General features: G+C 34.3%; 22 protein-coding genes and 4 long non-coding RNA genes across 33 annotated transcripts in view; 8 read left to right on the top strand and 18 right to left on the bottom strand.

Moving 5' to 3' along the window:
- Positions 1–12,369, top strand: part of LOC106625737 (D-2-hydroxyglutarate dehydrogenase, mitochondrial-like) — a 12,591-nt gene extending 222 nt beyond the window's left edge. Inside the window, exons 2-8 of one of the 2 annotated variants that reach the window (XM_070109935.1) lie at positions 7,688–7,783; positions 8,908–9,049; positions 10,349–10,740; positions 10,818–10,986; positions 11,046–11,175; positions 11,251–11,573; positions 12,043–12,369. In XM_070109935.1, the coding sequence (XP_069966036.1) occupies positions 7,691–7,783; positions 8,908–9,049; positions 10,349–10,740; positions 10,818–10,986; positions 11,046–11,175; positions 11,251–11,573; positions 12,043–12,293 (1,500 nt within the window). In that variant the 5' untranslated portion in view covers positions 7,688–7,690 and the 3' untranslated portion in view covers positions 12,294–12,369. Of the gene's footprint in view, positions 1–7,654; positions 7,784–8,907; positions 9,050–10,348; positions 10,741–10,817; positions 10,987–11,045; positions 11,176–11,250; positions 11,574–12,042 lie in introns of both variants that reach the window. The other variant, XM_070109936.1, reaches the window with a different exon arrangement.
- Positions 12,370–14,754: 2,385 nt separating this feature from the next.
- On the top strand, positions 14,755–22,463 carry D2hgdh (D-2-hydroxyglutaric acid dehydrogenase). Of its 3 annotated transcripts, none has more exons than XM_014245406.3 (8): positions 14,755–14,906; positions 17,034–17,129; positions 18,938–19,079; positions 19,151–19,542; positions 19,604–19,772; positions 21,466–21,595; positions 21,678–22,000; positions 22,061–22,463. In XM_014245406.3, the coding sequence occupies exons 2-8, from the start codon at positions 17,037–17,039 to the stop codon at positions 22,309–22,311; spliced, it is 1,500 nt and encodes a 499-aa protein (XP_014100881.2). In that variant the 5' UTR covers positions 14,755–14,906; positions 17,034–17,036; the 3' UTR covers positions 22,312–22,463. The 3 variants fall into 3 exon arrangements, with proteins under 3 accessions (XP_014100881.2, XP_069966744.1, XP_069966745.1); XM_070110643.1 differs by having other exon boundaries at positions 14,773–14,917; XM_070110644.1 differs by lacking the exon at positions 17,034–17,129 and having other exon boundaries at positions 14,773–14,906.
- Positions 22,464–27,176: 4,713 nt separating this feature from the next.
- Positions 27,177–32,191, top strand: Pgd (phosphogluconate dehydrogenase). The gene is made up of 5 exons (XM_014246003.3): positions 27,177–27,400; positions 27,814–27,922; positions 27,999–28,113; positions 30,704–31,574; positions 31,643–32,191. Exons 1-5 carry the CDS (start codon positions 27,393–27,395, stop codon positions 31,983–31,985), a joined length of 1,446 nt encoding a protein of 481 aa, XP_014101478.2. The 5' UTR covers positions 27,177–27,392; the 3' UTR covers positions 31,986–32,191.
- Positions 32,177–33,916, bottom strand: bcn92 (LYR motif-containing protein bcn92). The gene is made up of 3 exons (XM_014246013.3): positions 33,684–33,916; positions 33,485–33,605; positions 32,177–32,448 (listed from the first exon to the last, which is right to left on the bottom strand). The coding sequence occupies exons 1-3, from the start codon at positions 33,761–33,763 to the stop codon at positions 32,371–32,373; spliced, it is 279 nt and encodes a 92-aa protein (XP_014101488.1). The 5' UTR covers positions 33,764–33,916; the 3' UTR covers positions 32,177–32,370.
- Positions 33,917–35,890: 1,974 nt separating this feature from the next.
- LOC106625913 (RUN domain-containing protein 1) lies at positions 35,891–42,174 on the top strand. The gene is made up of 4 exons (XM_014245738.3): positions 35,891–36,972; positions 37,048–37,787; positions 38,772–39,653; positions 41,480–42,174. Exons 1-4 carry the CDS (start codon positions 36,082–36,084, stop codon positions 41,667–41,669), a joined length of 2,703 nt encoding a protein of 900 aa, XP_014101213.2. The 5' UTR covers positions 35,891–36,081; the 3' UTR covers positions 41,670–42,174.
- LOC138857564 (uncharacterized) lies at positions 41,570–92,006 on the bottom strand. 2 transcript variants are annotated; one of them, XR_011396686.1, is made up of 4 exons: positions 91,443–92,006; positions 90,854–90,964; positions 49,698–49,901; positions 49,484–49,606 (listed from the first exon to the last, which is right to left on the bottom strand). It is a non-coding gene; the product is annotated as an uncharacterized lncRNA (long non-coding RNA). The 2 variants fall into 2 exon arrangements; XR_011396687.1 differs by lacking the exons at positions 49,484–49,606; positions 49,698–49,901 and adding an exon at positions 41,570–41,663 and having other exon boundaries at positions 91,443–91,993.
- LOC106625563 (uncharacterized oxidoreductase TM_0325-like) lies at positions 44,438–45,554 on the bottom strand. Its single transcript, XM_014245396.3, has 2 exons — positions 44,731–45,554; positions 44,438–44,650 (listed from the first exon to the last, which is right to left on the bottom strand). The coding sequence occupies exon 1, from the start codon at positions 45,524–45,526 to the stop codon at positions 44,759–44,761; it is 768 nt and encodes a 255-aa protein (XP_014100871.2). The 5' UTR covers positions 45,527–45,554; the 3' UTR covers positions 44,438–44,650; positions 44,731–44,758.
- Positions 48,993–49,887, top strand: LOC106625338 (uncharacterized). The gene is made up of 3 exons (XM_014245167.3): positions 48,993–49,074; positions 49,141–49,614; positions 49,681–49,887. The coding sequence occupies exons 1-3, from the start codon at positions 49,030–49,032 to the stop codon at positions 49,885–49,887; spliced, it is 726 nt and encodes a 241-aa protein (XP_014100642.2). The 5' UTR covers positions 48,993–49,029.
- LOC106626021 (uncharacterized oxidoreductase TM_0325-like) lies at positions 56,549–57,447 on the bottom strand. The gene has a single exon (XM_014245832.3). It carries the CDS (start codon positions 57,393–57,395, stop codon positions 56,628–56,630), a length of 768 nt encoding a protein of 255 aa, XP_014101307.2. The 5' UTR covers positions 57,396–57,447; the 3' UTR covers positions 56,549–56,627.
- LOC106626054 (3-oxoacyl-[acyl-carrier-protein] reductase FabG-like) lies at positions 58,458–59,355 on the bottom strand. The gene has a single exon (XM_014245859.3). The coding sequence runs from the start codon at positions 59,309–59,311 to the stop codon at positions 58,544–58,546; it is 768 nt and encodes a 255-aa protein (XP_014101334.2). The 5' UTR covers positions 59,312–59,355; the 3' UTR covers positions 58,458–58,543.
- Positions 59,962–62,337, top strand: LOC138857565 (uncharacterized). The gene is made up of 2 exons (XR_011396688.1): positions 59,962–60,087; positions 62,135–62,337. It is a non-coding gene; the product is annotated as an uncharacterized lncRNA (long non-coding RNA).
- LOC106625972 (uncharacterized oxidoreductase TM_0325) lies at positions 60,881–61,783 on the bottom strand. Its single transcript, XM_014245788.3, has one exon. It carries the CDS (start codon positions 61,728–61,730, stop codon positions 60,963–60,965), a length of 768 nt encoding a protein of 255 aa, XP_014101263.2. The 5' UTR covers positions 61,731–61,783; the 3' UTR covers positions 60,881–60,962.
- Positions 66,476–67,252, top strand: LOC118683451 (uncharacterized). The gene is made up of 2 exons (XR_004979260.2): positions 66,476–66,838; positions 66,947–67,252. It is a non-coding gene; the product is annotated as an uncharacterized lncRNA (long non-coding RNA).
- On the bottom strand, positions 68,681–69,592 carry LOC106626032 (3-oxoacyl-[acyl-carrier-protein] reductase FabG). Its single transcript, XM_014245842.3, has one exon. The coding sequence runs from the start codon at positions 69,529–69,531 to the stop codon at positions 68,764–68,766; it is 768 nt and encodes a 255-aa protein (XP_014101317.1). The 5' UTR covers positions 69,532–69,592; the 3' UTR covers positions 68,681–68,763.
- LOC106625988 (3-oxoacyl-[acyl-carrier-protein] reductase FabG) lies at positions 72,423–73,316 on the bottom strand. Its single transcript, XM_014245801.3, has one exon. The coding sequence runs from the start codon at positions 73,258–73,260 to the stop codon at positions 72,493–72,495; it is 768 nt and encodes a 255-aa protein (XP_014101276.1). The 5' UTR covers positions 73,261–73,316; the 3' UTR covers positions 72,423–72,492.
- Positions 75,609–76,495, bottom strand: LOC106626000 (uncharacterized oxidoreductase TM_0325-like). The gene has a single exon (XM_014245810.3). It carries the CDS (start codon positions 76,448–76,450, stop codon positions 75,683–75,685), a length of 768 nt encoding a protein of 255 aa, XP_014101285.2. The 5' UTR covers positions 76,451–76,495; the 3' UTR covers positions 75,609–75,682.
- Positions 79,033–79,914, bottom strand: LOC106626042 (3-oxoacyl-[acyl-carrier-protein] reductase FabG-like). Its single transcript, XM_014245850.3, has one exon. It carries the CDS (start codon positions 79,868–79,870, stop codon positions 79,103–79,105), a length of 768 nt encoding a protein of 255 aa, XP_014101325.2. The 5' UTR covers positions 79,871–79,914; the 3' UTR covers positions 79,033–79,102.
- On the bottom strand, positions 82,057–83,007 carry LOC106626010 (3-oxoacyl-[acyl-carrier-protein] reductase FabG). The gene has a single exon (XM_014245821.3). The coding sequence runs from the start codon at positions 82,957–82,959 to the stop codon at positions 82,192–82,194; it is 768 nt and encodes a 255-aa protein (XP_014101296.1). The 5' UTR covers positions 82,960–83,007; the 3' UTR covers positions 82,057–82,191.
- LOC118683452 (uncharacterized) lies at positions 86,265–94,703 on the top strand. Of its 4 annotated transcripts, none has more exons than XR_011396685.1 (4): positions 86,268–86,501; positions 94,074–94,208; positions 94,272–94,392; positions 94,553–94,703. It is a non-coding gene; the product is annotated as an uncharacterized lncRNA (long non-coding RNA). The 4 variants fall into 4 exon arrangements; XR_004979264.2 differs by having other exon boundaries at positions 86,270–86,501; positions 94,278–94,392; XR_004979261.2 differs by having other exon boundaries at positions 86,265–86,496; positions 94,074–94,392.
- A 596-nt stretch (positions 94,704–95,299) lies between these two features.
- LOC106625488 (3-oxoacyl-[acyl-carrier-protein] reductase FabG) lies at positions 95,300–96,316 on the bottom strand. Its single transcript, XM_070110448.1, has one exon. The coding sequence runs from the start codon at positions 96,140–96,142 to the stop codon at positions 95,375–95,377; it is 768 nt and encodes a 255-aa protein (XP_069966549.1). The 5' UTR covers positions 96,143–96,316; the 3' UTR covers positions 95,300–95,374.
- A 1,418-nt stretch (positions 96,317–97,734) lies between these two features.
- On the bottom strand, positions 97,735–99,205 carry LOC106625755 (uncharacterized oxidoreductase TM_0325). Its single transcript, XM_070110449.1, has one exon. The coding sequence runs from the start codon at positions 98,985–98,987 to the stop codon at positions 98,220–98,222; it is 768 nt and encodes a 255-aa protein (XP_069966550.1). The 5' UTR covers positions 98,988–99,205; the 3' UTR covers positions 97,735–98,219.
- A 2,098-nt stretch (positions 99,206–101,303) lies between these two features.
- On the bottom strand, positions 101,304–102,248 carry LOC106625344 (meso-2,3-butanediol dehydrogenase-like). Its single transcript, XM_014245174.3, has one exon. It carries the CDS (start codon positions 102,155–102,157, stop codon positions 101,390–101,392), a length of 768 nt encoding a protein of 255 aa, XP_014100649.2. The 5' UTR covers positions 102,158–102,248; the 3' UTR covers positions 101,304–101,389.
- A 2,985-nt stretch (positions 102,249–105,233) lies between these two features.
- Positions 105,234–106,102, bottom strand: LOC106625783 (uncharacterized oxidoreductase TM_0325-like). The gene has a single exon (XM_014245613.3). The coding sequence runs from the start codon at positions 106,038–106,040 to the stop codon at positions 105,273–105,275; it is 768 nt and encodes a 255-aa protein (XP_014101088.2). The 5' UTR covers positions 106,041–106,102; the 3' UTR covers positions 105,234–105,272.
- An 842-nt stretch (positions 106,103–106,944) lies between these two features.
- On the bottom strand, positions 106,945–108,020 carry LOC106625839 (uncharacterized oxidoreductase TM_0325-like). Its single transcript, XM_014245664.3, has one exon. It carries the CDS (start codon positions 107,766–107,768, stop codon positions 107,001–107,003), a length of 768 nt encoding a protein of 255 aa, XP_014101139.2. The 5' UTR covers positions 107,769–108,020; the 3' UTR covers positions 106,945–107,000.
- Positions 108,021–112,227: 4,207 nt separating this feature from the next.
- On the bottom strand, positions 112,228–115,608 carry LOC106625431 (uncharacterized short-chain type dehydrogenase/reductase y4vI). The gene is made up of 4 exons (XM_070110303.1): positions 115,493–115,608; positions 114,661–115,434; positions 113,667–113,923; positions 112,228–113,045 (listed from the first exon to the last, which is right to left on the bottom strand). Exons 2-4 carry the CDS (start codon positions 115,421–115,423, stop codon positions 112,284–112,286), a joined length of 1,782 nt encoding a protein of 593 aa, XP_069966404.1. The 5' UTR covers positions 115,424–115,434; positions 115,493–115,608; the 3' UTR covers positions 112,228–112,283.
- Positions 115,609–117,696: 2,088 nt separating this feature from the next.
- Cyp4g15 (Cytochrome P450 4g15) lies at positions 117,697–137,007 on the bottom strand. Its single transcript, XM_014246233.3, has 5 exons — positions 136,033–137,007; positions 134,151–134,348; positions 128,447–128,629; positions 118,779–119,717; positions 117,697–118,691 (listed from the first exon to the last, which is right to left on the bottom strand). Exons 1-5 carry the CDS (start codon positions 136,232–136,234, stop codon positions 118,513–118,515), a joined length of 1,701 nt encoding a protein of 566 aa, XP_014101708.2. The 5' UTR covers positions 136,235–137,007; the 3' UTR covers positions 117,697–118,512.
- Between the last annotated feature and the right edge of the window lie 5,049 nt (positions 137,008–142,056).

Here is a 142,056-nt window from a genome sequence, read left to right as displayed (position 1 = left end):
AAATGTGCAAGAAAATATACAAAAAAAGAAAACATCTTTGTCATTGTTTACAATCAATGTGTCAAGCAGTGCTGTGAGATAATTGACAAGCGGTGGACTTCGTAGAAAATTTGTGGGACTTACTAACATCTAACTTAAACTTAATATTACTGCTCATCACTTACTAAATAAATATTGCGCGCAAATATTCAACAAACTTTTTTTCTTTTTAATTAATAAAGAGTATGACCTTTATATAAATTAGTATTTGAAATATGTTGTATTTTAAAAACATAAACAAATACCGTTTTGTAACTCAAAGTCGAGGTACATATGTACGTGTTGTACATTTACATAGTATATAGTGCCGAGCGTCTAGCTTTTATGACAGATTTGCATACGCTTACCATAAAATTCACCTTGCACTCGCATGTTAAACACCTGATAATGTGTAAATGTAGAGTTTATTGCTTTCATAATGCACCCGAATAAGTTAAACCAAATACCAAATGAGTGTTTCTATGCGTAATTAACTATTTTGTGATTGTGCATATCAAATTAGTTATCTTTTATTAATGGAAACGTTTCCTGAGATGATAAGTAAGCATTTATTGTACAGGTTGGTTAAAGAGTTTCTGCTCTCACCAAGAAATAGCACTTCCAGCTCCAAATTTGGTTTTCTCAAGTTGGTATATCTGTCGTGAGAACACATGCAAAGTTACCAGTCATTCTGTCAATTAATTCTTTATTTACAAGCCATTTGAAGTTCACGTGTCAGAGTATACATAGGTATATGGAAAAATTTAATTTCGCGCAGCGATTCGATTCTTTGTTTTGAAAGGTTTGAAAGCAAAGGAAATTTATGAACAATTATTAGAAGTGTATAAGGAGTTCTCACCTTCAAAAAGCACAGTTAAATTTTGAGCTGGTGAATTTAAACGTGGACGTACTAGGCTTGAAGAGGTTTCACGCGAAGGACGACCAAAAACCACAACCACAACAAAAATCATTTAGTAAGTTTATAATATTGTTAGTGAAGATCCAAGTTTGATTAAGAGAGAAATTGCTAATGCCATAGGCATCTCAGATGAACGAGTACTTCATAATTGAGACTTGGATCTACCACTATGATCCTAAATTGAAACAAAAATGTTTACAGTGGACCGAAGCTGGTTGTTCATCTCCAAAGCAGGTGAAGTCACAACAATCAGCAAAGAAGGTTATGGCATCAGTTTTTTGGGCAATTAAATTACGAATTGCTTGAGCATCTAACGTATTCACCAGATTTGGCTTCTAACGACTACTACCTCTTCAGAAACCTGAAACAATTGCTTCGTGGAAAGAGATTTCCGTCGAATGAATAAGTTATTACAGCCGTATTTTGCAGAGCTTTCGGAAAGTCCATATAGTGATGGCATTAAATTATTGGAGGATCCTTTGAATATGTGTATTGAAGTTAAGCGAGATTATATTGAATAAAAAAATATATTTCGTACCAAAATCAGTATTTTCTCATTTCGAGGGCAGAAACTTTTCAACCAACCTGTATGTAGCGAGAAATTTCGAAAAATAAAAGCATATATTTTGTGGATACAGTCGACGCTCGCAAATTAGAACCTGCAGTAATTAGAATTGCTAGAAATGAGTATAAGAGTTGGCAATACATTAAACGTTCTTAAATTAGAATCGAATATTCGAGTTTCTGTATTTTGTTTGTTTGTACACAATCTTCTGGTTCTCCATATCGATATTGTTGTTTCAGATTTAAAAAAAAAAACAAAAGGAAGGGCTAAATCCGGGTGTAAGCGAACATTTTATACTCTTGCAACTTTCAAGAATCAAATGAATTCAGGTGCTGGCAAAACGTTATATTAAAACATGTTCCGAAAGATTTAAACATCCATTATTCGAAGAAATCGTGAATAAATTACAATCCAATTTGGTATCTTCTTGACTCAGACCATTAACTTAGACTCAATTTTATTGTTATATTATCTTCATCATGATCTCATCTTCAAATGAGATACATGTGATATCAACTCAGCCGAAGAGGCTATATATTGAGTTGATGTGGAAAATCCGTATTAGGGATATGAGGTTTAGAATTAGCTGACCATTCGTCCCGGTTTGGCCGGGACAGTCTGGATTCCGAGTGAAGCGTTCCGGCCGTCCCGGGCTTAGAAATAAAAATAATAATAAATTGAATAAAATTGTGTTGCCTCTCACCTATTATAACTCGCTATTTTCAATGAATTATAATATGGAAAAAATCGACGACTAAAGAAAACCGTACCGGATTTTGCCGGGACAAATATGGTCACCTAAGTTTAGACCAATTCCATTTTAATTCAACGCTAAACCATATATCATTTTAAAGAAAACTTGTACATTTAATTTCATTAAAATATCACACAATTTGACCAACCTGAACGGTTTAAAGTTAGGTGAATAGATGGCAATCATTATATGGAATATATTCGGAATAAAGAAAGGGTCGGGCTGATTGCATTATATTGGACATTGCTAAGGTATACTTGAGAACATATTTTCAAAGAATTTTTTAAATATATAACTCACACACTGAACGACATACGAGTATTCACCATAAAACTTGTTAGAAAAAATTGACCCAATTTTATCTGTTTTTGCTAATACAACATACTATTGATAGGCCTCGTATAAATAAAATCATCCTTGGGTTTCATTATGGTACCTTAGATACGTTCACTAATCAATGTGGAGTAAAGTCAGCCGGATGTTCGAAAATTTTGGTATTAGTTATATAGGGGCTAAGTCAATTTTTCACTAAAATTTTTCCATTTTAGGCACAAAGATGCACTATTATGAGGAAAACAAGTTCTCTCATTTTTATTGAGATAACTCACATATTGGTCGATATATGCGGTATAAAGTCACCCGGAAAATTGAAAATCTTTACACTAGCTATATGGGGGATAAGATTCTCTTCAAATTTCAATTATATACATATCTCACACATTGAGCGATATTTTTAATAAAAAGTCAACTATGTGCACCGGGGTCCACATGTTCAGCAACTAGGGGTTTGAACCGTTTTGATTCGATTTGGACATAAGATGTCACATTTCAAAAGTATTATTCGTGTAAAGTTCTAACCCGTTTTATTCATTGGTGTTTTATTTCTATACTGAAATGTGAAAGAATCAGATGGAATTTCAAATTGTGTTATATGCGAAGCAACCCTGGTTGCAGTCCAATTCGATCCATTTTCGCAGTGTAACATAGGAATATCAGAAGAATGATATGTACCGAGTTTGGTTAAAATCGGTCGAGCAGGTCTCGAGATACGTGATTTCAACTAAAAGTGGGCGGTGCCACGACCATCGTTCAAATTTGACACCTACAGCTATAAAGGACTCTTGTGCCATCCTATATATGTTTAATTTAATGTCTCTGACGCATTTAGTTATTGATTTAACACACTTTTAATAATTTTTAACAAAACCGTTATATGGAGAGTGGGCGGTTTTCACACTATCGTAAGAGGGTTGAAAAAATTTGTTCACTTTTTAAAGATTTTCAAACCGCAGACGCCCCTCCTTAATGTGATTCGTTGTGCCAAATTTGTGTTCTCTATGTCTATTTACGGCTTGGTTATGGCACTTTATACGTTTTCGATTAATGGTGTTTTGTGGGCATGGCAGTAATCCGATTACGTCCATTTACGAACTCCTTGCTTTTTTTACCAAAGAACACGTGTACCAAGTTTCATTAAGACATCTTAATTTTTACTAAAGCTATTGATTGCACAGACGAAAAATTTAATTTTGGCGACCAAAAACCATCTAATTTTTTTTTTTGAAAATTCGAAATTTTTTTCAAAGTCTGTCATTTTGTTAAAACTCAGTTTTTTTTAACAATCATTGGTGGTTGTATAGGCAATATCAAACAGAGTAAAAATCTTTTTTTTCAACCACGGTGAAGGCCGGAATCACTGCAGCAGTTTAGTAACTTCGGAAATATCAAATAATTCGCTATAATTATTGGTATATATGTATATATTCATTAAGTACATAACCGTATGTACACATAAATATATCCTTCACAGTTGAAATCATTTAATACAGTACTTAAAAAAAAAAACAGTAAAAAAAAATTGCCTATTTCTCTTTTTCAATCTGATAATAAGAAAAAATTGTTTGGCGGAGGACCTTCCCGTTACAATTAAGAGCTCATGCTTGGGAGAAATTTTCTTAAAAGTGTCTAAGAACCTAGTTTTGAGCGTATCAAGTGGAAAAAAAACATTCGTTTTTTTTTGACCCACCCAAATGTATATATATATATATATATATATATATGTATTTAGTACATTTGCTATTTAGAAATTGTTTATTAATTTTGTTTTGATAGAAGCGCCATTAAAAATTTAAGCAAGCGTACTATTATTTCTTGCATTACAATCAAAAAGTTTTCAAAGGCATACAAATCATAAGAAATGACCGACTAAAAAACTGTGAACTTCGTGTTTACTTCTATTTGTTTATTATTTGTAAATAAATTTTAATGAAAATATAGATATTTTTCTTATTTCACCCGCGCGCATAAGTTGAAGCGAAAAACTTACAGAGCGCCAAATCTGTTTTGCCGACGGCAAACACGAACGTTGCACCGTTGCTGGAAGCCGTGTTAGCGGCTGCCTGCCAATATGGCGCACACACGACATTTTTTTTTGGGTTTTGATTCGTGCTGACTTGAGACTTCGATGCCGTCTTCTCCATTTTTCTATCTTTTATTTATGCATGGGTATATGCATATATGTATGTATGTACAATTATATGAGATAATGAGGTAGGGTAGCGAGGGATGCTTTCTCCATAATGCTATATGAATGTTGATGATTTTATAGTGGATTATTTGAATAGTCACATATACATACATATGTATGTACATAGGCAAGCATATAGCTACTCATAGTAATGTATAACTCTCTTTACGGTATATATTGTGTATACTTACTGCCTGCAGCCGAAGCCACTAAAAGTTATTTTAAGAATAGGAGATTTTAATGCTTACACTTACTTTTGTAATGTCTTCTGCAAGCACTGAGCATACATAGGGAATTTAGTTTTAACGTAATTTATTACTTTTATTATTAGGTAATGGTTTTGCATTTCATTAAATTGCGACTAGTTAAAGGCATTATATTAACAAGCAATATTTTTCAAAGTTTACAGGATAAAACTACAAGCGCTATTAGGAAGCTTTTTTTTCAAATTTTACGTTTGAATTATTTGAATTATGTGCAATATACAGTTATAATATTATATCTAACAAGTAAGGAAGGGCTAAGTTCGGATGTAACCGAACATTTTATACTCTCGCAAAGTCAAATGGTATACTCGTTTGAGATTTCTTTGTGGATTGACTGATATTTTCGGTAGAAGGTCAACTATAGGCACTGGGGTCCACATATTTAGTACTTAGGGGCTTGAACAGTTTTGGTTCGATTTAGAAAATTTTTGGTCACAAGGTGGCATACTTTAAACGTATTATTCACGCAAAGTTTTACGCCGATATAATCATTGTTGCTTGATTTGCATAGTGGAAAGTGAAAGAATCAAGTGGTATTTAAAATGGTGTCATATGGAAAATAGGCGTGGTTGTAATCCGATTTCGCCCATTTTCGCACTATGACATAGAAACATGAAAAGAACGTTATGCACCGAATTTGGTTGAAATCGGTTAAGCAGATCTCAAGATATGGGTTTTCACCTAAAAGTGGGCTGTGCCACGCCCACTGTCTAATTTTGAACGCGGTTCCTATAAAGTCATCTTATACCATCTCAGAGATAAAATTTAATGTCTCTGGCGTGTTTAGTGCTTGATTTATCGCGCTTTTAGTAGTTTTTAACAGTACCGTTATATGGGGAGTGGGCGGAGTTGCCACCCGATTTCAACTATTTTCACACCGTCAATAGAAGTGCTAAAAACATTTGCTTCCAGTGAATTTTGTTATTATAGCATTAGCGGTTTAGGAGATATGCACATTAAACCTATTAGAGGCGGGACCACGCCCACTTTAAAAAAAAAAATTTTAACTGCAGATGCCCCTCCCTAATGTGATCCTGTGTACCAAATAACAGTCTTGTATCTTATTGCGGAGCTTAGTTATGGCAAGTTATTTGTTTTTGATTAATGGCGTTTTGTGGGCGTGGCAGTGGTCCGATTACGCCCATCTGCAATACCAACCGTCTCACGGTACCATGAAACATGTCTACCAAGTTTCATAAAGATATCTCAATTTTTACTCAAGTTAGAGCTTGCACGGACGGACGGACAGACGGACAGACGGACGGACAGACGGACGGACGGACAGACAGTCACCCGGATTTCAACTCGTCTCTTCATCCTGATCATTTATATATATATAACCCTATATCTAACTCGATTAATTTTAGGTGATACAAACAACCGTTAGGTGAACAAAACTATTATACTCTGTAGCAACAGGTTGCGAGAGTATAAAAAGCAGTGCAAGTGGGAATATACTTAAAGAGGATCGTCTACTTCGCGTTAGAATCTCTCTACTGTTTTTGACGTTGAATCAAAAGTATGACAAAATGGCAGCGATTTAATAAAAAAGCATTTTTATACCTTCGCAACATGTTACTACAGAGTATAATCGTTTTGTTCACCTAACGGTTGTTTGTAACACCTAAAACTAATCGAGTTAGATATAAGGTTATTTATATATAAATGATCAAGAAGACCAGACAAGTTGAAATGACTGTCTGTCTGTCCGTCCGTCTGTACAAGCGATAATTTCTACGAAAGTGTTATCAAGCTACATAAAAATAAAAATAAAAATTGAAAACATGTGCACAAAAAGGTAGACAGACGAATTAACTGACCGAAAAATCATTGCATTCTTGCGGATTTTTAAATTCAAAAATTTAGGGTTAAAAATTAAAAATTCCCGATGTTGGGATTAAAAATTAAATTTTAATTTTTTAATGCAAGATGTTTGGTATTAAAAATTTAAAATATTACTTTTCTCTTTGAATGAGCTCGAAAAAATGTTAGTTCTAAAGCAAATTCTTCTTTTTTAATTCTTAATTATATGCTTAAGAATGGATTTTTTTTTAATTCGGTAGTTGGGATTTATTTTAATTTTATTTGAAATAAAATTCCATAACTCGAAAACACTAAACAAGAACACTTGATTTGTACAAAATATATAAGTTTTGAATTTATATATCGAAAATTGTTTGTGTTTATTTCTCGAGTTCTCGAGTTGAACGGAGACATTCTTTTTTTTACTACATAGGTGTGCGTTAGGCATGTTACCATTTTCAAAAATGCTTAAAGAAATTCCAAAACGCTTAAATCGATATTCCACAAGAATAATGATATAAAACTAAAACATACCAGTAAGATAGACTAAGCAAATTTAGTGATGTGTAAAGAGTATAAAGTGAGGTTTTACTATCTTGCTTGCCGTTGTTTGTTTAGGTTATATTATGGGATTAATTTTCGCAGCAAGAATTGCGAAGGATCCCAATTGGGCAGCTGTGAACCATGGTCCTTACTGATAACTTGCAGCTGCACTATTTTCAGTTTTTAAATTGCACTCCTTGATACATGGTTTTAGTTACATTTTTTCCAATTACCTTTTCTTATATTTTGCAAAAAATAGCATTATTTATACACATTTCCAATTATTACATAGATAATGTCACTTGGAAGAATAGTAAAATTACAAGCTCTGATAGCAAAGCCTCTGCGTAGAGCTTATTCAGCAGCTGGGAGTCCAGAATTAACCCAGGTAAGTACAAATTTGTTAACAAATAACTATATAAATTAAATTTCTAAAATAAAAAAATATTCTTACATTAGAAATATAAAAACATGCTTATAGATAGCAGATATCAACCTCAGCTTAACTCAACTTTAGTTATTTGAGATTCATCAGTACAAATAGTTAATAAACTGTCCAAATATTTTGGGGTTGTTCAATGAAGTAATATGAGATTTGTAATTCAAGTGTTAGGACAGTCTGGGATTTTCAAAAAACATAAACAAAAATTTTTGACACTTTAGTGTTCTAAAATGACATCTCCTGACTTTAGTAGGAGTGCTAACAGGTCACTGTCTAATTGGTGGCCATGCCAGCAGACTAGGTGCACCATACAATGATTATTGCAGAAGCGGAGGTAGAAGAAGAGGAGACTGTAAACCATATTCTATGCGAATAAATGGCTCTATACAGGAAAATAATCGCAACTATCGGTCAATGGTTTTTCGACGACATCTCAGAAGTTGCTCACATAAAACTATTTGTACTGATGAACTTTAGCCGAAGCACGAGTTGGTTCAGAGAGGAGATAATAGAGTGAGGGAACACTAGTTCCGGTGGTATCGCAATGGGCCTCATATACTTATGCTTAGGTGCGTCGTCAGACAGTCACTCTAGCTACCTAGCTAGGGTCCTAAAACATTATTATTATGATGGAATAGTGTAATATTGTAGTTGTGTCGTACTATTACTGAAATAATCTTACATTATCTACATAATTTGTCAAAGAAGCGATAAAAGAAGATAATCAACCAGTCAATTTAACTAATAAAATAAGAGTCCCAATAACAAATCTCACACTTTGAAAACTTTTTTTTTTGAGTTTGCTACAAAAATTATAATCAACATCTTTCTTATTGTTCAAAAAATATAAACAACGTTGAGAAATAATATATCAATGTGTAAATGATATAATTAAAATAATATACACTATAACAGAGTATCGATTAATGCTTTTGTTGTAATTTCATTTCGCTTCGTTTTGTAAACGATTAATTTATGTTAATATGAAGAAATGTGTGTAGAATTCTAAAGATATGTATTCATTAGCTAAATTGCAGTCAAAAATCATAATGTTCAATTTTTTTTTTCAGATTCGTCACAATGTGAAACGCAGCGACTACGCCAACTTAGTAGACAAGGACATTGCATTCTTTGAGTCCATTGTTGGTAAACGTTACGCACTACAGGAAGACTTACAAGCTTACAATGTGGACTTTTGGCGTAGTGTGCGAGGTATGTTTCCTGTGCCCAACTAATTATACAGTGATTGTCTGATAGGTCTAACAATGCATTTTTATTCGAGATTTAACATTTTTTGGTAGCATTTTGTTAATAAATAACTACATTTTTTTTTAAAAATACTATCGATAGTTTTTTCGTAAAAATCTACTTACTTCTTACGGGTTTTAATTAAGAGACCTTTGCTTTGTACAGTTCATTTGGCATTTCAAAACATTAGAAATTCTTACCTAATTGTAAATATTTCCGTAATATTCTTTCTATTGTAGCTCATTTAACTCATAAATAAAGTGTAAATAATAGTAAAATTTGATAACTTGTACATTATTTCAAATATTTAAATCCACATGCGCGCAGCCAAGCAATGAATGAAAAGATGATTTTAAGTGCTACCATGTTATCCAAAATTAAATTTCAATTTTTTTTGGTATTACTAGACTAGATCAAATTGTAGCTATTTATGGTATATTAAGTAAAATTTTGCAATTTTATGAAACGTTTTGGTAAGTCTAGTTAAGGCATAAACCATCAATAGTCAAAATAAACTATCGATAGTGAGACGAAAATAAAACTATCGATAGTTCCAGCTCTAAATCCTATATATGAATTTATACAAAAACAAAAACAAAAATAAAAATAAAAAATAAAACGTTAACTTCGATTGCACGGTTCACAGGTGCATGCCTTATAGCATAAAAGGGCATAAAAATGCCATTATCTTAATTCTGATTGTTCAGTTCGTATGACAACTATATGCTATAGCGGTCCGATATCGTCGGTTCCGATAAGTTAACAGCTTCTTGGGGAGAAAAGAACGAAATTTCAGAGAAGAAAATTTCAGATCGATATCTTAAAAACCGAGCGATTAATTCGCGTATATATAGACAAACGGACGCGGCTAACTCAACTCAACTCGTCACGCTGATCATTTTATAATACATACATACTTTATAGAGCATCCGACATTTCCTTCTGGGTGTTACAAACTTCATGGCAAATTTAATATAACCTGTTCAGAGTGTAAAAATATATGATTTTTATATAAATTTTGCCAGCCAATTTCCTACTGCATATCCCACTAATTATTCTAAAAACTGTTTTAATATCACATGACTTGCTCTTAATAACACTATCACAATTATGAGAATACTTCTAAATACTTAGGCAAAATTGAAATACTTTGAAATCAAGTTGATTTACTTATTTAAGCCACATTAATGACTTATTGTGCGTTTGTAATATTTCTTTACTCAAGAGTGTAAATTCAAAAAAATTAATACCGCACAACTATAGGTAACAGCAAATTGGTGCTAAAACCCGGTACCACACAGGAGGTTTCTGCCATTTTAAAGTATTGCAACGAGCGTAAATTGGCTGTCTGTCCGCAAGGTGGCAACACCGGTGTGGTGGGCGGTGCGGTGCCCGTATTCGATGAAATTGTTTTATCGTTGACGCGATTAGATAAAATTCTGCATATTGATGAAATCACTGGCATAGCAGCATGTGAGACGGGTTGCATTTTGGAGAATTTGAATAATAAAGCGCGAGAATTAGACTTGGTAGTGCCCTTAGACTTGGGTAGCAAATCTAGCTGTCACATTGGTGGTAATGTCTCCACCAATGCCGGTGGCTTGCGTGTAGTACGCTACGGCAATCTACATGGCAGCGTGTTAGGTTTGGAAGTGGTGAGTAATAAATTGCTTATCATATAATATATATACAAGTATGTATGTGTATATACATATATAATGTACTTGCTTAGGTGCTGGCGAATGGTGAAATTTTAGATTTAATGTCAGACTTTAAAAAGGACAACACAGGCTATCATTTGAAGCATCTTTTCATTGGCGCAGAGGGCACTTTGGGTGTGGTGACTAAAGTGTCGCTTTTGTGTGCGCCAGCGCCACAAGCACAGCACTTGGCCTTTTTGGGTAATTTATGAAGCCTGTGCCATTATTTATATATTCTATAACAGCATGTGGTTTTTAAGGTTTGCCCAACTTTGATGCTGTTCTCAAAACTTTCAAAAGCGCCAAACGAAATTTAGGTGAAATTTTATCGGCTTGCGAAATGATTGATGCGCCAACGCTGCAGGCCAGTTTCGAACATTTTAAACTCAAGTATGAACATCAAAACTTATGTATTTATATATTTAGCATATTTTAAGTAATAATTATGTAATATATTTTTTTTAGCTCACCAATTGAAAGTTTTCCATTTTATATGCTACTCGAGACATCTGGCAGCAATGGCACACACGATTTGGAGAAAATTAATAAGTTCGTGGAAATCGGCATGGAAAGGGGTGAAATTATTGATGGTATCATAGCGGGTGAGGCGCGTAAGATGCAGGAAATTTGGAGGCTGCGAGAGCTGGCACCGATGGCTTTAACCAAGGACGGCTATTGCTTTTACTATGATCTTTCGTTGCCGCTACGGCATTTCTATAGTATAGTGGAGGTAATGCAGGAACGTATAGGACCGCTGGCGACTAGAGTCACAGGTTTTGGACATTTGGGTTGGTACAATTTTATACCCTGAACAAAGTATATTAAGTTTGCCAAGAAGTTTCTAATAACCAGAAGAAAATGTCGGAGACCTTAATATTTGTATATGTATGTATGTACATATGTATGTATATAAATGATAAGCGTGACGAGCTCAGTCGATTTAGGCATGTTCGTCTGTTAATACACGAACTAGTCCCTCAGTTTTTGTGATATCGATCTAAAATTTTACACACGTCCTATGCTCTCCAAAGAGCTGCCACTATACATAGCATATAAATGCCATACAAACTTACCGTTCAAAATCAAATTTTTGTTTGGAAACTTTTTTTTTGTAAAGTGTATTATACATACAATAGTTCCGGTTGAACCGAAGTTAAAGCTTTTTCTTTTCTTTTTGATTTTAAAGAAGTTTTCATTTTGTACGCAGTTTTTAAACACTCTTTTTCATTTTATTTCTTATTTGTTTTTGCTTTGTAGGCGATTCGAATTTACACTTGAATGTTTCCTGTCCGGAGTATACCAACGACCTACACCACATGATTGAACCTTTTATTTACGAGTATACTCACAAGCTGAAAGGCAGCGTAAGCGCTGAACACGGCATTGGTTTTAACAAAAAGAATTACTTAAAATATAGTAAATCACCGGAAGCGATTACAATGATGCGTGATATGAAGAAACTGTTGGATCCTAAGGGTATATTAAATCCATATAAGGTGTTGAATTAATATCGAGATTATATAACTGTGCCAAGTGTGTATATTACATAAAACAAAAAAATAAATAAACATAACCTCCAACAAATATGCATTTATATTAACTTATCAGTTATTTTTTCTTTGTTAAACATATTCACATGCATACACACATACATAACATTTATTTACCTAAAGAAGAAACTCAATGCTATTCGCTTAAATAGTTTTCCTCGACTACAGCAAATGAAAACCTTACTCTTTCGCCGGTCACATGATCTACCAATGACTACAAATACAAGCAGCAGCAGCAGCACAAAGTAATCGAGCACCAAACATGCCGTCGCTTTTTTATGTCACGGTGGAAAGTTATATACATAGGTGCGTAAATTATGCGGGTCCGATGGGTGTGGCTTTCCAATCTTGCTAAGAGAAATCAGTTTGAAAACCAATTCTCTTCAAATATTTAAATAGCTCCACTATTTCCATAAGTAGATTCTCGCAGAAATAGAAATATTCAACTCACTCTGGTGAGTATGTGCTATGCCACAACTATGGTGATAATTCTATTTATTGTTTATCTAGCGAAAAATGGTGTAAAGCGAACGAGCAATAATACCAACACGCGCCGCTATACAAAATTTTTTTGTATGGGTTTGTTTAAAGCGCAATGATTTATGATGATAATAAACGAAACAACAAAAATGTTAGCAAAATTGTTCATATGGTTAAGTAGTAGCGAGTTGCCACTAGATGCAAAATGAAAATAGAGAAAAAGCCGAACAAGGTTGGTTGAAAAAATTTAATTAAATAAATAAAGTATGCTAAATTTGACCCGGACTAATCTATTTACCCGCAAACTGAATCCATACAACCGATTTTTTTTTTTGATTTTTTGGTACGATTTTTTTATGTTCGGGTGATGTTTGGCCTCCGTATGTTAATAAATGTGTGTTTGGCAGCGACGCTAAAAGTGTAAACTGACAGTCTGACAAGTTGGCTTAAAAATTGTCTGTTTCCAAGATAATCGAGGTTACGGAATCGGTGATAATATTGTAGAAGTGCCTTGGGGAGTCTACTTTATCACGAACACAAGTTTTTGAGTGGCACAAAGCTTTTTCGGTTAATGTTTCGGGTATGAAGCGTATAGAGCTAAACTCGTACCAAAACACCTGAATCTTTTGCAAAAACGACGTCGAGTAGTGGTCGAAAAAAGATGCTTGACAACGTAGCTGAGGACCAAAAATTCAACTACATTCATAAAATGAAATCTTTCCCATCTAGTAATAAAAAAGCGACGAATGATGCTCCAAAAATGAGCTTAAAGCGAAAACCTAGGTTTAAAACAAATATAAGAAAGATTGGATTAAGCGTTGGCTTGCTTGATTTGGCTCAGTAAGCTATTTTGAGGGCGTCAAGAAAGATTTATAAAAAAATACGTGTAGATATGTTTGGTTTTTGTCAGTCTGGGTCATATTTGATCCGATGGTATACATGTAATTTTAAGACATCACAATTTAAATTCACAACTTAAATTGTTTTTGAGGATTTGGAAAAAAAATTTAAACAAAATAGTACATTTTTAATTTTAATTTATAAAAAAATATTTATCAATTTTCTCGAACAATTTTTCTCAAGCCTTAAATAGGATTATATAGAAACTAAACTATTTTAAGAACACCAATAACTAAATCATACGAAATGGCAACTCTTGTTTAGCTAAATTCTGTTTTATCATAAATAATTATTTGTCCACTAAGAATAGTTGACTGACAAACGCATATGTGTTCTTATTTGATTTGCTTACAGTAAAATACTGTAAACCTGTGCAATACTGTGTATTAAAGGAAAATGTGGAGTTGTCACATAAATTAATATTATTATTTTAGTACAATTATAATTTATATTAATGTAGAATAAGCACAAAGGAACAGCCCTATTGCAAGCACGGACATATTAATAACTGTTGGTAACATAATTTTTTTTATACTTGAACAATTGCTTGAATAACTAATTGAAATTAGTTTAATTTTACTGGCTTCACTGTATTAATGTATACATATGTGTATTTATTTTTCGGCTACACTTGTTCGTATTTATGGAGTTTATATAATATAATATAGGACTAACACTTACGGAATAATCCATTATTAGCTTCATGTGCTTTCAACTGCTTCATTTTAATACTATTTGAAATACGATTTTAAAAAAGTTTTTAAAAAGCTTTAAACATTAGTATAGTTGGGAATTTATTTAATACTGCTATAAATTCCCTTAATTTTATTCAATTACACTTGCCAAAAACATATTCTCATAAAAGATAATTGTAATCGATCCTAACAAAGAATTATCGATTATTGTAAATTATCGCCATAGATTTCACACTGGCTATTTCAATGAGTTTGCCGCTGTTTTTATCACACATTTTTACAATTCTTGGGCGCGTTCATTATCATGCATATGTTCTATTCTCATCATATTCTAATTCGCTTGATTTCACTACTTCTGCTGAGGAAAGACGGCCTTTGGTTGAATGCGCAAAAATTTCTATAGTCGAACGCAGCCATTGAACGGTGTGACTTGCTTTTGTTTTGTGTTTTCTTCGTTAAATAGTTGTGTGTGATATTTCTTATACAAAAGGAGAAAGTAAGTAAAAAGTAAGCGGCTATAAGTTAATGCAAGCAAAATAATAATAATAATTAATGAATGAACACACATTTATCGTTAGAAATATGTGAAAATTATGTAGTGTATAACAAGTTTCTGACGTACGCTCTTGTTTGTTTACATGTAGCACACACGCACGAACGCGTATAAGCGTTGTAAACCTCAGTAGAAGAAGAATTGTAAACAGAAGCAGGGTTGTTACACCTGTAAAATGTTGCATTCCATAACAAATGTTAAGCGGGTTATTATTTATTTGTGTGGTTATTTTTTGTTTTTGTTGTGAACTGTTAAATCTTTTGCACATTGGTATCTGTAATCTTTTAATAAATATACTACATATGTGCATATATATAGAAATGCGATAAGTAAAATAATAAACATTTAGCCACGAGTGCCCTTATCAATAGAGACAGAAAGAAATGTTTTTATAAAGCCACACTTGAATTTTGAGTGCATCATTTTGCCTATTTTATTAATTACATAAGTTATAGTGTCTCGAAGATTTTGATAACACACTGCATTAGTTACTACTAGATGTAAAAGTAAGCTAAAATACTGTATGCGTTGCTAGTAAATCAAAGTTATTCTAAGCATTAACCAATTATGCACAATCATGTCAACATCTAAAATCACAAGCGATAAGGACTTTGTATATATAAATCGGAATTGATAATGAAGCTCTAGATCTATGACAAAATATACAGTTGTACATATGTATGTAATTTGTATATAATGAAATCATATTATATGCTATTTTGCGCACGAAGATGATATTCCACATAGCAGGCCATTAAAAATCTTGATTAAAGTCACATTAAAGTTATATCTAAAAATAATAATAAGTTTTTGAAGCACAATTCGGTGGATATGAAGTTTTTTTGGTGGAATAATTTTGATTCACAAAAGCCGTCGGCAAAACAGTTATGTGCAAAAATTTCGCTACCGCAAACTTTGGCTAACATTAAAAGGCTATTTAGAACACAACACTCAGAAAACAACACAAAAAAGGTTATTAAACACAAACACAAACTTAAGCACATATAATTTCTGCCGAAATTTCATACCAGCCGAATTTTTTAAGGTATTAATAACAGCCAGCGCATATACACCGTTTCTCCACATGAAAAAATACACGCAAACCATTATCGTAAACTTACACAAGAGTTCATTGTGCTAATGCATTTATAATTCTACTAGGCATTTGATGATGTGCCCACCACCACCAGTAGTTGACTTCAACTGTTGCTTGTTTACCTGCCACAAAATTTGACTGCCTGCCACTCGGCCAGACACCAGACATAAATTAAGTCACAAAGTTTACTTACCATAAACAAAAGTATATCGCGCAGTCCGCTTCAAGCAATTAGCTTTTTTTTTTGCATATAGATTATACAAAAATTTAACAAATTCTTCTCCTTTTAAAGAAATTGCTTCAAATTTTCGGCAAATTAGATGATTCCAAGCATAAAAACGTTTGAAATACGAGAAAACTAGAACTGTGTTTAATTAAAATTGTACGCACACTAACAAACACACACGGACAAGAACGCGTCTCTTTCATTTACAAATGCAATTACAGAAAAATAAATCACTTTACTCTTGTTCTAAATGCACCACACTATAAACGATGTATAAACAAATGCATTAACATATTGTTAGTAACGTCGCTTCTTTGCAATAAACATTTTTATTATAGTAACACTTTACATTAGGAAAAGAAAAAAAATTCAATGAAATTACAATTAGACGAAATAGCGACCAAAGATACAACGAAATGTCAACAAACGACGTCCAATGCAATAGTGCATAAAGTTGGCTGCGGTTTGTGTGGATTTCGTTTTTGACATTTCTCTGCTGGTTTACGTTTGAAGAGGCAAATCTTCATAATAAAGAGAGTATATATCGCTGCTGTAATAACTACACTCTTATTTGCAGCCATTTGTTTTGGATGAACATAACTATGAATCTCATTCCATCTCTTTCATCAATTTATGATGAACTAGCCTAAAAGTTAAAGACCGCCTCTTTTGGTTGTACAATAAATAGAAAATGGCCATTTATACACATGAGAAATTTTCACATATTTTTGTTTGTTTTCGGTTTTAGAAAATGTCGGCAACTGGACTTCTAAAGCTACGACTGAGTGTTGTGAAATCATTTTTTAGAACATACAAAGCTTCTGGCATTCCGGAATTGACACAGGTTGGTAAATATTCATATATGTACATATGTATGTGATATTTGGTTTACTTGTGCAGAATTAAGAAAATATGTATACATATTTTTATGAAAAACATTTAGATTAGACATTTATTGTAACCCTTGCTCAATTTGAAAAATTCTAAATATATTGAAAATATATGTATACATACGGTCAAATGTAAAATTAATAAAAATATTATTTTTATTTGGCCAGAACATATGCAATATTATGAAAGGGATTACATAAATTAGGAATTAATAAATATTTATATTTCATTTTTTTTTAATTTTACACGATTTAACGATTAATTTCAAATGTAAAATTAAAATTATAATAAAATATTACTTTGTACAAATTTTAAAAAGTGTTTCTGGACTCGGTCATGTTTTAACCTTTAATTCAAAAAATATTATTATTTTGTTTTTAATTATAAAAATTATAATTGTGATTAACATTTTTTTTCAACTCGCTATTTGGAATTAAATTTTTTTCAAAACCTTGCCTTACTAACGCCATATAGCGTAACCCGATCGCACTTATACATGAATTTAAACATTATACATATTCTTAAAGCCAACTATTGGAAAAATAATGAATTTCTTTTAACTAGAGTTTTTTGCTTGTAATAATCTCTCTTATTTTTTTTGCTAACCGATATGTACGGTCTTAAGCCAATTACAGTTTTATTGGGGAGGATTCATACCTTTTGAGCTGTAAGCCTTGCTAAGCTAGAGAAAACATACTTAACAAACGAAGACTATACTGAGTATATGAGAGGCAGGAAAAAGTTCCTCACTAACCGATAACTATCTATGATAAGGTATATATACAATCACGGGCGCGTAAATCATTATTATGGGTACATATAAGGTAGTTGGAGAATAATTAGGAGTTGGCCAAAATCAGGGGCGCTGTTTGTGGTAAGTTGTATGTTGGAAGAAATCTTTGCTTGTGCAAGTTTTTCGCTCAAGTCGCTGTATGCGCAAATCAGTTTAAGATATTCAGAACCAAAACGATTGTATTATGACAGGCAGTAACTAAACATTGAGACTTGCGAGGAGTTTTTGTCGAAGTAGAGATCGGTTGACTCGAGTACAATAAGCACTAACCGCGGGAAAACAGAAAGACTTGCACAAAATTTCTTTAAACAAAAACAGGGCGAAAGATGAAGACAGTAGTGAAATAGGATATTTATATGAATCTTACTCACCACTTCTTTTTACGTGACTGAAGGTTTTGAATGGGTAGGTTGCTAAAAATAATAACTTTGGAAGAATGTAATTCATAGTAATTGTAAACAATGTTTCGCCATCTTTCATTTATGATGTCACAACTTAAGACTGTGCGTTCTGTCAAATGCACGGCAAACAGAGAATCGGGTCGCTAATAGGTTTGCTTACGTTGTGTGCGGTTGGTGATACTAACAAGAACGAACACAGCACGACACATGTGATGTGTGTTAATATAACTGTCGTTGAATTTAAAAATTTTCACCTCTTCAAGGCAGCTCCGCCTTCTAAAGTTTAATTTTTCATTGCTGTTTTCGTTGTTGTTGCTTTTATGCCGCTATTCGGACATCACTTTGCTTGGGGTGTATGCAAGCGACACCATGCCGCACACTCACACTACCAAAAATAAACCAGCACGCATTTAAACAAAAGCAAAGCCAAAGCCAAGCAAAAACTCATTAGGGGTGGTTTTCAGCCTTTTCTTTTTGACTCTATTTTATTCTGCATGTGTGTGACTGTGTGTGATTGCGTGTGTTTAAAAAAGAATTATATGTTTGTGTATTCCTTTTCCGTTGCAGGTGCGTCACAATGTGAAACGTGGCAATTATGCCAGCTTAAAAGGCAAGGACATTGCTTTCTTTGAGTCCATCGTGGGCAAAAAACAGCTTGTGCAGGACGATTTGCAGGGCTACAATGTAGATTTTATGCGCAGCGTGCGCGGTACGTTGCCACATCACCTCATAGCCGGAAGGAAATGATTTGTATGCATTCTTTCTTCTTTTATTTTTCAGGTAACAGCCAACTGGTGTTGCGACCCAGCTCCACACAGGAAGTATCCGCCATATTAAAATACTGTAATGAACGTAAATTAGCTGTTTGCCCACAAGGTGGCAACACCGGTCTAGTTGGCGGTTCAGTGCCGGTTTGTGATGAAATCGTCTTGTCGTTGGCGCGTCTCGATAAGATTCTGCATATCGATGAGATCACTGGCATTGTGGCATGCGAAGCCGGCTGTATTTTGGAGAATTTGGATTTGAAAGCACGCGAATTGGGTTTGGTGGTGCCACTCGATTTGGGCGCCAAGTCCAGCTGTCACATTGGCGGTAATGTGTCTACGAATGCCGGCGGCTTGCGTGTGCTGCGCTATGGTAATCTGCATGGCAGCGTTCTTGGCGTGGAAGCGGTACGTACATACTTCGCTTGTTGGAAGGTTAATTTATTTTATTTTATTTTTTCGATTGTAGGTTCTTGCCAATGGTGATGTTCTTGATCTGATGTCTGACTTCAAAAAGGATAACACCGGCTATCATCTGAAGCATCTCTTTATTGGCTCTGAGGGCACACTCGGTGTGGTGACCAAGGTTTCCATGTTGTGTGCCCCGCAGCCACAAGCGCAGCATGTCGCCTTTTTGGGTAAGGAATTTTTTGTTGTTATAGTAGGGTGTGGAAGCTTAGTTGCTCGTTTGTCTTCATACTATATCTATTCGGTTTTGACAAAATCAGCTGATTTGCTGACGTCATTTTTCCTAATATTCCCATGTGGAGGAGTGAACCGTAAGAGATCTATTGAATTCATCAGAAGCACAGGTTGGTTCAGAGAGGAGACAATATAGTGAGGGAACATTAGTCCCGGTGGTATCACAATGGGCCTCCTATGGGCCTAGGTGCGTCGTTAGACAGCCACTCTACGTACCTACCTAGCTTGCTCTTATAATGGTGGGAGTTCTAACTGAACACTGTCCTATAGGAGACTGTCGAATTAATATTGAAGACGGCGAGGTGGATGCATATAGACACTTTCTGTCTAGCTTTCGGTAGGTTAGGTTAGGATATACTGCCTGGCTGTCACGCCATACATAGAACTACAGGTCCTTTATAATGCCAGATGGCGGTTTGTTGAACTCCGAAACTCCTTGATATCAAAGCCGAGTTCTAGATAAGACCGTACAGAAGCAGCGCAGATGTTCTAGCGTGTCTCTTATGCTTACTTCCCCGCCCTTTCTACATGTGTCATCATTAACACATGTAGAACAACAACCTTTCTGCAGTTTTTTCGAGACCGTGTAAGTAGAAAGCATGCGTGTTTTTCTTTTGTTCCCGGGCACATGATCATTGTAATCCTGCATGCCTCTTAGGCATTCAATTTCGCCTTTATCCATCTGTCAGCCCTTTCAGAAATTTCATTGTGTATGGTTTTTAGCGAATTGCTTATTTCCTGAACTGCATCGGCAGCTAAGTGGATGGCAGTTTTGGCAATCTCATCAGCTTTCGCTAGACTGTCTAACCGTCTTAATGAATTTGCGACAGGTTCAAGGTGCTTTGTCCATTTACGAGGCTCATGTTGATCCAACATTAGAAGTTGATGGCATCACAAAGGACTGGCATTCTAAGCTGTCCAAGTGGGATACTCCGTGGCTCCTATCTCCTGTCGCAAGTATCGGTAAATTTACTTAAACTAAACTACTAAAATTGACAGTTTTAAAATTTTTCTCATCTTTTAGCTGCGCAACTAAGTTCTACCTTTTTTTTTATGCAAATGCAATTTTATTGTAAGAAAATGGTTACAAATGAATTATTCGAAGTATTGTCCACCGCTAGTCGCAACCTTCTCCCATCTTTTTGGCAAAGCTCGAATACCATTACGATAAAACTGTTTATCTTGTGATATTATCCAAGTATCAAGCCATTTTTCGTTGTCGTCTTGTGAGTGGAACTGCTTCTGAGCCAGAACATGTGCCATCGAACGGAACAAATAATAATCGGACGGTGCTATATCTGGGGAATATGGCGGGTCATGCAACTTAATCACTTTTTCACAGCTAAACAAAGTCACTAATGTGGAAACGGGGTTTCTTTTTCAAATGTCTAGATTAAGTTTATCACGTTTTGGAGATATCAAAATCGATCACAACCAACTGCTGGAGCCATCTATTGACAAATAGCAGAAACTTAGTTGCACAACAATACAATTGGTATTGGTTTTTTCTCTCAGTTAGCCGTTTAAACGAAAATCCAACTAAATTTGTTCGTTTATACTCAAACATCTCTTTCTGTAAGATTTTTTATTTTTACTAACCTTCCTTTTTATTTCCTAACACATCTGTAGGTCTGCCCTCCTTCGATGACGTGCTCAAAACTTTCCGCAATTCCCGACAGTTTTTGGGTGAAATTCTATCCTCCTGCGAACTGATTGATGCCGCGTCCTTGGATGCCAGCGTTAATCACTTTAAACTCAAGTAAGCGCCAGCTTTTCGTCAAATAAACCATTATAAAGTAGTAACTCATTATAATTTCCATCATTGCATCATTGAACTGCAGTTCGCCAATCGAAGGCTATCCCTTCTACATGTTGATCGAGACGTCTGGTAGCAATGCTGAGCATGATATGGAGAAGTTCAATCGTTTTCTCGAAAATGGCATGGAGCAAGGACAAATCATTGATGGCACCATTACCGGCGAGGTGAGTAAAATGCAAGAGATCTGGAAGTTGCGTGAATTGGTGCCTGTTGCGCTTATCGAGGATGGCTTCTGCTTCAAATATGATATCTCCTTGCCACTGCGTGAATTTTACCACATTGTTGAGGTGATGCAGGAACGTGTGGGAAACTTGGCGTCACGCGTTTGCGGTTATGGGCACTTGGGTGAGTTTTCATTAGTTTTGTGAGTTGTCTGCATGGTTTTCACCACAACAATGTTTGCAGGCGATTCGAATTTACATTTGAATATCAGCTGCCCCGAATTCACACAAGAAATCTACAAGTGCATTGAACCCTTCGTCTACGAGTATACATCCCAAGTGAGGGGCAGCATTAGCGCGGAACACGGTATCGGCTTCTTGAAGAAGAACTATTTGAAATACAGCAAAAGTCCAGCGGCCATTTCAAAGATGCGCGAAATGAAGCAACTCTTAGATCCCAATGGCATTTTGAACCCGTACAAAGTGCTTAACTGAAACGAAGCTATTGATCTTGAACCTCTCGATATTTAAAGTAATAATCAATAAAATGTTATAAATATTAAATTTATATTGACATACTTTAGATAGGTTTAAATCTCAAATTTTTTAAAAAAAGAAAATACAATTTTTTTTTCTTCAAAATTGTAGATATGAGTTTTGGAGTATAAGTTACGGAAATGGGTGAAGCATGCATCACCGCAGCTTTAGTGGGTAAAAAATATATGTAAGTGTTGTGGTCAAAGCGCTCTCGATCGAGTCGGTGGTAAGTTTGATTGCCAGATATGCTGAAAAGTTCGTCTGGTTTTAAAGCAAAATGGTGGATAGGCAAGGTGAGAAACCAGTTCATAACGTAATTCCTTATATTTATCGGTTGTATCACAAGGATCTTCACATTTTTTTCTTTGCAAAGTGTTTTTTGTTCGTAAAAATTCTAATTACTTATGCATCAATTTTACGATTAACGGTTCCACAAGATAATTTCACGAATTTTCGCGAGGTTTTCTACCGTTATTGACTCTTCTGGCCTCCCTAAACAGCATGCATTATTTGTGCTTATAAAGTTACAGCGAAATTCAGCAAAGCAGTAATTAAGCGTTGCATAATTTGGAGAAAAATCTGTCATAACACTTGTCAACCCATTGTTTTGCATCAACAGCGCTTTTTTTTATCAGGAAACTATATTTTGTCAAAACACGAAATTACCATAACTTTACACTTCTAAGGCTGGTACTTTAAGGGGTTACATGGGTTTCACGACTTCAAAAAACAAAAACAAATTGTATTGTCTTATTTAATTTTATAACATCTCTAGAATATTGTCCTAAATTTTCAAGTTGATCCCAGTAATAGTTTTGGAGGTACAGCTTTGAAAAGTTGCGCGTTCGAGGTCAGCTACATATATAGTCACTTAAAACTTTTTCACGAAATATGTTTTCAAAGTCGTTTGTCAAGATTTCTCGCGAACTATTCAACCGATCCGGAGGAAATTTTACACAGGTCTTCAAGATATTTTTTACAAGGTCTTGAATACGATTACAATTATCTTATTTAAATTACAATTATTTAAAACAAAAAAACGTCGACAAATTTTCACCAAAATTTGCGTTTTTTAAAACGTCTGTCTAAAATACAATTTTCAATTTATTTGTTTTTTCTCCTATACCTAGTTAATGATCTTAGTTCAAACACGTATTTTTTTCTTTTTTACTTTTGATGATCCTGTCAGAAGTTCTGCTGTCAACGCGAAAGCATCTTTTTTCCGAGGGACTGCCGCAAATGAAATCGTAATAATCGAGTTTTGAATATTTTCCTTTGAAAATTTCAAAAAATCTTTATCAAATATGTATCTTCAGAATAATAAAAAGTTTGAATCAAATATTTAAAAAATTGCTGAAAATAGAGCGTTTTTTGCTCGACGAAACCCATGTAACCCCTTAAGGACTTTTGGTTTGTGATGTGATTTATTTTTCGTTCATTTAGTAACTGATTGAAGGCGACAACTAGAGCTTAAGTAAGTTTTTATGGAATTACCTTATGATCAAATATTACCCGGACAAATCCATTTAATTTGAGCTGTGTGCCGAGCATAAAGATTTTTATTCTAAAAACCTATAATTTTCCAAACACCAATGTATGATTTATTCTATTGACGCTATTCAGCGATGTGAAATCATTGAGTACATTTTCTATATGGAAAAGTTTTTCCTAAATTACAATTTTACTAAAACTTGTAGCTTGTTTTCTGAGAACTCGACCAAAATTTATCAAAAGTGTTGTTGCTTTTTGTATTTTATACTCCCCGCGAAGAAGGGGAAGTTCACACCCGAACTACACCGCCCTACTCCTCTCTAGGAGTATTGTTCAAAACAATTGAAAGTACGATAGCTAAACTCTACACTTTAAAAAACTTTAGAAACATAGAATTATGGTGGGGACGTTGCAAAAGTTCTACATACTTATATATAACAAAGTAAAATTTGCAATTCTCACCGCTGAGTACCAATTTTAATACAGGCAGTTGGCAACATTTGTGTTCAATACAATGCGAGTGCTCACAGCTCAGTACTGACAAAATATTCTTCCACCCACAAAAACATCGAATTGATGCACTAACAACTCACATTGCTTATTAAACACCTCATTAGTTCTTTTTGGCTCAGCACTTGAAATGAAAAGAAGTAATAAACTAGAAAAAACGTTAACTTGTAGCTGTAATACCCTGCACAGGCGCTAGGTCTGAAAACGTAATCGGCCAACGGTTTGCTGGTTCTTTCTAACCACGTTGTTTGATATACGGGTTGGTTGAAAAGTAAGTAGTGTTCACCAAAAAATAGCACTATTAGCTCCAAATTTTTATTCTCAAATTGGTAGATCTGTTGTGAGAACACATGCTAAGTTACAAGTCATTCTGTCAATTAATTCTTTATTCCCAAGCCAATTGAAGTTGACGTGTCAGGGTATTCTGTTAATATGGAAAAAATTGAATATCGCGCAGTGATTAGATTCTTTGTTTTAAAAGGTTTGAAAGCAAAGGAAATTTATAAACAATTGTAAGGAGTGTATAAGGAGTTGTCACCTTCAAAACGCACAGTTGAATTTTGAGCTGGTGAATTTAAACGTGGACGTACTAGGCTTGAAGAGGTTTCACGCGAAGGACGACCAAAAACCACAACCACAACAAAAATCATTTAGCAAGTTCATAATATTGTTAGTGAAGATCCAAGTTTGATTAAGCGTGAAATTGCTTATGCCATAGGCATCTCACACGAACGAGTACTTCATATATTACATGGAGTATTATATATGGAGAAGCAGTTTGGAAAGTTAGTGCCGCACACAATTCAACAAAAACTGGATCGAAAACAAATTTCTCAGCATAATTTGTAGCGTTTTAAGCAGAATAAACCCGATTTCTTGCGTCTTTTTATAACTATGGATGAGACTTGGATCTACCCCCATAATCTTAAATTGAAACAAGAACGCTTACAGTGGACTGATGCTGGTTGCTCAGCGCCAAAGTAGGTGAAGTTACAACGATCAGCACAGAAGATTATGGCATCAGTTTTTTTGAGATGAGTCAGTTTTGTTGATTGATTAACTGCAGAAGGGTAAAGCAATCTAATCTGAATATTATTGCCGCCTTTGGATCAGTTGGATGAAAAAATTCGTGAGAAAAGACTTGTTCTGCAACACAAAAAAACTATTTTTCATCAAGACAATGCACCTGTTCACAAAGGTGTTTTAACAATGACAAAGTTCAACGAATTAAAGTACGAATTGGTTGAACATATAGATTTGGCTCCGACTACTACCTCTTCAGAAACCTGAAACAATTCCTTCGTGAAAAACGTTTTTCGTCGAATGAAGAAGCTATTACAGCCATAGACGGGTATTTTGCAGAGCTTCCGGAAAGTCATTATAGGGATGGCATAAAATTATCGGAGGATCATTGGAATAAGTGCATTGAAGTTAAGGGAGATTTTAATGAATAAAAAAATGTTTTTCGTACCAAAAACATTATTTTTTCATTTCGAGCGCAGAAACTTTTCAACCAACCTGCATGGTATACAACATTCAAGTCTCTTATGAAGACCTTTATCTAGATTTTGATCGGTGCGTTTGTATAGCAGCTATATGTTATAGTGGTCCGATCCGAATATATATATTCGGAGATTATGGCATTGCCTTGGACAATAATATACGCGTATATAATGTGTATAAACAATTGGCTCGTGAGATATAGCTTTTTGAGTTATGCATAAATCGAAAAAAATTTTAAATAAAAAATTTCATGCGTTAATGAAACATTATTTCTGACGAAAACTGACGAGAAATGTTAGTGATATTTTTGAATTTAGTTGACCGTATAATGAACTTGATGGAGTTTCGACACATTAACTTTAACACGTTAAAATCATCAAAAGCACGTGATAGACTTAACGTTCACGAATATTTGGGTATGCATAATCGTTCGATTCACTGTATCATAGTAAATCAATAAAAATGGCAGAAAAATTGCATGAATCAGGTTTCGAAATGTATTCGCATTCACTGTAATTGCAGGGTACGATCGACAGCTTCTTATATTGACTCTAATTTTAAGCCTTTAAATAATTTTGAAAATTAGTTGTTGTTGTTGTCGCGGCAGAAAACGTTTCTGAAGTAATTTCGGTGGCGAGTTGACAGTCCTTGGCCGGGTAAAAATGCGGGTTCGTTTCGGTTACTTAGACCCGACTGTCGTGGGAACGAAAATTAGTCATAATATAGGCTTTTATTTTATTTGCAGAATATTATATTTTCTTGCAGCACAAAAATCCGTTAATATAGTCAAGTACAACAGTAGTTATCAGCAAAATTTGTTAAAAATTTTAATAATCGCTATTTCTCTCTCATTTGTGCGAACAATTATTAAATTTTTTGATTATTAAAGCTTTCTTGTCGAAATTCTTCTACTTGTTGAACTTCTGCATAGGAAAGGAGTGAAGTAAATGCCTCTCAAGTGACCTTTAAACTAAATGAAGCAAAAACTATTTCTAACTAATGCACATACCACAGCTCATAGATTTTTAATTTTAATTTTGTAAGCTATTTGAAAGCTCCACTGCAATTAATTGACTCTCTTTTGTTTGCATAAATAATTTAAATTTAAATTTTAAATTTGTAAACTAAAATACAAAATTCTAATAAATTAATTTGAATGCTTTTTGGGGCCAAAAAAGCACAATCAAACGTCAAAGCTCAACACCAAAACTAAAGCTCCCCATTATCGGTGTCACCTTTTAGTTTCCTCTTCCATGCGCATGCTGTTGAGTACACTACTTTTGCCAACTGCCATGCTCGTATGACTTTTCAACCGATTTCAATGTTCAGTAATCGCGCGATTGCCAACAAGTAAGGTACGCCAACTGGACGCGAAAGTGAGCTAAAAAAAAAACCAAAAGCTAATAGCTTAGAGTGAATAAAGGCTGCAGAAAAAAAAACGGTGTTGTGATCGATAAACGGTGTGGAAAGGGCCGAACGTGCAATAATCGCCTATCTTAAAAGCAATAAGTTGAAGCAACAATAATAAAAACAACATGTCAGCGTAAGTAACATACATATGTATATGAGTATGAAGAGCGGCAAACTATCGCACGTTGTTAAGTGTAAAACACACATTTTTATATTATGTGTGAATGTGTGTATGTATGTATGTATGACCCGAATTATCACAGCGGCTCACGCCATAACTATGGCTTAGCGGTTGGTTTGGCTGTATACAAATTTATGTATAAAAGGGAAAAGCTTTGTAAAAATATATACATATGTATATACATGCTATATATACATATATATTTACATTACATAGATATAGAAAATATATATCTGTATATATGTATATATACAATTGATATACATATATAGATATTTATAAACTCATATTTATTTTACTTAATGCAAATTTTGTTGTTGTTTTATTTTGCTACTTTCTCATTGCCTCAAATTTGATTTTTGCAGTAAAGCAGATATTGCCTTGATCGGTTTGGCCGTTATGGGTCAGAATCTCATTTTGAACATGAATGATAATGGCTTCGTGGTTTGCGCCTACAATCGCACCGTCGAGAAGGTGAGTGAGAGTTATACAGCGTTGACCGTTAAACCCGAAATAACTTGACTTTGCTTACATATTTACGACGCGTTAGGTCAACCAATTTCTGCAGAATGAGGCCAAGGGCACAAAAGTGATCGGCGCTACTTCGTTGCAGGATATGGTCAACAAATTGAAGTTGCCACGTAAAATTATGCTTTTGGTCAAGGGTAAGTTGGAGAGTATGCAAGTATATGGCAATGTCACTGTCAATGTCGTACAGATAAACATACACACCCATACACATGCAAACACTCATATACATGCATACATAGGCATACACATATACATGTATATATGTAGTATATGTGAGTTCATTTGCGCACTTTTACGAACCGGTAATGACTTCAAACGCTTAGAGCACGTACAAGTACACACACACACACACACAAATACAATCGTATGCACATACACACAAGCTGGAACCACAACTGTTTGCACTATCACTGCGCTTAATTGTTGTTATTGCAAAAAAAAAAATTACCTTGATCGGCAGCAAATGCAACGTCATGATTGCGTCACGAGCAGCGAGCATGGCGTGCGGCGGCGGCGTCGGCAGGGCCAAGTGAATGTGAGGTGATTTACAAACACACGCATATGTGTAGATATGTTTGAAAAACACGCCAGCATTGACAGCTGTTTATTCTAAAGCGGCTAGTAAGCTTAAGCCATTTTGGGGGGCAAAAAGTCACGCTCAGCTGTCGACTGCAATGTTAAGCAAATTAAAAGTAGCTTTTACTTAATTGTGAAATTAAGTTAAAAAAATAATAATACATTTTTCAAGTGTATTAAAAATAAATTTGGAAAGGCTCACTTCCCATGCCGATTATGCTTTCTTATCTCGTTAGTCACACGTAAGACGCATGCGCTATGGCTGTGCTGTTATCAATTTCGAAATTTGGTTACCGAAAATCTATCATCTCAAGGACATTTGCCTATCGGCAACTTTAATGAGTCATATTTGAGCGGTTATATGTAGATATTTTACAGATAAATAATATTCAGTCCAGAAACGGTAGTGTAGGCGAAGGTCATCAAAATTTCAAATAGCTTGGTTCTACCTGTGACAACTGGTGCCTAACCTTGAAGAATTACGATTATGAGTACTAAAAGTATCTGTGTCGGTGCTTAGCCGACACAACTGCCGAAGATTGTCACCTCGTACTACCCCCCAAAGCTATTTGTGGTGGTGATATACGGTTAGAATAACAAAAAAGCAACAGCTACGCTTTCATGAATGAGGGTTCGAAGCATTTTATTAGACAATTTGAATGTACCGTCGCCAAATAATCGACGAGCCTGTGTGTGAAAGATGCAAAGGACTTGTTCTGTTGTCTTTATTGACGTTCAGTTTAAGGCTCGCCTTGCGCCCATACTGTCCAAAGCAGTTTACAGTTAGGACCGAAAGAGCGGGGTCGATCGGGGATAATTTCTTCCGGGCTCGGAGTTTTCAGCGCGGACCGGTGCTCTGTAAAAATTTTTTGCAGTTTTTTTTCTCCAAAAATTGACGGCTCTGCGAGCTCGCATCTTATATCCTCCCCTGGCTAGGTTTGAATCCATTAATGCTTCTTAGTTCCTTCTGTGCACTTGGCGTGGTTTCATTAAACAATTTTGTAGATGACGGTGTGGGTTTATTTTTAAGAACCCAAACAATTTCGAATACGTTAAAAAAATCAGCTTCAACGACTTAACAGACGCCTGATATTTAATCTATAAAATTTAGCAAATAATTTGTGAGTCCTCCATAATTAATTGAGAAACTACAAATATTTTTACTACGCACCGTGAAAAATTATAAAAATAAGAAAATGGATGTGTTGCATGTCCGATAATAAGTTCGGACACTTTACAAAATTTATGTAGATTTAATAGTAGCGGCGGTAAGTTGGGACTCGAGATGACATGCTTTTGTTTAGGATTACAGAGTGCCGTGGTTAATATTGGTGAAGTTATTGAACATAAAAAAAATACAGGTTGCACAGCCAAGATCTAAAAAATGATGAGGGACAACATTTTTCGAACTCTAATTTTTATAATTTTGGTCACTGGAAATTTTCGTACGGGTATTGTAGGCAGTGTAGGGTTATTCAGGCTGGCATAAACTTGATTTGTCCTAGAAAGTATTTAAGGATTATCAGTTTCTCTGAAACGAAGTTAATACGAACATAAATTCTGGACTTGGCTATGAAAACAAGCGATAAAAGAAACAACTTGTGTGGTGGGAGCGGTCAAAGAGTCACGATAATAGGCGGCGATGGAATTTGCTTAAAAGTCCAGAGAAAGGAGATTTTTTAACGCCTTCCATGCAGCTGGTAACATAGTGGTAAATTGTTCAAAACAAAGATCAAAAACTTCTGCTAGGCTATAGTAGAGCTGAAATAGCTGAGGTTATAAAAAAATTAAAGTAATAATCGAAGGTACTTGACGCGCTAACAGATCGTTCCCACGGCAGTAGGGTCTTTGCCATCGGAACGGAACCGGATTGAATGGGAATCAAGGACAGCCTACTCGGCAGTATTTCTCAAAATAATTTTAATTTAACTATAATGACAGTTCTTGGTCGTTATGCATCTATGCCTATGGCTTTTTGTTTACATGGACTCGATAGTTTTGGGAATGACATTATAAAAATCACCGCTTGTCTTCAACAGCCTTTTCTGATCTACATTTTTCCTTATTCATGCACAAATTCACGACCATACTTCAAATAAAACCTAAACTTAAACTGTACTAAAATACTATTTTCAATTATTTTTACAGCCGGCAGCGCTGTGGACGACTTTATCAAACAATTGTTGCCACTACTATCGCCCGGCGATGTAATCATCGACGGTGGCAACTCCGAGTATCAAGATACCGCACGTCGTTGCGATGAATTGCGCGCTAAACGAATTTTGTACGTTGGTTCGGGAGTGAGCGGTGGCGAAGAGGGTGCGCGTCATGGACCATCACTCATGCCCGGCGGTCATCCGGAAGCGTGGCCACTCATACAACCCATCTTCCAGTCAATTTGCGCAAAAGCCGACAACGAGCCATGCTGCGAATGGGTCGGCGAAGGTGGTGCTGGACATTTTGTCAAAATGGTACATAACGGTATTGAGTATGGCGATATGCAATTGATTTGCGAAGCGTATCAAATCATGAAAGCGCTTGGTCTCTCACAAGCCGAAATGGCTACAGAGTTCGAGAAGTGGAACAGCGAAGAATTGGATTCATTCCTCATCGAAATCACACGTGACATTTTAAATTATCAGGATGAGAAAGGTTTTCTGTTGGAGCGCATACGCGACACAGCTGGACAAAAGGGTACAGGAAAGTGGACAGCCATTGCTGCGCTGCAATACGGTGTACCTGTAACGCTAATCGGTGAAGCGGTATTCTCACGTTGCTTATCCGCGTTGAAGGATGAACGTGTGGCGGCCAGCAAACAATTGAGCGGACCTGGCGTATCGGCAAAGGTTGGGGATCTACCCAAGTTCTTGAATCACATCAAGCATGCATTGTACTGCGCCAAAATCGTTTCGTACGCGCAAGGCTTCATGTTGATGCGTGAGGCGGCCAAAGAGAATAACTGGAACCTGAATTATGGTGGCATTGCGTTGATGTGGCGTGGCGGTTGCATTATTCGCAGGTAAGTCTTATGCATGTGTAATTATGTAAAGCAGAAATTCTTATACACAAACGTTACTCTGTTTGCAGTGTGTTCTTGGGTAACATCAAGGATGCCTACACCCGCAATCCACAACTCTCGAACCTGCTGTTGGATGACTTCTTCAAGAAGGCCATTGAAGTTGGCCAAAACTCATGGCGTCAAGTTGTCGCCAACGCCTTTCTGTGGGGCATTCCTGTACCAGCTCTTTCGACCGCGCTCTCGTTCTACGATGGCTATCGCACCGAAAAATTACCCGCCAACTTGTTGCAAGCGCAACGCGATTACTTTGGCGCACACACTTATGAACTCTTAGGTGCTGAGGGTAAATTTGTGCACACCAATTGGACCGGCACCGGTGGCAATGTCTCCGCCAGTACATACCAGGCGTAAAGCATATACACGCCACAAAATGCCGCAACTTTAGCTTTTTAAAAGGCATTCCAATTTCTTAGCAAATAATTAGCAATTAATTTCATATCCGTATGTAATTACTTTAAACGCATACATACATACATACATGCGTGCATGTATAGAAATGGTGTAAATAAATATATTACAAGTGGCTATTAAAAGAAAACCAATTCTTAACATTTAAATTCGATTTTTATTCCATTTTTTTTTCTTTTGTTTGAAATCTCAAATTTTAACCTCCTAACCTAAATGCAGTTACTGCGATATAAACAATATAATTGTCAAAGTATTGCTAATTCTAATATGATGTAGCGAATATAACAAGTTGCAATAGTATTTAGGGCATTCAAAAACATTTCAGCTTCTATTTTGTGCGGCGTAGTGCTTTTTTAGGTTGTTCAATTACAAGTTTTTCAGCAGAGTACAGGTGTCCAATGATAACCTGCAAGTTAGAGATGTGTGATGATAAGCGATATGTTTATCAATAATATATAAACAAACTTTAGTATATACTTGTATGTTTGTATATAATCTAATATTTCTATCAAGTATCTGTCAGAATTTCATAATTTCCAAAGATAATTGCGGCTGATAAATATATTATTATAATGAAGTATGTATGTATGTATCGCATAACGCTTTGTTACTATGTACAGACACATGTATGGGTTTTATTCCTGTACATACCTTTACAAGTACATAATATGTGTGAAGTTAGAACAAAGGCAACGCAGCAATATTAGTTAATATTTTTATGAACAATTGAAAAATATTTCTTTAATATTATTTTGTTTAATATAATTTTATTATTACTTAATACATCAATTACACTTTTTCACATATTGAGATAATTATTTGTTTGGAAGCTCTAAAAAAAAAACAGGAAAAAATGTTATATTATAATACCCTTCATAAATGAAAAAGTTTTCCATACAGAACTTGATTTCGAACGATCTGTTTGTATGATAGCTGTATGTATAGTTCACCGATCTGAAAATTTTTCTCGGAGATTGCATCTTGGCCTTGAACAATGATCCATGCCAAATTTCGTGAAGATATTTCGTTAAATGAAACAGTTTTCCATATAAAGACTTATTCTCTCGTTCAGTTCAGTATGGCAGCCATATGCTATAGTGGTTTGATCTGAAACATTTTCTCGGTGATTGTAGCTTCTGGGCGAGAAAACGACGTATGCAAAAATTCGGATCGATATCACAAAAACTGAAGGACTAATTCGCGTATATACAGACAGATAGACGTAACGTAACGTAATTAATTATACAATTATAATTTTATAATTGCTTTTTTGTGTACGTTTACTCATTCGAACTTTATAATATATATATAATATATGTCTTCCACATCTCTCTGTAGCTACTTATGTATCAGCGGCGAAACCACAAATCTTTATTACTTATTTATCACATATCTTATCAAAAAACAAGCAGTTACAAAAAAATTAAAATCAATTTACTGACCTGCCGCCGCACAAGCTCCAGATTTTGTTTAGCTTCTGCTAGTTTTTGATCGATAACCGCAAAATCATTAATACTTTTATTTTCACGGAATGTGTCACGTATTTTTCGTCCAGCAAACATTCTAAAAAAGATAGTTTTTTATTATGAAAATGTTTTTATAACAGGCATACAACCTATTGGTTAGGTCAATTATGCTTACCTGAAATTGTAGGCAGGAATTTTTTCAGCCTCACGCAAAAGTAGGCGATAAATTGTAATTACTTGCCGTCTCGTTGACATTTTTGCAATTTTCTGTCAAAGTAAATTCTTTTTTGCCGGTCAGAGGTACACCAATTTTCGTGAAATTAAAGTAAATACTCGTATTGGCGCAAACGCATTAAAACCCCATAAAAATTTAGCAGCTGATTGCGAACAAATCAGAATGGCGAAATGTCAAAAACATATGCGGATAAATACATGAAACAGCTGATTACAAGTCGATTCTACTACATTAGAATATGCCGGGTGCTATTACAATTGGTTTGTTCGTTTAGTACATATTTTTGAGTAGTTTTAAAGGAAACTTTGCAGACTTTAGACGTAACAGTTTTTAGTTGTTTTATGAAACGGATTTTTAAGGTTTTTAAAAAGTAAAATATAAAGCAAACACAAAAAAATGTTATAAAAAATCATAAATAAAAAATTAATTAAAAATTAGGAAGTAAATAAAAATCTAAATTAAAATAAAATATAATTTAAGAATAATACAAAAAATGTAATTTAATATATATAAAATATATGAAATAACAATAAAAATAGTATATTATTATAAATAAAAATAAAAAAGTATATACAAATTAAAGTATACATACAACATAAAAGTAAATATAAATAAAAATTAAAAAGTAAATAAAAATTAAAAAAATACATACAACATAAAAGTAAATATAAATAAAAATTAAAAAGTACATAAATTATAAAAATGGCATCAAAAAATAAATAAAAAATAACAACTCTTTACATAAAATAAACTATGAAATCGATAAAGAAAAAGTAGCCATTTGATAACATTTGATTGAACAGCAACAGGCAACACTACCACGATTTCCGTTATTCTATTACAATATACCGTAATCAGTGTCACAAAACTACATCATAAGTTTTTGTAAGTAGTTGGTTGTAAATAAAAAAGATTAATAAGAATTAAAACATAATGTAAATATATAAACAACTATTGTGAGTAATCGATAAAAAAATATATAATAATACTTTCACTAAAGTTTTACATGGTTTTGAAGTTCTTGAGGGATTCGCCATGTGAACCTATTTTCTTTAAACTGATTTTTTTTTGAAGATACATTATTTTAGAACATACATTTTCACACTTTTTTCAGAGACTTACGCGCGCAACTAGAAGTCGACATACAGGAGGTGGCATCGCTTGCAGCCACATTAAGCTTCGATCGAGAAAAGTTGTGAGTAATCGATAAAAAAATATAATTATGAAAATAATATAAAAAACATAAAACTAAAACTAAAAAAATTTTTAATAAACTTTTTTTTTATTTCAATATATCCAATGTACTGTTAAATTAAAAAAAAATTTGTTTCGCTTTCCCAAACTCACCTTTTTTTTAGAAATTGCACAAAAAAAAAGATGTTACAGCAGGCAACACTACCACGATTTCCGTTATTCTATTACAATATACCGTAATCAGTGTGACAAAACTACATCATATGTTTTTGCAAGTAGTTGGTAGTAAAAAAAAAGATTAATAAGAATTAATATATAATGTAAATATATAAACAAATATTGTGAGTAATCGATAAAAAAATATAATTATGAAAATAATATAAAAAACATAAAACTAAAACTAAACCAATTTTTAATAAACTTATTTTTTATTTAAATATATCCAATGTACTGTTAAATTAAAAAAAAAATTGTTTCGCTTTCCCAAACTCACCTTTTTTTTAGAAATTGCACAAAAAAAAGATGTTACAGCAGGCAACACTACCACGATTTCCGTTATTCTATTACAATATACCGTAATCAGTGTGACAAAACTACATCATATGTTTTTGCAAGTAGTTGGTAGTAAAAAAAAAGATTAATAAGAATTAATATATAATGTAAATATATAAACAAATATTGTGAGTAATCGATAAAAAAATATAATTATGAAAATAATATAAAAAACATAAAACTAAAACTAAACCAATTTTTAATAAACTTTTTTTTTATTTCAATATATCCAATGTACTGTTAAATTAAAAAAAAATTTGTTTCGCTTTCCCAAACTCACCTTTTTTTTAGAAATTGCACAAAAAAAAAGATGTTACAGCAGGCAACACTACCACGATTTCCGTTATTCTATTACAATATACCGTAATCAGTGTGACAAAACTACACCATATGTCTTCGTAGTACATTCCTAGTTTTTCTCCGAATACTTGTTGTGTGAGGACGTTGTGCTAATTGAATAAAATTGATTTTTTCCCTGAGCATTTTCGCTTAGAAATGTTGCAAAATATTTACAGCGAATATTTAAAAATAATATCAACATTCTCGATGTATATATAGTGTATAAAGAGAGTGCATTTAAAACTTGTAGAAAATGAATAGCATACGAAGTGAACAGATGGAAGAAAAGTTCGATAAGGACTTCAGCAGCCTTCTCGCTAACTCCACTGTGGCTGACAACAAAGAAAACGGTGTTTGTGCAATTGCACTTGTGGAGGTGGCAAATAAGCACACAGCCGTGGGGGACGATACAGGGGACGAAGGTCAACAACTTGACGAGGATGAAACGATTTTTCTTGAGCGTCGTTGCAATAGTCAATGTAGCGAAAGCAATGCAGCTGATGCGACGCGAGTGGAGGCAAGAACAACCAACTCAGCAACCGCTACACCTTCGCCAACTTTCGCACAAAACACCATTTATGCTGTACATAAACCGATAGCTTATGAGTGTATGATGGGTAGTCAGCTAGACGGGGCGGAAATGCAGGACGAAGAAGAAGCAGAGGTAGAGGTAAAAAATCGCGTGGTCGCATCAACACGACATGACATGCCGAATAGCGAGCTACAATTGTTCGCGCAATGCAAGGAAGCAAATGGCATTTTCAATGACGACACACTATTGACAGCGGAACATTTCGATCATATATCACCACATCCGCTGAGTGAGCGTTGGTCGCCGTTAGGCGCGAATTACGATGATGCAATGAGTCCAACATCAGAATTGCTTAGTCCTGAATCGGAGTTGGAACTGTTGAGTTCCGATAGTCAGGATAAGCAGGAAATGTTGAGAAGTGATACCAACGATTTGGGACGTTTGAGAAGCATGGAAGAGGAGCAGGAGTTGTTAACCACTTCATTGATGGCATTGACTTCACATTTTGCGCATGTTCAACTGCGCGTGCGACAAATTGTGGAAGCGCCTTCGCATGAACGTGATCAATTACTTAAGGATTTGGAGGAGTTCGCGTTTCGCGGTATACCGGAAGTGAGTAAAATCACGGTGAAATGCATTTATTGAAAATATTTTTAAATAATCTTATACTACTCTCCACTCTTGCAGCCAATCGTACCGGCCGCGGTAGGTAACACGAATGCCGACTCCTCTAGCCAATCGCAGCCAGACGATGAAGTGGTGCGTCAGCGTCAATTCGAGCTGATCGAACATCTGAAATCACAACTAAGTGAATTGGAAAAATTGGCATATGAATCGGGTGCACCCGTCTTGCCACAACATATATTGCTGGAGAAACAGAAGATAATAATTGATGAGCTAAAGAATAAACTCAATTTGCAAGTGGACGAACGCGATTTACCCGAACTGAGTTCGGAAGAGTTGAAGAATCATGTAGATAACGCCATTGGCGAGTTTGTTGGTCCACTGCGTATGAAAGAACAGTTAGTGGCTCAGCTGAAAACTCAAATAACCGATCTGGAACGTTTCATTGCATTTTTGCAATGCGATACAGAGGATTCGAAAATGAAGACACTCAATGGTAATGAGAAACTGAATGAGCCCTACAATAGTTATGCTGCCAAGAAGAAAGGTGAAAAAGTTCGGAAGAAACTTGTGTCACCGCAGCAAGATGCTAACGAACAGGATACTCTCAAGACAATGCATCCAAATACAAGTCGGAATGCCGCACAACCAGATAGTGGAGAGACTTTAAATAGCAAGGCTCATGGTTTGTTAGATAAAGCTTCGTTGTTGATGCAAATGTTCGCCACGACACATTTTGGCGCCAAAGCCGATCAATTTCAGAAGAATGCGATGAAGAAGACATCGAAAGGCAATCATTGGGGGTGAGTAAATTTGTGCAAAGGTCTACAGAGATGGGTCACGTTGGATATTTATGTTTAAAAAATGCGTTATATGTTTGTTACTTCGGGGCATGCCATCGATGCGAATTGCAATCTTCGAAAGAAAAATAGAAACTTTAGCTCCCGGAAAAACCCATAATTCTTTATTTGCTCTTGATGAAAGTTAAGATATCCGACTTAAAACCCATAAGTATAGTTGTTTTTATACCTTACAGTTATATAAAGAAGCAGCTTTAAGGGTGGATATAAGTTTTCAACACATAATTACCATAGAAACAATAACAGTCTTGAAAACTTGGTTTCATACCAGTCTACTAGTCCAGACTTTAGACTTTACAAAATTGTTCCCAAAATAGTCGGATATTCGCAACCGTAAATACGCTCATTTTCTATGCGGCTAAGAACTGTTACTCCGCCTACTCATTTCTTGAAAACAATTATAAACCCTCATTTTGTCTTTTTACTTAATGAGGCTGCTACATATTGCGATGGTCGAAAGAAAGAAAAAACTGCGAGTATGAGTCGACGGATCAGTTTGAAGGCATAAAGCCGCTCGAGCTCTTAAAGAATGCAACGTGGTAACAGATAGTAGTAACTGTAGCTATTCAAGACGGTCGTGACTCCAAGTTGAGGATGAAAGTAAAGCCTATAAGGGACTTATACTTAGTCGTTATTACTTTAGAAATAATGAGAAGGAAATTTTTTAAAAGGTTTTAGGGTTTCGGGTTTCGACAAGATCGAATTTGAATTCTTCTATATAGTCAATGTAATAGATATTGCAGAAACCAAGCTTAATGCACCTCAATTCAAACTAACTATCCGAGATCTTTTCCCAGTAATACTTTCACTAAAGTTTTACATGGTTTTAAAGTTCTTGAGGGATTCGCCATGTGAACCTATTTTCTTTAAACTGATTTTTTTTGAAGATACATTATTTTAGAACATACATTTTCACACTTTTTTCAGAGACTTACGCGCGCAACTAGAAGTCGACATACAGGAGGTGGCATCGCTTGCAGCCACATTAAGCTTCGATCGAGAAAAGTTGGCCAACATGAAGCGGGCGCTGAAGAATACCAGCCGCAATGCCAATACAACACTGGCGTTAAGCGCACAAAACGGTACCGTTACGGTGCCACCACGTGCGCGCACACAACCAGCCACTACGGCAGCGCAACGCAAAGAACTCAAGGCGTATATTGTATCATCCGATTCGGACGACGACACGTACGATTGTTATGCCTGGGAACGAAACCATTGCCGCAAGACGCACGGTGTGCGCTACAAGGGTGGCGACTCTATTATCACGATAAGCAAAGAGTTGACAACGGCGGTGCGTAAGAATTTCTCCATGACACTGCTGCGACTCATCCAGCATGGACTGCGCGTGGAAACGGAATCGGCCACATCCAGCCTAATTGTGCCGTTCATGCGTTGCCTCAATCCGTCCCCGATTTTTGCCGCCGAACAGGTTTACCGTGGCAGGGATGCGACCAGCGCTACATCCTTTGTCTCGTCAGCGGCCTTTTCTTCCACCTACAATGCCAATTACACGGATAACGATTGTGATGATGAGAGCGCAGGCGGCTTTTTCGGCAACGGCGGCAGTCGTCCTATGCATGCTTGGGAACTCATTTTGGAGTACTACTATTTGAAGAATGGTGATGAATTTAATAATACGCCGGCGCGTAAGCTTTCGCAAAGCTTCAATTTGGACATTGTCGACGCGCAAACCATCACGGCGAAGCAGAGCTTCCTCAGCGCAGTCGGCATGATCATCGCCATGCATCGACCCTACAAGCGCAGCTACAATGCCCACTTCAAGGCGTTCGTTTGTGCGGGTCTGAAGTGAGTAAGAGTGTGTCTTAAAGCCTGAACAGGGTATATTAAATTTATCATGAAGTTTGTAACTCTGAAGGATACGTCGGAGACTTTTTATACTCTCGCAACCTGTTGCTACAGAGTATAATAGGTTTGTTCACCTAACGGTTGTTTGTATCACCTAAAACTAATCGAGTTAGATATAGGGTTATATATATATAAATGATCAGGATGAAGAGACGAGTTGAAATCCGGGTGACTGTCTGTCCGTCCGTCCGTGCAAGCTCTAACTTGAGTAAAAATTGAGATATCTTTATGAAACTTGGTAGACATGTTTCTTGGTACCGTGAGACGGTTGGTATTGCAGATGGGCGTAATCGGACCGCTGCCACTCCCACAAAATGCCATTAATCAAAAACAAATAACTTGCCATAACTAAACTCCGCAATAAGATACAAGACTGTTATTTGGTACACAGGATCACATTAGGGAGGGGCATCTGCAGTTAAAACTTTTTTTTTTAAAGTGGGCGTGGTCCCGCCTCTAATAGGTTTAATGTGCATATCTCCTAAACCGCTAATGCTATAATAACAAAATTCACTAGAAGCAAATGTTATTAGCGCTTCTATTGACGGTGTGAAAATAGTTGAAATCGGGTGGCAACTCCGCCCACTCCCCATACAACGGTACTGTTAAAAACTACTAAAAGCGCGATAAATCAAGCACTAAACACGCCAGAGACATTAAATTTTATCTCTGAGATGGTATAAGATGACTTTATAGGAACCGCGTTCAAAATTAGACAGTGGGGGTGGCACAGCCCACTTTTAGGTGAAAACCCATATCTTGAGATCTGCTCAACCGATTTCAACCAAATTCGGTGCATAGCGTTCTTTTCATGTTTCTATGTCATAGTGCGAAAATGGGCGAAATCGGACTACAACCACGCTTACTTCCCATGTAACACCATTTTCAATTCCATCTGATTCTTTCACTTTCCACTATGCAAATCAGGTAACAATGATTATATCGGGGTAAAACTTTGCGTGAATAATGCAATTAAAGTATGCCACCTTGCGGCCAAAAATTGTCTAAATCGAACCAAAACTGTTCAAACCCCTAAGTACTAAATATGTGGACCCCAGTGAGTATAGTTGACCTTCTACCGAAAATATCAGTCAATCCACAAAGAAATTTCAAACGAGTATACCATTTGACTTTGCGAGAGTATAAAATGTTCCTTACTTGTTAAGTATATACTTGTATGTATATAAATGATTTAGTCATGAGTCGATTTAGCCATGTCCGTCTGTCTGTATGTATATAAGCAAACTAGTCACTTAATAATTGAGATATCGATCTGAAATTTTGCACACGCCATTTCCCCCCAAAAAGGTGCTCATTTGTGGAAACCGCTGTTATCGGACCACTGTAAGATATAGCTGCCATACAAATTGATCTATCGAATTCCCTGTATGGAAAACTTTCTTATTAGTACCTTACCTGCACGAAATTCGACACAGGTTATTTTCTAAAGCAACGCTACAATATTTGAATATATTTTTTTGATCGGATCACTATGGTATGTAGCTGCCATACAAACTGAACGATCAAAAATAAGTTCTTGTATGGGAAACTTTTTCATTTGGTAAGGTATCTGCACGATATTTTACATGAATTATTATCCAAGCTAACGGTATAATCTCCATACAAATTATTCAGATCGGAGCACTATAGTCTATAGCTGCCATACAAACTTACCGTTCAAAATGAACTTAAATAAACAATTTATTTAAATTAAAAAGCTAACGTTAAATTTTTGTTTTTTAATTTTTCACTTTCTCATTTTGCAGCTGCCATCAGTTGGTCGAGTGGTTAAATTTGATATTCAGCTGCAACGATTTGGTGGATACCTACTACACGCCCAACAGCTATGTTGCACGCACCGGTTTTCGTGATTCGCTGCGATCGATCGACGCTCTAACCAAATATGACTTCGATTTGCCCATAGATTTGGCTATACGACATTTTAGAAATCTTTAAAAATATCAATTAATCGATATATATATATATATATAGTAGATATAGTAAAGTGAGCAAAGTGCTTATGCGTAAGTATGTGTGTATGACATCCATTAGGCAATTATTTTCATATCCTAATATTAAAGTAGTAAAAAGCAAAATCCCAAAAGAAATCATTTCACTTATATTATTATTGCAGAACTAATCGAATTTCTTCCAAATTAGTAAGCGCATTTATTGATGTGTTGCTCAAATATTAATGAAGTTCGAATATTTGTGTATGTCAGTGTGTATTTTATCGTTTGACAAGCTGTATGTATAATGTTGAAAGGTATCAAATAAACTCTAGTCCATTTTATTCTAGTCTAACACCACTCTATTCGTACATATATATATATATATATATATGTTATCTAATGTGTATCTGACTATATGATAACTAAATAATATCTAAGTAGTGCTTTTATAAATACAATGCTGTGTAAACACACCCCAACTTACAAAACAAGAAAATCCAGCGTCCAGCCCTTTATAGCGTTTTTTCGAGATTCACTTAACCCTTGGTCCTAAAAGTGCTTACTCAAACTTATTTAGTTTTCTGTCAAGCTCACTTCAAAAAAGTAAGGAGACGAAATTGTCGTAAACTCTATTTTTTACTAACTTGCTTTAGAGCAAGTTTAAACATCTTCGATTCATCACTGCTTTTCTCGCTTTGATTATGCCAGCCTTTTTGTTTTATGCCAGCTGCTTTTTCGATACGTCACTCGCTAAGTTTAGGCGAAAGGAACATATCGTTTGTGTTTTGAGACTTGCGGAATTCTATTTCCCTCGATTTTTGACTTAAGCTTACATTTACTCTATAACATTACAAATTTTTTTCAGTTCAAAATCATTTTTTCAAAAAAATAAAAATTTTCCGACAAAGATGACTTATTTTAGACAATATGTTGTTGTTTTAGGTTGCAGTGCTGTATTTCTGGGATCAAATATTTAAGTTTTTCGATCGAAAAGTTAACATTTCGACTAAAGAGCTTTTTTTAAATCAAAAATTTATTATGTGAAATTGTAGTTTTGTTCAAATATTTATTTTTGAAACAAGAAATAAGTTTTCTGATACAAGAGCGTTTTTAATATATTTTTTTTTAAATTGTATTTTTACTGAAATAATTTTCTTATACAAGAGCGTTTTTTATTAAAATTTTTTCAAATTGTACTTTTACTAAAATATTAGAATTAGTTTTTGAGTCAGGAAGTATTGTAAATTTTCCGATACAAATTTTTTATATAAAAAAACAAATTTTTAAACTGTATTTTTTGATTCATAAGCGTTCCTTTTTTAACTCTCTTATTCATTTACTATGTAGACTTGAGCGCTAGCAAATTATTTTTTTTTTTTTTTGCATTATAATGATAAATAATTTTTTAATAATTTTTATTTAAGTTTACGAATTAAAATCAAGTGAAAAAATTAGATGAAATTGTTCCTCTAATATTATTAGTTTAAAACAAAAAAAAAATTTATTTTTCACTAACTTAAAAATTTTTGACCGCAAATAATTTAAACCTCTTACCATATATGTTGTAATTAAGTGAAAGGCTACCAATCATTATATAAACTCACCATTTATTTATTCAACAATAATACATATACACATTTAAATATATCAGAAAGTGCAGTAAAAATTATAACTAAAATATATTACATAACATAATTAACATAAATCTATGTGCATGTCATAATATTTAGATATATGTACCTACCTAAATATATTCTAGTATAAGTATACAAATAACAACAAATTAATCGAATAAAGAAACCTACATAAATGAAGCTAAAGTAAAGAGATAAAAAAGATCGTATTCTAAAATTTTTTCATGTCAAGTGCAAGCATACGCATATATGATACATACATATGTGGTATTTATGGTCATAACCGAAATGCATGGAAACGGTCTCCATGAAAAGGTCTTGAAGTCATCAAAAACTTGTCTCATGCGAGTCATACTTTCACATCTGTCAATAACGATAACATCGAAGTTAAAGAAACGGTGCTTGAAAATCGCCGAGTTGGCATCAAAGAGATAGCAGATGATCTCAACATTTCTTATAAACCGAAAAAAATAAAATTTTCTGTTGGCACTGATTGCCATCCCAGCCGAGGCTCATAACAAGTGTATGGAAAATAGGTTCAGACGTTGGCATACTTGTATTGGTTCAGCAGCCTAATTTGCAGGCGATAATAAAGATTTGTATTAAAATACAGGAAATTGTTAGTCCGGCTCAAATTTGATCAGTTGTACTAGACTAAAATTGCTTTAAAAGAAGTTAAAGTAAAGAAGGAAATTTTATATTAGATTGGACGGATTTAGTATAAATCACATAAATATAGCTTTGATCGAAGATGTATTAATATACCTTTCAAGTTGTTCGCCTTGTTATCAAAAATTATTTACAAAAAATAAAAGACGGTTCAAGTTTGTGTGAAACCGAGCAGTAAATACTCACTGAAATTGTAAGATTTTAAGATGCATGAAATTTATTGACATCTCAGCAAACATTTATTACAAGAAACATGTTGTAAGTAACATATATAAATATTAGGAACAGTTAAGTCCACTTTTCATAACAGAATACTTCATGACAAGAGCAACATATGGTAAATATGTAATGTAGTCTTTAGACCGAAGTTTCGACTTTTTAGTTGAAATTCTTATGAAATTGAACCGGCACCGCACTGAAAACGATTTAAGACAAAGCAGTTTTATGCGTGAAATATTAAGTCCATGTGTTTTACCTTTGCTTGAACTCTTTTAAAGATATTTCCAGTTTATTTTTGTTACGAAATCAGCGACCAACGAGGTAATGGCTCGTATTAGAGTTGTATAATAGAAAATAATAATACAGATGTGAGCCCAAGCGAATCTAGTATTCATGGTTTCTGCACTGGTGAGCTGGCTACCAAGAACCATGGAAACATGCAGCAAAAGTCCGCTAAGGCAAACTGTGGTGAAATTTACCGATTTGAATTCAAATCATTATAATTTTATTTTATACAAATTTAACAAAAAAAAATTTGTTTACTTCGTGTATTCCAATTACACTACTACACTTAACGTGGACACATCGCCTGCTTGCCACCATCGATGGGCACAGTGGCGCCGGTGATGAACGAAGCCTCTTCACTGGCCAAAAAAGCAATGGTGTCAGCCACCTCTTTAGTCGTGCCCACACGTCCGAGCGCATGCGTCTCCTTAGCACGTCGCATGTAGTCTGCATAGTCTGCTTCCGTCATGCCGCTGCGTGCATGAATGTCTGTCACCACAACACCGGGATTTACGGCATTCACACGCACCTTCTTCGCTGCCAAATCCAAGGCGATGCATCTGGTGAACTGATCAACCGCCGCCTTAGAGGTACAATAGCTTGATGTATTGGGGAAGGTACGCAAACCAGCGACACTCGAAACATTCACGATATTACCTTGCGTCTTGATGAGATGCGGCGCTGCCAGTTTGGTGAGCAGGAAGATGGAGCGCAAATTCGTGTTGAGTAATGAGTCGAATTGCTCTACACCTATGTCTAAGATGCTGCCGTAAGCCAAAATACCCGCGTTATTGACTAACACATCCAATTTGCCGAACTTCTCTAGTGTTGTCTTGATGATGCGCTCCGCATCCACGGTAACATCGGCAGCTATGAGCAGCAACTCGGCTTTGGGATTGGCTGCCTTGCAGGCTGCTTCAGTAGATTTCAAATTCACGATATTGCGTCCGACGAGCGCAACTTTAGCACCGCGTTTCGCGAATGTCTCGGCAGTGCCGGCACCAAGGCCCGAACTGGCACCTGTTACAATCACTACTTTACCGGTAAAACTCATTGAAATGAATGTGTAGAGCGTATCCGTGCTTGCACTATTTAAGTGCGTTGGTGGTGAAGGCGTGTTATTTTTTTTATAAGTTATAGTGGTTTTCCGCTCAAGTGCTGATAAGGTCGACAGATAATGGCATTCATTGAGCCCGTGGACATGCAATACATTCGGGAGGGCTGATGCGCGTGCATATTAGAGCGGCGTATCAAGTTGAAGGTACGTCTTGAAAACAGAACGCTTTCATTATAAATGTTTTATAGCAATGATTTGCTTGTTCTATGAGTTGTGTGGCACTGAATGACGTATATAAAAAACCTCGTAGGAAATTTGTTTTCCACTGTCAACAATGTCAGCTCAATATCAAATTTAAATTGGGTAAGGTTAGGAACGGAACCCTTGAGAATGCGATTTCGGTGGGCTGTCCTAATTAAATTATACGATTTAGGCTTTCAATGTTTCTAAGGATTAGAACAATGTTCGAATAGCTGGTAGAGTGAAAATCCATCGAAGAGTTTAAATGAAAAGCGTTATCTGGAAACATTTAGAGCATTAAGAGGTCGCGGTACGTCGATTGGGTGTCGTAGTTCTGGACTCATTCCTGTATTGTGACGGAAACATATTTTATTTATTAACCGCCAAAGCTCAGCAATCAACAAAAGACTGCCGAAAGCATTTCCGCCATAAAAAACATCTCAAAAAATTCATCACCAGCTCAGAGGGAATTTAAATGTGGAGAGAGCCACCATTTAACGCTTAAGACAAGCACAACACAAATTGTCTTAGGAATGTAATAATAAGATGTTTTTTTCTCGCTGGGATTCTATCTGCTGTATAAATAGATTACTTTGTGCAGTAGATGGAATTGCGTAATTTTATCGCTCAAATGCAACACTTTTGTCAAATCAAATAAACTTAAGTGAGCTATAAAATCTGTGACTTTTGTGTGAATATGAGTTGATTCATGATGTTGGAATAACGGTTCAAAAAATCTAGTTTTTAGTTTAGTCTTTCTAAGAGGACGTGTTTTCAACTTTTTCGATGTAGCTGCATCTTCTACTACCTGATGACTTCTTATAAGCCTCGGCTGGGGTGGTTTTCAGTATATTCAGCGAATGATTTTTAATGGCTTCAATGAACTCATGACACGTTCCCGAAGCGGATTTTTCAGTTTCGAAAACAGAAAAAAATTATACCACGAATATGGTGGCTGAAAGCTGATTCGTACAATATTTCGTGTTTGTAGATGTCTCAAGTCGGCTAAGTAGTCTTCGTTATTGACCATATGACTCTGTAGAATGAATTCATGATGAAACACCACCTTAATTTTTGATAGATTTTGACGTGTTTTTTCGGTTTCGGCTCATTTTTTCGCTAGATTTCTGGACAGTTTCGCCATTATCTTCATAATCCCGCTTCTCGTCGTCAGTAAATGGTGCGTTTGATGAATGTAGGATCGACAGCTACGTTGTCGAGTCAAGTGTCTCTTTTGCGACCTCTATTCGACGTCGTGTTTGCAAAAGATTCAAGATGCAAGGTCAATTGGTACGAGTTTAGCATTGACACGCTTCATGCCCAAAACATTAACCAAAGTGTTGCCATCTCTCTAATGCTAACACGATGATTTTCAAGCTCTTTTTTCTTAACTTTTTCGAAGTTACCTTCATTAACAGAGTAGACAAACAGCTGCCAAACACACACTAATTGACATATGGAGTACAAACTTTACACGAACATAAAAAAATGTTGTACGAATCTAAAAAAAATTGTTTATCGATTTGATTTGCGCGCGCAGTTTAAATGTAGTCCGAGTCAGATTTAGTCAACTTCGAAAAATCATTTCACCATTTTGATCACAGAAAGTTCGATTTGAAATACGACCGTAGATAGATGAGAGTTTAGAGCTTTTTGAATAACATTTAATTGAGTTTTGAACGCACAGTATTTACTATGTTCTAATAATCTATGTTCAGCTTCGAAATATCAGCAAAAATTGTAATAATTAGGTCTCCGCTTTTGTCGAACCGAACATTGAATATTCTCGGAGATCTAAGTAAGATGTATGAAAAATATCGAAAATTCTGTATAAATTTAATATAGTTGGAGGCAGGTATAAGTGATCGTAATTAGAAACAGTTGTAAAAACTAAATTGGGATAATTTTTTGTCTAAGCTGATATTATAAGTGATGATATATACTAGATTTATTGAAGAGGAGGCGCAAATAAAATTTAATCGGTAAAAGAGAGTTTTAAAATCGTAACGCTGTGTTATTATGTATTTTTATTAAGTGGTTACATGGGTTTCGTCGAGCAAAACACGCCCTATTTTCAATACTTTTTTTTTCATATAAAAAATGAAATATTTTACTAAACATATTTATTATTCTGACGATACATAATTGTTAAAGACTTTGTGATATTTTCAAAGGAAAATATTCTAAACTCGAACATTACGACGTCATTTCCGGCAGTCCCTCGGAAAAAAAGTCCTTTCGCGTTGACAGCAGAACTTCTGACAGGATCATTAAAAGTAAAAAGAAAAAAATACGTGTTTGAACTAAGACTATTAACTTGGTATTGGACGCAGAAAAAACAAATACAGTGAAAATTGTGTTTTTGGCGAACGTTTTTATAAAAACATGCAAATTTTGGTGAACATTTACCGACATTTTTTGTTTTTACAATAGTTGTAATAGAATAAAAAAAAGACCTTTTTAAAATTAAGATCGATTGAGTAGTTCGTGAGAAATCTTGGCAACCGACTTTGAAAGCACAGTTTCGTGAAAAACGCGTTTAAAGTTTTAAGTGACTATATAGCTGACCTCGAGCGCGCAACTTTTCAAAGCTGAACCTCCAAAACTATTAGTGGGATTAACTTGAGAATTTAGGACAATATTCTAGAGATGTTATATAATTAAATAAGACAATCAATTTTTTTGTTTTTTGAAGCCGAGAAACCGATGTAACCCCTTAAGATATCTTTTATGTTCTACAGTATGCTATATGAGTTATAGAGAAACGAAAAGGAGAAAGATTGTCATATATGCTATTTATTATAAACTGATTTAATACATTATCGAAAGAAAATTGTCACATATTTGCCATAAGAAATACACCTCTGAGAGGTATTACAGCTTCGGTGCAACCACAGAAAACTTTTTTCTTGTTTTAATATCATTAATATAGTATCAAATAATATTGCAACAAAAAACTTATAAATAACTGCAACTCACTGTAAAAACTTGTACTTGCCATATGCTTTCAGTAATTAATTAGCAATTTAAATAAAAACAATCTTATATACATACAGACACATATGTATATAAGTAGCGGTCTGCAGTAGAGGCTGTCAAATCATACCACCTTGCAAAATTCCGCAACTTTCTTGACTGGCAAAAAATACCCGATCTTCGACGGAAGAAAGTGTATAAAGTTGACACAAACCAACGCTTCAATTTAGTTTCGAAGTTTAATTGAAAATCGAAAGACGTTGAAAGTGAATCAAAGTAGTAAAATGCTGCTGAACAGCCGCAATATTTTGCTTTTCTCCATTTGTGCGGTTAGGATCATTTATTTATAACGTGAACTTTCTTTTAATCACACCCTAATACTGTTCATTTTTTAGTTACTGCTCTGCCATGATGCGTTATGTTCGGTTAAACGTTTTAAGCGCAGCATTTATGGACTAGACTCTAATGGACCCTATCTACCTGCGCCCTTTGGACCAGTACCATTTGCACCTTTCGGTTTGGGTTCACCGTTCGCGCAACCACCCTTCGCCTTGCCTTATGGTCCTTATGCTCCGCCGCCATATGCTGCGCCGCATGCCTATCCCTTCCCACCCGGCTATCCTTCCTATCCCTATCACAATCCAGTTTTTGCACCACCACCACCGCCGCTGTCAGCGCCATTTCATCCACCTATTGTAGCGCCTGCGGCACCGGTGGGTCCACCGCCAGCACCGATTATTGTGCCAGCCAAGACAGCTGCCGCATTGAGTATTGCTTCGATTATTCACGCGTTTATTGCGCGAAAATTCTATCCGCCCGTATTGCCGGTACCCATTGCTAGGCCAGTGCCATATCCGGTGCCTGAGCGGGTAAGAATACAGGAAAAGCAGTTATAATTAAACTTTTTTCTTATTGCAGTTTTTGTTTCAATTTAGTCTCCAATATCTCCAACCTTTTCACGATATGCTCCAGTAACGATGCTGAGACCGATACAGGCTGATGCTCAAACTGTTAGAAATCGTACAGAGAGCTCTTGTGTACGAAATATTCCTCAAATAACGTTTGAAAATCAAATTTTCCGAGAGGCAATGACGTCAACTGAAGCTCCTTGGCAACCCACAGTCATTCCCATTAATGAATAGGTGGTTGACATTTTCTGTTAAGAATATTTTAATAACTAATTTTGTATGGGTATTTATTTTAGATAGTAAGGAAAATACCATATATTCAAAGAATATATTTATTTGTTAAACTTTACTTTTTAAGCAAAACTGATTGCAAAGAAATAACGGTAAATCAGCTGATTTTGAAAACATATGTAGATTTTATTATCTTCTTAATAATCATCAATTATATTACGACGAGACCAGAGCTTGTTCTGCAGTTCCTATAATTTTTTTCGTGCCCGAAACCATTTCGTCATGAATTATAATCAGAGCTATACAATAATAAGCTGACTGCGAAAAATGACTAGTACTTGTGATCTAAGATGCTTAAAAACTAGAGGTTCTATTTACCAGTCGAGATTATTTTTTTAATGCCGGTTATTTGAAATCTTTCATCTTCACTTGTCTTGAACTTCCAGTCTTGAACCATACTGACTCTTCCTGTTCATTCAACGTACATTTCCAGTAATTTCGCATTACATTTTTTTGCTGTAAATACTGGACGCATATTTTATTATTTTAGATTGAATTGATTTGATGTTAGATCAAGCCTTTTTTTGTTTTTAAATCATTGAACAACGCGTTATGGCCAGCCTTAGATTTATACCTGTGGTGTCTGCATTGGTATGCCCCAACTTGCCGGTATTAAAACCGATATGGATTATTTTACTAATATCTCTACTCCAATCAAGACTGTTTTCAAGACCATGCATTGAATCTAAGTAATAGACCTTCAAAACATAGCATCATAATTTTATTGTACAAAAAATTTAAAAAAGTTTTACTATGAGATGGCATAACTTGAGGCGTTGGAGAAGGCGCGTAAATCATTCTCAAGTGGTGATAAGACTGATAGATAATGGCATTTATCAAGCCCATGGACATGAACGGCATCTGGAGGGGCATCGGAGAGAGACATATCAACTTGGAGTTACAATTTCATTATATATGTTACGTGGCAATAATTTTATTAGCTGTTTCTAAGAGGTGTAAGGAAATTAATATAGTACGCCTGACAATTCTAATCCAATTTTGCCGTTTACTCTTTCAATGTTATATTACAGATCCACTGAAGTGGTTAAATGAAAAGCGGAACCTAAAAACTTTCAGGGTTTTAAACGGTCACAGTGTATCGACCGGGTGTTGTAGTTTTAGGTTCATTCCTAGATTTTGACAAAAAAAAATTGTTTTTATTAACCGTCAACCCTTAGCAAGCAACAACAGAGTTCATAGCGTTTTTCCACAAAAACCGTCTCATAATATTCATTAGTAGTTCGGTTGCAACTTTAAAATTGAAAGGCCTCCCATTGATCGGTTAAAGCACGAAAAACGTAAAGTGACTTTAGAAGCTAAGGATTTTTCCGCTGGGATTTCAGCTAGTGCACCAACTAATCTTCAGATATGTGACACGGCTGGGAAGCCTAAACCTTGCCATTTTTGACTACCATTTGTTCCGGTCGATGTAGAACGCCCTCACAGGCGTTCATATCAGAACAGGGTTTCAAAACTTGGCTTGATTCATTGTTGGTTGCCAAACCGCCGCAGTCCTTTAATGATAGAAACCATGAATTTCCATAAAGATGGGAAAATGGTATAGCTTCAGATGGGCAATGCGTTATATAATACTTTTTTCTTTTCTTAAATAAACGTTAAAATTTTGAAAAAGCAAACCGCTTTTAAAGAACCAACATCTTTATAAAAGTTAGTTCAAGCTACAATAAAGATGTGAGTATAAAAGTTTACACAAATAGTCGCTTCATGTTGTGAAACCTGTCACCCCATATGTAAAAATGTTCGAAATTTGTTCATTATAACATTTGTATGAGATTTCACGTGTGGTTTCAATCGAACAAAATGTTATATTTATGCTGACAGATTTATAACAAATCATATATACTGTGAGCACATGCATGGTTTTGTACAAAAGTAAACATTTAATTACACTTTAATTATGGCTATTTAAAAATTAAGCTGATTATATTAACATATATTAATATATTGATTATATGCACGAAATATACACATCTGACACCAGCATTTATGTATGTATGTGCATATGTAAATTATTAACTTCTGTGCGATAGTTGATACTCGTATTCGATAGATTCATGCCAGAGTATTGATTAAATGTTCATAGTTTAAAAATAGATTTTATTCGTTAATGTAATTATTACAACAACACTTTTTAACAAGTAAGGAAGTTCTAAGTTCGGGTGTAACCGAACATTTTATACACACGCAACTTGCAAGGATCAAAGCCCGGGAAAGTACTTTAGGTGTTGGCAAAATTTTATATTAAAGGAAGTATTGATCCGATTCAACCCATTTTTGACACAAAACATACTATTATCGAGAGTTTCATTTATTTATTTTCACCCGATTTCACCCATTTTCACATTGTCGACAGAGGTGGCAAAAAAACTTGTTCTCAGTCGCAAGGAGGTATAGGCGGAATCAATCCAACCATAATTAACTTTCATGCAGAGTCAACTTTTCCTCTTGGAAAATCCATATTTCTTGCGTCAGAACGAGGAGCTCCATAAGTCGAAAATTGAGCGCAGCCGATTTCGCAAGTGATTTGAATTTTAGAAACTGATGTAAATATATTGATGTTTGTAATAGATGAGCTGCAATCTACGAGAAGTAATAAAAAAAATTTAATTTGGATTGCTTTTGAATCTGTGCTATCGTTTTTTGTTCAATCGATAAATTATAGAGCTATACAATTTTGCAATCATACCCCTTATTTTTTACCATTATCGCTAATCATAATTAGGAGTATACTTAAATATGAGTACTGCTATGATAAATGACATGATTGCTAATGGGTTTGCTTTATTTTTTGATAGTGAAAATATTTATACTACACACATACATATGTATATGATTATAATTACTTACAATCGAAGTGTCTTTATCGCTGCATATGTATATGTTTAATTCAAATAAAAGCTCCTTAATTATATGTGATGAGTGTTCGATTTGTGTATAGTAATTAATGTAAATAAGCTCGAAACATACCTAAGTAAAATATATCTACCATATATGATAATTGCTACCTGGTCTTGCTCCCCTGCTACAAAACCAAAACGCAATAACTTTTTTTATCGTATAGCAAATTTTATTTTATTTTATATAATTAATTATTTTTGAAAATTATGGACCGTACATGAACTTCATGCTCAGCCACGCATATGTGACACCTAATTAGAAAATTATTCATTGCGGCCTGATGGGTTTATGTCGGGATTGCCTCAATTATAGATTTAATGGACTGCTTTAATTCAGTCAGATTTCTACGTTTTGTTTTGTAGATCTCTTGTTTGAATAACTCCATAAAAAAGTCTAGTGCAGTCAGGTCGGGGGGTCAGTGGAAAGTTGAGTTTCTAAATATTAATTTGCTTTCAAAATTTCATTGGAGTTCCGCAATAACCGGTCCGGCTATAAGTGCAGTTGCTTCATCTTGCTTGAACTAAACGCTCTTGAAAGGTATACGTCTTCGATGCAGTTCTAGATACCAAAAAAAAAAAAAACTCTTTCAACATCTTTAAATAACTGTGCCCATTGACAGTTACGGTTACACCAGTTTCTTTGAGGCAAATTTCGAGCTTCTACGATTACAAAAAGGTTATAGTCAAGTTGCAATATCTCTATAATTGGTACATTGGTATCTATGTTGAATTATGAAATGCAATTTTTTCAAAATAAAAAGAAACATTGGTTTATTTAAAACGATACGAATTTCGTCTGTTGAATACATTGGTGTTTATATTAGAGCACCTGCAATTTATGGGAAGTAATAAAATAAACGAAATTTTTATTGCTTTTGAATCTGTGCTATCGTTTTTTGTTCAATCGATAAATTATCGAGCTATAAAATTCAGCAATCATACCCCTTATTTTTATCGCTAATAAAAATGAGGAGTATACAAAAATATGAGTACTGCTATGATAATATATATATATATATATATATATATATATGATGACAATGAAAATATTTATACTACACACATATATGATTATAATTACTTACTATCAAAGTGTCTTTATCGCTGCATATAGATATGTATGTATATGTATAACACAAATAAAAGTTCCTTAATTATATATTATAAGAGTTGTAATTGTGATTAATTATTTATGTAAATAAGCTCGAAATATACCTAAGTAATATATATGTACTATATATGATAATTGCTATCTGGTCTTGCACTCTTAACATATTTAGATATAGCTTATCTACATATCCTACAATTATGTCACTACACGTATGTACTTGTATAGTATATACAGTACCGGTATAATCTACTATACACATACATATATAGCGCATTTATTACGTTTTAAATATACCCAAAACAAACTTTTTGTCTAGTCATTTTTTTATATCAGAGACCCTTAAATCATAATTAGTCTTTGCGTGATTTCGAGAGTTATTTTTTTAGGGCACACACGCAAACTGAGCGGAGAGAGCACATTAGTCACATGTAATCGAAGTTGCTAAGAGTATATTCATAAACTTTGAGCACAACTTAGCTTGTCTTCTCATATTACTATTTCGGTACTCTTTACAGCTTTGTTTTTCAATTAACCCAGCAATCAATTAAATAAACGAAGAACAATTTGACAGTAGACAAATGAATGTATATACGAGGGGTACTGCTTGAGTTTTACTAATTCGAATATGTCAAATCCAAAAAATACGGATTTTAAACCAAAATGAAACTTCCATAATAGTTTAGTACGTGATCAGAACACTCTGTGAGTTCGACATCGAATCGAACGACGTTGAATCGATGCAATAAAGCACAGTAATATTGTTTATTGATTGCCATACTATGTTCTAGGTCAATGAAACTTATCAAGAATCCTTAAAACTACTGGTCAAAACCTCTCGCACCAACTGCGTATTAGGCGTGGTGTGTATATCATATTTTATAGATTAACTAGGTTTGATTTTCGATGAGAAAGTATCATATTGAGTATTAGTTCTCAAGTTATTGTTGTCAAAGCAACTCTACCTCTGCTACCGAAAACACAACAGTTGGCCACAAAAGGGTTTTAGCAAGTTTTTTTGGGACTCCTTGGTAGTTTTTTTCATTAACTGCCTCAAACGTGTTAAAACTATACATTTTTGGCATCGGACAAAGGTAACCCAATTGTTAGCGTAAGGACTTTCCAATCTAAGTAGAACCATATAACTATGCGGAAATTTCACAACAAAACGTAATTGATGAGAATTTTATAGAAATATGTACAGTCATAGCACTCTTCAATTTGTAGATTTCCTATATTCATTAATGCTGATGATACTTTGTTTTTCAATTCTATATTTATAAATAAGTGGCCACTTGAAATTTGTATATTGTACTCACGTACGGACAGATTTGTTCGCCATTTGGGGTTATCTTATCTTATAGTGTTTGTTATGCAATAACAGCGTAGGCCTCACGTAACACACATACATACATACCTAAACATTAATCATATTTTGTTTTCGTAAATCAAGAGGTGTGGAAAGAAAAAGATAGGCCCTGACCAAATATGAAATGATTGTATTTCTAGTTTATTATTCAATTCCTAAAGAGTACCGGTTTAGGTTAGGTATTACATTTATTACATTAGGTATACATGAGTAGATTGGTTTGGATGTCTGGCCATAGCGGTGTTGGAGGAAACTGTAAGGCTGGTGAGCTTGTTAGATCAGGTATTTCAGTCTCACTTATTCACCTTTTTCTAAAATATTTCTATTTTATTATGGATATTTACATATTACGTACAAAAAAAATATAATAATGCAAAATTCCCAACATATTGTAATTATTAATTTCAAAACGAGCGTAGCGCAACCGCGAAAAGAATTTTAAAATAAACAAGCAAGGAAGTTCTAAGTTCGGATGCAACCGAACATTTTATACTCTCGCAACTTGCAAGGATCAAAGCCCGGAAAAGTATTTTAGGGGTTGGCAAAATTTTATATTAAAGGAAGTATTGATCCGATTCAACCCAATTTTGACACAAAAACATATTATTATCGAAGGTTTCATTTATTTATTTTTTTATATGAAATATATATCCTTCGCATTGATCGATTTTTACGGTAAAAAGTCAACTATAGGCACTGGGGTCCACATATTCAGTACCTAGGGGCTTTAACAGTTTTGGTTCAGTTTAGACAATTTTTGGTCACAAGTTGGCATACTTTAAACGAATTATTCACGCAAACTTTTACGCCGATACAATCATTGTTGCTTGAGTTGCATAGTAAAAGTGAAAGAATCAGAAGGAATTTAAAATAGTGTTATATGGGAAATAGGCAAGGTTGTAACCCGATTTTACTCATTTTCGCAATATAACATAGAATTATGAGAAGAATGTTATGCACCGAATTTGGGTGAAATCGGTTAAGCAGATCTCAAGATATGGGTTTTCACCTAAAAGTGGGCGATGCCATGCTATTATACTCTGTAGCAACATGTTGCGAGAGTGAAAACAGAATGTCAAATTGCATAGCATCGAACTGTTACGAACAATAACACAAAGCGTGCCACCCGAGCGCGAGTGGCACAGTCCCTTCGTATTTCCTTGTTAGATGTTAGATTAAACGAGTTCGGTAAAAAAGAGAGTCAGAAAATCGATGTATACACTGAGACTAAATTTTAATATTTTTTTTACTGGTATAACATATGTATATAAAACATTTCAATAAACAATTAACGAGGACACATTGCATGTTTGCCACCGTCGACGGGCAGAGTTGCTCCCGTTATAAAGCTGGAATTGCCACTGGCAAGGAAAACAATAGCATCGGCCACTTCGTTTGGTTCGCCAACACGTCCAAGTGCATGTGTCTCTTTACAACGTTCGAAATATTCAATGACTTCCTCTGGCGATAAACCACGACGTCTATGAATATCTGTCACAATCACACCAGGATTTACGGCATTCACACGAACATTTTTCGGCGCCAAATCCAAAGCGATACATCTGGTAAATTGATCCAGTGCTGCTTTGGAGGTGCAATAAGTGGAAACACCTGTGAATGAACGCAGTCCTGTAATGCTGGAGACATTCACGATATTACCTTGGGTCTTTATCAAATGTGGTGCGGCGTATTTAGTTAGAAGGAAGACCGCTCGTACATTTGTATTGAAAATGCGATCAAATTGATCGACATCAATATCTAATATGTTGCCTACTTCGAAAATACCCGCATTATTCACCAACACATCCAATTGTCTGAATCTCTCAATTGTTGAATTTATAATACGTTCCGCATCCACTGTGACATCGGCGATAATTGGTAAAAGTTCGGCTTTGCTGTTGGCGGATTTACAGGCAGCTACGGTAGCTTTTAAATTTGCTTCATTTCGTCCTACGAGCACTACTTTGGAACCCAGTTTGGCGAAGGCTTCAGCTGTTGAGGCACCGATGCCTGAACTTGCACCCGTCACAATTACAACTTTGCCGACTAAACTCATGACGATCTATTCGAACTCACGGCACTATTTTAATTAAATTACGTGGGTAATGCTAATATTTATGCTACTTCGCCAAGAGAAATGTTAGACTCTCTCTCTACTAATAACTCAATATTTAATTGGATTATTACGTATATGATTAGATAGTATTGAGTACTTTAGTATAAACAAAACTACAATATTGCAATATTTCATTTAAAAAAAAATGTTCATATGCATTATATTACCTATTTTCGCACTGTATCTGCAGCACAATATTTACATCGCTACGCTCAGTTTTTTATTCCCAAATAGAAGCTAAATAGCTCTCAGAGATAGAGAGCAAACGCATACGCTTTGGCATAGCCGATTGGTTTGGACTGAAGTATATAAAGGGTTTTGCAATAAGAATGACGTTATTTATTTTTTTTCAACGAATTCGATCAACCCCGCTTTCGAGTACTTTTACCACTAAATCAAGTCGTATGTCATAAATAGCACGTTCAATATTGACTTCTTAAACTTAAAGAGAGTCTGATTTATTGCTAAAGACCAATGACTTCAAATAACCCCACAAGAAGTAGTCTAATGGTGTTAAATCACAGCTTCTTACATTGAAAGTAACGGTGCTCCCAGCTTCACTTGAAAAAAAAAGTACGAAGCGATGATTCCACCAGACTAAAAACCACATCAATCTGTCAATTTAGGTGAATACAATGGTTGCTCATGAATAATTTGTTGATTTTCTTCGCACCAGAATCTTCAACAATTCGATGAATAGCGAGCACAGGTGGACGATTATTACGACTATACATTGGCATTAATAATATAATAATTAATAAAATTTAATAATTTCTAAACATTGCTCTTGAGTATATCTTTCCATGATGAAATTGTAAACATTACAATACAATGAAAAACATATTAAAAATGGCCGAAACGACACTTAGAAGTCATATCATCTCTATTTGAAAACTCGATATTTATATAGAAATAGTTGTTTATATTTTCTATCAGAACCAAAGCGAGACAGAAAAGGGTCTCCAGTGCTAACAGTACTCACAACATAATCGGCTTTTATAATTTTTTTTTTAACATGAACGTTTAATTTTTTTAAATTTATATATACATATATGCTTAAAAGTACCAAATTACATTTGAAGGAAATATTAACGCGGGCACATGGCGTGTTTGCCACCATCGATCGGCAGAGTTGCGCCCGTTATAAAGCTCGAACTGTCACTTGCAAGGAAAATAATGGCATCGGCCACTTCCTTCGCTTGGCCGACGCGACCCAATGCATGTGTAGACTTCGAATGCTCCAAATGTTTAGCATACTCTTCCGGCGACATGCCAAGACGCTTATGGAATGATGTGACAATCAAACCTGGATTTACGACATTCACACGTACATTTTTCGGCGCCAAATCCAAGGCGATACATCTGCTGAATTGATCCAGTGCCGCTTTGGAGGTGCAGTAGACCGAAACACCTGGAAATGAGCGCAATCCGCCGACACTGGAGACATTCACGATATTACCTTGGGTCTTCACGAGATATGGTGCGGCGTATTTAGTCAGCAGGAAGACTGAACGCAAATTTGTATTTAAAACGCGATCAAATTGATCGACATCAATATCCAGAATTGAACCCACTTCACCATAACCGGCATTATTCACCAACACATCCAACTGTCCGAACTTGTCAATTGTTGTTTTGATAATCTTCTCAGCGTCTGTCGTTACATCAGCGGTAATTAATAATAGTTCCACTTTGCTGTTCGCTGCTTTACAGGCTTTCTCAGTAGCTTTCAGATTTGCTTCATTTCGTCCTGTGATCACTACTTTGGAACCCTGCTTGGCAAAGGCCTCAGCTGTGGCGGCACCGATGCCGGAACTTGATCCGGTTACAATTACAACTTTACCAACTAGACTCATTTTGAACTATTCTAACTCACGGCGCTGAATTAACTGAGCTGCTGTGTCTAATTAGGTTATTTATATACCAAATACAGACATTTTGGTTTACTATTTCACACTAATAATTCAATAGTTTTTGGGGCAGTGATAAGATAAAAAAAATGAGCGGGTGGATAAAAGTGTCAGCTGCTTTTGAAGTTTATAATCAAGTGTTCATTGTAGATTGTGTCAATTTCAGCTATTTATATAGTACATATAGGACATTATGGCTTGCTATTTCACCACTATAAATCAATAATTTTTGGGGCGTTGATAGCATAAACAGAAAGTGGGTGCATACAAGTGCCAAACATATCAAATTCTTAATCAGTTGCACTTGAAATGGTTTTCTTTAAATAAATATTTATACGAAGTAAAAAATTCGAAGAGTTTTTGATGTAAACTGTACTCCAAGCGTTTAATTGAGAAGTTTCTTTAATGTAGAAGTCATCTGATGGAAAATCGCAATCAACTTGCAAAGGTAAAGAGAGAGATATAGTGAAAAACTTCTCTCAAAATCGTGAACGTATGTATGTATGTATATACTCACAGCGGCAAATTTTTTTACTCTCACACTGGAATATGTTGGATATCTCTTAATTTTTGCTGTTAGCGCCAGTGAAGCAATACAGATTAGATTGTTAGTATAATAGTATACTTGCTAGACGGATTTCCAGTGTTCTATGCCATCACATCGACAATGGAAGTTTCCTGCTGCTGTGGTAGTAGTTTCGCGCTATAAACATTTAACAATTGTGAGTAGACGCCCTGCTAAATTTACTTAGGATAAATCAAGGTTTTAACCGATGTCATTCAGTTAAAGAATACTATTTGTGTAATATTTTATTTCGATACCACGATTGGCTCTCAACCTACATACCTACTGTAAACTGAAAGAATCAGATGAAATTTATATTTATAATTTGTTATGGAAAGTAGGCGTGGTTGTAGTCCGTTTTATTTTTCCTCCCGCAGTTTGATGAACAAAATTATTATTACTATACCCTGAATAAGGCAACGGTACAAGTTCCGAAGAAATTTCTTAGCACGGATAGCTATAGCATAGAGCTGCCATACAAACTGAACGATCAAAATCAAGTCTTTGTAACGAAAACTTTTTATTATTTGTGAAGGGTACCAAAGCTTCGGTGCAATAGAAGGGAAAGGTTTTTTGTTTATATATTTTTTTGCGTGGCAGTGATGCGATTCCGATTAATCTAAAATTTCTACTTCTTATGGTATCAAAGTACTTGTACAAAGTACTTGTACGTCAAGATTTCTTAATTTTTACTCAAGTTTCAGTTTGCATGAAAGTACAGACGGTCTGACAGACAGACAGTCAATCAAAATTCAACTCGCCTTGTCATCCTGATCATTGACATATTCTCGTATATAACTCTATATCTATCTCGATTAGTTTCAGGTGTTAAAAGCAACCGTTAGATTCAATTGCTAATAGTACTCAAAACGCAACCGGTTTTTTAGGCATTTTTGTTAACATGAATCTTACTAAATTTGTTTCCGCAATACAAATCAAAAGTCGCATAATTATTTTGAAACATTTTTTATTCACATATGTAGGTATATGGGTATATATTGAAACATAGTAAAATAACATTTGTAAGAAATATTAACGTGGGCACATAGCGTGTCTGCCACCATCGATCGGCAGAGTTGCGCCCGTTACAAAGCTCGAACTGTCACTTGCAAAGAAAATAATGGCATCGGCCACTTCCTTGGGTTGGCCGACGCGACCCAATGCATGTACAGACTTCGCTTGCTCCAAAAATTTAGCATAGTCTTCCGCCGACATGCCTAAGCGCATAAGTATATTTGTAACAGTTACGCCGGGACTGACAACGTTGACACGCACTTTATGCGGTGCCAAATCCAAAGCGATACATCTGGTGAATTGTTCAAGTGCTGCTTTGGACGTGCCATAGACCGAAAGACCAGGGAATGAACGCATTCCTGCGACACTGGAGACATTCACGATATTACCTTGGGTCTTTATGAGATGTGGTGCGGCGAATTTAGTTAGAAGAAAGATAGCACGCAAATTTGTATTGAAAACCCGATCAAATTGATCGACGTCAATATCGAGGATTGAACCCGTTTCACCCACACCGGCATTATTCACCAACACATCCAACTTTCCGAACTTGTCAATTGTTGTTTTGATAATCTTCTCAGCGTCTGTCGTTACATCAGCGGTGATGAGTAGTACTTCCGCTTTGCTGTTAGCTGCTTTACAGGCTTTCTCAGTAGACTTCAAATTTGCTTCATCACGTGCTGTGATCACTACTTTGGAACCCAGCTTGGCAAAGGCCTCAGCTGTGACGGCACCGATACCGGAACTTGCTCCGGTTACAATAACAACTTTACCAGCTAAACTCATTTTGAACTATTCGAACTCACGGCGTAGAATCAACTAAACTGCTGTGTCTAATTCGGTTATTTATATACCAACAAATACAGACATTTTGGTTTTCTATTTCACCACTAATAACAGTGGCGGATACAGTATTCCTTTCCGGGGGCTTTTGCAGTAAAAAATGTATTTACAACATATTTTTAATTTTGATGTTATTTCGAAATTCGTCTCAATTTGAGTTCAAATTACGGTTAAATAAGTTAAAGAAATCCTTGTTATTATTGGTACTTATGAGCAACGTGAAAGTGAAAATAAGATGTGCAGTGGATGAATCTTGTAAAATAAAAAAATTTAAACATTGTCATTGATACTTCCCATGTAATACTTTTTTCTCCAAACTTTTATTATTACCGAACTATCATTTTTAGATTTGACCCCCAAAAACCCCCATGGATCGGCCACTGACTAACAAATCAATAATTTTGGGGCAGTGATAAGATAAATATCAAGCGGGTTTATACAAATGCCATACATATTAATATTTTAATCAGCAGCTGTATTTGGACATTTATATTCATATCTTTGCCAGGCTCGGGCACGTAAAATGAAGATCCGTTATACTTTTTTAACATATTGTAAAATAAAAATGAAACTTTGTCTCTAATAACTCATGTTCATAAACTGCTTAAATGGCTAATTAAAATCAACTGATGAATGTTTTCCCACAAGTAGCTGCTCATTAAACGATTTGACAATGTAGTCTTCTGTTTTATACTATATATTCATGGAAAGAGGAGTTAGGCCGTAAGACAGAGATTAAAGTATAATTCTTATGTCATTGGAAGTTAAGAGTGTTTCTTAAACAAAAAACCAGCAGAAATGAGCTGAAGAAAGCACAGGTAGAAAGCGTATAAAGCTGAGAGAGCTGCTAGTTTTTCTGCTAGCAGAAAATATATACTGAAGTATATAGAAACAGCCATTAAAGCATAAAACATACTTGTGTGTATACATGCGATATTTAACGTATTTACTTTGAATTTGTTTATTTTCATTGTTTTGAATTGTGAAAATAAAAACTGTACTGATAGATTTTCAAGTGTTGATATGAAGTGATTTTAAAAAACAAAATTGTGAGAATAACTGTGCATTTTCTTATCCATGATAGCTAGCAGTTAAGATACACAGCTATTATGAAAATGTTAATTTTCTAGCGCTTTCACACTGAAATATGTAGGATATGCTGTTAGCGCCAAGTTAGCGAAGCAATAAAGTTTAGTTTGTTAGTATCATAGTATAATTGCTTGATTTCCAAAGCCCGAACTTTAAAATCCTTATGTCAGGTATATGGAAATGTGTGGATTGGTAATATCAGGCCACATTATTATACCAAAAATATGCTTACTTAATTTCATAACGATACCTTATGGGCTTTAATTCTCAATGTTCATCGCTTATATTAATACGGAAACTGTGCCACAAAAGACTCCCTCTGGTGTAACCAAATAATATATATATTTAAGTTTACTTATTATTACATTTTAGCTAGATCAAGGCAAAGAGAAAACCCCCCGTCTATTTGCTCAAATATTAAAGGCGCCAGGACTAATCGAACAGGTGGAGACTTTAAACATAATTGAGAAGAATTCAAAAACAAATGCAACATCGGCATGGGAATCAGCTATTTCGTAGAACAGCGCCCTCTTCTGTAGAAATTCACATTCTGACGCAATTTATCGAAATCAAATCGCGTGTTTGCAGTGAAAGCAATAAATAAAACGAAGAAATTAGGAAATGAACGAATGAAAAAATTAAAATATTGAAAAACATTTAAACCGAACTAAATCTTAAATGATAATAATGTATAATAATAATTCTATATTTTATATTGCAAACTTCTCAAAACTTCAACTTATTTATAAACAATATTTTTCATACACACCCTTTCATCATTAGCCAAATGACCTTGTCCACCAAAATTACTGACTTAAATTTTAAGCCCGTCATATGACTTAACTCTACTGGTTGCTATGTAAAGTCGACCAACCAAAAAAAATTTTAATTAAGTAATGAATGACTGATTAGCAATAAATATCGCCTATGGAACATACAAATTATGTTTACAATTTTGTTTACAAATTGAAAGTACAGAAAAAAATAAACTCACCAATGACAAAGGAAGTAATGGGATATCGTCAGAACATGCGGTGAAATTATCTCTCAAATTGAAGTGCTGTTGATGTCGATTCAACCAACTAATTAACCTTGGAGAAAAATGGTAAACAATTTAACTATCAAACAATGCACTTGAAATTTACCTAACAATTTCTAACTCTCCAAAATAAAATGAACGTTGTCAATTCAAATTTCGTCACATTGGCGATTCAACTAAGTACATAAAATTAATCTTGGAAATAAATTTTCAAAAAACATATTTTTGACTAGTCCTGCCATACAAACTGATCGATAAAACTCAGAGGAAATTTACTTCTATTTAACTCATTTATGCAGTGTCCTCAGTTACTTCGGAGAATAAAACTGCTGGTCTAATTGTGTAAACTTGATAATGAGTAAATAACAAAGAGACTTAAGTTATGATACTTATTCTCTGCCTATTTCAAGAACTCTCGAAGAAGTGAAAAAAATTGGAAAAAATAACGTAAAACTTAGCGACACTTACTGAGCTATAGTTAAGAATGAGGAGGCTGACAGAAATATTGTTCAAAATAATAGAAAAAGATTCTTCACTGAAGACAATCTAAAATTCAGATCTAGGAATGATAACTAATAAAAGAGCAAACCATTTCTTTGGATCCCAGAAATACAAATTGGGGTCCCAAATGAAAAGTAAAGCATACACTGAAAAAGTTAAGATTTTATAATGGGAGTACTCACAATTCATTTGCGCTCTAACCAGAAATAATAACGCAGTGACTATAATGGTCCGATATCGGCGATACCGACAAATCAGCAGCTTCTTTTGGATAAAAGAATGTGTGCAAAATTTCAGATAGGTATCCCAAAAACTGAAGTACTAGTTCGTGTTTTACAGACGGGCAGACGGACGGACATGGCTAAATCAACTTAGCTCATCACGACGACCATTTATATAAGTATATATTTTCTATGGTCTCCGACGTTTCCTACTAGGTGTTACAAACTTCGTGACAAACTTAATATACCCTGTTCTGAGTAATTAAAAAGTAATAAAATAGTTTATTTACACTGGTGCGTACGTATGTTTGCAATGTATGACTACACATTTTCGGATTGTATTTAAGTATATACATCATAATATTTACAGTATGTGAACATCGCTACGCTCAATTTTCTATTCAAACCTGGAAGTTAGATGGCTCTCAGAGATACAGAACAATGACAAAGCGTATGCGTGAGTTATTTCGCCGATATGTTTGAACAGATGTATATACATACGTATTTATATAGAAATACTTGTTTATGTAATATTTTGTATCAGATCGTGAGTAATCAAATTTTGTTTGAGTAATCTTAGTTTTAGGAGGAATCGATCCAATTAAGACAACAGGTGGTAGAAAATGAAACCTTTGCCAAGAGTATTCTCTTACGTATATCTATATCAAATTTATGTCACAATCGCTCCTAATCATTGACTTAAGTGGCACATATGTTGCTAATCGATAAAATTATTTATTTAAAAATGACTAAAATATATTCCCGTAGCATTATTCTATTTATTTCGGTAAGATTTTTTTACTATAAACTAAAAAACTAATGCTATTTCGAGAATTAACAAAAGTGCTTACGTGTCTATTAACTTGTATATACACTCAAGGCCAAACATTATGGATTGCTATTTCACCACAACTAATTAGATAGTTTTTGGGGTGTTGATAAGATAAATAGAAACCGGCTGCATACAAGTGCCATACATACCAACTTTTAAGGCAGTTGCTCTTAAAATAGTTTTCCTTAAATAAATATTTATTCGAAGTATTAAATTCGAAGAGTTTTTGATCTAAACACGCATGGAGTATGCGGTTTCTTTTGTGGGAAGTTCAAGCTGTTAATCGATATGTCACAAAAGTTAATGTTTTCATTTACCTGACGTTGATATCATTTTGTTCGCTTGTGACGCGGAGGTTTTAGGTACTTTATTGTTATACCAAAAAAATAAAAAAATAAAAAACAACAATTACTTAAAGTAAAACTTTTATTTCATTTAATGTATGAAGTTAAAGCAATGCGCGAATATATCAAATTATTGACCCTTTGCAGCTTTACTTCTATAGTTAGATCTCTCATTTCCCACACATTGAGCAGGTGGTTCCCATTCACGACTATTATTTAGTTAACATGAATAGCAAACAAGAAAGTATGCAATTTTAAGCGAGCAAATCTTAAGATTAACTTTCAATCTAAATATATCCGATAAAAAATATTGACTACCAAACCTTATGCCTGCCAACCAAACTAGCAAAGGCAAATGAAACTACCAATTTTGGTCCAAAACGGCAACGCTGATATGTAAGTAATATATACTCACAGCGACGGTTGCCGTTTGACCTTTTTTTTCTGAAACAAAAATTGGACGAAATTGAGATGGACAAAACCTAATTCGAATCGGAAGAGCGGAAGTTGGAGCGGAGGGATGTTGTTCGGTGTGCACTGTGAAACAAAAAATTAATATGTATTTTTCACAAAAAAAAAGAAGAAATATACGTTCACGTTATTAATTCAATTTTTTTATTTCACCAGAGATCATTCAGATTTTTAATTCAGTATATCGTTCAGGTACACGAGCATAGGTACATGTTACACATATTACATTTAGTATCACTTTATATACATATGCATATAATTGCCTAATTAAAAACAGCAACTTCTCATTAAACGATTTTGCAGTTTACGCTATCGATTTGTACTTTTTATTCGCTGGGAAAGATTCAGGCTGTTAGGCAGAAATAAAAATATGTATAACTCTCATACCATTGGAAGTTGATGTCATTTCTGCTGTTAGCGCAAGTGAAGCAATAAAAATTAAATTGTTAGTACTATACTTGCTAGACGGATTTCCAGTTTCTATGTCATCACATCGACAATGGAAGTTTCCTGCTGCAGTGGAAATAGTTTCAAGCTATAAAAATTTGACATATGTGAGTAGAAGCCCTGATACCCTGTTATGGTATCTTATATATCGACTGATATATGATATGCGGTATAAATTCAAACGAATATTTGAAAATGGAATATTTATATGGCAGCTAGGGGAAGTATTGACCCAATTTTATCCGTTACTACCACAAAGACACACAGAGGGAACAGTACCATCTCCGTATTTCAATTAAATATCTCATACACAACGGTAAATACAGTATGAAGTTAGCCAATAGCACTGTGGTCCACATATTTGGTATTACGGAGCTTGAAAAGTTATGATCCGGTTTCGACAATTTTTAGATGTGAGATGGCATAACTTAGGAACATTATTTGTATAAAATGTAATTTCTATAATGTCATTGGCTCTTGACTTATACAATATAAAATAAAATAATGAAATAAAATTATCATATATGTGATTTATTTATATTTATATTTATATTTATCTCTTTGTTTGAAAGAAATTGGTCGAGTAGTTCCTGAGATATATAACTTCACCTAAAGGTTTGCTTGATATATGATAATAACCCAACGATTACTCTCCTACCGGGCAACCAACGCGAGCGGCGCATTTCGCATACGTGCGGAATTAACCGAGTCATAAAGCCAAGATAGTTTTTTAGCGTCGAGATCTAAAACTGCTCAGCTACAGAAATTTAAATATCAAAAGCTTAGATTTAAAATTACGTTAAAATAAAAACTTACGATTTTATTTATTAGGAGAAAGCAGATAAGATAAATTAAATGTGCAGGAATGAGTATTAAAATTATGACATATGCGGCGGAATGATTCGTTCAGTTCAAAATTTGATCTACAAGATTTTAACAGTGAGTGTTTAAACTGTCTCGAAAAGCGAACCGGAATATTAAATTTATTTTCAGACAAGAGAAAAGAACTGCAAACGGTTCCCTTCAAGATTTTCACTAAGCATATTATACCAAGCATTTCCCTACGACTAGAAAGTGTATGTAGATTTATAAGTTTAAAACGACTAGTGTATAGAGGTAGACTTAACCTAGAATCCCATCGGAAATGCCCCAAGACGAAAAGTAAAACTTATTTTTAAACAGAATCTAACTTATCAGAATGAATTTGGTAGCTAGGGTTCCATACCACAGAACCATGTTCCAATATAGGCCTAACCAAAGTTGTAAATGGAGTTTTAGTAACTTACGGAACTCTAAATTCTTTAAACCAACGTTTAACATAACTGAGAATACTTTTTGCTTTTAAAACCGTAGTACCAATATGAAGACTAAAATTAAGCTTAAATATAATATTTACATTAAATTTAATAAAAAATATTTCAAAATTTCCTCTCGCAATTCTATGTATAAAATTATTGTTTTTATACCCTGAACAGGGTATAATAAGTTTTTTACTTTAAAACTGAGTGGGTCGCCTCTAAATGAAAAAAAAAAAAATTTTTAATAATCTACAAATTTTATTTCGCTCCACCCTAATATACTTGTATGAATGATCAGCATAACGAGCAGCGTCGATTTAGCCAGTTCCGTCTGTCTGTCCGTGTCTATATATACACGAACTAGCAGATATCGATCTGAAATTTTGCGCACGTGCTTTTCCCTCTATGAACTGGCGATATCGGACCACTATAGCCTTTTTACTCAAGTTTCTGTTTGCAAGAAAGTACAGAAGGACGGACAGACAGACACTCACACGAAATTCAACTCGCTTTGACATCCTGATCATTAATTATATAATATATAACTCTATATTTATCTCGACTAGTTTTTGGTTTTACAAACAACCGATACTTTTTAGAAATTTTTTTTAACGTGAATGTTACTAGATTAGTTTTTGCAAAAATCAAAAGTCACAATCATTCAAGTCTTTATTCAAAACATATTTTAAACTTTTATATTTTTATTTATTAATAAATTACATTTGTAAGAAATATTAACGCGGGCACATAGCGTGTCTGCCACCATCGATCGGCAGAGTAGCTCCCGTTATAAAGCTCGAATTGTCACTTGCAAGGAAAATAATTGCATCGGCCACTTCCTTGGGTTCGCCAACGCGACCCAATGCATGCACAGCCTTCGCCTCCTCGAAAAATTTAGCACTTTCCTCATCCGTAAAGCCAAGACGCTTATGGAATTCTGTCACAATTGTACCAGGATTTACGGCATTCACCCGTACATTTTTCGGCGCCAAATCCAAAGCAATACATCTGGTGAATTGATCGAGTGCCGCTTTGGAGGTGCAATAGACCGAACCACCAGCGAACGAACGCAATCCTGCGACACTTGAGACATTCACAATATTACCTTGGGTCTTTATGAGATGTGGTGCGGCGTATTTAGTCAGCAGGAAGACCGAACGCAAATTTGTATTTAAAACACGATCAAATTGATCGACATTAATATCCAGGATTGAACCCACTTCACCATAACCGGCATTATTCACCAACACATCCAACTGTCCAAACTTGTCAATTGTTGATTTGATAATCTTCTCAGCACCTGTCGTTACATCAGCGGTAATTAATAATAGTTCCACTTTGCTGTTGGCTGCTTTACAGGCTTTCTCAGTAGCTTTCAGATTTGCTTCATTTCGTCCTGTGATCACTACTTTGGAACCCAGCTTGGCAAAGGCCTCAGCTGTGACGGCACCGATACCGGAACTCGCTCCGGTTACAATTACAACTTTACCAGCTAAACTCATTTTGAACTATTCGAACGCACGACGTTGAATCAACTGAACTGCTGTCTAATGCGGTTATTTATATACTAACAAATACACACATTTTGGTTTGTTATTTCACCACTAATTAAATAATTTTTGACGCAGTGATAAGATAAATATTGAGCGGGTGTCTAATAGTGTCAGCTGCTTTTGAAGTTTATATTCATATTTTGGCAGGCGTGTTGTGGGTAATCCCCATATATTATATTACAATATTATAATAAATTGACAAGTTTAAATTTGTTATAACCGAACATTTTATACTCTATATAAAACAAGTAAGGAAGTGCTGAATTCGGGTGTAATCGAATATTTTATACGTTCATAATTTGAAAAGAACAAAACTTTTTAGTAAAAAATGTTGCGAAAGAATTCCATATAAATTATTCGACGAAAGGGTGAAAGTAGCAAATTTGGTATCTAATTAACTTATATTATTGGTCATAGACTCAGTTAGTTTCATTACTACATCAAGCAAATTAACTCATATGAGATATGTGCGTTATAAACTCTACCAAAGGCGTTGTATTTAATAAATTGGGTATATGTGGAAAAAGTCAATCAAATAATCGGAAGTCATTTGGTTAGTGATATGAGGTCTAGAGCAATTCGATCCATATTCAGCGTTAAAACTCATTATTTTTAAGAAAAAATATCTTCTTTATTTCAATAAAATATTACATTATATAAATTTTTCTATTAGATATATGGGCTAGGGGTAGAATTGAACCGATTTCATCCATTCTTAGCATTTCGAGATATTATTTCCAGGGAAAAATGCTCTCTGTCTTTTATTGAGTTACCCCATAGAGAGAGCTATAGTTTTGGTAAAAAGTCACACACATTCAATTTTGAAATTGTTTTTTCTTATTATTTGCGTTAACATATTCCCAGTGCTATAGTGATCAGCATTGGCTTTGGTAAGTGGTTGGTTTTTGCAGGAACCTGTTTTAAAACCACGGCAGTAATCAAAATTAATGAAGAATAGCATAATAATCTACATGTGTTTCACATGGGTAGAATATGTTGGTTAAATATTCTGAAAATCTTCCGCTTTTTTGGAGTTATGTATTGTTGGCCAACGTGTCGGCTCTTATTTACTAGTACATTTCGTCGCTGTTCTGTATAAGTTACATACATATACCTACACCGGCTTATTGTGTATCGTTTACGGCGGATTTGTGTTGGCGATTTTGCCACTTTAAATACGTGTTGCAACATTGAATTTTATTACAATTACATTTTTAACGCACATTAAATTTCAAGTATTGTTTGTGAAAAAAAAACACAGAAGTGGAAATAACCTTTGATATCATTCGTTTTCTTTTGGTGAGTTAGAAATTTTTAGATTAATTTCAAGTGCATTGCGTTATATTTGATTTTTTGAAAATTTTAATTGGTTGAATAGACATCAACAGCACTTCAATTCGAGAGATGTTTTGAGGATATTTTTAGGATGTTTTGAGGATATTCCATTACCTCCTTTGTTATTGGTGAGTTTATTTTTTTCTATACTTTCAATTTGTAAACATAATTTATATGTTCCATATGCGATATTTATTGCTAATCAGTCATTTATTACTTAATTAAATTTTTTTTGGTTGGTCGACTTTACATAGCAGCCAGTAGAGTTAAGTCATATGACGGGCTAAAATTTTATTACAGTAATGTTGGTGGTCAAGGTCATTTGGCTAATGATGAGGTGTGTATGAAAAATATTGTTTATAAATAAGTTGAAGTTTTGAGAAGTTTGCAATATAAAATATAGAATTATTATTATACATTATTATCATTTTAGATTTGTGAAAATATTTTCCAATATTTTAATTTTTTCAATCGTTCATTTCCTAATTTCTTCGTTTTATTTATTGCTTTCACTGCAAACACGCGATTTGATTTCGATAAATTGCGTCAGAATGTGAATTTCTACAAAAGAGGGTGCTGTTCTTTGAAATAGCTGATTCCCATGCCAATAACTTTCCCATATTACCTGAAGAACAGATGTACGCAGCAGAAGACAAGATAATTAAAAAGATTTCAAAATGAAGCATCAGTTCGAGACTTCTTCGATATTTCATTCCAACAATTCATCAATATTTTATACTAATTATTTGGGCATCCTTTCGCAAGTGCATACGTGGCCACATATGACGACAAATTCAAATTGGCCGATTTTATTCGATTGTTCATTCATGGAAGAATTAAGCCAAAACCAGAAACAGAACAAATGATTTTGCACAAGAATGAATTATAAATTTTAATTTTAAAAATTTAGTTTTGAAAATTGTTTTCTACAACTTTCTTCAGATTTTGTTCACATTTTATTCAAATTCTTCAATAAAATTTAAATACTATTATAATTGTTATTAAATTGTATTTTCTATTGGTCGAATTTCGACCACTGGTGATCCTAGTATGTACAATGGAATGTACATACATATATTTGTGAATGTACTCAGAATATGGTGCTGATCCGGCAAATAGTTTCGGAGATGTGAGCGTATTTGTAAGAATTTTTTAATGTAGTATAATTATCGGGTCCCTAAACAGTGAGGAAAATTTCTCGGACGTAGCTGAATCGATCGACTTGACATTTTCACACGATCTCTTTGATGTATGAATTAGTTAACCACCAGAATTCGTCGTCCTGTTGGAAATCGGCTACGGGATCGAGGGAATCCAAAGTTTTTCCAAATGAATCGCCGATAATCATAAAAATAGTAAAAATTACAAAAAAAAAACTTTTCTGACTGTCAAGTTGATACGATCCAATTGATCGAAGTCAATATCTAGCATTGAATTTTTTTTTTAGTATTTTTTTAGCATGAATTTAATTAAATAAGTTTTTACAAAAATTAAAAGTCACATAATTATTTTGAAGCATATTTCGCAATTTTATATACTTATACGTTTATTAATGAATAACATTTGTAAGAAATATTAACGCGGGCACATAGCGTGTCTGCCACCATCAATCGGCAGAGTTGCTCCCGTTATAAAACTCGAACTGTCACTTGCAAGGAAAATAATGCCATCGGCCACTTCCTTGGGTTCGCCGACGCGACCCAATGCATGAGTTGTCTTCGAATGCTCCAAAAATTTAGCATCTTCCTCTTCCGACAAGCCAAGACGCTTATGGAATTCTGTCACAATCACACCAGGATTTACGGCATTCACACGTACATTTTTCGGCGCCAAATCCAAAGCGATACATCTGGTGAATTGATCCAGTGCCGCTTTGGAGGTGCAGTAGACCGAAACACCAGGGAATGAACGTAATCCTGCGACACTTGAGACATTCACAATATTGCCTTGGGTCTTTATGAGATGTGGTGCGGCGTATTTAGTCAGCAAGAAGACTGCACGCAAATTTGTATTCAAAATGCGATCAAATTGATCGACGTCAATATCTAAGATTGAACCCTTTTCACCAAAACCGGCATTATTCACCAACACATCCAACTGTCCGAACTTGTCAATTGTTGTTTTGATAATCTTCTCAGCGTCTGTCGTTACATCAGCGGTAATTAATAATAGTTCCACTTTGCTGTTCGCTGCTTTACAGGCTTTCTCAGTAGCATTCAGATTTGCTACATTTCGTCCAGTGATCACTACTTTGGATCCCTGTTTGGCAAAGGCCTCAGCTGTGACGGCACCGATGCCAGAGCTTGCTCCAGTTACAATCACAACTTTACCAGCTAAACTCATTTTGATCTATTCGAACTTACGGCGTTGAATCAACTGAACCGATGTGTCCGTTTCAGCTATTTATATACACTCAAAGGCTAACATTATGGCTTGCTATCACTAAACGTGATAAAATGATTTTCCAGTTTACGCTATCAGGAAAGGGTATGGCTGTTAGCCGGAGATGAAAATATGCGTAACTCTCATGTCATTGGAAGTTGAGAGCTTAAATGAGCATTTAGTTTGACTTGGGAACAATATAAAATGATCAACGCTCTCCCATGGGAATATACCCTGTTGTAAAATAATAAGATCATATTATGGCTGTTAAGTCTAACAGCTAAATATTTTGAAGAAATTTTTTGCTATGTGACTTATGTATTAACAATTCTTGTACTTCAGAAACAATTTTATTAACGTAACTACAAGTATTTATTACTACTATATTATTATTTACTTGTGTACTACTTTATACTTGTATACTACTTTATAAATGGGGAAAGAAGATAAGTCGAAAGTATTATATAAAGTCTGAAATTTACCATTAGACATTGACCAGTTGATTCGGCATACAAGTATAGTGAAATAAATTAATGCGAGTTATTAATACCAGTATAGTTTAGTAGTTATGTTTATGGGGGTTGGGGAAATTTAAGTACTGATTTGACCTAATTTCGGCAACCGTTAGGTACAACGCTACAAAAAGAAGTTGTTTTTGAATTGGATTGTAACTGGAAATCCGAAATAAATCCATTACGACAACGCCTAACACAAAAATTATATGTGAAACTTGGCTAACCAGTCAAAGCAACGACAAAGTCGAATATCTAAGACGCCAAGGTAGTAGTCGTAGGGCGTGCTACATGATATTCTATTAAAACGAGGTGCGATTGCCGAAAACGCCCGGATTTCGCGACTAGACACGGTGCAAAAATTTTCCATTATGACAAGCTTGGCCTTATGTTGCAAGACTGATTAGAAACTATTTGAAAAATAGCGGCTGGGTTGTTTTGACCCCGCCTTATAGCCCAAAACTTGCCGTTTTTAAAAACCATTTGTTCTGCCGATGCAGGGTTCACATTAGAACAGGGTATCAAAAATCAACTTGATTAAGTTATTGCAGTTATTTTAGGTTGGAATTTTAGTAGTTTTTAACATAAACGTTATATAAGTAGTGTTATCAACCTATTTCACACTTTTCCGCACCGTCGCAGGAGTTTCCGAAAAGGTTTGTCTTCAGCAAATTTGCGTAATATATCTTTGGTGGTTTGTGAGATATTTGTATTAAATTTAGTAAAGGGGCGGAGCTACGGGCAATTTTAATTTTTTTTTTAAATAAATCTCCTTCTTTCTCACAATTCGGTGCACAAAATTATTATTTTTATAACGTGAACAGCGTATATTAAGTAAATAAGTTTGTAATACCCTGAAGGACACGTAAAGTGTGTTTAGCCAGCTTCGTTTGTCTGTAGATACGCGAACTAACAGATAATGATCTGAAAACACACGTGCTTTCCTCGCTAAGAAGCTGCTCATTTGTCGGAACAGCCGATATCGGATCAATTTAAGATATAGCTGCTATAAAAACTGAATTCTAATTGAATATGGAACACTTTTTCATTTTACGAGATATCTTTACAAAACAAATTTTGGCACGAATTATTGTTCAAAGCAACGGTATAAGCTCCGAAGAAATATCTTAGATCGGATCGCTATAGCATATAGCAGCCATACAAACTGAACGTTAAAAATGAATCCCTTAAATGGAAAAATTTTTTATTGGACAATGTTTGACATAGATTATTGTTCAAAACATCTCTGCAATCTCCGAATAAATTGTTCAGATCCGAATCTATTACATAGCTTCCATACAAACTGAACGATCAAAACCAAGTCTTTGTAACGAAAACTTTTTTATTTGTCAAGGGTATCAAAGCTTCACTGCAATAGAAATTAACGTATTCTTGTTTATCTTTTTTTTCACAATTAGCATTTTATAGGTTTTCGGTTAACGAAATTTTGTGGGCGTGGCAGTGAAGCGATTCCGATTAATCTAAAATTTCTACTTCCTTTTGTACCAAGGTACGTTAAGATTTCTTAATTTTTAGTAAAGTTTCAGTTTGCAGAAAAGTACAGACGGACTGACAATGACTGTCTGAATCAAAATTTAACTCGCATTGTCATCCTGATCATTGACATATTCTCGTAAATAACTCTATATCTATCTCGATTAGTTTTAGGTGTTACAAGCAACAGTTAGGTTCAATTGCTAACAGTACTCAAAATGCAACCGGTTTTTTAGGCATTTTTGTTAACATGAATCTTACTAAATTTGTTTCCGCAAAACAAATCAAAAGTCACATACATTTTTTAAAACATTTTTTTATTCACATAGGTATATGGGTATATATTGAAAAATAATAAATTACATTTGTAAGAAATATTAACGTGGGCACATAGCGTGTCTGCCACCATCGATCGGCAGAGTTGCGCCCGTTATAAAGCTCGAATTGTCACTTGCAAAGAAAATAATGGCATCGGCCACTTCCTTGGGTTGGCCGACGCGACCCAATGCATGTACAGACTTCGCTTGATCCAAAAATTTAGCATAGTCTTCTGCCGACATGCCTAAGCGCATAAGTATATTTGTAACAGTTACGCCGGGACTGACAACGTTGACACGCACTTTATGCGGTGCCAAATCCAAAGCGATACATCTGGTGAATTGTTCAAGTGCTGCTTTGGACGTGCCATAGACCGAAAGACCAGGGAATGAACGCATTCCTGCGACACTGGAGACATTCACGATATTACCTTGGGTCTTTATGAGATGTGGTGCGGCGAATTTAGTTAGAAGGAAGATAGCACGCAAATTTGTATTGAAAACGCGATCAAATTGATCAACTTCAATATCCAGGATTGAACCCGATTCACCCACACCGGCATTATTCACCAACACATCCAACTTTCCGAACTTGTCAATTGTTGTTTTGATAATCTTCTCAGCGTCTGTCGTTACATCAGCGGTGATGAGTAGTACTTCCGCTTTGCTGTTAGCTGCTTTACAGGCTTTCTCAGTAGACTTCAAATTTGCTTCATCACGTGCTGTGATCACTACTTTGGAACCCAGCTTGGCAAACTCCTCAGCTGTGACGGCACCGATACCGGAACTTGCTCCGGTTACAATAACAACTTTACCAGCTAAACTCATTTTGAACTATTCGAACTTACGGCGTTAAATCAACTGAACTGCTGTGTGTAACTCGGTTATTTATATACCACAAATACACACATTATGGTTTGTTATTTCACCACTAATATTTCAATAGTTTGGGGGTGATAAGATAAATATTGAGCGGGTGCATAAATGTGTCAGCTACTTTTGAAGTTTATATTCATATCTTGGCCAGCCCTGATACGGAAAATACCTATAGATTATATTATTATAATAAATCGTTAAATTAACTAGTAAGGAAAGTCTAAATCGAGTATAACCGAGCTTTTTATACTCTTGCAACTTGCAGGAATCAAAGCCAGGAAAGGTTTGTCAGGCACTGGCAAACTTTATATTACTGAATGTTGCAAAAAGAATAAAACATGCATTATTCAATGAAATCGTAAATAAATTACTATAAAATTTGGTATCTTCTTGACTTATTTTGAAGGCCATAAACTTAGACTTAATTTTATTTCTCTATTTAAATCGCGTCGGATGAAATTATATTTAAACACCTTCAAATGATAGTATAACTATGTATGCGATATCAATTCGATCGAAGGGGTTAAATTTAATATTATAAGTTGATATGGAACACGTCAACCAGAGGATGTGCGTTCATTATATTGAAACATAAGGTTTAGACCAACCTACATACCAATTTCATTCGAGTTCAGTGCTAAACCATATAATTTTAAAGAAAACTTGTCCATTTAATTTCATTAAAATGTCACACAATTTGACCAACCTAAACGGTTTAAATATAGGTGGTAAGTTGGAAATCAATTTATGGGGTATATTGGGGACAGGGAAAGCGACGTGCTCTGATTGCATTTATTTTGACATTGCTCAGGTATACTCGAAAACACATTTTGAAACAATTTTATATACCTATAAATAACACTCACTGACCGACATATTCGGCAGTAAACTTGTTAGAATAACGAAGTTTATGTAAGGGGGTAGTATCAATACCGCATACTACTAACATACCACAGACTAATAAAATTCTCCCAGGGTTTCATTAAAGTACATCACATACTATCATCAATCTATATGGAGTAAAGTCTACCGAATGTTCGAAAATCCTGATATTAGTTATATGGGTGCTAGGTAAAGCTTCCGCCCAATTTAACGTATTTTAGGCACAAGGACACACTGTTATGAGTCAAATACGCTCTCTCATTTTCATTGAGATATCATATATATTGGCCGACTTACAGTTGACCGACCAAGTTTCATCAAGATATCTGAATTTTTACTCAAGTTACAGCATGCACATACGGACGGACAATTAATTTTTGGGTGATACAAACAACCGTTAGGTGTACGAAATTATTAATTATACGCTGTAGCAACTCTACCAACGGGGCTGAATTTAATATAATAGATTGGACATATTAGGAAAAAGTCAACCAAATAATCGGAAAACATTATGTTTGTGATATGAAGTCTAGACCAATTCGATTCATATTCTGCGCTAAACTTTATTATTTTTAAGAAAAAATGTCTACTAAATTTTAGTAAATATACATTTTCGGAATTAAGCTGCAGGATGTATTACAATATTTCACGTGCATTTAATTTTGCTAATCTATCTTACCTATTGACCGATATACATATATGTAGGTTATAAATCAACCAGAAGTTTTAAATTCGTATATTAGGTATGTATTTGGGGTTATTATCGGACTGATCTTATCCATATTAAGAACCAGTGCCCACTGTTATCAAAATTGTTGACTGATATACATATGTGGTATAAAATAATAAGGTATATATGGTATAAAGACAACAGGAAGTTCGAAAATGTTTCTATTAGGTATCTGGGGCTTGGGGCAGTATAGAACCGAATTTATATATTATTTCCAGGAAAAGATGATCTCCGTTTTCATTAAGGTACCTCATAGATAGTGCTATATTTTTGGAGAAAAGTCAGCTATAGTTGTTTATTTGGTTTGTAAGACCAAATGATGACGAGCTATACAATATTATCTTACCTGTGGTGAGGGACTAAAATTGATGGACACGTCATTGATTGATTTCTAATCTTATTTTACCAAATTCATCGCTTATATACTATTTATAGAGTCTATCTTATCTACGTAAATATGCGTATTGTGTGTATATTGGTTTGTTAGGCATGTGCTGTATAGATAATACATATGTTTGTTAATCTAGGTAAATATATTTTGTGTTGATAAGTGTTGAATGCATTGTATTGTACAATGTTTACTTATTGCCGTTTTAGATAAAATAAAAATAAAATAAGGAGAAAGAGCCATTTGTTTCTAATTGTCGCATGTCGTGTTGGAGTTTTCTAGATTTACATGTGCACATTCATTATCTTTATTTTATTTGTTGTTGTTGTTGTTGCTGTTGCTTCTAACTTCGTACGCCAGCCTATTCTATCTACTTTACCTATTACAATATCAACAACAATCATTTTTCAAATAACTAAGCGCCCAGCCAGTCAATCTGACTTTCAAGTGGCTACGATCAAATTGATCGACGTCAATATCCAGGATTAAATCGTCTTTTTAGAATATTTTTAATAAAAACTAAAAGTCCCATAATTATTTTAAAGTATATTTCGTACTTTTATATATTTATACGGTTATTAATAAATTACATTTGAAGGAAATATTAACGCGGGCACATAGCGTGTCTGCCACCATCGATCGGCAGAGTTGCTCCCGTTATAAAGCTCGAACTGTCACTAGCTAGGAAAATAATGGCATCGGCCACTTCCTTGGGTTGGCCGACGCGACCCAGTGCATGTGTAGTCTTCGAATGCTCCAAAAATTTAGCATCTTGCTCTTCCGTAAAACCAAGACGCTTATGGAATTCCGTCACAATCACACCAGGATTTACGGCATTCACACGTACATTTTTAGGCGCCAAATCCAAGGCGATACATCTGGTGAATTGATCCAGTGCTGCTTTGGAGGTGCAGTAGACCGAAACTCCAGGGAATGAACGCGTTCCTGCGACACTGGAGACATTCACAATATTACCTTGGGTCTTAATGAGATGTGGTGCAGCGTATTTAGTCAGCAGGAAGACCGCACGCAAATTTGTATTTAAAACGCGATCAAATTGATCGACGTCAATATCTAAGATTGAACCCCTTTCACCAAAACCGGCATTATTCACCAACACATCCAACTGTCCAAACTTGTCAATTGTTGATTTGATAATCTTCTCAGCGCCTGTCGTTACATCAGCGGTAATTAATAATAGTTCCACTTTGCTGTTAGCTGCTTTGCAGGCTTTCTCAGTAGCTTTCAGATTTGCTTCATTTCGTCCTGTGATCACTACTTTGGAACCCAGCTTGGCAAAGGCCTCAGCTGTGACGGCACCGATACCGGAACTCGCTCCGGTTACAATAACAACTTTACCAGCTAAACTCATTTTGAACTATTCGAACTTACGGCGTTAAATCAACTGAACTGCTGTGTCTAACTCGGTTATTTATATACCACAAATACAGATTTTTGGTTTGCTATTTCACCACTAATAATTCAATAGTTTGGGGGTGATAAGATAAACATTGAGCGGGTTCATAAAAGTGTCAGCTGCTTTCGAAGTTTTTATTCATATCTTGCCCAGCTCTGATATGGGAAATCCACATGCATTATATAATATTATTATAATAAATTGTTAAATTAACTAGTAAGGAAGGTCTAAATCGGGTATAACCCAACATTGTATACTCTTGCGTTTTGGAAGAATTAAAGCTGGAGAAATACCTTCAGGTGTTGACAACACTTTATATCAAACAAGTTAAACAAGGAAGGGCTGAATTCGGGTGTAATCGAATATTTTATACGTTCATAATTTGAAAAGACCAAACTTTTTAGTAAAAAATGTTGCGAAGGAATTCAATATTAATTATTCGACGAAAGGGTGAAAGAAGCAAATTTGGTATCTAATTAACTTATATTATTGGTCATAGACTCAGTTAGTTTCATTACTACATCAAGCAAATTAACTCATATGAGATATGTGCGTTATAAACTCTACCAAAGGCGTTGTATTTAATAAATTGGGCATCTGAGGAAAAAGTCAACCAAATAATCGAAAGTCATTATGTTAGCGATATGAGGTCTAGAGCAATTCGATCCATATTCAACGCTAAACCTTATTATTTTTAGGAATAATTAATTTTAATAAAGTATTACTTAATATAGAATAGTATATACCATATATAAAGGCAACAGGAAGTTCGAAAATAGTTCTATTAGATATCTGGGGCTTGGGGAAGCATTGAACCGAATAAATCCAGTTTTGGCATTCCGAGGTATTATTTCCAGGAAAAATGCTCTCTGTCTTTCATTGAGGTACCTCATAGGTAGAACTATATTTTTGGTAAAAAGTCAGCTGTAGACACTGAGGTTAAATACACATTGCATGCATAGTATTCGTTTGATAGCTTTAATTTCTTCTTTTATATAATATAAGTTATTGCCATTTTAGATTAAAAAAAATAAAGAGTAAGAGCCATCTACTTTACCTATTACAACATCAACAACAATAATTTTTTAAATAGCTGAGTGCGCCAGCCCAACTTGAACTTTTATGTACTTACGGTCTATAGGAGGTATAGACCATCTACCATATATCAGCACTTTTAAGTTACAAGACTAAGGCGCTTTGACAATTACTCTAAACATTTAATTTTGAATTTTTTTTTTAAATATTTCTGTTAGCAAACCCCCAGAGCCATAGTGGTCCATATCGGCTTTCGCACTTTTTTCAGGAAGCTCTTTTAATATTCGGAAAATTTTCCGCTTTCCGGAGTTACGTATCTCTGGCCAACGTGTCGGTTTTCATTCTAATGGGACAACCAACCGATAATGAAACAATAATTTAGGGATTAAATTCACTTTTGAATTTCAAGAATGTTTTCAAAGTTTTTTTTTCATATAGGTAAATACATTCATTCATACATTCGAATGTACATACATATATTTGTGAAGGTTTTGGAGATGTCAGCGTATTTTTAAGAATTTTTAATTTAGCATAATTATAGAGTCCCTAACGCGTTTTTCTGGAAAAGCTGTATTTATGGTCGGTGAGTAAAATTTCTCCGACTCAGCTAAACCGATCGACTTGAAATTTTTACACGATCTTTTTAGTGTATAAACCAAGTAATTATTATATATTAATGGACTCAGCTTTTTGATAATAATTTCGGGCTTTTGAGCCACTGTAAAGTTTAAATTTTTTCACAAGAAACGACATTGATTTTGCAAGTCGGCTCTTTGTCAAAAATTATAATTTTGACCGGTCTTTCGGTCACTATCAGAATTCATCGATTAAATTTGTTTCACCTTTTGTATTTGAGATAATTATAAGCAGAAAACTCTTCATAACCAGACACCTTTTTTTCTGAGCTCTTCCTGGAAATCGGCTACGGTATCAAGTTAATCCATAGTTTTTCGAAATGAATTGCCGATTATCAAAGTATATTAAATTCTACAATAGTATTTTTTAAATAAAATGCATTTTCAACAAAAAATTGCAACACAAAAACACTCCTTCCGACTTTCAAGCGATCAAATTGATCGAAGTCAATATCCAAGATTAAATCGTCGTTTTAGAATTTTTTTTAGTATGCATTTAATTAAATTAGTTTCTGCAAAAACAAAAAGTCACATAATTTTTTTAAAGCATATTTCGTACTTTTATATATTTATACGTTTATTAATGAATAACATTTGTAAGAAATATTAACGCGGGCACATAGCGTGTCTGCCACCATCAATCGGCAGAGTTGCTCCCGTTATAAAGCTCGAACTGTCACTTGCAAGGAAAATAATGCCATCGGCCACTTCCTTGGGTTCGCCAACGCGACCCAATGCATGTGTAGTCTTCGAATGTTCCAAAAATTTAGCATCTTCCTCTTCCGAAAAGCCAATACGCTTATGGAAATCTGTCAAAATCGTACCAGGACTTACGACATTCACACGCACATTTTTCGGCGCCAAATCCAAAGCGATACATCTGGTGAATTGTTCAATTGCTGCTTTAGACGTGCAATAGGCCACAGCACCAGCGAATGAACGCGTTCCTGCGATACTGGAGACATTCACAATATTACCTTGGGTCTTAATGAGATGTGGTGCAGCGTATTTAGTCAGCAGAAAGACCGAACGTAAATTTGTATTTAAAACGCGATCAAATTGATCGACGTCAATATCCAGGATTGAACCCAGTTCACCGTAACCGGCATTATTCACCAACACATCTAACTTTCCGAACTTGTCAATTGTTCTTTTGATAATCTTCTCAGCGTCTGTCGTTACATCAGCGGTAATTAATAATAGTTCCACTTTGCAGTTGGCTGCTTTACAGGCTTTCTCAGTGGCTTTCAGATTTGCTTCATTTCGTCCTGTGAGCACTACTTTGGAACCCTGCTTGGCAAAGGCCTGAGCTGTGACGGCACCAATACCAGAACTTGCTCCGGTTACAAGAACAACTTTACCAGCTAAACTCATTTTGATCTATTCGAACTTACGGCGTTAAATCAACTGAACTGCTGTGTTTAATTCGACTATTTATATACCACAAATACACACAATTTGGTTTGCTATTTCACCACTAATAACAGTGGCGGATGCAGTATTTCTTTTCAAGGGGCTTTTGCAGAAAACAATTTATTTTTAACATATGTTTAATATTGATGTTATTTCGGAATTCGTCTCAATTTGAATACAAATTACGCTTTCTGTAAATCGATCTATTAACTACTTCGCAAATGCAACTTGTCTTATTTTTATTACTTATGAGCAACGTAAAAGTGAAAATAAGAACATGTGCAGGGGATGAACTGTATCATGCTGTATTAATTATGTGAATATCTTGTAAAATAAAAAATTTAAACATTGTCATTGATACTTCCCCTGTAATAATTTTTTCTCCAATCTTTTATTAATACCGAACTATCATTTTCAGATTTGACCCTCAAAAACCCTATTGGATCGGCCACTGACTAACAATTCAATAATTTTGGGGCAGTGATAAGATAAATATCAAGCGGGTTTATACAAATGCCATACATATCAATATTTTAATCAGCAGCAGTATTTGGACGCTTATATTCATATCTTTGCCAGGCCCGGGCACGTAAAATCAAGATCCGTTATACTTTTTTAACAAATTGTAAAATGAAACTTTGTCTCTAATAACATATGTTGATAAACTACTCAAATGTTTAATTAAAATCAAGTAGCTACTCATTAAATGATTTACAATGTAGGCTTCTGGTTTATACTTTTTACTCGTTCGGAATGAGTTAGGTTGTTAGACAAAGATTAAAATATGTATATATGTATGTATAACTCTCATGTCATGAGAAGTTGAGGGTGTAAATTATAAAAGGTTATGTCGATAGACCAAAACCAACAATTTGTCTGAAGTATTTAGATGCATAATGTCAAAATCAGCCGTTTCGTTTTGTATTGTTTTGATTTTATGATTCAAAAATAAATTTTTCAAAGATTACAACCAATGAATATGCGTTTTTTGAGAGATAACTGAATATAAAATCATCAAATTGTGAACAGAAAATTTATAAGAAAAACAAAAAACTGTATTTTTGACATTATGGATACAAACAAACTTCTTTCGTAAGAGAAAGCACGCATCCGTATCAACACAACCTTATATAATTGAATCATGGCGTTTCTTAGCCCAAAAAACCAGCAGATATTACCAGAAGAGAGCATAAGTTGAGAGCGTAAAAAGCTGAGAGAAACTGCCGTTAAAGCAAATAACATATGTATACAAGCGATATTTGACGTATTTGCTTTTATTTTGTTTATTTTCATTGTTTTGAGTTGTGAATAAAAAAATATTATTGATCGATTTTTAAGTGTTGATATGAAGTGATTTTAAAAAACAACATTTTGATATTTTCTTGCTAGTTTCTGCTGGCTTTCCGTTTCTTTGTGAGAATAACTGTGTATTTTCTTATCCCTGATAGCCAGCAGTTAAGATACACAGCTGTTATGAAAATGTTAATTTTCTAGCGCTCTAGTGCCCGAACTTTGAAATCCTTATGTTAGGTCCATATGGAAATGTGTGGATTGGTAATATCAGGACACATTTCATAACGATATCTTACCAATTGGATGTAATCAATGTTCACCGCTTATATTAATTAGGAAACTGTGCCACAAAATGCTCTCTCTGGTGTAACCAAATAACTCTTATGTGAGTTTACTTATTATCACATTTCAGTTAGATAAAGGCAAAGAGAAAACCCCTATCTATTTGCTCAAATATTAAAGTCGCCAGGACTAATCGAACAGGTGGAGACTTTAAACATAATTGAGAAGAATTCAAAAACAAATGCAACATGCTCACATTTGTTATTATCTTTAAGGAGAAACTTTCAATATATATACATATATAATTGGCAAAAAAGTAAGGACTGGTTCGTAGATGGGCGTAATCGGACCACTGCCACGCCTACAAAACGTCATTAAACGAATACAAAAAACTCTTGTATAGATAATGAAAAAACAAATAAGTGGTTAGGTATAATCACTTGTGAATTTCAAAAAAGTTTTTTTTTGCATATATGTACATATGTCGAATATATTTAGACAACTTAGTAACATCAGCTGCCAAAATTTTAAATTCGTTTTTCTCGAAGCACGGTTTTCAGAGTCGGTGAGAAAATTTTAGATGTATGTATCAGATAATGATTAAAGGAATAAGACTTTTGATAATAATTTCGGCTAAACTTCCGATTAGCTCACCCCACCGATTTACTTGAAAATTTACACAGAGCTTCCTTAGACCATTAGAATAAAATTTTTGGCGCAAATTAAAAAAAAAAAAAATTGCAGAAAGGAGTTTGACGCGATTGAATTATGAACACCCGGAATAGTTTTCGAATTGTTGTTAAATATTAAAAGAAAAAAACTAATTTTGTGCGATTTTTGTTTTTGAAAAAAAAAATTTTCCGCTAAAAAGCAACCATTGGAAATTGTTTATAATCATATATAGAAGCTCTGTATATATTATATTTTCAAAAAAATCGGTGGGGTGAGCTAATCGGAAGTATAGCCATAATTTCGATTTACTAAGCCACTCTGAATTGTACATTTTTTCATTAAAATAATATTTTTATTTTGGAAGTCGCCTTTTTGTCAAAAAATATAATTTTGACTAGTCCTGCCATACCAACTGATCGATCAAACTCAGTGTCCTCAGATACTGCGGACAATTTAACTGCTGAACTAGCTGTGTAAACTTGATAATGAGTCAAAAGGATAGAGACTAAATTTATGTTACTTATTCTCTGCCTATTTTAAGAACTCTCGAAGAAGTGAAAAAAATTGGAAAAAATAACGTAAACCTTAGTGACATTTACTGAGCTAAAGTTAAGAACGAGGAGGCAAATCAGCAGCTTCTTTTGCATAAAAGGACGTGTGCAAAATTTCAGATCGGTATCTCAAAAACTGAAGGACTAGTTCGTGTTTATACAGACGAACGGACATGGTTAAATCGACTATATTTTCTATGGTCTCCGACGTTTCCTACTAGGTGTTACAAACTTCTTTAAAAATTTAATATACACTACACTACACATTTTCGGATTGTAATGTAAATTATGATGTGATCATAATATTTACAGTTTGTGAACATCGCTACGCTCAATTTTCTATTCAAACCTGGAAGTTAGATGGCTCTCAGAGATAGAGAACAATGACAAAGCGTATGCGTAAGTTATTTCGCCGATATGTTTGAACTGATGTATATATGTATTTATATAGAAATACTTGTTTATATAATATTTTGTATCAGATCGTGAGCGATTAGATTTTGTTTGAGTAATCTTAGTTTTAAGTCGGTCGAATCATTTAAATAGAAAAAATATCAATTTTAGTTTTTTAGCTCTTCCAAAAATATCTGAAAACACATGTATGTATGTGTAAAATATTAGCTTTGATTTCGAAGTGGTTCAAATGATATTTCAGGCAATCGACAAGCGCGCGACTACGTGCTAGTCGCTTATCAAAACGGTAAAGTGCGTTTTCTGAAAACCATGTTTTTACAATTGACGTCACGATAATTAAGAGTGAAAATATGCACAAATTTTACGTTAAAAATCGATTTCAAAGTTAAAACATTGGATAAAATATAAATTTTCAGTTTTTTCAGTTCAGTGAAAAAGTATACAAATTACCAAAATATTTATATATATATATACCACGCGACACGTTCCCCTGAAATATGGTTTCCTCCACCATTTTTCAAAATTTTTAAGTGGTTCAATCATAAAAAAAAAATTTAAATATGTAATATAATACCGTTTGATTGAATGATTTCCAGGTGATTCTAAAAAGCGAATTTTTTTGGGCTTTAAATGATCCGACACCCCTTAAACGAAAAGGTGGCAGAAAATTAAGCCTATGCCAAGAGTATTCTCATACGTACTTACATACTTATATCTGTATCAAATACGTATGTCCCTTCTAATCACTCACTTGATTGGCACTTATGTTGCCAATAGATAAAAGGATTTATTTAAAAATGACCAACTATGTTATTCTATGTATTTCAGCAATAGTTTTTTACTATAAACTAATAAACTAATGATATTTCATTAATTAACAAAAGTGTTTACGTGTTTGTTTACAAAATTACGTAATCTACGTACCCATGTACAATCAAGGCCAAACATTATAGCTTGTTATTTCACCACAACTAATTTCATATTTTTTTGGGGGTTGATAAAATAAATAGAAGCCAGGTGAATACAAGTGCCATACATATCAACATTTTAATCAATTGCACTTGAAATAGTTGTCCTTAAATAAATATTTACACGAAGTAAAAAAAAACGAAGAGTTTTTGATGTAAACTGTACTCCAAGCGTTTAATTTAGAAGTTTCTTTAATTTAGAAGTCTTCTGAGGGAGAATTAGCAAACAACTTGCAAAGGTAAAGAGAGAGATATAGAGAATAACGTCTCTCAATATCGTGAACGTATGTATAAGTATGTATGTACATAATATATATAATCATACACTCACAGCGCTGGATTTTTATACTCGCGCAGCATGTTGCTACAGAGTATAATAGTTTTGTTCACGGAGTTGCCACCAGATTTCACGCATTTCCACACTGTTGATAGGGGTGCTAAAAATAATTGTACTGAGTGAATTTTGTAATTGTAGCTTTAGTGGTTTAGGAGATATGCACATTTAACATATTACAAGCCGGGACCACGCCCACTTTTCCAAAATTTTTTTAAGTGCAGATCATCCTCCTTAATGTGATTCGTTATACCAAATAACAGTCTTGTTTTTTATTAGTATATTATTAGTATTAGTTTTCGATTAATGACGTTTTGTAGGCGTAGCAATGGTCCGACTACGTCCAGCTGCAATACCAACCATCTAACGGCGCCCAGAAACATGTGTACCAAGTTTCATAAATATATCTCAATATTTACTCAAGTTACAGCTTGCATAGACGGACGGGTGGACAGACAGACGGACAGACAGTCACCCGGAATTTCACTCGTCTTTTGATCCCGATCATTTGTATACGTATATCCTATATCTACTCGATTAGTTTTAGGTGAAACAAGCAACCGTTTGGTGAACAAAACTATTATACTCTGCAGCAACACGTAGCAAGAGTATAAAAAGTAACGGTTTTGAAAGTTATTATTAATATTCAGCAATCATACCCCTTATTTTTTTACCATTATCGCTAATCATAATTAGGAGTATACTTAAATATGAGTACTGCTATGATAAATGACATGATTGCTAATGGGTTTGCTCTATTTTTTGACAGTGAAAATATTTATACTACACCCATACATAAGTATGTATATGATTATAATTACTTACAATCGAAGTGTCTTTATCGCTGCATATTATACATACATATGTATATGTATAATACAAATAAAAGCTCCTTAATTATATTTGATGAGTGTTCTATTTGTGTATAGTAATTAATGTAAATAAGCTCGAAACATACCTGCGTAAAATATATGTACCCTATATAATAATTGCTACCCGGTCTTGCTCTCTTAACATATTTAGATTTAGCTTATCTACATATTCTACAATTATGCCACTATACCTATGTATAGTATATACAGTACCGGTATAATCTACTATACACATACATATATAGCGCATTTATTACGTTTTAAATATACCCAAAACAAACTTTTTGCCTAGTCATTTTTTATACCAGAGACCCTTAGATCATCATTAGTCTTTGCGTGATTTCGAGAGTTATTTTTTTAGTGCACACACGCAAACTGAGCGGAGAGAGCCCATTAGCGTAATAAGAGTAATAATTGAGCACAACTTAGCTTGTGTTCTCATATTACTATTTCGGTACTCTTTACAACTTTGTTTTTCAATTAACCCAGCAATCAATTATAATATCATATGTCGTTGGAGAAACCTGGGCGGAACTTTATAGAATTTCATAAACGTATCAGATTAATGAGAGTTGGTCTGCAAGGCCAATAACTAAAACGGAGGTAAAATACTGAGAGCTTGAGCTCCAATATTTTTTTTTAACAAAAAACAAAATCCTATTTTTGTCTTAGAATTCTAACCTTGACTAGAATGCTGACAAAGTGTCATGACATTTTATCCAATAATTCTCAGGTTATTGTTGTCAAAGCAACTCTACCTCTGCTACCGACGGTGAAAATCGTCGAAAGCGCCCGAAAGCACAACAGTTGGCCACAGAGGGGTTTTAGTAAGTATTTTTTGGGACTCCTTGGTAGTTATTTTCATTAACTGCCTCAAACGTGTTAAAACTATACATTTTTGGCGTCGGACAAAGGTAACCCAATTGTTAGGGCAAGGACTTTCCAATCTAATGCGGAAATTTCACAACAAAACGTAATTGATGAGAATTTTATAGAAATATGTACAGTCATAGCCCTCTTCAATTTGTAGGTTTCCTATATTCATTAATGCTGATGATAATTGGTTTTTCAATTCTATATTTATAAATAAGTGGCCACTTGAAATTTGTATATTGTACTCACGTACGGACAGATTTGTTCGCCATTTGGGGTTATCTTATCTTATAGTGTTTGTTATGCAATAACAGCGTAGGCCTCTCGTAACATACATACATACATACCTAAACATTAATCATACTTTGTCTTCGTAAATAAAGAAGTGTGGAAAGAAGAAGCTAGACCCTGACCAAATATGAAATGATTGTAGTTCTAGTTTATTTAGGTTTAGGTTAGGTATTTACTACATAGATTGGTTTGGATGCCTGGCCATAGCGGTGTTGCTGGAAACTGTAAGGCTGATGAGCATGTTAGATCAGGTATTTCAGTCTCACTAGCTGCAGAAAGAGAAAGGATAGAGGCTCCGTTGACTTCTTGCGGATCACTACTGGATGATTAGACAGTCGCAACGACCTTCTGGCCCTAGGTAAATCGTAAGCGGTCTACTGATGTTTTATAGACGCTATCAATCAAGGGGCTTTTTCGATAGCTAACATCCAACTACACGAAGGTTTATCCATGTCGAATTGCATAGCAACAAAGGGGGTCTATCAAGTTAAATTTAATATTACTATATGTATCGAACTCCTTTTGCCTCCTATTTTCGCAAAACATGTAGATCATTTAATTTAACTTTTACGTTTTTTATCGATACGTGCTACTCCAACCAATGATTTATGTCGGTATTTCGAACTACCTCATTTTTAAACAGCTGGTGAGTTAGGGATATTACTGAATATTTTTACATATTTTAGATGCTTAACAATCTATTACTATCTTTTCTCACTCGATAAAAAATTTTGTCAGAAAATCGATGTATACACTGAGACAAAATATTAGTATTTTTTATTTACTGGTATATGTATATCTATAAAATATGTCAATAAACAATTAAGGATGACACATTAGGTCTGTATCTTAACTGCTTACTATCGCTAGCTATCAAAGTTTCTGTTGGAAACACGTTTCTCAATCCAAAAAACTAGCAGAAAAGAGCATAAGTTGAGAGAGCTGTTAGTTTCTGCTAATGAAATTTCTACTAGCAAATATATCTATTGTCATATGAAGAAACTGCCGTTAAAGCAAATAACATATGTATACAAGCGATATTTGACGTATTTGCTTTGATTTTGTTTATTTTCATTGTTTGGAGTTGTGAATAAAAAAATCTTATTGATCGATTTTCAAGGGTTGATATGAAGTGATTGTAAAATAAAACTTTTTGATATATTCTTGCTGGTTTTCCGTTTCTTTACTTATCGTTATTTCGCTCTTTGTGAGAGTAATGCTTCAGACAGTCAACGACGCAAAACCGTAGACCGAATCAGCTAATACGACCTAAGTTATGAGAGCGCAATGTAAATGAATACTCACCACCGCTTTTACCGTTCGCTTCTACAGCAAGGATGACATGATACGAAACTCTTTGATTTGAGAGAGCGCTGTCAAAGTCCAAATTTTTTATAATATTTGACAGTGGTGCCACTAAGAAAAGAAATAAGTTTTGAGATTTTTTAATATATTTCTCGGGTATTTTTCGGTTTTCATATAACAGAAAAATATACATAATTAATATTAGTTTTAACAAACTAGATGCGGTCTAAATATATGTACATGTTTATTTTATCTCAAATTCACAGTCGAATACATTTATTTATAAATAGGTAGACTATTCTTAATAATTGGATTATAGTTTTCAGCTTTTACACTATGAAAAATTATAACTAGAAAACTAAATGTGTGAAAAATCTTGTATACAAATTGAACAATGGCAACATTGGTGAAATGAAAACAAAAGAGAAACACTGATTTCTACGTTGCCACTACGGGCATAACTTTTGACAAATTTGGTTTTATACGGGCGGTAAGTACGGAAGTGCGGAATGTCGGCGACTGTTTCCAGCATTACTGTCAATTTTCTTATCCCTGATAGCTAGCAGCTACTAGCTGTTAAAATACAGACCTATTGCATGATTGTCACCATCGATGTGCAGAGTTGGGTCTTTATCAGATGTGGTGCGGCGTATTTAGTTAGAAGAAAGACCGCTCGTATATTTGTATTGAAAATGCGGTCAAATTTAATATGTTGCCAACTTCGAAAATATCCGCGTTATTCACCAACACATCCAATTGTCTGAATATTTCAATTGTTGAGTTTATAATACGGTCCACATCCACTGTGACATGGGCGGTAATCAGTAAACATTTGGACTCGGCGGATTTACAGTAGCTTTTCAATTTGCTTCCTTTTGTCCTACGAGCACTAATTTGGAACCGTGTTTGGCGAAGGCTTCAGCTGCTGAGGCACCGATGCCTGAACTAGCACACGTCACAATTACAACTTCGCCGACTAAACTCACGACGATCTATTCGAACTCACGGCACTATTTTAATTAAATTACGTGGGTAATGCTAATATTTATGCTATTTCGCCACCAGAAATATTATATTAGAATCTCTCTCCACTAATAACTCAATATCATATTGGATTATTATGCATATGATTAGATAGTGTTGAGAGGGCAAACCCTTGAGTATTTAATATTTAATAACGCACCTACATAATTCTAGCATACTGTTGAGTAAAATTGCAATATTTCTATAAAAAAAAAGAAATAAATTTGTTTACACTAGTACGATTGCTAAATATGTTTAAATGTTTTTGCATACATCTAGCTTTTAAGCTATAATTTTCGTAATGTAAACGATCAAAACTAAAATCCAATAATTTAAAATAGTCTACCTATTTATAAATAATTGTATTCGACACTAATTTCGAGTTAGTTTAAACATATTTCAAAGATATTCAAGTTTATTTTTTAATTACTACCAAATATTTAGACTGGCTATCCAACGTTGCAAGAGAGCAATCAGCTCTTTCGTTTCTACGAGAAAATTTTCGCGGATATCCTACCGTACGGTCAATAGAAACGGACGGTAGAAGCGCTGGTTAGTGTTCATTTACATTGCACTCTCATAAGATAGGTCGAATTAGCTGATTCGGTCTACGGTTTTGCGTCGTTAACTGTTTCAACCATTACACTAGCGAATACATATATTACAAATAACAAGTGATTTCACCACACTAAAGAAATCCAGCGAAACAGTAGTTTATAAGAGAAAATGAGAGAAAAGAGAACATGTTCTACAGTACGCTATTTTTTCAATATGTATTCTCAGTAAAATTCTAGCGAAAAATATGGCTTGAATGAAAATTTGAGAAAATTTAGACGTTACAGTAATACTGCGTTTACATGAGGACTCTTTTGTCGCTCATTACCGGCAAATTCTTTTTGTTTGTTGGGATAGTGGTCTCACAATTTGCTTACAAGGAATTACCATACCATGAATGTGATAGAACAATTTTTAGAATACTCGCTACTCAAGGCCAAATTTGTAACAGGAATTTCCTAATCTTTTGGGATCCTTGAATTATTTACAACTCTTGGTTTAAATTTAAAACCGAGCGCTATTGCAACAATGAAAGGAATTTTAAAATGAAAAGGAATGCTGAATTGCGTAGCAGAGAATAGTTACGAACAAAAACACGAAGCGTGCCACCCGAGCACGAGTGGCGCGGTCCCTTCGTGTTTCCTCGTCGTGCCCTCACCACCTTCTGCTATCAGAGATGCCCAACTCATCTCTCACTGGAAATGGGAGAGCGATTGCCAAAAGTCAAAACCTACTGAACTCAGCCAACTGTCAAACTTTTGAGTCGCATCCAAAAGTGAGAGAATTTTATTTTTAAAAATTCAGTTTTCTCCAAATTTTTAAGAATCCAAAATAACTCCATTTTCGAAAACCAAAAAAAAAAAAAGTTGTAAAGTTTTCATAAATTGACATTTTAATACTCTGCAAGGAAAATAGTGCTTCGTATGTACACCTTCGCCCTCTATCATGGTTTGCAGTCTATTATTTATAGAATGCACTAAATTTTGTGTAAGTTCAGGAAGTATATTTGGCCATATTTCCTGAAGAGCAGCCTTAATCTCATTTTTGGTAGTAACTGTGTGCTCTCGTTGTTTTGTCTGCCACCCACAGGTATTCAATGGGATTGAAGTTTGAACTCTGAGCAGGGCGTGACTTTTGTCACGTTGTACATGCAACATGCTGCTACAGAGTATAATTAAGTATATATATATTATAACTCGAATACAAAATTTAAAGCAGCTTGTAATTTACAGCGATGATATTGAACCATTGTATAAATCTACTACTAGTTTGTGGGATTCCCCCTTTTATACTAATAACAGCCCATTTAAATCAGCTGTACTAAGACTTTTGTGGAACGTAAGTTGAGAGTTGCCAACAAAAACGTAAACTTATTTTTGATCACGGTTTCCAAAATGTTAAATTTTATAAAAATTAAATATTATTATTACTAGTCATGTACCATTTTTGTTAATTGGCGTTTTGATGAAAATCATCTGCAAAGTAGTAATACTCGTACTTCGTAAATCATAATTCGCTGTACCTTCAGTTTTGCAGAAGGCTGTAAATAATATTGATACATGCTAAACATGTTGGAATCATGAACACTTTACTACTTACATACATATGTCCATACTTGTCTACATTTGTTTACTTATTTTAGGTGGTTATAAATAAGTGGCATCGCCACATTGCAGAGGAAACATCACTAACTGCAAGATTTCCATTGTCAAGTGTGGATGAAGTAGAAAAATTAAATGCGAAATAAATAACGCGAAATAACAACCGCGAAGATTATGTAATTTATTGACAAATTTGAGCTGTTTCTTGATTTTTGCTTAATAATTTTTTTTTTTTTGAGGTAAAGACTATGAAATTACTTTTTAAATGTACTGACGTTCGCTGCTGTCTAAGAATACAATGTTGACGATATTCATAGAAAAAAATCTTCAAGAAGTTTAGAACACTACTCTAATAGCTAAGTAAATACTGTTTAAAACTTTTTTTCAAGACAATATAACTGTATTACGTTATGTTTGTAATAGCATTTAATAATGCATACATACATACAAGTACTTGTATATTCATTTGTGCACCAAAATTAATTTTATTAAATAATTATTTTATTATCCAACTTGCCAGAATCAATAACAGCTAGCGATGACTCAGAGCCGGCCGGGAAACAGTTGCGCAAAGCAATTCAACAATTAAATAAAACAAAAAAAAGTGTAAACAAAATTAAAAATAGAAATAAAAGCGATTATGATATGAATGTTGGCATAACATATAAAAATTGTGTTTCGTATGTATTATTAAGCGATGAATTGTATTCAATGTGTAAGTAGTGAAATATAGCAATATATAGTAGATAGTGAAGTAGGTGGTGAAATATAGGATATGGTAGGTAAGAAAATATGTATATGATAGGAAGTATAGGTAAGTGGTGAAGTAGCTAGTGAATAGTGTTAACCGAATGCCGCCAATGACAGCGCCAAGTAAAATTCACGCGTAAACTCCATAGCCGGTAATCTGATGGGTAACCAGTGGTGGTTACCAACAGCCAGTGAACTCACTAGTGTTTAACTGATGTGCTGAAGTGGCGGGTTTAGGTATTACTTATTATCGCATTGTAACTATAACACAGTATTCACAATCGTTACGCTCAGTTTTTTATTTCAAACTAGAAGTTAAATGACACTCAGAGATAGAGAGAAACAATACAAAGCGTATGCGTTGATAAATGCATGTTTATATATTGTATTAGAACCAAAGCAAGATAGAAAAAGGTCTCCAGTGCTAACAGTACTCACAATATAATTGGCTTTGATAATTTTTTTTAACATGAATGTAACTAAATAATTTTGTGCAAAAATTCAATAGATCACACAATTATTTTTAACCAATTTTTTTAAATTTATATTTACATATATGTTTAAAAGTACTAAATTACATTTAAAGGAAATATTAACGCGGGCACATGGCGTGTTTGCCACCATCGATCGGCAGAGTTGCGCCCGTTATAAAACTCGAACTGTCACTAGCTAGGAAAATAATGGCATCGGCCACTTCCTTGGGTTGGCCGACGCGACCCAATGCATGTGTAGTCTTTGAATGCTCCACATGTTTAGCATAGTCTTCCGCCGTCATGCCAATACCCTTATAGAAATTTGTCACAATCAACCCAGGATTTACGGCATTCACACGTACATTTTTCGGCGCCAAATCCAAGGCGATACATCTGGTGAATTGATCCAGTGCTGCTTTGGAGGTGCAATAGACCGAAAGACCAGGGAATGAACGCAATCCTGCGACACTGGAGACATTCACAATATTTCCTTGGGTCTTTATGAGATGTGGTGCAGCGTATTTAGTCAGCAGGAAAACCGCACGCAAATTTGTATTTAAAACGCGATCAAATTGATCGACGTCAATATTCAGGATCGAACCCGCTTCACCAAAACCGGCATTATTCACCAACACATCCAACTGTCCGAATTTGTCAATTGTTGTTTTGATAATCTTCTCAGCGTCTGTCGTTACATCAGCGGGGATAACTAGCAGTTCCACTTTGTTGTTCGCTGCTTTACAGGCTTTCTCAGTAGCTTTCAGATTTGCTTCATTTCGTCCTGTGAGCACTACTTTGGAACCCTGCTTGGCAAAGGCCTCAGCTGTGGCGGCACCGATGCCGGAACTTGATCCGGTTACAATCACAACTTTACCAACTAGACTCATTTTAAACTATTCGAACACACGGCGTTGAATCAACTGAACTGCTGCGTCTAATTCAGTTATTTATATACAGGCAGTTTGGCTTGCTATTTCACCACTAACAACAGTGGCGGATGCAGAATTATTTTTCCGGGGGGATTTACAGGTAAAAATTTATTGCCAACATATTTTGAATACTTATGTTTTTTTCGAAATTTGTCTGAATTTGAATTAAAATTATGGTTTTTGTAAATCGATCTATTATTTACTTTGCAAATGCAACTTTTGCTATAAATCTTCTCAAGCAACTGACCGTAAACTAAGTTCAGAAATTCTTGTTATTTTTAACCCCCAAAAACCCCCATGGATCAGCCACTGACTAATTGTTCAGTATTTTTTAGTGCAGTGATAAGATAAATATCGAGCGGGTTTATACAAATGGCACACATACCAACATTTTAGTCAGCTGCACTTTTTTTAAGTTTATATTCATATCTTGGCCAGGCCCTGGCACGGAAAATCTACACCCCTTATCTTATTCAAATAAATTGTTAAATGAAAAGAATATTTTAATTTTGTCTCTAATAACTAATGCTGACAAACTGCTAAATGGTTAATTAATATCAACAATGAATGTTTTTCCACAAGTAGTTGCTCATTAAATAATTTGACAATTTAGGTTCTTGGTTTCTACTTTTTTGTCGCTCTGAAAAAGTTAGAGCGTTAGACAGAGAGCAATTGCGCTCTCATTTCCAGTGAGAAATGAGTTGGGCATCGCTTTATCTCTGACAATGAGTTTGTTTGTTTTAAAATGTGTGAACCAAAACTTGATAGAATTGAAGATAGCGGTCATGAGAGATGGACTAGACACTGGGCTCACACTGGAACAAAATGGGTATCCCTTTATCCCTGGCGGTCATACGACTCTAATGTGGTATGTATCCACATTTGCTCTTGTATCAATTCAACTCGATAACTTTGTTGTTGTTTTTACATGTACATTTTTTTAAAAGAGAGCAGAGCGCAAAAGCGCAGAGAAATGACAATAACTAAAATACTTACAGCAGCGAAATATTACTCTTTTACGTTCTCTCTCAAAGCCAGAAATATTTGTGACAATAGATGAGCGCTTATTATTTGATTCCAATTATTAGTGCTGTTAAGAAACAGTAAATAATCGGGGGAGTATTTGGGAGTGACTATTCATATCATGACCAGGCCCTTGTACGGAAAATTACGAACCATGATATGATTTTTAAAAATTTTTAAATGAAAAGAATATTTTATTTTTGTTCCTAAATAAAAACTCACGTCTATAATTATTATCTTTTGGCGCGACATTTTCGCGTGCGCTTTGGCCTGCGGCTTATGTGACCTCCAGACATTTCGGTTATTTGCAGATTATTGCCAAATTTTATACCAAACTTCTTCATACCTTCCGCGTGTTTGTCAATCTATGTTGATCGCGGTCTTTCTCTAGCTTAGCGGTGAATTCTGTTGCCTCTACAATTTTCTTCTACGCTCTCCTGTTGTCCATTCTCTTTACTACCATATACATACATACATGGCCAAGCTATCTTATTAATAGTCGCTGCGCTTTGAGAAAATGTATAACATTTTCACCTTTTACAAGTTGGTTTAGCTCATGATTCCACCTTATACGCTACACGTCCTTATCTTTTACTGCTTCAAAGTTTTTTTTCTTAGAATCTTTCTTTCGAAGATTTGCAGCGTCCATGATTCTGCCCCGTAGCATAATACTGGTCGAATGATGGTTTTGCCTCCGGTTTAAATGTATTGCGTTTAATCGAACTCACTGTATTAAATGAACTGAGTTGGTTAAGAAGTTGCATTATAGTTTTATATTTCACCATTCCCCTTAACTCAATATGAATAAGATAATGAGAGAGAATATACTAGGGAGAATATACTTGAGTCTTTTACGATAGTTTAAAATGCAGTTGTGTATTTCTTTACTGAACTATGTTATTTGGAAGATACGTATATTATTTATTTTTTATATCAACCTTATCTTTATCACATATATGACATAAGAAACACACTTAAACTTTATTTGCGTTCCTCTTTATCAAATATACTACTAATGTGGACAAAGCGCATGTTTGCCTCCATCGACGGAAAGAGTTGCTCCCGTTATAAAGGTAGAACTCTCACTTGCTAAGAAAATGATAGCGTCGGCCACTTCCTTTGTTGTTCCTACACAACCGAGCGGATGAGTCTCCTTGCATTTTTCCAAATAATCTGCATATTCCTCTTCCGTCACACCGTTACGTATTTGAATGTCTGTTGCAATGACCCCAGGATTGACAGCATTTACACGCACATTTTTCGGCGCTAAATCCAAGGCGACACATCGAGTAAATTGATCAAGTGCCGCTTTGGAGGTGCAGTAGACCGAAACATCAGGGAATGAACGCAGACCTGCGACGCTGGACACATTCACAATATTTCCTTGGGCCTTCACGAGATGTGGGGCGGCATATTTAGTCAAAAGGAAGACTGAACGCAAATTCGTATTTAATATTTTATCAAACTGTTCCACGTCAATATTCAGTATGTTGCCTCCATAAAAAATCCCAGCATTATTGACTAATACATCCAATTGTCCGAATTTCTGAATTGTTGAGTTTATAATAAATTCCGCCTTCGTCGTTACATCGGCAGTGATAATCAATTCTTCGGCCTCTTTATTGGCTAATTTACAGGCTGCTGCAGTAGAGCGTAACTTTGCTTCATTGCGTCCGACGAGAACGACTTTGGCACTCAGTTTGGCGAAAGCCTCCGCTGTTGTCGCACCAATTCCTGTACTAGCACCGGTCACAATTACAACTTTGCCAGCAAAACTCATTATGGTAAATTCAAGCCAAAAGCGAAAACTAAATTGAGATAATCGCTACACGGGTCAGGTTATAAATAAATCGCATTTTTATTAGTAAGGGTACACATATTTAGCGATAAAAATCCCCTATAAACTTTATTTAAACTAAATCTACAGATTTTATACTCACGCAAAATGTTGCAACAGAGTAGAATAGTTTTGCTAAATTGCGTAAGCTTGTTGGGGACAAGTACTTTCAGCCCCTCCTAATATGGTGTGAAAAGTGATGAAATCGGGTGATAACCACGCCCACTCACCTCATTAAGGGTATATTGATAACTACTAAAGGAGCCATAACTCGCGAAAATTCGTCAGAAGCATTAAATTTCACACTCGCAATGGCGCGTTCAGTGTAACATTTTTTGGTGAAATTTCATAACCCAAAAATTAAACTACAATTACGCCCACTTTTAATATTATACAATTTCAAAATCCGTCTCATTCTTTTACTTTACAGTATAGATTAAGCACCAATGAAGATGAAGGAACAAAAATAGTGCCTACAAGATATTCCTTTTCATGCCCAAAAATAGCCGAAATCGGACCATACATTTCAAATCCCCAGTTATCGAATATGTGGGTCCAAGTGCCTATAGCTGACTTTTAACAAAAAAATCGGTCAATATGTGAGGTATATTATTGAAATTCGTCGATAATGTGTCCGTGACTTGAGGAAAGTAAAAGTGAATGCAATCAGCCCTAAGCTTCCCGTAGCCCTAATATAGCAGATGTAGTGATTTTTGACTTTCCTTCTTCCGATTTGTTTCCTAAATATGATGCGTTAGCGTTGGTTTATATCTTGCTCAAAACCTCATATCCCTAATATAATGATACCCAATTAACTGATTGACTTATTCTTCCTATCCCAAATCCAATATATTAAATTTGCCACTTTGGTTGAGTTTTTCCTACATATGTACTTATATATAAAAATATAGTAATGAATGGAAAGGAGTCAAAGACGGTTTCATCGAATAATGCATGTTGAATTTTAACGCCACATTTTTAATATAAAGCTTTGTCAACACCTGAAAGTATTTCTACGGCTTTGATTTTTGAAAATTGCTTTTAGACCTTCCTTACTTTTTTAATAACTTTATTATATTATTACGATTAATGCTTAAGCATTTAATTGCATACACGTTTGGCTATTTAAGTACTTAATATTTAATTTAAACAAATAAAACAGGTAAATATGGACTAGGTGTGGATGTAACCGAACATTTCATACTCTAGTGAATTGTAACTATCAAAAGTGCTGAAATATTTGCCGGTGTTTATAAAACAATAATATAATAAATATTAAACAAGAAAAAACGTTAAACTTCAATTACACCGAAGCTATAATACCCTGCAGAGACGGATGGACAGACAGACGCTGATCATTTAGATATGTATATACTTATTTTATAGGGTCTCCGACATTTCTTTCTGGGTGTTACTAACATGGTGGCAAACTTAACCCTGTTCAGGGCACAAAAATATTGCAAAGGTGGCCATGTGAGGTCTGATCATAGTGGCGATGAAATTAGGAGGCAAAGAGAGAAAAACGTAGATTCACGCATATGAGTGAACTATGAGAAATATAGGGTTAAACTAAATGCTTGAAGTCAGTTCCTTATAGATTGCCAGAGTCATTGGAATGCTTGTTGACCGACATACGAGTATACGGTATAAAGTCATGAGATGATTAAGTAAAGCATAAATGACAAGTATGGTAGGAGTGATCACACTCCGATTTCGCCTATTAACATTTTCGTAGCATAAGGAGATCAAGATAATCTTAAGCACCAAATTTGATTGCATTATTCGAGTAGTTTCTGAGAAAGATATATGAATTACGAATGAACGGTTCGATGGTCTGTAACGCGAAACATTGCGCAGCTGCAAAAAATAATTTGATGAATGTACAACGACTAAGAAAAGACCACCCTTGGCCATATTATTAAAAGCAACATATTTAATATCCGAATACAGATTTTTAATGGAAATATTAAAAGTTTAAAGAATCGTATCAAAAGAAATATATTCGTTATATACCATATATAGCCTGAGTTTAACAGTGAAATTTCAGAGAGTGAGATCATATATATATACTATGTATATATACTCGTATTAACAGCAAAAGTGGATTTTCTCTTTCAATATAGGCCTTCTTTACGAGTAATAATTTGAGAACTGGACCACAAAATGGTTCTTATGGTATAACCAAATACTTATTATTTATTACGATATAAGTTTTTTTTATTGTGATTTTATATAAAAACCAGCAGAAAAAGTCGTTAATTTAAATTTGATTAAAAGTAATTGAAAAACAAATACAACATGTTTATATATTATTATTATCTCATAAATAACATTTAAATTGTTAATTAACGCGGACACATTAATTGTCTACCACCATCGATCGGCAGATTTGCACCCGTTATAAAGCTCGAACTATCACTAGCTAAGAAAATAATGGCATCAGCAACTTCCTTTGCATCGCCAACACGACCCAGTGCATGTGTGGACTTCGAATGCTCCAAAAATGTAGCATATTGCTCCTCTGACATGCCTAAACGCCTATGAATATCCGTAATAACTACGCCGGGATTGACAGCGTTTACACGCACATTCAGCGGTGCCAAATCCAACGCGATACAACGGGTAAATTGATCCACGGCAGCTTTGGATGTACAATAGACTGAGCCATTTGGAAATGAGCGCAATCCTGTAACGCTGGAAATATTCACAATATTTCCTTGGGTCTTCACGAGATGTGGTGCGGCATGTTTACTTAAAAGGAAGACCGCTCGCACATTGGTATTAAAAATTCGATCAAATTGATCGACGCCAACATCCAGAACTGAACCCTTGCCATCCACACCGGCATTATTCACCAACACATTCAACTGTCCGAATTTTTCAATTGTCGTGTTTATTATGCGCTCCGCATCAACTGTGACATCAGCAATGATGGAGAGAAGTTCGGCTTTGCTGTTGGCAGCTTTACACACTGCCTCAGTAGCTTTAAGATTGGCTTCATTTCGTCCCACGAGCACCACTTTGGAACCTTGCTCAGCAAAAGCCTCCGCCGTCGCAGCACCGATGCCCGAACTTGCGCCGGTTACAATTACAACCTTGCCGGCTAAACTCATGGCGATCTATTCGAATTCACTGCATTAAATGAACTGAGTTGCTTGACTTATAAATAAGAGTTTTATAGTTTCCTATTTCACCTTAATCAATAACTCAATAACAATTGGCTTACAAATATACGAATATAAATATTATTGGATAAGATATGAGAGAGAATATTTTGTCACCTACAATTCACATTAACTAACGTAACTAAAGTGATGTTAACTTTTCATAAGTTTACAGGAGAAGTAAGAAATGAGATAATATGAAGATTACTCATATTGAAACAAATTTCGAACTTTGCTAACAAATTGGTAATACTTGATAGCAAAATCTGAACATTTGGTACATAAATGTATGTATGTGTAATATGATGTTATGAATCATAATCACTAAAAAATTTAATTTTGCATGTCTTGATGATATCTTGCTTTGTATTTGAGCTGATGATTTGAACTCGAGTGTCTTAAGGTACTTCAAAATGCATTTACTTTTTTCTTTTGAAGGATAGAGATATTATCTATCTTTAGCGTCACCTTGTTAGTCCGCAATAAACTCTTAAACTAAATTAAAAAAATATCGGAATAATGAACGTGTTAAAAAACAGAAATGCTCCATCGAATCATGCACAGAACAATGCAAGATTTGAGCTTCAGCGATAAACTTATCGGTTGTGCTACCTTCAGAAGGTTAGCAATAGGAACGCATGGCAGGAACTTTTAGTATACATATACAGTATTGATGACAACTAAAGCAGTCCCCTAATCCATCTTTTGAAATTTGCATTTTTTTGGCTGTTACGCAATAAATATTTTAGGCCCTCAGGTCGTTTGTAATGTCAGACGGAGGTTCATTAATAATATGAGCTGAAGTTTGCGTTTTGCAGGACGTCAACGCTTTTTATGAAGTTTAATAAAGATGGGATATATAATTCTGATATCTCATTCAGTCTCTTGAACTGTGAAGCTCCTAGATATCTAAGCAGAGTTCTAGATAAGGTCGGACATAAGCAGGGGAGATGTTCCAGCGTCTTTTCATGCTTACTCTCCTGCACTTTCTACATGTGTCAAGGTTAATAATAGGTATACGGCTCGCATGTGATGCCTGTAAGTTGGGACCTGTGACTAGACTAACAACCGTTCTGCAGTCTTTTCGAGACCGTGTGAGTAGAAAGCTTGCGTGTTTTCTTTCGTTTTTATCGACTTGCGTATTTGCTGAACTGGTCCGGTAGTCAAGCGGATACCAATTTTGGCAATCTCATCAGCTATTTCGTTTCCCGGGACGCCTTTGAGGTCTGGAACCCAGTATGTATGTAGCCGCTTTCCGGCAGCCACTATATCTACTTCATTCCTGCTTCTAAGGACATTCTCGGACGCAATGCGTTGTGAGATTATTGCATTAATTGCCGCTTGGCTATCGACGTTTCCTGCGTTGTTAGCTATCTTGCTAGCTTTCCTGACAGATAAGACTTCTGCTTAGAAGATACTGCAGTATTCATTCCGACAGCTTAAGGGGTGGCATTTTTGATCCGTCCCTGTAGATATTGAAAGTTCCTTGATTATTGTGCTAGTGTGTAGTGTTACATCTAGAACGTTCTTCAAGATAGGAACACATTTATTTTGGTTCAAGTAATCTGCAAAAAATTAGATCGATAGCTCACATTCAAATTACTAATTCAACTAATATTTAGTCGAATAGGATTTCTTCCGGATATCGGTGGCACATCTTCGCAACATAACGTCTGTGAAACTCATGCAACATTTCACCTTAAACGATTGTTGCTCTACATTTGAAATAAGTTTAAACTATTGCATAGCTTCTATCGCTGGGTTTGAGCATGGGGACTGAATCAAGAAATTCCGTAACGGAAATAAACTTAACACGATCACAAAGTATGCGCAAAATGTTTGCATACTTTTAGGCATATTTTCGCATATCTCAAGCGAAGAAATCAATTGGTGAGCAGGGTGATTCAAAAATATAATAATATTTAAGATAACATTTTTTTAATGACAAATAAAAATATGGAATTGAAACAAAAATTTAATTAACAAAAATAAATTATTCAATATTCGGAGTCATAATATTAGTAAAATTATTATTATTTTGGTAAATAGCTACCTCACCTTTTGGAAGAAACAGTACTTAATATATATTTTTAGTGGAAAATTTGAAGATTTAAGGGATCGTTTCAAATAAAATATATAAAATAATATAAAAAGTCTGAAGTTAGTAGTGAAATTACAGAGAGTGACATCTTATAACAATATGGTATTCGCCTTTTAGATCAGTACAGAAACCTTTGAAATTGGTAAAAAACGAATGAAATTCATAGTAGGTTGAAACCCATTGGAAATGAAAGATAATAGGTATAACAAAAATGAAAGGAAAAATAATTTGCGGGCGATCTGATGTCGGAAAGAGAGTGGCGTGGTTGAATATTAAGGGTTAAAAACGGTAAATCTCAATTTTCGGCTAAACCACCATAGTTATATGGCAAAGTTGTAGGTAATGCAAAGATCTAGAACCAAAGAGCTGCGAGTACGAAATAATAGATAGGTAGATGAAATAAAAAAAACAGCTTTGAAACATTTAGTGGCGTCTGTTTTTTTTTGCATATTTTGAGAACTTTTTTTACTATAGTAATGTATATGGGTCATTCTATCCAAAATCTACATTAAAAAATATTTTTTGTCAAAACATTTTTTTTTTGTTTTTTAGGCAAAATATTGGACATGTATTTTCATCGATACAATTCGAAAAATTTTAGAGATATGAATTTTCAAAAATTAAAAACTCGACAAAAGTACCTTTAAACACTTGCGTTTCTGAAGAGAAAGTATTTCAATAAAAAACGTATCAGGCCTAATGTTTATGATTTTTTCTAAGCTTTCCAATGGGTTTTTTTTTTATTGGAAATTCATAAATTTTTTTTATTTTTTTTTGAGAAATGTACATATTTTTCCGTTTTTTTTTAAATTTTATATTTCTATATCTACTATAATTTATTTTCTTTCAAAAATTATCTACCCTGGTCTATATGTAACTGTACCACAAAATGGTCTCTCTGGTATAAGGAGTAAAATAAACAAGTTTATTTTTTGTTTTCATATAATATATTTAAATTGGCAATCAACGCGGACACAGTAATTGTCTACCAACATCGACCGACAGATTTGCACCCGTTATAAAGCTCGAACTATCACTAGCTAAGAAAATAATGGCATCAGAAACTTCCTTTGCCTGGCCAACGCGACCCAGTGGATGTGTAGTCTTGCAATGCTCCAAAAATTTAGCATATTGCTCCTCTGACATGCCTAAACGCTTATGAATATCCGTAATAACTACGCCAGGATTGACAGCGTTTACACGCACATTCATCGGTGCCAAATCCAACGCGATACATCTGGTAAATTGATCCACGGCAGCTTTGGATGTACAATAGACTGAGCCATTTGCAAATGAGCGCAATCCTGTAACGCTGGAAATATTCACAATATTTCCTTGGGTCTTCGCGATATGTGGTGCGGCATGTTTAGTTAAAAGGAAAATCGCTCGCACATTGGCATTAAAAATTCGATCAAATTGATCAACATCAATATCTAAGATTGAACCGTTTGCATCCACACCGGCATTATTCACCAACACATTCAACTGACCAAATTTTTCAAGTGTCGTGTTTATTATGCGCTCCGCATCAACTGTGACATCAGCAATGATGGAGAGAAGTTCGGCTTTACTGTTGGCAGCTTTACAGGCTGCCTCAGTAGCTTTCAGATTTGCTTCATTACGTCCCACGAGCACCACTTTTGAACCTTGCTTGGCAAAAGCCTCCGCCGTCGCAGCACCGATGCCCGAACTTGCGCCGGTTACAATTACAACCTTGCCGGCTAAACTCATGGCGATCTATTCGAATTCACTGCATTAAATGAACTGAGTTGCTTGACTTATAAATAAGAGTTTTATAGTTTCCTATTTCACCTTAATCAATAACTCAATAACAATTGGCTTACAAATATACGAATATAAATATTATTGGATAAGATATGAGAGAAAATATCTTGTCACCTACAATTCACATTAACTAACGTAACTAAAGTGATGTTAACTTTTCATAAGTTCACAGCAGAAGTAAAAAACGAGATAATATGAAGATTACTCATATTGAAACAAATTTCGAACCTTGCTAATAAATTGGTAATACTTGATAGCAAAATCTGAACATTTGGTACATAAATGTATGTATGTGTAATATGATGTTATGAATCATAAACAATAAAAAGTCAATTTCGCACGTTTTGATGATAAGTCGTTTTGCATTTTAGCGGACGATATGAGCTCGAGTGGGTTACAGGTGGGGAAAAAACGTTAACTTCGGTTGCACCGAAGCTAGAAAACCCTTAACAAATAAACAGTTTCCATACAAAAAAATTGATTTTCATCGTGCAATTTGTATGTCAACCATATGTTATAGAGGTTCGATCTGAAAAATTTTCGCGGAGATTGTACTGCTGTCTAGGATAATAAACCGTGGCAATTTTTGTGAAGGTATCTCGTCAAAAAAAAAATATTTCTATACCAAGACTGTATTTTGATGTTATATGCTATAGTGGACCGATATCGACAAATGAGCAGCTTCTTGGGAATAAAAGGACGTGTGCGAAATTTCATATCGATAACTCAAAAACTGAGAGAATAGTTCGCGTATATACAGAAGATATAATTTCTTCACACAGGAAAGGTCGTCAGGATTAATCCAACAAGTGGAGAATTTAAGCTCGATTACAAATAATTCAAAAGGAAATACAACATGTACACATTTATTATTAATATTCATCACAATTAACATTTAATTTCCATTCAAAGTGGGCACATTGCGTGTTTACCACCATCGATTGGCAGAGTTGCTCCCGTTATAAAGCTCGAACTGTCACTTGCAAAGAAAAGAATGGCATCGGCCACTTCGTTTGCATCGCCGACGCGACCCAGCGCATGTGTGGACTTCGAATGCTCCAAAAATGTAGCATATTCTGCTTCCGACCAGCCTGAACGTCTATGAATATCGGTAATAATTACGCCGGGATTTACTGCGTTGACACGCACATTCATCGGTGCCAAATCCAAGGCGTTACACCTGGTGAATTGATCCAGTGCTGCTTTGGAAGTGCAATAGACCAAGCCACCTGGAAATGAGCGCAATCCTGCGACGCTCGAGACATTCACGATATTACCTTGAGTTTTCACGAGATGTGGTGCGGCAAATTTCGTCAGAAGGAAGACCGCCCGCAAATTTGTATTTAAAATCCTATCAAAATGATCGACATCAATATCTAAGATTGAACCCCTTTCACCGACACCGGCATTATTCACCAACACGTTCAACTGACCAAATTTTTCAATTGTCGTGTTTATTATGCGCTCCGCATCAACAGTGACATCAGCAATGAAGGAGAGAAGTTCGGCTTTGCTGTTGGCAGCTTTACAGGCTGCCTCAGTAGCTTTCAGATTTGTTTCATTTCGTCCTACGAGCACCACTTTTGAACCTTGCTTGGCAAAAGCCTCCGCCGTCGCAGCACCAATGCCCGAACTTGCTCCCGTCACAATTACAACTTTGCCGGCTAAACTCATGGCGATCTATTCGAGCTCACTGTATTAAAATAACTGAGTTGATTGACTTATAAGTAAGAGTTTTATAGTTTCCTATTTCACCATCACCAATAAGTCAATATCAATTGGCTTATAAACACATATATAAACATAAATGTTATTGGATAAGATTATGAGAGAGAATATCTTGTGACCTACAAATTCGAAATAACGTAACATCACTTTACATAAGTTGACAGGAGAAGCAAGAAGTGAGATAAAATACAGATTACTCAGATTGAAAAAAACATTAACTTTGGTTATATCTGCTAGCAGCAGCTTTTTGGTAATAAAAGGACGTGTGCGAAATTTCATATCGATATCTCAAAAGCTGAGAGACTAGTTCCTGTATATACAGACAGACGAACATGGCTCATTTATATCTATATTTTATAGGGTGTCCAACGTTTCGAAGTACACCCGGTTCAGGGTATGAAATATCGGAATAACAGCAGTGCTAAAGAACACAAATGTTCCCTCGAATCATTGCTTGGAACAATGCAAGACTTGACTCCCAACGATAAACTTTTCGGTTTGCTACCTTTCAGAAGGTTAGCAACATCAACGCATGGCAGGATCTTTTAGTATATACAATATTGGGCAAAACTAAGGCACCCCCCTTGTGCACCTTTTGAAATTTCTATTTTTCTTAAAACAAAGAAATAATTAGTAAAAGTCAAAAATTCGGTGGTCAAAACTAAAGCATTTCCTATATTTTCCATCCTAAACAAATAAAAATTGAATTTAATCGGTTAACGAATGAAGTTTTGTCAGACGACCGATTAAAGCATGATTGTTCGCTTGACGACCGTTTTGTCAGTGGCCTAATTAAAGCATGATTGTTCGCTTGACGACCGTTTTGTCAGTCGCCCAATTAAAGCATGATTGTTCACCTGACGACCGTTTTGTCAGTCGACCGATTAAAGCATGATTGTTCGCTTGACGACCGCTTTGTCTGTCGACCGATTAAAGCTTGATTGTTCACTTGACGACCGCCAAAATAGCAATTTGTTTCGGCAAAAAATTTTAAGAGTTCAAAATTGATAAAAATCGAAAATTTTTTTTTTAAGGATGATGCAATGGATAATAAAAAATATTGTGATAAGACTTGTGATAAGACTTAATTTTATACTTAATTACAAGTATTACTACAAACACGATTACCGTGGTGGTAACATACTGGTCTCAAATTTCTTTTCCGAGGCAAAAAATCGGGCCAATTCACAGAATAACATAAGTAACCGACAGATACTTATACAATGATATTTCATTGAATGAAATGCTACAATTAATTAAACCGATCGTGCCTTTTAGATAAAAGCACCAGCAGAATAACGATCATGAATACATCTCCAACCACAGAAAAAACTTGCCTCCACATATTGTTTTAAAGGCTCTAGCTCATTCCTCTGATCTCAACCTTGGCATTTCTTATCGAACACCAAATAGCGTAAAAGTGTATCTCCTGAATTTATAACGGTAAATTCTATTCCATATGAGTATTCTTGGTGCACATATTATATTTTGTTTATGTTTAACGATTCGAATTTTTAGTACAGTTAATTAACAACGGCATTGCGATTTGCATAGTTTATAGAAAACAATTGTATGTGCAAATTCATATATTTGTGTTCTATCAGCTATACAGACAACATATGTATATGTACATTTAGTTTTTAACTAAAGTGATAAAATTGGAAAAGAAGTAAGTTAACGGTATTAAATCTAGTGCGTATAAATATAATTAATTACTTTTAATTTTAATTATTTAGTAAGAATGCCACGTGGTACAGAACTTTCGGATGGAGAGCGGGGTAGGATAATTAGAATGCATGAAGTTGGCATAAAAATTGTTCGAATTGCTGCGTCAGTGAACCGACATCGTAATGAGGTCGCAAATTTTTTTGAAAGATCCTCAAAACTATGGTGTCATCAAGCGGACTGGTCGGTTACCAGCAGTCGATAAGCGCAGCAAGAGACGCATTCATCACTTAGCAACTAGCGAAGGGCATGGGTTGCAGGCAGATAAATATTGAATTAGGCCTACCAATCACTAGACAGCGTGTTCAGTAAATTTTAAAGCATGAAATGAGAGTTAACTTTGAATCAAAAGTAGCCCAGCCGCGAATGAAGAAGCGACATAAAGATGGCCGTGTTTTGTTTTGCGACAATACCGGTTTTGGGAGAACGATGAGAAAAAATTTAATATGGATGGTCCAGATGGTCATCACAAATATTGGCGAGATACACAACATCCAAGAGAGACTTGCTTTAAGCGAAACCATGGTGGGGAATCTTTAATGGTATGGGCTGCCTTTAGCGCTAAAGGTAAATCTCATACATATGTGCTTTTTACCGACTAAAATGAATGCCGAAGTATACATTGATCTATTAGATAGTGAGCTCATTCCTTTTGCTGAGAACTTATATGAGGAAAATTGGATATTTCAGCAAGACAACGCTCCCATTCATGTGGATCGCGCTACAAAAGCATATTCTCAGTTCCGCAATATCCAATTATTGGACTGGCCAGCTTTAAGTCTTGTAAAGACATCTGGTTAAAACTTTAAAGGAATAGTACGTCCAAGTACTCTTAATCAAAAATGTGTCATATCGGACCATAAATTTCAAGCCGCCAGATACCGAATAAGAGGGCCTCAGTGCCTAAGTTTGATTTTATACCGAAAAATGTATCAAATTTTGATGTATATTAACGAAATTCTGAGAGAATATTTTCCTCTTCCTATTTTCGAAAATGGGTAAAATCGAGTCAATAGTTCCCATAGCCTCCACATACCCAATATAATCCGGCTGAGTTTATACAATATATTAATTAGCATCATCATCGTCATTCGGTAACAAAAATTATGGGTATAGAGCTATATACCCTCCACCAGCACTAATGTGATAAATATACCATACCTATAGAGATTTGGGTTATTTAGATTGATTTTAATAAAAACCTATTAGATTAAGTGATTATATAATCTAGAGGTTAAGTTGTTTACCAAATAGGATTGTGATCAATTCATAATTTCGTTCAATTATGAATATTAAATTCTTTCGCAACATTGATTGATGTAAGGTTTTTCAACACCGTTAAATATGCTTGCCTTTTTGATCTTTGAAAATTGCCCTTAGCCCTTCCTTACTTTTATTATATTATTAATAATATTGCTTATAAATGTAAGAACACTTGAGTATTTAGTACCCGTCATTTAGTTGAACAAATATTTACATGCCACATAAAACAAGAAAGGAAGAGCTAAGTTCGAAACATTTTATACTCCCGCAATTTGCAAACAAAAGCGCTGAAATATTTTGCGGTTTCAGTCGTCGACTGATACTCAAAGCGAACGGTTGTATTTTTTGCTATTGATAATTTTTGATATCCCTTCAAACCTTCTTTTTCGTGAGTGCGTTCTAACTTCAAGAAATTTTATTTAAAGCACGTGTTAAAGAGTGTTTGTATTATAGTATAGTGAACTTCAAGAGATGCGCTCACAGAGGAACACTCTCTTGGTGATAACAGGTTCGCCCTGTTACCGACAGTGAATAAAAGAGGCGAAATTATCACAGATAAGGACTATATCTGATGATATCAAATGATCTTATTGTACCAAATGATGGTAAAGCAACTCACTTCTCTACACATAGTATCTTTACACATTCCGACATTATCCTTGCCTCTTTCACAATAGCACCCAAACTCTCATGACATCACAATCGATGGCCTTCACAGTGGCGGTCACTATCCTATAATCACATCCCTCTCCATCCCCAAATCGTACAACTTTAAGCCAAGGTTCAAATTTCTAACCGAAAAGCCAGAGTGAGAAAAATGCAGTAATATTTTGGCAAGTTTAGCCAATACTAGTTGTTCTTGACCCTATATAATAATATACTAAATACTTAGTTTCCTTAGTCAAGCCCATTCCTAAACCTAATAAACCTTCTTCCTATATTGAGAATTACAGATCCATTTCCGTCTTACCCTGTATGTCAAAGACATTAAAGAAATTAATTCTTCCAGACTAATGTCGTTTGCGGAAGTAAATGGACTCATTATCCCGTACCAATTCGGTTTTAAAAAAGGGTTAGACGTAATAGACTCCCTGCTATAATTTGAACATTTCGCTTCCACCAACTTGGCACAACAAACATGACTAAATCGACTCAGCTCGTCGTGCTGATCATTTATATATTGTATGTATATAAAATATAGTGATATGGTCTCCGACGTTTCCTTTTGGGTGCTACAAACATCGCTGCAAACTTAATATACCCTGTTTAGGGTATAAAAATGTTGCAACGGAATTCACTCAATTTCCTGAAAATACCTCACGTATTAATTTCTTTATACATAAGTATATTGAAGTCGTCAGAAAATAATTCAACAAGTGGAGAATTTAAGCTCGATTACAAATAATTCAAAAGGAAATACAACATGTACACATTTATTATTAATATCTATCACAATTAACATTTAATTTCCATTCAAAGTGGGCACATTGCGTGTTTGCCACCATCGATTGGCAGAGTTGCTCCCGTTATAAAGCTCGAACTGTTACTTGCAAGGAAAAGAATGGCATCGGCCACTTCGTTTGCGTCGCCGACGCGACTCAGCGCATGTGTGGACTTTGAACGCTCTAAAAATGTAGCATATTCTGCTTCTGACAAGCCTGAACGCCGATGAATATCTGTAATAATTACGCCGGGATTTACTGCGTTGACACGCACATTCATCGGTGCCAAATCCAAGGCGATACACCTGGTGAATTGATCCAGTGCTGCTTTGAAAGTGCAATAGACCGAGCCACCTGCAAATGCGCTCGAACCTGCGACGCTCGAGACATTCACGATATTACCTTGAGTCTTCACGAGATGTGGTGCGGCGTATTTAGTTAGAAGGAAGACCGAACGCAAATTTATATTTGAAATCCGATCAAAATGATCGACATCAATATCTAAGATTGAACCCCTTTCACCGACACCGGCATTATTCACCAACACGTTCAACTGTCCGAATTTTTCAATTGTCGTGTTTATTATTCTCTGCGCATCAACTGTGACATCAGCAATGATGGAAAGAAGTTCCGCTTTGCTGTTGGCAGCTTTACAGGCTTTTAAATTTGCTCCATTTCGTCCTACGAGCACCACTTTAGAACCGTGTTTGGCAAAAGCTTCCGCCGTCGCAGCACCGATGCCTGATCTTGCTCCGGTTACAATAACAACTTTGCCGGCTAAGCTCATTTTGAACTATTCGAACACACGGCGTTGAATGAACTGAGTTGGTTGCTTGTAAGTAGTATCATTATAGTTTCCTATTTCAATATTACAATTAACCCAATATCAATAAGATTATGAGATAGAATATACTTGAGTGTTATACGATAGTTTAAAATGCATTAATGTTTGTACTTTCTTATTGTACTGTATGTTAAGCTTTGGGTGATTTGTATATTATTTATTTTTTATATCCACTTTATCTTTATTACATATGCTTGATATATAATACATATACCGGTTGTGTACTTATTTATGTTGTTGTTGTTTTTGAATTCTGCCGAGTTGACAGTCCTTAGCCGGATAAAAGCCGGGTCCGTTCCGGTTACGTAGACCCGACTGTCGTGGGTACGGTGTACTTATTTATCAAATATACCATGAATGTGTTCAAAGAGCATGTTTGCTTATATCGACAGGAAGAGTTGCTCCCGTTAAAAAGTCCGAACTGCTACTTGCTAAGAAATGGATAGCATCGGCCACTTTCTCTGTTGTTCTCACACAACCTAGCGGATGAGTCTCCTTGCATTTTCCCAAATAGTCTGCGTATTACTCTTCCGTCACACCGTTACGTATTTGAATGTCTGTTGCAATGACCCCAGGATTGACAGCATTTACACGCACATTTTTCGGCGCTAAATCCAAGGCGACACATCGAGTAAATTGATCAAGTGCCGCTTTGGAGGTGCAGTAGACCGAAAAATCAGGGAATGAACGCAGTCCTGTGACGCTCACAATATTTCCTCGGGCCTTCACGAGATGTGGGGCGGCATATTTAGTCAAAAGGAAGACTGAACGCAAATTGGTATTTAATATTCTATCAAACTGTTCCACGTCAATATTCAGTATGTTGCCTAAATAAAAAATCCCAGCATTATTGACTAATACATCTATTTGTCCGAATTTCTGAATTGTTGAGTTTATAATAAATTCCGCCTTCGTCGTTACATCAGCAGTGATATTCAATTCTTCGACCTCCTTATTGGCTAATTTACAGGCTGCTGCAGTAGAGCGTAACTTTGCTTCATTGCGTCCGTCGAGAACAATTTTATGGATTAGTTTGTATGACAGCTATATGCTAAATTGGTCCGATCTGAATAATTATTTTAGAGATTTTACCGTTGCCTTAAACAATGCTCCGAGCTAAATTTCATGTATACTCATATATATCTCTTCAAATATAAAAATTTACCGTACAAGGAGTGGATTTTGATCCTTCAGTTTGTATGTCAGCTATATGTATAGAGCAGCTTCATAAGGAGGTAAGGTCGAGTGCAAAACTTCAGATCGATATCTCGAAAACTGAGGGACTAGTTCGTGTATATACACTCAGCTCGTCATGCTGATTATATATATATATTTTATATATTAACTTCGTGGAAAACTTGTTCAGAATATAAAAACTTTAATTGAATTTTTATATAAAATGAAATCTATAAATTTTTTAAAAAAATATATTGGTTATACATATGATTATTTACACATGTTTCAAGTAGATTATATTTTAATTTGAAATTATTCATTACATAAAAAATATATTATTTATAAATCTTTTAATTCGTATTCTTGCAAATTTGTTAGCATTTTTAACGCGGACACATAGCATGTCTACCACCATCAATTGGCAATATAGCGCCAGTAATAAAGCTAGCAGCATCACTGGCTAAGAAAGCAATGGGTTCGGCTACTTCGATTGGTTTACCTACACGCCCTAAAGCATGTGTTTCCTTGCCATGTTCCAAATGTTTGACATAAGCTTCCTCCGACATGCCACCGCGGCGATGTATGTCCGTAACAATCAAACCAGGATTTACGGAATTTACGCGCACATTTTTCGATGCCAAATCCAGTGCTATACACTTGGTAAACTGATCTAGACCAGCTTTAGACACACAATAGCTGGAGCCGTTCGGAAATGCACGTGTGCCGGCCAAGCTGGAAACATTTACAATGTTACCTTGACTTTGCACCAAATGGGGTGCTGCCAATTTAGTTAATATAAATACAGCACGTAGATTTGTATTTAGTATTTGATCAAATTGCTCTACATCGATGTCCAGTATGTTGCCGCCGGCTAAAATGCCGGCATTATTCACTAATATATTTAGTTTGCCAAATTTCGCTATAGTCTCATTGATAACACGCTCAGCATCAATTGTTATATCTGCTTTGACTGTTAACAATTCCGCCTTCTCATTTGTTGCTTTGCATGCTGATTCAGTTGCCTTTAGATTAGACTCATTACGTCCGACGAGCACCACTTTAGCATTCAATTTCGCAAAGAGTTCCGCAGTGGCGGAACCAATGCCGGAACTTGCGCCCGTGTCAATAACAACTTTATCGGTAAAATTCATGCTGAACTTATCTGGAAAACAGAATAATTAAATATTATAGATAACTTGGTATGTATATAAACGACTTACCTTTTAGTTTATAAAATTTATTGTTTTTGGTTCACCTTTTAAAGTCACAAATCACTATCAATATTATTACAGCGCTCACTCAGTTTACTTCTCCGGGATTGATAAGTAGTGCATAGCGCTACCAGATATTTTTTTTACACTATATTCGGATTTTATTTTGAGTAGCCAGTTGTTTAGTAAACTTGAAAATAATACAATTTATTATATTATATATTTTGCATACATATGTATATATATATATATATACATAAATAATCTTTTGTGAAAACTTATATTTAGGAAATAATGAGAGTAGCAAGCTGCTATATGAATGCATATATGATAACCTTATTAAAATGTGTAATTAGACATTTGGATATATATTAGTTAATCCTACATACATATGGTATATTGAATGACTAGGTTCTTAGGCCGACAGTTTCATTTATTGCATTCATACATTCATGGCATATATAAAATCAAGTAGTCTTGTTTATGTGCTTGTATAAAACATTTTAGCAGCGTTAATACATTTTTTCAAAAAACTTACCTTATTTGAAGTATAACTTAAATTTCTTAATAATCGTACATGTTTGATTCCTTACATGTTAAATATCATACATCCGCTCTTCTTCATAAAAAAGAAATGCAAGCATATACAATATTAATATTAAAACGCACACTAATTTACACATTTTCACATAATACACCATTTACAATAGCTTCACTTGTAACTCGAAAATTTTAGATACTTTAATTTCCAATTTGAACTACACTATTTTCCACTTTTAATTCTACTAAATTCCTTTTTGCATTTTTAAACCGATATTTTGAATTATCCTTGAATTGACATTTAGAGCCTTGCCACATATTTACTACTGCTTAAATAAATTTGAAGTATATTAAAATGTAGCAATTATAAATTAATTTTTTTTACCTTAATAACAAAAACCAAACTTTATTATAATATAATTGAATTTATTTGTATAAAACTTATTTGTTGGAGTAAAATAAAATATTGTAGAAAATCCTTTCTATCAATTGGGCATTACCAATGATTTGGTATTGCTTTAAGTTTCCATCAGAGAACGTATATCAATATATAAATATGATATAATCTACGTTCTCTGTTTCCATTCGTTCATTTAGCATACTTCCTTTTTTTTCTGCTAATATTTAACAGTTGCCTTTATTTCCCGCTTCCGGTTGGCTTCTGCAGTATCCGGTTCCGTAAAAGTTTCGTTCATTAGTGTAAAATTAAGTGTTTTAAATTAATTTGCATAAAAAAGCTGTACAAATTAAAAAACTATAAAAAAGACTTTTGAATTTATGTTTCTTAAGTAGTTTTCTTTTATTTATGTTGAGAATTTACTTAGGGAAAGAATAATACAAAATTTTATACTAACCCGTACTCATAATGTTGAGTTTAATAATCTTTTATTTTAAAATCAATGAAATCAGTGAATATCGAAGGCAATCACGAGTGGAATCAAGGTATGCATTACGAAAGATTCTAACATATCAACAATCTGAGTTTTTTTTTATTTCTTTGCAGGTAAAATTTATATTTATCGTGTGCAACTATGTTGCTAACAACAATTTTACAGTTTATTAATCTTAATTTTTCTTATGTCGTTTTACAACAAAACTAATAAGCTTATGAAAAAACAATCGGTAGATAGTTTCAACAAATACTTAATAATACGTTCAAATACTGACCATAATCCATTCATATTATCGGACATCAGGGTCTACGTAAGTGGAACGACCTTTTTTTTTGTTGTAGTGACAGAAAAGATCCCTCAAATAACAATTGGGGATGGTACCAAGCCGATAACCGACCAACCGGACAAATTAGTATCATAATGCTACATCTACATAAATCAATTCAATTCCGCCATCTGATTTGTATGAAATAAGCGTTCCCAATTAATTTTGAAGAATATTTCTAGAGAAACGATAACTTTTTAAGTTTATTCCACTGTGACGACCCGACAGTCTTGGATGTGATTAAAGACTTCTATAATTTCAATAAGTTTGAAAGCACTAAGACATAAATGAAAATATCTAACTTTTCTTACAGTTTAAAACTACTTGAAATAAAGTAATAGTCTATGCCCGTATGCAAATTCTGATTCTATTGGTACGTTGTACCACAAGTCATGGAAGTATTTATCATGTAGTTTGGCTGGCCGAGTTGTGCTGTAAATAAAGATTCGTTACAATTACTTTTCACACAACTATACTTTTTTATTTTAATTGTAACGATGTCAATTAGTAATAAGAACTTTACGATATCCAAAATGTTGCTTTTACTCCAGCTGGAATTTATCTTATTTTTTCTATAAAAAAACATAACGTTTGTGAATTCTAGTTCATCTACACGTCCGTGTGTGCTTTTTAGTTTCTGCCTGTTTCCTATATTGCCTTCATTCTTATTTATGTGGCTGATCTAATCCGTACGTGTGGATTTGTGGTTTCCCCGTGAAATGTACTCCCCAATATCAGCTGAGGCTGGGTTCTAGATTTCTTCTCTATAGGCTTATAATTTGAGATGTTAATATTTATGGAATTTAATTTGTACATTTGCTAATTTGTTTCCGATCTCAATATTTTTCCGAATAGGCTTGTTCGTTTTATATCATAAACAGCTGATGCTATTCACATTTTAGATGTTGCCACATAATTTTTTTTGTGAGGTGGAAATCTTTAAAACTGTGTGTTACATTTAAATTGTTGCCACAGAATCAAAAAGTATCAGAATTGTGTGACCTTAGAATTCTTTCGAGATTAAGCTCTTAAAATGACGCAATTTAGTAATACACGGTAATTTATTGACAAAAATTTTTTATTTGGGTTAAAACAGTAAGCCATATTTCAAAGGACGTGTATCTTTTCCTGTCTAAATAAATGCGATTTTATTTATTTTCACCAAAAAAGAACATTTAAAATCAAGTATGTGAAAAATATATGTATATATATTTGAATGCATGTAAATCCAAAACCTAGTAGAATTATAAAATTATTAGACGGTTAGTCCTTTATATTGACTTCGGTTTGGGCTGTCTCGGCTGCAAGCGTACACGGAAGCCCTCTTCACGTTTCAATATGATATCGGCTTGTAGCTTGAAGTCGGCCTCGGTTAAATCTGAATGGACACGATAGTTTCGAAGAATGGTCGATAGGAGTATTTTCAGTTTAAGCATGGCATATTTACGGCCTGAAAAAACAATAACAAATTATAAGTAATAAATTATATTATATATAAAAAAAATAAGCTGGGAAATCTAGCTAATTTTTCACCTACCAACACAACTCCGCGGTCCCGCTGAGAACGGCACAAAGGCATAATAATGTCTATTGGCTTGACGTTCAGGCAAAAAATTATCGGGATTAAATATATTTGGATTCTCATAAACATTTGGATTGCGATGCAATTTGTACGTAGCCACTGTAACGGTGGCACCACGCGGTATAACATATGGTCCGGATGCCAATTTTAAGTCTTCCCGTAGTTCACGTGCTATTAACGGCACTGGCGGATACATGCGTAACGTTTCCATAAGACAACGTTCCATATATTTCATTTCTAAAGTATCCTGAAATGTGGCTGGCCTATCTGAGTCACCGAATATTTCATCCAACTCGGCAATTACTCGATCTTGTATACCCTGATGTATGCCCATCAATGAGAGAAAGAAAGATGAACCAGCTGCGGTTGTATCGTGTCCCTCAAACATAATCGTATCAACCTGTTCTTTTATCTCGGTATCGTTGAGCAAAGCACCATTTTGTGCACTCTCCAATAACAGATCGAGGAAGGCCAAACGTTTTTTCTGGCCCACATCATTCTCCTCGACATCTAGATCATCCTTCAAACCCTCCGCTTGACCAAACGACAGACCTTCAATGGATGTTTCTTTTGTGGATTCTTGTTTTGATCCTGCTTTTGGTGTTGGTGGTGGTGTAATTTTTTTAGCTGTCACTTCTTGTTGTGCCAGTGAACCGCGTGTACCGTTGTCAAATGCGGCCTTCTTGTATTTGATTACTTTCGTTGTAAGTCCATGTATGATACTCAGCAATTTACCTTGCTCATGATAATATTTGGAGAGCGTGAAGATGAAGTCATTTCGTAGCAGAATACTGCGAGTGCGCATATGTAGTATATCGCACATTTTCATAACGGCTAAAGCGTACTCATAGCCGGATTTGTCCTGGGTTTTCTTCGAAACACCCATGGCCGTCTCTGCAATGGTTAAAATAAAAAAAGTGAAGTAAGGTTATTGAGAATAAGAGCAACAGATTTTACATAAAAAACAAAATTTCATAGTATGAGGGAGCTTTGGACTAACAGATAAGTTCGGTTCGTATTTTGGTATGATTATAATTTATTAATCAGTCTATCGAGGTTGATACACCGATTATAGTAATGCCATTTTTATGATACGATTGGTCTTTTGATTTTAAATAGACCGTCATTCCAGCGACCGTTCTCTTGAGATCAGCGAACAGAAAAAAGAGCCTGAGGTCGATATTTGTATAATATTGAGTACATAGAGATGAAGAGATGACGTAACTTGATTATTTTTCGATTATTCCAGTATTCTGAAAAGTTACTGTGATCGTACGTCTTTTTCAGTATACATCTGTCATTCATTTGAAGCGTTTCTTTCACTCGAATATGTCGAACTTTGTGCCTGAAAAAGAGTTATTGCGGGGAGTTCTTCTCCATATACTTGAATATGAAGAGCACCTGAGCCGAAAGTCAAGGTATTTTGGTAGAAGTTTACGGTGAACATGCTTCAGCTGAGCAAATATGCCAAAAGTGGTTTGGACGATTTAGAAGTTGTGACTTTGGAATGAAAAGCGAAGAACGGCGGCCAAAAAAGTTAAAAGAGGGGGAACTGGAAACATTATTTGATTCAGAGAGAGGCAGATATGAGAAAAGCTTGAAGTATCTTCGAGAGTCACTCAAGCAGCCATTTCAAAACGTTTAAAAGCAGTCGGATACATTCAAAAGCAACGAAATTGGGTGTCATGTGAATTGAAGCCAAGAGACGTAAGAAAGTATGTTAGAAGTGTCACACGCTACAAAAAGGACAGGTTTAGCAATGGATTGTGACTGGTGGTGAAAAATGGATCCATTACGACAACTCTAGATGCAGAAACTCATATGTAAAAGCTGGCCAATCAGCCAAATCAACGACAAAGCCGAGTGTCCAGACGCCAAGGTAATTCTTTGTACTTGGTCTGATAACTATTATGAATATCTAAAACCAGGTAAATCCATTAATGGGGAATGTTACCGACAGCACACGCCTTATAGTCCAGATCTTGCCTCTTCTGACTACCATTTGCTGCGGTCGATGGAGAACGCCCTCACTGAAATGCGGCTCACATCAGCACAGGGTATCAAAAATTGGTTTGACTCATTCATGCCCGCCAAGTTGGCGCAGTTATTTTGGGATGGAATTCATAAATTGCCAGAAAGATGGGAAAATGTTATAGCTTCGGTTGAGCTTAAGACTTTGAAAAAAAAAAGCTTGAATATAGTTTTAGACTCAACAGGTTAGGTGCTTAAGTCATTCGAAACCTTTGTATAGAGCTTTCGCACACCCAAATATTTCTGAACCTAATGCTCAATGTTCTTTTGTTATCTTTAGAGTGTCGAGATCAGATCAACTTCATCTGACGGTCATTCCAAATTAGCTAACAGTTGTCAAATCTTTTCACGTCTCTTTTAAAGGTAAGGCCAAGCTAAAAAACATGTAAATTCAATACTAGTGGTTTCTTCTGAATAGGAATGTTAACAACTTCTGTGCGTTTTTTTCACTCTCAGCGGCAGAGTAGCTGCACTACTTCCATTACAACCTAACCTAAGTTCTTCTGTATTTCTCTGTATAAAATTTCCGGGTAATATTAGCTAACAAATAGGATCACGACTGTCTCAACGAATATGTATGGATGCTCTCTGACCTCATGTGAAATAATTACCGTTTAATTGATTCGCGTCACATACGGTACATGCACATTGCTTGCACCGTTATATTTATTTAAACAAATTCATAATTCACCGCAATAGCCCTCAGCAAGAACTTGTATCAGCGAAAACGTCCAACAACAAAGCTGGTTGCAATCAGTTAAAATTTTTAACTACAACAAATACGACATACAGACAGACATGCTGAACATGGAAAATTTTGCCAAAAAGTTGCAATATATTGCAAATAATAACATCGTCAGTGGTGTTTGTGTGTGTGTATGTGTGTAGAAACCGGTCATCAAACTATCTGCATCGCCGATTATCCAATTCAATTGAAGAAAAGCCCGAAGAAAGTGCTAGCAAAAGGAAAACAAACCGTAGCAACTCTCCAACTTACATAACAGCAGCGCGGTCTGTTCGCGCCTTGTGGGTACGGCGGGGCGAAGCGGCAAACTTATGCTCTCTTTGCATGCTTCGATTACTCCAGCGGCCATCAGGTGTGTGTCGCTCAACGCCCAAATGGCAAACAAAGCAAATAGTAATGGGAAATAATGCTAGATGACGCCATACTATGCTATGCCATGCCATGTGCTGCAACGGAAAGTTAAACCGTTGGCTTAGTTAATGTATGCAATGGCTAGTTGGCGTCCAACTGGGAGTCGGCTGTAGCGACCTACAGACGCACTCATGCTCGTAACAAACGGCCAGCTGTGGAACGAAACACAATGCAGAAGAAAATTCGCAATTTTTTGCACTCAAAGTGCAAGTTGAGCAAAGGCGCTCGAAGGCGTTAATGTGTGTGTGTGTGTGCGAAATAGCTAGAAAAGTGGGTAAGTAAAACGAAGTGTTACATACTTCTTTATAATCAATGTTGGCGTGCGAATTTGATAGTATTTTGATTTACTTAAAATGCGCAAATTTCCTCGTTGTTACTTCTTTCTTAGTTACAGTGTGTTAAAAATGATTTTGAACTATGTTTATAAAAAAATTACTAATTTGCGTTTTTTAATTTGCTATTTGCAAGAAATATTCGATACTACTGATTCTATGAGTTTTGTACATATGTACATACATATGCATATAATATAATACTATCATCTTCACAGCAGCTTTTATTATAGCATAAAAGGGTTTACAAAGATCTTTATCCTGAATTTTATTAATCAGTTTGTATGACATAGCATATAACAGTCCGGTATAGTGATCCGATATCGGCGATACTGACATATGATCAGCTTCGTAGGGAGAAAAGGATACTACTCTTTCGGTTTTAAAAATATTTCGAATACACACTTTTTAAGATATCCTTCAAATTATGGGAACATGAGAAGATTGAAGCTGATATAAATAAAACGTCCACGTAGTTACAGTTCACAGACGGAAAAGTCGGCCATGATCATGCTTATTTCCTATACAATGTCATAATGTTGAAAGTTTGTTAAGAGCTTAAAACTTTTGAACATCTTAATATCGAAAGAATTGGAAATTTGAAAGCTTAAAACACGCTGAAAGTTTGCTGAAACCTTAAAGCTTATTTAAAGCTAAAAGCATATCGAAAGCTTAATGATTTTTGTTTTAATTGCTCCATCCTTCCAGTTGGTTTCCTAGTATAAACATAAAAGTAAGTAAGATGTCCAAAAGCGAAAGTTTCAAAAAGCTTATTCTGATTAAGTATAAATTATAAGAGAAATTGGTCTAGGAATTTTTTAAGCTCGCTCTCATCTGATCAAATTTGACCCGGACTGACAAAAATCCACATTTTCTCGTATTTTAATACACATTTTTCTATCATCTTCAAAATAGGCTTCTGAGCCAATACAAGCTTGCTTATTCCAATTTTCCATATACTTTTTATAAGCTTCGACTTGGATGGCCTTCTATACGTTCGTCATATTCAACAACCCATCCCTCGTCACCAGCATTGATGCGTTTGATGAATGTAAGGTTCTCAGCTATGTGGTTAAGCATTGCTTGTTGCGAACTGTACTCGATGGTTTAGCAGTCTAGCATTGCCACACTTTATACCCAAAACACTAACCAAAATGGGTCGTGCCGATCCATGGAAGATGTAGAGATCATCTGCTATCTCTCTGATGTCAACACGACGATTTTGATTCTTTAACTTTAACTTGTACGATGCTATCGTCACTGAGAGAGATGAATGGATGCCTGGTATGAGGCAAGTTTTCGATGACTTCACGAGCTTCACTGAAGAATTCGTGCCACTCAAATACGTGTGTTCCTGATAAAGTAGACTATCCAAATAAAAGCAAAATTTTTAACGATTCCGTAGACGAGATTTCATTAGCAACTCAAAATTTCAAGCAAATTTTACAACTTTTTTTTTCAATGTTAAAATTGCCAGACAAATCAATCTAAGAAAAAAATTTCGTTAAAATTAACAGTCCGGGTTAAATTTGATCAAAAGGTATATCTATTGTCGTTTTGGTTGTGCAACAATAGATGTGAACCAAATCTTAGGCTTCTTGAAAATAATAACTTTTTAAAGGAAAGAAGTGTTAAAAAAAGTGTTTTTTTTTGCAAAAAATGACTACGAAGCACTGTGAGAAAGAAGAAACTCAATTAATCAAAGCAAGATGAGCAATACACTTAATTGTTCACTTAACGAAACTAAGCAAAAAAGAAAACAGTAAAAAAAATTTATGAAAAAGCTAAAAAAGAAAATCAAATGTGCGCGCACAAGTAACTCCACTGTGTGCGTGAGAGCGTGAGTTTCATTACATAACAATGCATGGTTTTGCGCCGCGTTTATGCTAACATGGCTTTTTTCCTGCCAGCGGCAGCACGCATGCAACATGCAGACGCCCATAAGATACGCTTTCATGCCAAATGCAGCTTGCATACCAACCAGTTTTGGTTTCTTTCCTATAACCGATTTTTCTTTATGCTATTTTCTCTTTTCATTCGTTTGCGGCGCTGCCAGCGCTAAGCGAACACGACGCCAAAACCATTGGTGTAGCTCATGCAATTCATGCAACATTAGTTGTATGTATGTCATAATTTTTGCTTGTAACCATGTTTGAGTGGCGTATGATCGGCTCTTGACTGCTGTCAATCAAAATCGTCACTGTTGACTGCAGTTGTTCTCGCGAAAGTTTTTAGAATTTATCTCTTCTCAGGGTGACTTCCAAGGCTATATTTACATATTGGCCACACAGATGACTGATAACTGCTGTGATACGCGCGCAGCATAAATTTTTTTTGGATTAGAAGTATTTTCACCTTTGAATTTACATACATATGTGTAAAATTTCTATTAGAAATGAAGGGCTAAACTCTTGCATTTTGATGAGGTCTTAAGGTGTGTCATAAACGTGGTGCTAGGTGTTTCTATTGGCAATTAAGGGCTAAGTACTTCTCCTGCATTTTAATGAGGACTTGAGGTGTGTCATACACGTAGTGCTAGATATTTAAAGGAGCGTTGAAATGGAAATGTGAACTGATAAGGTGAGGTTAGTTGAGGCCATTCAACTTGTCGTAGCTCAATGGGGAACTCGCACGTGTCGGAACTGTGCTATGAAGACAATGTAAATCCTATAGAGTTCATTGCATTTTGTTCGGTGCAAAGTATTAGAAGTTTACGTACGTGCGAATCCGTATTAATATATATTATATGTTCCTATGTTCTGTGTATTAAAATCTATGCAATTCTGAGAAGATGTGACCCCGCTTGACTTTTAAGAATTTAAGATTAGTTTTCAAGGCCTACTTTTCTTAATTTTTAAACATTCTATTGGAATCATAACCTATGCTTAGCTTTATCTGTTCTTCTGCCCAAAAATAATTTATCACTATACTGTAGTTTATAAATTATGCAACGTCTGATCCGTAATCCTTTTGTCGGCATTATCTGTGATCACATAAGCACGTGGATGTGGACTCTCAGACTCCCAACCCAAAATAATTTAATTTAAATTAGCAGACAATCGCTATTATTTTAAGAATTCAAGGGTGCGACAATACATAGTTCACCTACAAGCTTTCACCTTTTTTACGGTAACAAGCTTCTGAAACCTCGAAAGCCGAATTTATGGGTCGTCACGTCTGGAACTGTTTGTAAAATATATTATTGTGGATCTGCGACTAAATATAAAAGATACCACAGTTTGACCCTTAGTACTCAATATCTTGGAAAGCTAATAAGTTTCTCCCAAGCAGTAGCTCCAAAATAGAAAAAAAAACAATAGCAAATATTTCAGATTAGTCGATATGAACTTACCCTAAAAATTCTTCTACAGATTGCTAGTAATCTTGATATACTACTTGTAATTTAGGCATGGAACATAGAGTTTTTACCAGAGACCGTGCTCATTATAAATTTTATTTCAAAAATCACGTAATAATAATTACACATTGATTTTCACGATTTTCTGCGCAGATAATGAATAATTTTTTATAATAAATTAAAAATAATTTATGAGCAGAAAAATAAAAATCATAGATAACGTTTAACTTCTTGAGCTTTGCCGTTACATTGCTAGGAGAGTCTTTGGATCATAGGGGAATTGTACGACACTTTAATTCGCCTCTCTTTTATTTTCACAGATCTTTTTTATTGTATTCGCTATACGCTTGGGTGCTCAAAATGATATTTGTGGGAAAATATATAAATTAACATTTTTTTGAAGGCTTAAAATTCTGTATGAATGTTTAGTTAGCTCGCTTATGGAGATTGAACCCGATTTTATATATTTTTAAACTCTTCTTCCTACAAGTTGCTTTAGTGCCTAGTGGTTTGTTGTAGGTCCAACAAGAATATAAAAAATTTCTTCTTAATCTAAAAAATTACTTCTGCTCATTTTCTCTCCAATATCATTAAAATACGCAAATATACTTTAGCTACACTCTTCCACAAAGTTCAGGCCAAATATGTCAGTAGGTGTGGAAAAACTACTTCAACTCACGTTAGCACCAAATAACCGCCTACAGCTAATTTCGCGCTGCATATGCCGGCGTCAGAGTTTTGCATTGGCACTTTGACAATATTCGCTTGTGCGAAGACAAATGTGCTAACGAGCGCAATTTCCAACTGCTTTTAACCTGCGTACGCTCGTAAATTTTGTCATCCATTGAATAATTGCAATGTCATTAACATATTTTTTTAATTGCACTTTTTGCATTTGGACGTTTGTAATAATTTTTATATAAGGCAATAATGGTCTATTGAATGATTCAATAATAGTAGGCACATTGGTTAACTCCGCAGGCGTAATAGTGAGGTTATGTTTGCAAAAAAAAAGTTTGAAAATTTTACGCAAGTCTATTGTTGTTGTGCTAAACACACTACGCAATGGCGTATTTTGCGTTTCAATGCTAGAAATGAGAGCTATTGTTATTCTCTGTATACCATAAGGGATGTTAGTAGTTTCGGAATAATTTTTGTGAGTTTAGAGATTCAAGAGGTTACAGTATACTACTGTTCAGAAATTCGAGTCTGAAGCTTCGCGTTTGAAAATTCGTTTAAAAATTGACATTTTACTCAATGTCGTAATCTAAAATAGACTAAAATTTCGAACATTTAATAAGTTAAGGCTTTTAGAGCCGACCTCTATTATTGGAACTGCGAAAAAAATTTTGAAATAGTGGTAAAACTCAAGACTATTCTTTTTTATATATTTGCAAATGGTTGGTTCTGGCTCCACAGTAGTACAACTGGCAGCGGTTTTGATCCATACCCATTTGGTGAGATCATCATTATCAAGCTTAAGTTCGGAGGCGGAATTCTCTTGATGCAAACTGTACGATTGAATGTGATCGATATTTTCCCGATGCGAGTTAATTCCTTATAAACGTATACCGAACGGACCGTCGTTAAAGTTAGAAGGTATTATACGACAGTGTTAGAAAATCGTTCTATTGTGATATGCGTTCTACGTGAGTAGTTGCAAAGTTCTATGAAAAGGAATATTTTTCTCTAAAGCCGGTCGGCACAGCATAGTTTCAGAATTCACTCACAGGTTGTTAAAAAATGATCTCTCAATTAAAACCATAATGCAGTTCCTTAGAGTAGTTTTAAAAATAGACACCTCAATTTGCTTGCGTTCTTCCTAACAATGCAAGTGGATAAATCATATACTTGTATTTGTCGAAGAGAAAATTTCCATCAAAATAAGTTAACTAAGTGTAATGACAGCTCATTCATGTGACTGCAAGTCTATGAGTTAATAAATATGATTTGAAAGGCTTTCCTTTACACTGAGCTATTTTTAACACAACCAGGCCACTTGTGAATGAATCCAGGCATTTAATAATGCGCTAAATATATTTGAATGTGAATAGAAACCTATTAAGACGGTCGATCTACAAGTATTAGACTAGACTGTCTGCCTAAGCTAGCAAAAACGTTGTGAAAGCACGTGTATAAAGTGTGGGAATATATTTTGTTTGATAGATATTAGAATGCTGCAAGATGGCGAGGAAGGGAAAGACTAGACTGTATGCCGAAGGTTATTGCAATAAGCTACTGCTCAGAGAACTTGTAAGTTAGTTGTAAGTCAAGTCCAATGGCAATGTGAGAAAGGGAATATTTCTCTCCTGCGAAGTCTGAAGATGAACAGATTGAACAGATAAAATTAAAAGACTAAGTTTGGCTTAAGACAAATGAGCTTTTGAACTCTATCTCCAAGATTTCATCGTAGGCCAACTCGTAACCGGACGCAGGTTGATCGCAATTGAGTTACTGCAACACTTCTTACACAGAATTCTCTCATTTGCGCGCACCGAACGCTAGGTTTGTAACTTTTTAGCTTTGAGTAAGCTTGGAGAGTTGAGTTTTGACGCTTTAAGATTTTGATCGGTGATTACTCCAGTTTTATTTTTATGGCATATTTTCTTAAAAACGGCTCACATGGGTTATGAAAAATTATAGAACCTAGTTGAAACTAGTTTGAAACTAATTAGCTCAACACCTTAGTAAAGACAGCTTGTTATAACTACCCTCATATATTATATATATGTGTCGACATACTCACCAAGTAAGATCTCCACTGTTGCCTCGCTCATATAATCGTGACAATCAAAGGCTTTTCCACCCTCGGCACGCAATTTACGCACCACTAGCTGTGAGTTCTCGTTAAATAAATCAATGAAGCTCTTCAATACATTCAAATGAAATGTTGGAGCGATCAGCTTGCGGTGAGCGCGCCATTTCGCACCTGTTATGTGAGAGTAAATAAAAGATATAAAGGTGTTAATTGAATTTTTTACATTTTTATATATGTATTTACTTTTACTTTACACTTTTTATATATTATTTTATGCGAAATAAACAATATTTCTAAGAACACTTAAATAAAAATCACCACTTATATCAGAAGTTAATGACAATATGTGTATAAATATTTATTAACGGTTTATTTACTTATATATGATATATTTTTAACTTCCCGCTAAGAAAGTGGAAAATTTTCTAAAAATCGGGAAAATATTGGTTTCACCCCATTTTGCAAAAATCGAGTTCTCAACAGATCTCGACGTTCTGAGGGTCGAGGAAGCTTCCCCGAACATTTCTACGATGATGTCCGTATGTCTGTATGTATGTGTGGATGTATGTGTGTGTGTGTGGATGTATGTGACCCTCTTATAACTATTAAACTGCTCAACCGATTTGAATAAACTAAACGGCATTACAAAGGGTTTCATTGCACTTGAATTTCGTGAAAGTTTGGACCCAATCGGACCAGTAGATTTCGAGAAATCTCAAAAATAAAAATTTTGAAAAATCGTTTTTTTCGAATTTTTTCCAAACGACTTGACCGATCGACACCAAAAACTAATCAGTTCTAAACCTTGAAGAAACACATCGTTTGCCGCAAACCGGGTCGAAATCGGTTGATTTACTTGCTAGATATCGAAAACGAAAAATTTCGAAGAGCTCAAAAGCAGTGAAAAAAGCGAAATTTGAACGTTAGCGTATGAAATTAGAGGGAAGTTGCAGGGATGGCCCTTGAGGCCAACCGTTTTCCACATTTTTTTATTCGAAATAAACAAAATATATGTTCGAAGTCTCCAAACATGGCAATGAAAATCAAAGAGTTTGTATTAGTTCGACTTTTGTGGATGTTCTGGGCTCAGATGTCCATAACTCAGAATTTACTGCCAATATCCATTGGAGGAGGAATTTGGAATTGAAAATAATCTTGAGATAAGTACTGTCTAAAAACAAATTTTAATACTTCACTGTGAAAATTCATCGAACTTGTTACTAAAACCTTTAAATATAAATTGCGTATGCTTTGCAGAGATTGGAACATCTTTTCCTTATACTTGACTTAAATAGTGACGATTCTAAATTCACCCTTCCTACCTCACCTAGACCACTGGTATTTCACAAATATTTTTTAATTTTTTGACTCTCCTTTAGGTACACATACATTTTATAGAGGAAGAAGTCATATTGAGATTAATGAAGAACTTCAAAAAAGAAACTGTATTTTTCAATCATATTTTACATGTTTTAAATTTTTAGCGAAATAGCTCGAGGCTCAAGGTTCCGTAAGTCAGTATCCAAAATATCTATATTCTAATATTTTTAAGTCGATATTATAACATCAAGAGAGGAATAATAAATCAAATAACGGCAATAATTTTTTACTATTTTTATCAGCCGTCAGTTGATTTTGAAGCCGCGAGTAAATTTTTCGCTCAAAAAATGTGGGGTTAAAGGTTAAATAACTGTCTGACTGTCATGTCATACATATACCTACAGGTCCTTTGCAATGTCAGATGAAAGTTCATTATTAATAAGAACCGAAGTTTACGTCGTGCAGGACGTCAACGCCTTTTGCGAAGTTTAATAGAGACTTGATAACTAATTCTGATTGTTCATCAAGTCTTTTGAATTGCGAAGTTCCTAGATATCCAAGTCGAGTTCTAGATACGGTCGGACATAAGCAGAGGATGTGCTCCAGTGTCTCTCTCATGCCTACTTTCCTGCACTTTCTACATGTGTCGTCGTTAATAATACCCATATGATGCTTGTAAGTTGTGGCCTCTGAATAGGCCAACAACCGCCCTGCAGTCTTTTCAAGGCCGTATGAGTAACTAGAAAGCTTGCGTGTTTTCCTTTTGCTCCCTTGCACATGATCCTGGCGATCCTGGCTGCCTCTAAGGCATTGCATCTCATTCTGATTCGTCTGTCAACTATTTTGCAAATTTCATTGTGTATCGTTTTTATCGACTTACGTATTTCCTGAACTGGTTTGGTAGTCAAGCGGATGACACTTTTGGCAATCTCATCAGCTATTTCGTTTTTCGGAACGCGCTTGTGGTCTTTACTTTCTACCTGCTTCTAAAGACAAATGAGGTAAAATATTCGAGCAAAATTTATTGTCTTAAGAGATGTGAAGTCTTGAGGAACAGCCACTGGTTTTCTTAGTAAACCAAGTTAATCAGTATGTGATGTATAAAATGGGCCTAGGGTTGCTGTCCTTACTAGATCGATAGAGAGATTCGAGAAGATGACGTCTGTGTCTCGAAGTTTCACGAGCATATGTTTTACGTAGCGGACGGAAGATCGATAAGTTCTAATTGAAGGCTGGGGATCATAGCGAACTTTGTTAGTTACCTTCGGGCAACTGAGAAGGATTTCAAAAGTTCTTGGTACATTGAGATAAAAAAAAATGAGTTAGACAGAGAGCCTTAAAGTCAATATATCTCAGCAGATCGACAGAATTTAATTCAATTCTCAATTTAAAGCTCGAGAGTCATTGAATCTTAGATCACTCAAAGTCACGCTGTCGTGGAAAGTCATATGCTTGCCTTATTGATACACCCTTCGCTCTTACATACCGACACATACGTCAGTGGAGATCTCGCTGATAAATTTTGTTTATTCATGAAAAACGTGTGTATGTGTGTGTAACTTAGCTTATAAGCAACAAAAATGTATCTGTGTGCATGTGCATGCTTATTAGAATAAATAATCTCTGCTAATACATACACACACACATACATACATACATATAAAAATGTATAATTCATAAAAACGCGGGCAACCCACGCATATTTTAGTATTTAGTGATGGCCATTGCAGCGGTTTTCAGCAAATCTCTCTCCAAAATGCCTGCATATGCATGTGTGTGTGTTTGTATAGATGTATGTATGTGTGTGTGAATCGCACAAATTTACTATTTACGTACAAATTATAAGCACGTTTATATACATACTAATGCAAATATACCGTTATTCTTGAGCATGTGATGGCATTTTTATGAATAGACACAAATACACGCACACACACATATACATACACATGTATGGTTGTGCATGCGTGTGTGAGTATGTGTTTAGCATTTGCACACACTACTTTCCCCATTTCCTCATGTAGCGAAGCGCTGCGCTTTTAATTTGTTGCCGCTTCGGCTTATTTATTAGGTTATTATGTTGTCAAATGGCCGACGACGCCGCCGACGCAACGTCACACACATTCGCTAAGTATTAATAATTTGACTTTTAATTTGTTTATTTTGCTGCAAAACCATGACGAGCGTAAAAACAGAGCATTAAAATTTTCTTAGAAAAAAAAAATATCACGAAAAAAAAAATTGTAATAAAAATTAAAAATTGCCGGAATATTTTGGCACACAAAATAATTGTTTAAGTGATTTACGCGGCGCCGAAAACGCGTAAATCTATTTAGAGAAAATTTAAAGAAATTCGTGTTGAGGTGAACCACCTGCGTGCAGAGCTCCACAATACAATATGAAAGCGAAATTGCTTACGCATAAGTGCTTGGAGCGTGCGAATCTTCAACAAAAATATTTTAATTTAATATTTCTAAAAAATAAATATAAAAAAATTATTAAAAAAATAGTTTTAAAAAAAATTAAGTTTTGCATAAATTTTATAATACATGTTTTCTTAATAAAACAGTACTGCAAAAATGTCTAAAAAATATTTTAAAAATAAATTTTAAATAATTTAAAGAAAAATACTATATACATAATTTATATAATATAATATATATTAAAATTTTTATAAAAAAACTTTATATAAAGTTTTTGAATGTTTTAGTATTTTTTAAACATTTTTAAAAATTTTAAAATATTTTTTACGGGTTTTATAAATTTTTTTTTAATATTTAAAATTTTTTTCTAAATAATTTTTAGATATTTTTCAGGTTTATATATAAATGTATGCTATTTTGCATTGCTTGCCATGTTTTAAAAATATTTTTACTAAACACATAATTTATATAATATAATATTAATATTAATTATAATATTATATAAATTAAAATTTTTATATTCAATTTATATATAAAAACTTTATATAAAATTTTTTAATCTTTTAGTATTTTTTAAACATTTTTTAAAAATTTAAAAATATTTTTTACGATTTTTATAGCTTTTTTCTTCTTTCTTTAATTTTTAATTTTTAAAATTTTTTTCTAAATAATTTTTACAAATTTTTTAGGTTTATTTATATTTATAAATGGTAATGATATGAAAATTTTGCAATGCTTGACAGTTTTAAAAAATCTTTTTTTTTAATTTCTCTCAAAGTATTTTCTTAGTTTGTAAATTAATATTGAATAAACTATTGTATTCTTGAAAATTATTTTATTATAATTAATTTATTTTAATTAAATTGGAAGTTAAATTATTATATGGTTTGAAAAAATTTGCCAAAAGATTCATGATTATTTTGTAAATTTTACAAATACTTTATTTTTTTTAAATAATTATATTATAACTCAAATTCAGTATTGATGCTTTTATGTTCTAAACTTATGAAATAATATTTGAAATTTTTAAGTTAATCTAAAAAATGCCTTGCTAACAGTTGTTTTGAAAGATGTTAAAGTTGCCTTTTTAAATTTTAAATTATAAACAACTATTTTCTTTCAAAAAGAATTATAATTGAATTTACTATTTTCAAAGTACATATGTGATCATGAGTTTGTGAGCATTAAAAACTTAAAAAAAAAAAATTTTTATACGAAACTGTAAAGTAGTATTTTTAATAAAATATTTTCTTTAATTCTTAAAATTGAAATCAAAGTTTTTTAACTTTTTATGTTATACAATTTTTATTTTTAATTTATGCTGATAATTTTTATTTTAGATAAATATGTATTTTTCATTTTTTATTGTTAATTTTTAAAAACTTACTTTGTTATAAATAATTTTTTGTTAGTCATATAATAACATAAATTTTAAAATTCGTTAATTATTTTGTTACTTACTACTTTCCCTTAGCCTTAGTTATTTGGTATAGCTTGGAAGATTTTTAGATCTTTTCATATATAAAATTTTTAAACTTTGGAAACTCTAAATTAATTTTTTTTTAAAAATATCTTATTAAATTTTACTGGCTTATACATATTTCAAACAATTTTTTATAATTTTGTGCCCTTTTTTTATTTTAAATAAATTTTATTTAAAATGTATTTATTAATTTATATTTGTGATTTGCTTATATTAAAAAAAAATTCGTTTGTTTTTATAATTTTTTAAATTGAATTGTGAAAGTGAATTGTTAAAAAGTAAAATTATAAAAAATATTTGAAAAAAGTGATTTAATCGAAGATTCTCAAAGTGAAGTTAAAAAGTTATTTTTAAAAGCGTCATGTACATATTTATATTTTTTACATATTTTTTTTATTTCGCGACTTTTTTAATAAATACATACATACATACACACACACCACATATGTACATTAAATTTTCTTACCTGTGCTAATGAGCAATCCTTCACCGAGCCATGGCTTAAAGAATTTGTATTCCGATGATTTGTCAATGTAAACTTGGCTGCTCAGCAAAATTTCAACGTCACGTGGATCGTAAATGAAAACGACCAGCTGCGGACCGATCCACATTCTGGCGATATTTTCAAATTCGGCGCTTTTGCGAATGACGGTCTTGAAAACCGCTGCAGGCCAGATATAAAATGAAAAATTAAGAGAGAGAGAATATATATAATTATTTCGAGGCAATAAAAATGTCACAATTAAAAAGATTTATAACTGTAATATATTTTAAATTATATTTCGCAAATTTATAACAGACAAACAAAAGAGTTTAGAACTTTTAAATGCTCTGAGAACGAAATTTTTTGAAATTTAATTTTTCCTACAATTTTAGAAAAAATTATTTATTTTGCTTTTATAGTTTACTAACATAAAAGGAAAATTACAAAAATTGATATTTTATGTATTATTTAGATATTTTTAATTACTTGAAATTGCCAAAGCAAAAGTAGATTAATATTTCGTCCATAAGTAATGTAATTATGAATAATCAAACATAGTATGAAATAAATTTGAGAAGTAAATAAAATGTATTTGTCGTTGTAATCAAATGCTTGCGCAGTTAAAAAAAAGTAATTATTAAAAAATGTGAATTATATGTAAAATTCAATAGAATCACAAAAAGTAATCTTTAATTATTTTCAGCGATTATTTATTGTAATCAAAGCATATTTTAATTAAGAAGGTAGACTAAAATTATTTGAAAGCTTTATTCATCGTAATTAAATTACATTTCCAAGTCCCAGTAATCACTAGAAAGCCGTATCTATAGATGGCTTAATTAAAAAAATGTTCATTAAATGTTTTATGTATTCATTACTTGATTAAATGCGGCAAAGTAAACAGAAAAGCAGCTATAAATATATTCTAATTTCATTATCATAAACCATTGCAAAGTAATCAAAGTATTTACAAGTAATAAATTGAAAAATAATTGCTTTTTTTTTTTTGAATATTACAAATGCAATAAATAAAAAACTATAAATTAATTACGTATATTATATAAATATACACTTAGATACTATATAAAAGTCCGTATGATAGTTAATGTATGTATAATTTTTTTGCATAATCAAGTATTCTTTCTCTTTTTATTGAATAATATATTACTAAAATAATCACTTAGATTGATTGTAATTAATAAGTATTTCGTTACAATAATATTGTAATTCATTACTATTTATAATAATTATACAAGAAATTTTGTAATGATTCGCGATATAATGTAATTTTAAAATAAGTGGATCATAAGGTAAGTGAAATGTAATCATAATTAATAGCGCAATAATTTTAAGGTGATTTCTATGAATAATAATAAAGTGTATACTTAGTATACTTAATTTTAAGGAGATTGTAATTATTCAGTATTTCATTACAATATTTATGTAGTCTAGAGGTATTTTCTTAGTAATTATAAAATAAATGATGTAATGATTATCGATATAATGCATTCATAAAAAAGTTTTGAATAAATAAGGTGATTGTAAAGTAATTAAAATGTAATCATTAACATTCGATACACTTTTAAGTGTACACAATGCAATTTTTCTTTATACCTAAATTCACTTCTGAGGTGAATGTAATTGATTCGTATATCATTGCAACATAATTGTAATTCAGCATTACTCACTAGTAAATCTACAAGAGCTTATATAATGATCAGCAATATAACGCATTTATAAAATATTTTTGGATAAATAAGGTTTTCATAAAGTAATTCAAATGTAATCGAAATCAATTAAATCTAAATTTGCGTTTTATACCTACAAGTTTATTAAAAATATGCTTCTATAAGTATACACTTACATGATGCCGGCCCGAATACATCTAACAGGTGACCAACAATGGGCAAACCCTTAGGTCCCGGCAAACGGTCGGCCAACTTGTAGAGATGACGTCGTGATAGACGCCAGTAAGTTAGCCATAGGAGAAAAGTGGGCAGCAGCAGAAAATAGAAAACGCTGCTGGGCGAAATCAGGACGTGATCCTTTAAAACTTCTAGTGACATATTGACGTACACTTTATTTTAACGCGGTAATCTTAATTTAATTATTTTTTTTTTTTAAATAATTTGTAGACTTATTTAAAAATTTTATTATATTTTTATCGTATTTTTACTTAATAAACTTTTTATTTCGTAATTGTGTATGTGTGTGTGTGTTTTTACACTTTCCGCATACGCTTTTCGTTCAAATCTCAGACAACGATTAATTAAGTCCTTTGGCCATTAAATAGTGCACAATTAATTAGTACACATACATAGACGTTTGCACACGATAATATTGTATAATATTGCATAAATTGTATGTAGAATAGGTTCGGGCACAAGCATTTGCAATAATATATTTTACTGTATGTATGTATGTATATAGGTACATATGCCACTTAATTAGTGCTTTCCACCCTCTTCATACCATATACATATCCATATATGTATGTAGTTATGTATGTATGAATGCACACTTAGTAGTTCACTATGCTTGCTTTTAGTATTCACAAACACTACTTTTTACTATTTAGTTAATCCACAAGGCAGGCACTTCCTCTTCAGCAGCTACTATTATGTTTGCTATTGTTGTTACTGCCATTCAATAATAACGATTGTCGCCAAATGCCCGTTCGCGTTCAACTGGTGGCGTCCGTCCGCCTGTGGTGCGCTTTTATAGCTTTATACACAGCTCTGAGCTAGGCTGAGCTGCGCTGAGCTGAGCTTCAACAAACGCACAAATCCTCAAATGTACAACAACAGCCTAGTGGAGAAAGAATTGAAACCGCGAACTTTGTGCCACAAGCCGATGTCCACTGAGCCGGTGCTCGGTCCAACTGTGATTGTGCTTGAGTCAAGTCGGTGTTGATCGGCATAGCTTTGTCCAGCTCACCGTCTTCATGTTGCTGTTGTACGGCATTGAGCGACTGTGTCATATCTGTATTTTGATAAGAGTACAGTTATTTGAAAATCTTCAACAGCGTATTTGATTTATCTTGCATTTCTCGCGAAACTCTTTTGGGTCGGAAAATGAGCGGCACTGAGTGAAAGTGAGGCTGCATTTTTGGCGCTCAAATGATCTCTCCGCTTGGTGGAGGTGGCGTTTGAAAAAAGTCTGCTGTTGAAAGTAAAAGTGGAATTGCTTTCATTGGCTATGAACTTAGTAAAGCTTTTCGTGGTTATGATCCAACTAATTTTTATATTATAATTACTATTAATGAAATAAATATAATTATTTTTACTTGTAGTATATTAAATTTTTCTAAAAGTCTATTTGCTTTTACTTTCAAATTGATTTTCAAATCTATCAAATTAATATTTAATTTTTTTTGAATATTAATTTTGTTAAAATAATTTTCTTAGGTCTAAGTAAAATAAATTTTTGAACACTTCTGATTTTAGCAACAATAAAAAAACTAATTTTCGAAGTAAAAACAATTATATAAATAAATAATTAAAAATAAAAAATAAAAAAATTAAATAATTTATAATAATTTAATTAAATTACTTTTATATTATTTTGTGTGGAAAAAATTAATTGGTTTTTATTAAAGATAAAAGACATCAAATAATTTGAACTGAACGGAATCAAGTGCTTGTATGGAACACTTTTTCATGTGACAAGTTATCTTCACGAAATTTAATGTGAGTTAATGTCTAAGATAAAGGTGTAATTTTCGAAGAACTTGTTCAGATCGAGTCACTGTAGCATATAGCTGCTATACAAACTCCTGATCAAACTTAAGTTCTTGTAAGGAGACTTTTTTATTTGTGACGGGGTTTATAGCTTCGTTGTCACCAAAGTTAACGTTTTTTCTGTTTTTAATAAAATACTGGTGGTGGGAAGAAATCATGCAAATTATGCATGATGGCAACCCTAGCATATTACAATACTTGAATATAGCAATTTTATTATATAATTTATTAGCTTGCATATCCGCGCCTCTTGACTTCTAAACCGCTTTCACATTTGGAATTATGGATACGGCACAATCAATTGGTAGACACCTGCATTCTTCACAACAAAGACTGTTGCTTCTGTAAAGCGATCAGAAATATCTGTCGATCAATATTTCTTTTAACTTGTTAAAATAGTCGGGAAACAGTACGTTTTGTGGTCTGCGGTCAATCACTATAATATATAATATAATTTCTATGAGAGTTGCTACGCTTCTTTTCCACTGTGAGCAAACATTTGTTAGAAAAAAACTATTATTCAAAATTATGTATTATTTTTGTTTTGAAAAAAGGGAAGGTTATGAAAACTCTTTTATATTATTCTATGCACATGAAAGCTTACTCAAATACATTTTATTTGTTACCAATACTGTAATGCTAAATTGCATTTATCAAATTATATGGCAACCCTTCATAAAATAATTTCAACTTTAAGCATTTTAAAATCTCTTTATTATTTAATACATATATTGCAAAATTTTGTTTATCTTATAACTATTTTTGACTGAACATTTTAAACAGGTGGCAACCCTATTTTTAAACCTTTTGGTTACAGTAATAATAATTTGAATCAAATTGTTTCATGCAAAAAGAAAGTAAAAATCAAAATTGAATTTCTTGTGCACTCAGAGAGTTCAATGCGCATGCGCACAGAACTTACAACAGCCTCATAAACAACTCATACGAAAAAAATTCGTTTGCATTAAATATTTATGTACTTATGTTAAAACTAAATTTGAAATAGGTTATGTATATATGTATGTACATATAAATATATATTTTGTTTACATATACAAAAAAATTGTTAAAATCACTTGGAGGTAAATAACATAGAAGTAGGTAGATATTTCCATTCTGAAAAAATTGCACTTACGTATATCAACAATGAATGCGTCATATTCCTTCAACTTGCATTTCAGTGAATTTTTCTTTTGTCTTTGTGTTTTGAGCAAACAAATTCATTAGAAGCCATTTAAATTGCAAGCAGGTCGCCGTTCGGTTAGTTTTATAGTTTTTGAACTATATATGTTATGTCACTTATGTCTATATACATATCTTGTAAACAAAGTAAATGCATATACTTAGAAGCTTATATGTTTGTATATGTGTGTGCGTGTGTCTATGAAGGTGAAGCAAATTCAATCAGTAAGTTTTACAGACTTTGTATTTGACAACAGAAAAATAATAGGTTGAGCATAAATTTCCCATGCAAGTTCGAATTCTTTAAAAAATAAATAATTTGAAAAAATGATAAATATTTGCTTCATACCCTAGATTTTACCTATTTCGTCTATTCCAGCGTCACATAATCCTCTGCTCATGCTCTGCATTCGGCCGCTTTTACTTTACCAAGTTTCTAAAGGTCGAACATTAGGGGTAGTTGTCCTCTATAATGTTAAAAGTATAAGCTTTTTAGTCTGTTCACCCTCCTCCCTCTCGAAGTAGCTGAACGATCTAAGGCAGCTTAAGAGAACTGAACGGACCAACTCGTCTGACTTTTCATTACCCTCTATACCTACATATATGACTGGGCACCCAAGATAGTCGATGAAAATTATTCTAAGTCCATCCCAAAATTTAGACGTAATTTTTTGCTTTTTATAAAAATATGGAGAATATGGATTTAATTGAAAAAATTTTGCCGATGTGTCCTTCCATGGACTTGTCATAAATTACTTCATCTCTTAATTCATTTGATTTGATCTCGATTAAGTAATTTTTTTTTGCGAAAAGTTGGCAACCAATCTCCAAAATGTTTCTAATTGAAATCATTCCAAGCCAGTTCATATTAATATTTATGTTACCATATATTTTTTATTTAATTAATTTTTAATGAATGTAATTGCTTAAAAAACATAAGGTTTGGCAACATTTTTCACAAATATCCCTTCGACCGCTATATTTATTAAATCTTTTCGATTATTGTGTATTTTAAAATTTCAAACAGGTGGCAACCTTCCAACTTTTTTAAACTATCTAAGTATTGTATTCAAAAGTGTTAGTTAAATCTTAAAGTTGGCATTTTGCAACTACGATCGTGACGAAATTTTGTTACGCAACAGAATTTTGTTGCAAGCCCATCAATTTTAAAACCTAACCTTAAGAGTATCACATTAAGAATGTCCATACTTCTCATACCATTATATTTCCATTTTCACATTCATATGTACCTATATTCCATGTATGTATGTATCTATTGTACCATATGTGTGAATCTCTAATAAGTACACGATATGTAATAACTCATTTTCTCCAAGCATTAAAAAACCAAACATTCACTTAATCAGTGGCCCATATATTTGCCAACGCAATTATTCAACATAAAATCAAAATATTTAAGCTTTTCTGGTTTGTTATGTTCAGACACGCGTATAATATGGAACATCCTTCTTCAAACACGCTTTCTCTGTGGCAACACTGTGCAGCACACATATAACCACACACAGACAATTATTTGTTTTGTTTTACATTTGGGCGGCCTCTGTTTTTTTACCATTATCACGCAATTTTATGGGCGAAATGTGCTAAATGCCTGACATTTATGTTAATAATAAAAATCATAATTTGCTCGTGGGTTACGTGCGTGCAAAAAAATAGGAGAGTGTGAAGAATGGGGAGCATAAAAGCTTATTACTGTGAGTTTGAAGTTACATTGATTTATTTCGGCTGAAATATGCTAATGTGAATATACTTATATCATATATGTTAAGTAGGATGGAAACTAATTTCGTGTTATATTTATGTGTGTAAATATGTGAGTGGCAGACGGAGCTTTGCGCTGGTCGTAGGGTGGGGAAAATGGAGGATGAGCTTAGAATATTAACATTTATAAATTTTTGTACAAATGTGTGTACGGAATTTATAAAAATATGGCAAACAAAGTAGGGAGTAGCTAAGATTCGACCGGAACCGAGTTCTATATAACAGAAAAAAAATTATTTTATCGTATTTTATAAAGAATCTTGTCAGTTTGAGGGGCTCTTTTTATAACACTCATTTTCAAAAAATGTAACAAGCAACTAAAAGATCAATAGCATCGTTTTTGGAAATATAAAAATATATTATACAAAAAAAAAAATGAAAAAAGAAATTTAATTCACATAAAGTACTCTTTAAAGAGTTTGATTTGAAGAACGAGTTTTTAGTAGAAAATGCGTGCTCCTTCGTTATTGACAAATACACCTGTAAGATTTTTGTTTATTTTCATCACAGAATTTTTAAAAAGTATTGATAAAAAGTTTTACAAATATGAACTCGCTAATTTTCAAAAAAAAAAAAAATTATTTTATAAACTTTTCTTAATTCTCTTACCGAATTTTTTAAATTCATGCCTAAAAAGTTTTTATAATCATTTTATAAAGCTCTTAGCACTTTTTTTTATTCATCAATTATATATTGTAATTAATAGTTCCAATATTTGTTAAAATAATTTCAGCTTCTGAACGAAAAAGGTTCTTAATTTCATTGTTCCGTAACCAATGGAAGTAGCTCACCAAAGCGAGGTTATACCCTACAAGTGTCCCATCAAAAGGCTGCTTTTAAATACTATGATTTATGTCTATGTATTACAGCGGCTTTAGGAAAATACCATTTCTGCGCATTTTTATATATTTTTCTAATACATATATACTATACATATATGGTATATCTTTCTTATATTCATAAGTTTGCGTGAAAATAATTTGCGTGCTCGTTGATTGATACGTTTTGTATGGTTTTAATGGCTTTTTACGCGTCCTTAATTGTGCTTTGTACACGTTGGTTGGTTGATTGGTTGAAAGGGGAGGTGGAAGAATATGTAAGCGCAAGCGGCAAACTATTCCCTCAGTTTTTGAGATATCGAATTGAAATTTCGCACATGTGCTTTTCTACTCAAGAAACTGCTT

This window comes from Bactrocera oleae, chromosome 5 (assembly GCF_042242935.1).
Source record: "Bactrocera oleae isolate idBacOlea1 chromosome 5, idBacOlea1, whole genome shotgun sequence".
Lineage (NCBI taxonomy): Eukaryota > Metazoa > Arthropoda > Insecta > Diptera > Tephritidae > Bactrocera > Bactrocera oleae.
The sequence above is the reverse complement of the archived record's forward strand: the minus strand, read 5'-3'. Positions and strand labels throughout refer to the sequence as shown.

Bases quoted from the DNA above. Each gene is read 5' to 3' on its own strand.
- D2hgdh (XM_014245406.3), top strand. From the start codon at position 17,037: ATGTCGGCAACTGGACTTCTAAAGCTACGACTGAGTGTTGTGAAATCA. The intron at 17,130-18,937 runs GTTGGTAAATAT...TTTCCGTTGCAG, and splicing joins GCATTCCGGAATTGACACAG to GTGCGTCACAATGTGAAACG. The intron at 19,543-19,603 runs GTACGTACATAC...TTTCGATTGTAG, and splicing joins GCGTTCTTGGCGTGGAAGCG to GTTCTTGCCAATGGTGATGT.
- Pgd (XM_014246003.3), top strand. The intron at 27,923-27,998 runs GTGAGTGAGAGT...ACGACGCGTTAG, and splicing joins ACAATCGCACCGTCGAGAAG to GTCAACCAATTTCTGCAGAA. The intron at 31,575-31,642 runs GTAAGTCTTATG...CTCTGTTTGCAG, and splicing joins GGCGGTTGCATTATTCGCAG to TGTGTTCTTGGGTAACATCA.
- bcn92 (XM_014246013.3), bottom strand. From the start codon at position 33,763: ATGTCAACGAGACGGCAAGTAATTACAATTTATCGCCTACTTTTGCGT. The intron at 33,606-33,683 runs GTAAGCATAATT...TATCTTTTTTAG, and splicing joins ATTCCTGCCTACAATTTCAG to AATGTTTGCTGGACGAAAAA. The intron at 32,449-33,484 runs GTCAGTAAATTG...TCTAACTTGCAG, and splicing joins TGGAGCTTGTGCGGCGGCAG to GTTATCATTGGACACCTGTA.
- LOC106625913 (XM_014245738.3), top strand. From the start codon at position 36,082: ATGAATAGCATACGAAGTGAACAGATGGAAGAAAAGTTCGATAAGGAC. The intron at 36,973-37,047 runs GTGAGTAAAATC...CCACTCTTGCAG, and splicing joins CGTTTCGCGGTATACCGGAA to CCAATCGTACCGGCCGCGGT. The intron at 37,788-38,771 runs GTGAGTAAATTT...CACTTTTTTCAG, and splicing joins TCGAAAGGCAATCATTGGGG to AGACTTACGCGCGCAACTAG.
- LOC106625563 (XM_014245396.3), bottom strand. From the start codon at position 45,526: ATGAGTTTTACCGGTAAAGTAGTGATTGTAACAGGTGCCAGTTCGGGC.
- LOC106625338 (XM_014245167.3), top strand. From the start codon at position 49,030: ATGCTGCTGAACAGCCGCAATATTTTGCTTTTCTCCATTTGTGCG. The intron at 49,075-49,140 runs GTTAGGATCATT...TTCATTTTTTAG, and splicing joins TGCTTTTCTCCATTTGTGCG to TTACTGCTCTGCCATGATGC. The intron at 49,615-49,680 runs GTAAGAATACAG...GTTTCAATTTAG, and splicing joins CATATCCGGTGCCTGAGCGG to TCTCCAATATCTCCAACCTT.
- LOC106626021 (XM_014245832.3), bottom strand. From the start codon at position 57,395: ATGAGTTTAGTCGGCAAAGTTGTAATTGTGACGGGTGCAAGTTCAGGC.
- LOC106626054 (XM_014245859.3), bottom strand. From the start codon at position 59,311: ATGAGTCTAGTTGGTAAAGTTGTAATTGTAACCGGATCAAGTTCCGGC.
- LOC106625972 (XM_014245788.3), bottom strand. From the start codon at position 61,730: ATGAGTTTAGCTGGTAAAGTTGTTATTGTAACCGGAGCAAGTTCCGGT.
- LOC106626032 (XM_014245842.3), bottom strand. From the start codon at position 69,531: ATGAGTTTAGCTGGTAAAGTTGTAATTGTAACCGGAGCGAGTTCCGGT.
- LOC106625988 (XM_014245801.3), bottom strand. From the start codon at position 73,260: ATGAGTTTAGCTGGTAAAGTTGTGATTGTAACTGGAGCAAGCTCTGGC.
- LOC106626000 (XM_014245810.3), bottom strand. From the start codon at position 76,450: ATGAGTTTAGCTGGTAAAGTTGTTATTGTAACCGGAGCAAGTTCCGGT.
- LOC106626042 (XM_014245850.3), bottom strand. From the start codon at position 79,870: ATGAGTTTAGCTGGTAAAGTTGTTATTGTAACCGGAGCGAGTTCCGGT.
- LOC106626010 (XM_014245821.3), bottom strand. From the start codon at position 82,959: ATGAGTTTAGCTGGTAAAGTTGTTCTTGTAACCGGAGCAAGTTCTGGT.
- LOC106625488 (XM_070110448.1), bottom strand. From the start codon at position 96,142: ATGAGTCTAGTTGGTAAAGTTGTGATTGTAACCGGATCAAGTTCCGGC.
- LOC106625755 (XM_070110449.1), bottom strand. From the start codon at position 98,987: ATGAGTTTTGCTGGCAAAGTTGTAATTGTGACCGGTGCTAGTACAGGA.
- LOC106625344 (XM_014245174.3), bottom strand. From the start codon at position 102,157: ATGAGTTTAGCCGGCAAGGTTGTAATTGTAACCGGCGCAAGTTCGGGC.
- LOC106625783 (XM_014245613.3), bottom strand. From the start codon at position 106,040: ATGAGTTTAGCCGGCAAGGTTGTAATTGTAACCGGCGCAAGTTCGGGC.
- LOC106625839 (XM_014245664.3), bottom strand. From the start codon at position 107,768: ATGAGTTTAGCCGGCAAAGTTGTAATTGTGACGGGAGCAAGTTCGGGC.
- LOC106625431 (XM_070110303.1), bottom strand. From the start codon at position 115,423: ATGAATTTTACCGATAAAGTTGTTATTGACACGGGCGCAAGTTCCGGC. The intron at 113,924-114,660 runs GTTAAAAATGCT...TTTTTTATTTAG, and splicing joins TAGACATGCTATGTGTCCGC to GCAACATACTGAATATTGAC. The intron at 113,046-113,666 runs GTCATTGCAACA...GTGTTCGAATAG, and splicing joins TAAATGCTGTCAATCCTGGG to TTCAAAATGAGCTTAGCCGG.
- Cyp4g15 (XM_014246233.3), bottom strand. From the start codon at position 136,234: ATGTCACTAGAAGTTTTAAAGGATCACGTCCTGATTTCGCCCAGCAGC. The intron at 128,630-134,150 runs GTAAGAAAATTT...CTCACATAACAG, and splicing joins AGGATTGCTCATTAGCACAG to GTGCGAAATGGCGCGCTCAC. The intron at 118,692-118,778 runs GTAGGTGAAAAA...TTGTTTTTTCAG, and splicing joins GGGACCGCGGAGTTGTGTTG to GCCGTAAATATGCCATGCTT.